The 129,006-nt window shown below is 32.8% G+C and overlaps 3 protein-coding genes and 1 long non-coding RNA gene across 24 annotated transcripts in view; 2 read left to right on the top strand and 2 right to left on the bottom strand.

The window, feature by feature from the left end:
• Nucleotides 1-2,186, top strand: part of LOC134283824 (eyes absent homolog 1-like) — a 60,401-nt gene extending 58,215 nt beyond the window's left edge. For all 7 annotated transcript variants that reach the window (XM_062766318.1, XM_062766319.1, XM_062766313.1 and 4 more), the window contains one exon: nt 45-2,186. In XM_062766318.1, coding sequence (XP_062622302.1) covers nt 45-125 — 81 coding nt within the window. In that variant the 3' untranslated portion in view covers nt 126-2,186. The remainder of the gene's footprint in view (nt 1-44) is intronic.
• A 5,571-nt stretch (nt 2,187-7,757) lies between these two features.
• LOC134283821 (otoferlin-like) lies at nt 7,758-104,131 on the bottom strand. 9 transcript variants are annotated; one of them, XM_062766305.1, is made up of 47 exons: nt 103,985-104,131; nt 95,372-95,430; nt 93,710-93,798; nt 92,173-92,272; nt 80,879-81,132; nt 76,474-76,589; nt 76,103-76,229; nt 73,442-73,499; nt 72,689-72,820; nt 72,321-72,383; nt 71,471-71,555; nt 67,308-67,423; nt 67,153-67,193; nt 66,458-66,644; nt 66,076-66,262; nt 65,639-65,856; nt 65,227-65,335; nt 64,786-65,090; nt 64,226-64,414; nt 63,963-64,079; nt 63,691-63,843; nt 61,926-62,118; nt 61,373-61,632; nt 61,042-61,203; nt 60,169-60,237; nt 58,352-58,480; nt 57,904-58,065; nt 57,615-57,786; nt 57,247-57,258; nt 55,708-55,838; nt 52,903-53,040; nt 52,407-52,430; nt 37,251-37,401; nt 36,827-36,999; nt 36,245-36,370; nt 31,032-31,166; nt 30,705-30,848; nt 29,871-29,998; nt 25,201-25,371; nt 23,441-23,598; nt 20,296-20,438; nt 18,382-18,470; nt 17,783-17,929; nt 13,905-14,095; nt 12,185-12,363; nt 10,836-10,936; nt 7,758-10,644 (listed from the first exon to the last, which is right to left on the bottom strand). In XM_062766305.1, exons 1-47 carry the CDS (start codon nt 104,061-104,063, stop codon nt 10,464-10,466), a joined length of 6,453 nt encoding a protein of 2,150 aa, XP_062622289.1. In that variant the 5' UTR covers nt 104,064-104,131; the 3' UTR covers nt 7,758-10,463. The 9 variants fall into 9 exon arrangements, with proteins under 9 accessions (XP_062622289.1, XP_062622288.1, XP_062622292.1 ...); XM_062766304.1 differs by lacking the exon at nt 71,471-71,555 and adding an exon at nt 69,976-70,060; XM_062766308.1 differs by lacking the exon at nt 71,471-71,555 and adding an exon at nt 69,976-70,060 and having other exon boundaries at nt 55,774-55,838.
• LOC134283823 (uncharacterized) lies at nt 43,484-48,164 on the bottom strand. Its single transcript, XR_009995567.1, has 5 exons — nt 48,068-48,164; nt 47,525-47,644; nt 46,930-47,188; nt 45,522-45,827; nt 43,484-45,241 (listed from the first exon to the last, which is right to left on the bottom strand). It is a non-coding gene; the product is annotated as an uncharacterized LOC134283823 (long non-coding RNA).
• Nucleotides 104,132-114,926: 10,795 nt separating the features above from the next.
• On the top strand, nt 114,927-128,021 carry LOC134283819 (protein EFR3 homolog B-like). Of its 7 annotated transcripts, XM_062766296.1 has the most exons (26): nt 114,927-115,048; nt 115,376-115,455; nt 116,207-116,334; nt 116,504-116,654; nt 116,893-117,014; nt 117,318-117,455; nt 117,709-117,840; nt 117,992-118,070; nt 118,284-118,295; nt 120,167-120,302; nt 120,566-120,694; nt 120,800-120,896; nt 120,990-121,041; nt 121,167-121,339; nt 121,454-121,532; nt 121,754-121,915; nt 122,230-122,355; nt 122,598-122,674; nt 123,182-123,196; nt 125,125-125,258; nt 125,352-125,366; nt 125,978-125,992; nt 126,612-126,697; nt 126,792-126,837; nt 127,148-127,257; nt 127,493-128,021. In XM_062766296.1, exons 1-26 carry the CDS (start codon nt 115,042-115,044, stop codon nt 127,622-127,624), a joined length of 2,433 nt encoding a protein of 810 aa, XP_062622280.1. In that variant the 5' UTR covers nt 114,927-115,041; the 3' UTR covers nt 127,625-128,021. The 7 variants fall into 7 exon arrangements, with proteins under 7 accessions (XP_062622280.1, XP_062622281.1, XP_062622284.1 ...); XM_062766297.1 differs by lacking the exon at nt 118,284-118,295; XM_062766300.1 differs by lacking the exon at nt 123,182-123,196.
• Nucleotides 128,022-129,006: the final 985 nt, after the last annotated feature.

The following is a 129,006-nucleotide window of genomic DNA, read 5'->3' as shown; positions in this document are numbered from 1 at the left end:
GTAAACATAGATTTTTAATTTACTTTAATCTTCTTCTTTTACAGTTAAACTGGCCATTTTGGAGAGTTTGTAACCATTCCGATTTAGTTGCCTTACATCATGCATTGGATTTAAACTACCTCTAGTGACGGTTTTCCACTCCTCTGAACTCACAGTGTAATGGCTGGAAGTGAAGGATGGAGAACTAAATCCAGAAGAGCTTGCTGTTCCTGAGAGTGAATGGATGACAGTGTTGACAAAATATTACGAGGAAGGTGTTTGCATTGAAAGTCCTCCATCAGGAAAAAATAAACTTTTAGTGGTGCAATATTTAGGTGGGGGACACTTGAGAGAGAAGTGCCATGAACTGCTTTACGCTGCCATATGCATAATACCTTTATTAACTTCAATATTGTGTTTTTTTATCAGACATTCAGAGGACAGTCATATCCTTGATGGGGTCTAAGTTTATCATATTAGATGTTGTGATAGTACAAAATCTTGTTGACAATAATGATGAACATTCACTATTGAATGACAGAATGTTGTCATATTACTGCTATGGTTATTTTACATCCTGTGGATGACCTTTGACCCCAAGTTGTGACCCTGAATGTTGAGATCATGTGACTGTGAGAATCTGTCCAAGCAGAATTTGTTAACCATTTTATTTCATTGTATTGTTTTATTGAACCCATTTGTATATAGCTGCATATAAGAACTATAAAAAAACCTGTGTATATTGAAAGATACAGTCACTTAATATTATCTATATCTATAATATATATAACATTGCTGCACATCGCTCTCAGCTCCTGATGCTGAACTGAATGTCAGCAGACAATTTTTATTTGTGTTAGTTTCACACTTCTTCAGACGATCAGATTAATTTTGTCCTCTTCCATTTTTGAAGGACATTTTTACTGTTGCTATAACTGTGTAGTGCAAAAGTGTTGCTGCTAACTCCATAAAAACACCTGTATTGATTTAATTGTGAAGAAAAAAAAGCAGCTACTTTTCATAATGCCCATTAAACCAGATTTGTATGTGCCAAGTATTATTTATGAGAATTGGTAGAAAGCTGTAGCACTTAGTGTTATACATGTAAGTTGGGGTGGTGCTAATGCCCAGAATGACCACCAGAAAACAGGATATCTAGTGGTGCTAGTTTTTCATCCGAAATAATCAAGTTTTAAACCAAAGAAAAAGCACCAAATCAAAAGGAAGATCAGGCCACTATATGATTTAAATGATTTACAAGTATTAACATATCATATTAATGGTTTGTGTATTCATTGCGAGAGACAATCCTTCATTCTCAAGCGTACATTCTGTAGCTCATGCACTGTATTTTGTTATTTCAGGTTATATCTCAAAAACTTTCAAAGATACTGTGAAGACCAGAAAAATTCCTTTTCTAAGCCTGTTCAATTTTTTTTTTATTTTTGATGTCCATAGTAAATATTAGTTGATGGCTGGTTGTGATGTGAGAATACAATCAAAACATTTTGTTGTTGTTCAAAGTTTATACCCTTTTCTTGGCAGTATTTCATTAGCCAATCAAAGTATTTCATTTTAAAGTAGACCATTTATTTATAGTTCTTTTTTGATTCCCCTTTTTATCTCAAGATTTTTATAATTTTTGTGTTGTTTTTCTTTTTGGGTTATTTAGAGAGTAAATTTTAAAATATTTGAATTAAATTGGTGTACAGAATTAAAAGTTTTAAATTTTTTGCTATTATTTCACCATTTTTAAATTTGTAGAATCCAAAAAGTCTTTCTCTTTCCTATTAAGGTTAATAATATTTGTTATGCACAGTTCAGATGATGTTTATCCCAAAAATTTTCAATGTTTAACAATTTGTCTTTTTAATTTTAAAATATTATAAATCTTGTCTTAAAATCACTAAAAAGGTTGTACATTTGTCGTTTCTTCATTCATCGGTTATCTATGTACAAATAAATCCATTTTGTGTGTCACGTGATTTGTCATATTTCTTTGTACGGTTCAGCTTAACCAAAGATTTTGTACTTTGCTGTAAATCTGGTATGTCCACTGGCAGCTGTATGCTCCAGTGATTTTTCCCCTCATATCTTGAATCTTCATTATTATATATTACGATTCAGTCCAGTTTGGTGAGACAGGTTGTATGTTATGTGAAACAAATGCATGAGGAGAATAAGCAATAAAAATGTATGAAAACTAAGTCTGTATTTTGTTTGATGTGTTTTCTGTCGGTATATTGCAGAATGCTGTCCAATAAACTTGAATGAATGAAGGCAAACTAACAGGAGTTATACATGTACTGTAACGATCTGTGAAATTGTTAAATTTTCACTTAATTTTTTCCTTGTTTTCATTATATAATACAAAAGTAATGATTTTACCATGTTTGGTGGCTGATTCTTCAGTTCCAATTTTGTTTTAATTCAAAATTTCATATGATACAATTTTTTCATTGGAATATTTGAAGATTTACTACTGGTAGAATCTTAATAAAAGGGAATACAATGTATGATCTCGGGTAATTTTAACAGATATTCAGAGAGGAGAAATATCTCCGATTTACTTTTAGTAACACTAAAGGTTCCCACAGATTTCTACATGGAAAAGAACAGATTCCATCAATTTGTATTTCTAATGCAAAATACGGATATAGAACAAATGGAAACTAATTGTTAACCTTGCAATACACCTGGTATCAAAGCATTCTTTTTTCTTGGCGCAAGATTAATTAGTATCATTATTTCTTCCCGGGTTCTGGGAGAAAATGGTCTTTGCTCTTCAAAAAACACATTGAGAAACAAGGTTGCATTTTATTTGGATTCTAGTTTTGGTCCAATTTTGTTGTCTCCGTTTAATGACAAATATCTTTTTAAAGAATTGTATCTCCACTGATGATCTTTCCTTTAAAAATTGGCTGTGAACAAAACCAGTGGGGAAGAATGTAGAAATGTCACGTACAGAGTGCTTCTGTAGGTACAGTCAGATTAAGCTGCCATTGGTTGTTTTACAATTCAATGTCAAATATTCATTGAAAGTCAGACTTAAAATTCAGCATCACAGGTTAGAAACATGTAGGATAGATTTAGTGGCATATTTCTTTTGTAATTTTTAGCTCACCTGAGCAAAAGGCTAAAGTAGGTACAATTATTCTCATTGTGGCTCCTTGGGGAATTATTGGTTTACAAAATCAGGGCTGAAATAAGTCATACAGCTGAGCATCCCTATGTAGTATAAATGCCTATTTGTTCAAATTGTGACCCCAGAACCTTAGCTGTGGCCACAAGAGAGGTCAAAATTTTCACTGGAAATTTTCACTCCAATTTTCATTGGAAAATACCAAAAAAGAAAAAGAAAAAAAATTACTGGTAAATAAAGGGGGCCAAAATCCAAGCATCTATAATGTAATACAGTTTCATATTGGCAGCAAAGACTATAGGTTTGGACTCCTGTTTTGTATGAATGTGTTTTATAGAAATGTGTGTTGACATTCATAAGGGCCCCAGTTTGTGAAGTTACCGTAACTTTAAACTTTTGCATACTGTAAATATATTTTGGAAATCATGGACTTATCTTGCTGACAACATAATGGGTATTATTTATCATCGATGATTGTAACTCAGGTGAGCACAGTAGCCCATGAACCTCATCTTTTAATTGTAACTGAAAGAAATTTTTGCGTAGTTTATTTTAGGTAATGAATTCTCATGGGTTAATTTACATAATGCATGTAAAGGTGCATTAAGTACTGTGAACTAATGCAGACTGTCCAAGTTTCATCATATTTCAAGCCAAAGGTTTATGCAAGTAAGCTGTTCCCAGACAAAGAACGTGGTTATTCATGTTGTACATGTATTTGCAACAGAAGTATAGGTGGTAAGGAGAACAATATTTATTGATGGCCATTTAATATATTTTGTATTGTCGATACATATGACTGATGGTTAAAAATTAGAAAGAATTAAGAATTCAAATTTGATATATAGCAATTCCATATTGTAAGTTGACTAACTAATTGTTTCTTCTCAGAGTGCAATTATGCACATTTAGAAGAGTATTTGATCAGATTTACCTTTTTTCAAATAAGCAAAATTCATTGGTTTCATTGCAAAATTAAATGACCAATAATGTAAACCAACTTTTGATTGTATGTGAGAAACTTTTTCACATTTTAAACAACAATAAAATTATTTGAATCTGTAAGCAGTCATTCTCTATACATTGGTTAAAAATTGAGTTTGATATACTAGAGTTCAGACTATATCTACATTTAACAGTTCTAGCAATTTTGATATCACTGCAAATACAGTAGAGCCTTGTTAATCTAGGTCCTAATAAGCCAGATGTTTCACCTTTCCAACTAATTTGTGGGAAAAAAAATTCACATTTAGACCTATCAGTTAGCTCCAGTAATTCGGAAACTTTAATGTAGATGCTTTACTGAGAACACAAGTATTTGGATTAATGAGGTTTGACTGTATATCATAAAACCTGGACACCTGCAGAATATACTTATTACCCAGTATCTAGTATTTAATGTGGTGTTAGGGGCATTGCCTGTTTATTTTATTTTTCCAAATCAACAACTTTCAAAAGCAATTAATATTAGTAAATTCAGCCATTTTATAGAAATCATCAGTGCATTGGTCATTTGTCCAAAGTACAGATAAGACACAACCTTTGAATGCTTGAAAGGAATGATATTGTATAAATACATTATGATAACTTTCAGCATGCCTCCAGTGCAAGTGCTGATTCTGCCAACATTTAATATTAAAACAGAGAGATAATATAATGGGCAATTAATTTTGCACACAATTTATGATATTTCAAAATCTATTTTCAAGTTTAGTGCATTAGCTAATCTCAGGCAGATCAAGATAAAGCCCTAGAACACACATGTTTTGAAGTAGTCATTCCTTCATGCACCTCTCAGACTTAAGGTTACATTTCAGACCCCTTTGATGCTAAAACATAAACAAAATTTGTAGCACTCCATGATAAGAAATGAGTCTATAAACTAGATAAAGTCAGCTTTCCTGAACTCTTTTGACAAGTATGATAAAGAAACACATCATTGTGGCTTTGAAGCTGCTTTCTAACAGTGGTTTTTGTCATGGGGTCAATGCGTTTCTATAGAGATGTCCTCTAAGGTGAAAGGTCACACCTGTCCCATGAAATGATAAACCCCCACAATGCTTCCTGCATTTGAGCACTATGAAAACAGTGCAGATCCATGTCTGTATACCAATTTATGGGTACAATCTTACATTTATTGTTCTGTAGAGATTGTTAATCTGTTGATCTCATTTCTCAAGTTTTTATAAACCTGTATGTACAAAAAAAAACCTCCCTGTTATCTTACAAGAGCTCACTCAAGTAACTTCTTGCATTCTTGGTTCACTTCTTTGTAAGATTTTTCCCCATTTGAATGTTAATTGTTTCCATAAACTGGAATATTTTTGTTTCAAGCAGGGTCCACTGCAGTAACCCCTTTATATTTCATTTTTGCCTAAACAATAAAATATCACAAATTACTAGAAATTCTAACCATCACTTACTTTGGGCACCATTATGAATATTGTTAGTTGAGGCACATTTCATACCCCACATATATATAACTAGAATTGTGTCCTTAGGACAAGTGTATATTAGTAAATGCAACATGAAAGTTTATATTTGTGTTTGAAGTTTAATGAGAATATCCTAAATAGTTTCTTTAAAATTGAAATACAATGTATATCAAATACATGTTTTAATACATAAGCTTACTTTAAATATATCTTACATGTAATTGGTTTTTTTAAAACTCAACAAAATGTAAATTAAAGACAAGCAAGGCCAAGGTCACAGGAAAGTGCAAGGTAAAAGGATTTTGATACAGTTGAAATGCTCTCACTAATATGCATCAGCATACTAAAGTTTGATAAAAATATCTTGAATGGTTTCTTTAAAACTGATCAAAACACTAAGAAAAGTGAGGTCAAGGTCAAAGGAAAGGTAAAATGTTGATGCTGTTTGAAAGTTTAGTCTGTATTAGCATATGAAGTTTGATACAAGTATCATGAATGATTTCTTTAAAACTGAGGTAAACATAAATTTAAGGAAAGTGAGGTCAAGGTCAAAAAATGTTGAAGCAATCAATACCTAACATCAGCATGTATCAGCATATGAAGCTGGAATACACTGTCTTGAATGGTTTCCTTAAAACTGAGGTAAACAGTAATTTAAGAAAAGTAAGATTGAGGTCAAAGGAAACATCAAGGTCAAAATTTGTTACGGCAACTATAAATAGCTTACATCAGCATATAGAAGCATATGAAGTTTCAAAAAATATCTTGAATGGTTTCTTTATACTGAGTTAAATACTATTTGAAGAAAAATGAGGTAAAGGTAAAAAAAAAAAGGTCAAGATAAAAAAAAATGCTGAAGCATTTGATAGATCTCATCAGTGTGTATCAGCATATGAAGTTGTATGAAAATATGAATGCTTTCTTTAAAACTGATAGACAATAATTAAGGAAAAGTGAGGTCAAGGTCAAAGGAAAGGTCAAGGTTAAAAAATGTTGATGCAGTGACATAGCTAACATCAGTATGTATCAGCATATGAAGGTTGATTATATTATTTTGAATGGTATCCAAGTTTAATCGTAAAAACTTAGAAAGAACTTATCATCTGGAAACCAATTTTTGTATTATATGAATACATGTATATGACTATATGACAATGGTCTCTGATGTTTTACTTCAACTTCTTTGATATGTAATAAAATTTTATTTCAAATGCTTCAAGACTTTCAAACATATTGAAAAACTAGCACACCATTTAATACCCTATGTGCATTTGTGACCTCAACTTTTCCCTTTATCTCAAATTCAACATCTTAATTTTTTAAGATATAGAGGGTCTTCACCTACATTTTCACCATAACAGCTCAAAGACCATTGTTTGCAATGTATGAATTTGTAACCTCAACCTTTAACCTTTTGACCTTGAAATTCATTTGGTCTACACATAATGGGAGTTTTTACTCATAGAAGGTTATATAAATTTCATTGGGAAAGCTAAAGTATTTTTATCAAAATCATTTGGAAACTAAAGTGTTAAAAAGACTCAAATTACCAAAATATTCTGATTTTAGCAAAACAGGAGACCAAAAGTGCTTCTCTTTCTTTGATTTGGGTAACTTAAAGCTGAACACGATTCGTAAAAGGAATGTGTCCGCCATTTTTGTTCCCGAGTCTCGCTGCTCTGTAGACCCCTATAAATAGGGCAGAACTTAGTCACTGTTGAGTGTAATCAGTCGACACCAGTGTAAATGGATGTATGCTGTTCAGGACTCGGTAGCGAGAATAATAACGTAATACTTCGTCTAATTCAGGAAAGTAAGATACAATATAAATTTACAATTAAAGTTGTATAAGTCAGTGCAGTATACAAACAACACAGATAAACTGCAATAAAATATAAACAAAGGCAATGCAAGATAACCAGCACGAACACGGGTCGCCATTCCATGCCGATACCCGTGACAATAAAGCAGTCAGGTGTAACGAATGCGACGAGTATACCCTAGTATTGATGTATCGTAGATAATGCTATCGAAAATGGCGTATGCCTATTTACGAGTCGTGTTCAGCTTTAAAAAGCTCCACAAATTCTCCAGTAATTCTTGTTTTTCATCATTTAATACATGTCAAGGTACCTTTAAGTTTTCTTCGCAACCTGAATTATTACATTTCGTAATCCAAAGCAAAAAATGAAAATGCAAGCTGCAATGACCTGTTTATTGACAACAAATTTTGTGCATCACAGTACAAAATTTTTCGTTCGAACACCATGTACCAAATGAGACAAATATTTCAAATGAATTCTCTAAAACAATCTACAGTTAAAAAAAAAACCATACTGTGAGTCTGCCTCTTTGGTATCAAATAACAAATAATCAGAAAAACAAGACAAATTTGATTGCTTTTGTCAGAGATCAAACAAAGGAGGGAGTAAGCATAATGAAAACAGATTTTTTTTTAATTTTCACCATATTGGAACACGCCTGTTCTAGTACTTTAACAAATGAATTAGACTTCAGTGAATTAAAAGCAATCTTAGTCGAAGCATTAGATTAAGACAATTTTGAGAATTATAGTTCTAACTGCAAATTTTTATGTCTTTAAACAAATAAAATTATCACAGAATTGCTAGTAATGTCAATCAAACAATATCACTGACATGACATGAGACATTTTATTTCGCGATTTATCAGGATTTTTCAATTAATTCAGAGTACTTAACAATTGTTTTTTAATTCATTAATGTTAGTAGAATGATTAAAACTATTTACATTTTCCTATCATATTACATATTTTTTAGTAATTTTTGCCGAGAAGAAAATTTAAAAAACATTTATATAAATCTTGTACCTACAAAATTAATTTTGATAATTTTATCAAGGGGAAAAAAATCCTCTAAGATTTCGGTGTGAAAACTGTCTAACATCTAGACATAACAATCTATGCATATTATTTTTACATTTGAGTCACATTCCATAATTATAAGTGCTCACAAAATTATAAGTATATGAGACTGTATACATGTACAAGTAACAGAACATTTTTTTTTCAGGTCAATTTACAACAAAATGATAGACCTTAAATTACACTACTCAATAGTGATATAAAAAATTCAACAAATATTGCACAAAATAATATATCATATATACAATAACATTTTAAATATATTTTTTGGTATTTTCAAGGTCATTTGATAAGTAGATGTCATGTTCACAAATTGATAGAAATAGGTGGGTTCCTATATACCTGATATAGTTTAAATTAACTGTACAAAGAGAAAACATATCATTAATCTTTTCAAGGAATTTCAAATACTGTATCCACTAATACATGTACAAAGGTTAAACATCAAGCTCCAGATATAAATGATTCTAAATTATGATTTAAAAAAAAAAGTTGGTTCATCATAATGAAACTTTAAAATACTCCCCGACAGGAACTGTAGATTCCATAAAAAAGGTGAGGATTTTAATATCGTGAGGACAAATCATGAAATAACATTAACATTTTTATTCTTAAATCTTATATTGCTAAAATACATGAAAGTCCTCCCACAAATTCATGTTTTCACGATTTGATGTCTGCGAGTTATTTTTCCAAATGTAAGCACTCAACTAAAATACCTTATAAGTAATGATCTAAACTAATTGTCTGCAAAAAAACTTTCAAAAAGAGGTAAAAATAACATGAAAACAAATCATAATTCATGATTCATAACAAGACGATAGTTGAGAACTTTAGAGTGATTAGAACCTACAAGGTATGCGAACTTGATGTAAAACCAAATCTTAATATGCAGAAGACTGTAAATTATTTCAATAATAATAAGATTAATTTAAATTCCTAAGTACCAACAAACTTTCTGACACCTGAACCCTACTTCAACGAAGAATGAAATCGTAGCTTATAAATGCATATAAATGAATGAATATCAGTATATGTAATATTTATTATATGTATAATATACATGTTTGCATCAAGACATTATTGACATTACCTCTAACAGACTAGACTAAGTAGTTCTATTTTTAATATTCATAATATATACACCTTTATTTACAAGAAAGGTAGACACACACAGGTGAGATTCACATCAGATGAGATACAATAATTGACATGAGTAACAAGAGATTCGGGTACATAGTTTTACTCTGTATATTCCATTACGTAAATTCACTAACCTTGCCATTAATAAAATATCATATTCTTATTCTGTTCATCAATATTCAATAACATTTACATTCCCTGCATGTAAAATTTCCAATCATGCTTTAAATTAAAACTGGTTTATCAATAATGATTTAGCAATAAAATTTGATCAAATTTCAGAGAAAAAAAAATGATTTTCTTCCTTGCTATCCTGAAAGGAATGTACATTGTACATGATTGAAGTGTAATAATAACCACTATCCACGGATAAAAAATATCTATAATAATACCTTCTGCATTTTATAATATTACACAATCTAAGAGGCCGGGCCTAGATGTGACCTACTGTGAATTACACCTGAATGTGTCACAGGTAGGTACCAGGTGTAGAGGTTGCCAGTGCCCCTCCAGGTGGTAAAAGGCCCTTGTAAGAACCTGGTGTGACAATCCCCCGATTTGAACGCCTAATACTGCAAAATCATATTGTCCACACATTTTGACTACAGAGTATTATCACCAATGCTTTCAACACCAATATCTTGTGAATGAAACTATTATTGAACACATATTTTGTTAAATGATGCCTGACACAGTAATTAATGGTTCTAACATTGTGTTGACGATTCTTCCGATGAGCGATGATAATGACACGGATGACGGGCAATGATTGGTCAGGGTCTAGGTGCACCTACTGGCCGACTGACCAAAACTTGGTCGGCAGCGGAAATTGAAGCAGCTTCCTGTGGGTAATGAGAACGTGTCAAGCGCCCATCATCTTTTTGACAGTGTATCCCGGCATGGAGTAGAAGAACAGGACCAATAGGGCAGCCAGTAGCAAGACCACAAGGACCTTTATAATCACCCACTTGTAGTTATGCCAGAGAATGTAACGGATTGACTTGAGGGGATTCAAAAACCATATAAATGAGGAGTCCGGTCGGCTGCAAAGACAAGGAAATTCATCAGTACAAGTCTGACGACAGAATTTCTACAAATAACATTCAGATGAAAAGAAAACAATGTAAAAATTTCTGGCAAACAAATTCGACTAAAATCAATTATTTCTTGGAAACCTTGTTGAGTTTTAATTAGCATAAGCCAGTATATTAATGGAATTGTATGAGAGACGTACTTGGGTTTTTCTAAGGGGTCAGGTTCATTCCTTCCTAACCCTGCTGGGTGTTTTTCTGCTTCATCTGATGTCATCAAATGGAGCTCAGCTTCAACTTTGCCCTAAAATAAGGTCGTAAAAAGGTTTCTTTATTTCTTCCTTTTGATACTTTATTAAATATACTTCACTTATGCTCTCAGAAAATTTTCTGTTTTATTCTTCTTGCAGAAAACACATCAATTTTTATTGGGATATGATATGCCATAAAAATATACTCATAAAAGAAACAATTTTTTTTTGTAAATTAAAAAATTGTGAAAAAGAAAAACATTCATATATAGGCCTCGTGTTATATTATTTCATTGAAATTTTCCCTTAAATCAGCACAAGAAATAATATATGAGTATGGGTATATATTTCTCATAAATTCAGGATTTTAATTGGTGTAATTATCATCTTTTTTGTTTTAAACATGTACATGTATCATACTGGTATTCTCTCACAAAACACTAAGATTCATATCCACTTATCAAGAATCAAAAATACTATCACACAAGTATTGTAATTTTTGTATGATTTACATTTCTTCCAAATTACTCATTTTTGTCTCCCGATTTAATTGTGCACAGATGAGATACTCCGCTGCAGTGGATCATCTTGCAACTTCCCTCAACGAAGAGAAAATTACCTATAAAGGCCAACATTTCACCTCTAATGATCAGCTACAAAATATGACAGCGTTTACTGACCCCCATTTCCTTTTCAACAAAAAATACCTGGAGGAAATTAAGTCTGATTAGGGCAATTTGAAACCTCTTCAATTTTCCTTTAATAAGTATTTTTGCCCAAAATGAAATTGCTCAAAGATTATCAGGAAAAATCAAAAGCTAGAAAAAGTAATTTTGAACATTGACTTAAAGCCCTAATGATGAGTGAGGACTGTATAAAATGGGTGTCTGTGTGATACATAATTTTTCAAAGAACATTCCAGTGTATCTAGGGTCTAGGAAAATATTCGCCCTAGGATAATGACTTCATTTAAAATTTTACTTCCACCAATTAACAAGTTATTTTGGCTTTCCAATTGCCTCAAATATAGCCAAAGAATATCTGCCATGTCCATTCCGTAAACTCATTACTCATGCTTTGGGATTTGTTAAATCCCTTTCCTGCGGAGCCCTATTGAAATCACTATGATAGATTTCTTGGATCCTCTCTCTGGCTTTGATTTTTCAGAAATTGCCTTCAATCGATTGAGTAATCCTTTTAAATGAATGCATTGTGCAATTGCAAAAAAAAAGACTGCAGGCCATTTGCTAATCTAAAATAATTAATGCACCCAATTACGACGACCATTGGTTGGTTCTTACCGTGAGTTCGTACTCGTCCCCAGATTCGCTTTTGACTGCGAATGGCCACCAGCCCTTGACCCTTTTCTGTTTGAACAAGGACATATGAGGGATATTAGGATCCTCCAACATGTTGAGGGTGCATAGCTTAGAAGACTTGGCACCACGCGGAAATCGATTCAGGTCCATGGTGAAAGCCCCTGAATAATAAATATCACTATTATCACCACTTTAAAAGGATTATTTTTGTCTTTTGATTTGTTCAATTTTTTTTTCATTTTATTAGGACAGATCCTGAGAATCATTTTCACAATTGTTCACAAAAATTAGATTAGAAAAAAAGGAGGGGGGTTGTGTTTTTGTTATGCAACTAAAAAAAATCACCCTTGAGGAAAAAAAGTTATTATCACCAATAATTCATTTCATCCCAAGCTAACATTTTAAATTGATGACCAAAATTTATTTTCTGCATTTACTTTGATAACCCAGTAAAGTGTTTGGTAACTGAAGCTTCCTCTATCTCTCTTGCTGCTGTATCTATAAACAATAAGCCTCCTCTATTGGGGCTCCAGGATTGACATAGAATCAGCTGTGCTAATTGAGTTAATTCTAGCACATTATTTAGGCTACCAGCAGATTGCTTCTGTCAGCAAGAGGGGTTACTTCTGATAAGAATGAATACTTTTGAATTTCTTGCTTAAAATAATAATAATAGTAGATATGCAGAAATTATGAATGTGTCCCTGAACTTAATTTTAAGATGTAAGGCCCATGGGCCACAATGCTCACCCGAAGCAACTATTGCTCATCTGTTCTTCATCAGCAGAATTTTTTTTTTTTTTTTTTTTTTTTACATATTCTTATGTAAAACTTTGTTCACATATTATGACTCCAACCTACTCCTAGGGGTCATATATTCAAACAAAATGTGAATCTACACTACCTGACAATGATTCCTTATAAACATGTCTGACCATGTCTCTGCTGTTCTAGAGATAAAGAATTTTAATGATATTTCCTATATGTTCCTACATGTATAACTTCAATCCATTGTTGTGGCCCCAAACACAACCCCCTCCCAATGAACATGAAATGAAAAAAAACTTGAATTTACAGTATTTCATGAAACTTCCACACAAGTTTCATCTTTTCTGGCCCAGTAAATCTTGAGAAGAAAATTTCTAAAAGATCCTATCAAAGTTCATTGTTGCCTGAATTCTTTATTATCTCCCCTTACCAAAGGAGGCAAGTTTGGTTGAAATTGGCCTACTGGTTCTAAAGAATTGAAAATGTGAAAACTTTTACAGCAATACATGACACCAATATAGATCACAGAAAGACAGGCGAAAGCCAGACACTTTTTGACCAGAAAAGCTCTGGGTAAGGTGAGCTAGAAACAGTTTTGGTTATAAGAAATCTTCAGTAACTCTTATGTGGGGGCAAGACTTCTCATTAAATGGATTATGTTAATGACTCTATTGTTTTGTTTTGAAAATTATATACCTTGGTGTCTAATTTATTTACAGTGGTGTATTTTTTTCACCAAAACAGCCATTATTAATACAAAGTCAACATTAATACAATACCGGGGTATCATACATTATTCATAACCTCATGTCAAAAAAATTCAGATCAGCTTGAACATATATTCAAAGATGGAAAATAGTAAAACTTTGAACTATTACTTCTTAAATTAGTATAAATGTATGTTATTACTTATTGAAATACTTCTACCACTCACCCAGAAAATCATCTGCAGAGAAGTGGTCAGCATCCCAGACTTGCAGATTGAGTCGGGCTGGAATTTTTGTTTCAGACTCATCCCATGAAAAGAGGGATTCTTTCCTAGAGATCACAATCTTTTCCTCTGCCACCAGGTAGTCAAATGGAAAGACAAACCTCCAGTTAAAATTGCCCTCCCCTGTAAGTGACCTACAAATGGAAAGATAAACCTGCAGTTGAAATTGCCCTCCCCTGTAAGGGACCTACAAATGGAAAGACAAAATTCCGGTTAAAATTGCCCTCCCCTGTAAGGGACCTACAGTTGGAAAGATAAACCTCCACTTAAAATTGGGCTCCCCTGTAAGGTACCTACAAATGGAAAGACAAACCTCCAGTTAAAATTGCCCTCCTCTACAAGTGACTTACAAATGGAAAAAATAAACATCCACTTAAAATTGCCCTCCTCTGTAAAGGACCTACAAATGGAAAGACAAACCTCCAGTTAAAATTGCCCTCTCCTGTAACGGACTGACAAATGGAAAGATAAAATCCACTTAAAATTGCCCTCTCCTGTAAGTGACCTACAAGTTTATGAATGATTGTAGACTTTACTTCTGTCTGGATTTTCTAACATTTTCTTACTATGTGTATTTTTGAGTTGGTTTGGTGGGAAAGGGGTCTGGAGGGGAGATAAAATTTTTTTAGACATTAAACCATTTGTATAAAAGAAGCTTAATCCCTATGCATTTTATGTCATCCTCATTCTTTATGAATGTAATAGAATTATTAAAAAGCCATTTTCGACTATAATAAGAAAATTCAGTTTAATTTTTATATCCAAAAACACTGATATGGATATGTGTGGGTTGGACGTCTCAAAAAGTTGTTTGTTTTTTTTTAAAGCTGATTTGCATTCTCAGAAAATAAAGAGTTTGGTATAATAAGGTTTGACTAGATTCCTTTCATTTTCATTCAAATGGCAAAAAGGGCAACTTTTGAGGCAATTTGTTTTTTTAATTTTATTCCCTGTTAAAAAAAATACTACAGTAAAACTCGGTTATAGCGAAGTCCTCGGGACCTGTGAATTTAATTCGCTATATCTGTAATTCGTTATATCCGTATAACGAATTCGTATAACCATTATAGCGATTTTGCAATATGCATGTTTTCCTTCAGGTATTACTACTAAACATGTTAGAGAAGCAAATATTACAAAACCTAGTCCTTTGATACCTAAGATTTTAATTACTATGAATTGAATTTTATATACAAATGCTAAAAGGAAATAAAGTCAGTTCAATTTATCAAATCTTTTATAATCTTGGAAAGTTCGTTATAAAAGATGTAAATTTCATTATATTTAACCTCAACGGGACTCAAAATCAGTTCGCTATATCTGTTAATTTGTTGTATCAGAGTTCATTATAACCGTAAATTTTTACAAAGTTTTGTTAACAATTTTGCCGGGGACCCAGGAAAACTTCGCTATATCCGTGAATTCGCTATATCTGTGTTCGTACTAAACGAGTTTTACTGTACAAGAGCCCTAACTATAGCTAATGCCCACATACCTGGCCAATATAAAAAGGCAACAGTGACAGCAAGACAATTGTTACAAAACTTTTGTTACCCCCTAATATCTCGAGATGACTTAACTACAATTTTGTAACCTAACCATTTGGAAAACAAATCATAAATATTTTACATCTTTTTCCATCACATTATTTACTTACTCTCTTTGAAGTTTGCTTATTCTAACATCATATAACAGAATTATTAATGTTCACGTATATTGTACCGAATCTTCTTATGAATTATAGAATTTTTTTAAAAAGCCACAATAATTCTCACTATTTACATTGTACAAAATACTTCTGAATTGAAAATATGCTTTAGGATAGGGACCCTAGTGTTCTTTTTTATTCATGAATTCATAATGATTTCTTGGTATTTTTACCTCTGAAGACAATATCATTTGCACAGGAGGAAACGCTCTCTTAAATCGGACTTTAAAATGATAATTTATTACTTTATTGTGTTGCGACAGGAATGGCATCCATTGTTGTTATGATCAGGCATCTAATATGCTCTTTGTTACATTATACCTTATATGTCTTTAATACATCAAATTTTCATTAAACACTGACTTGCAGCATTTATCAAGTGAAATACGATTACACGCTCAGACACACAATGAATATTAAAAAAAATTACGCAATAAGATACTGCTTTCCTGTGGCCGAAAAAAAAGTGACCTAGTGGTTACGCAGCATTTTAAAATTTATTGTAGGATTCTAAATGATTCTCAACAATACATGTATATAAATCTGTAATCTAATATACCAATTCCTTATTACGATTTTTTTTAATTTGTGAAGAAATTAAACAAGTGAGTAATCACATTGTCAACTAGTGAATTAGAACTTCACAAGCGTATTGATTTTAGCCTCAGAGCGAGATGTGCTGCAGGATCTATAATATTGACGGCCAATTCTCTGAATTTCCCTAACCGAGACTAAATCCTGTTCTACCACCTCAAGAAAACATCTGTTAAACAAGGTACAACATATGCTTTACCGTGCAGAAGTTGTGTTTTTTTTATCACCATGAATAAAATACTAGGTTTCTGAATGAATAAGTTTCCTTATAAAACTGATCCTTAATTTGACTTTATCAAGCTTGAAGTTAGCATGTAAAAGCTGTGTTGCTACCGAAATGTGGGGTATCGGTATCGTGACCTCACTGGAACAATTTGTATGGATGGGGGATCAATTTTAGCGGGGACTGATACAGTTACCAGTCGAGTTTAACCTTCGACCTTCATCTTATTAAAGATTCATTCATTTGAATTAGATTTAAATTGTAATTTGAGTGTACAGGAGATGAACATTTTTGTTTCATATTCACAAGCAGGGCATGAAAATTACCATTTTACCTGTAAATCAAAATTTGATCAAATATAGCTTGAAAGGCTTTGGTTCCCCTCCCGGAAAACGGGATCACGCAAGACGAAACAAGATCTCACGTATATCAAGCATAAAGATCTATACTTTATTATGCTATCTCTTAACATCATTAACTGCTCATAAATGGTTCCTTCTTTTACCATTCAAGTAAATATGACTTCTGCATCTCTGTTTTGTTTAATATTTTATATCCAGATAATCATCAGCCTACAACAGGAGAAAGAATACAACAAAGAAAAATCGCAAAAGAAAATCTCCACCTTGTTCCTTTCATAAAAAAAGAAAAATTTGATGTCCTCCTTGGAACAGAAACATGACTTGCAGCTAAAATACAAAGTGAACCCAGAAGTCTATTTTTCTCACATTTAATGAATGCTTTTTATTAGGATTTAGTAATAAAGAGAGAATCGCGAAAGTACAATGCCCATCCATTCCTTTCTTGTTGTCTGAAAGCTCACGGTTTCTTGATGGGCATCATAAATGACTTCAACAAAAAACTGCATGGCCAATGATTAAATGGTGGTCATTTTTATTCTTATTTGGATTATAGTTTTTCTAATCATAAACTACAAATTTCTGCTGGAGACTTGCAGGTGATAAGGTCACTGTAGGGTTCACTTCATGAAACATTTATGTGACTTAAATTCCTTTTTCATTAAAAAAAAAAATTCGTTGTAAAATAAAAAAACTTACAAAAAAGGCAAGTGGAGGACTGTGGAGGTGGAATGAAACTACTATAACATGATATACAACACACTTTCTAAGCACAATTCAAATGCAAAGATGAACATTTCTGACTATAGTCTCATAAAAAAATTATTTGAAAAAAGGGCAACCTTAAAGTTTCTATCAGAACTTTATTTTGGGGATATTATATTCAGGAATGGTAACAAAATGATCTATCCCACTACGTAGTTGTATCTTGTATTACCTGTAGTGTATATCTGTGGCCTGCATATCATCCTGGCCCTTTATCCAGCCCTTGACATAGATATCACTCATCTTCTCTCCCGTAAAGAAGGCATCGTCCTCCAACACCACATCATCTGTGTTCCAAATAATACACCGTAGTTCATAACTGTAACATAAAATTATAACTGTCAGTTAACTGCTACTACTATCATTACATTTAAATCTTTTGAAATGATTTTATTTATTGATCCCTGATTTGGAAGTCCTTCAAATTACATTTCATTTGCAAAATCATATTTGATTCATAGTTCTATAGTAAGAATACTACTACTTAGACTTTAAGAAATAATATACTGGCTACTGTTTACAGAGCTATTCTTTTTGCCCAAAGTAATTTTCACCCATCCTAAATAGTCCCTAACATATATGATTTTAAAGATAAACATCATCTTTGTGTTAAATTAGCCCACCACCTTCAAGGCCAAAAGGGCCAAAAGTAAAATAGGAGGGGGCAAAATTTCCCTGTACACAGTATACCTAGCTTTATTATCTGGACTTGTGTCCTCCCCTTAAATTAAAACACAGACTCTGAAACAATTATTTGTTCTCAATACAAACCTTTTTGGCCTCCTGGGACTAATATCCACTGGTGCTGGGGGAGCAGGCATGTCCATAGGGAACATATCCACCCACATTTCTAATTTACCCTACAAATAAGAGAAAAAAATACATTACTGCTGAGTGAACAAGTAGATCTCATTTTCTCATAGAGACACTTTGATGGAAATGTGAAGGCAAGATGTTTAGGCCAATCAACAAGCATCATCACTATAAGAGTGAAGTGGTACAGTGAAAACTGTCTATTCCAACACCTGTGTAATTTGTTTCCCTGTGAATTTCAAACCTTGATTTTAATTCTGAATAACTATTTTCTTTGTTCTTTTTACTGTGTAATCTGACACCCTGTACACTCTGACATAAAATGTCTCAGATTAGATAGGTTTCAAAGAACAGTAAAACTTGTTTAGTACGAACACAGTTATTGCGAATTCACGGATATAGCGAAGTTATCTTGGATCCCGGGTCATATAAATTTAACAATTTCCTTGTACAGATATAATAAATTATGGATATAGCGAAGTAATTTCATAGGTCCCAGTGGCTTCGTTATAACCAAGTTTTACTGTATATGGCAATGCCGCTTAACCATCACTTGAATCATATATTCAAAACAAATGATATATTAAGCAGAATTGAAAGAATGAAATGTATTTTTTTTTAATAACCACTACAGTTGACTTATGATTCAGTACTATCCTCTGTGCCCATATAAAGATAATAAATGTATAAAGTTGCCTGGTGTTGGAGTTGGACCATTCAAGAATGCGTCACTTGTTTTTGCTCTCTTTTGCAAATTTTAAGAATGACTTATCTAAATGAATATTTTAAGTTCTGAACAAAATAGCAAGTGCACTTTTCTGATAATAGCTTTGACACTTCAAAAGTCAAGTTCTGACTTCAGGAAACTTGTAAAAAATGTTAGATATCCCATCTTAGGCCAATCCAAGTTTTTTCTTTGTTTTATCCATGGCCAGATTGGTTTTGAGGTAATGAATTTAAAAACAAACACAAATTAAAATCGACAAATGCAGATATTTACAATTCAATTCAATCATTTGGGATTTGTATCTCTTTTTCTTTTAAGTACTGTACCAATTTTTTTTTTGTTTCAATAAACTATAGTAGATTAACTCAGTTACAATGCGAGGGGAATTCTCAAATAATGATGAGAAATTCTAGAATTGTGCTTAAAATGTTCAGTTTTGTTTTGTGCATTTTTTCAAGATAGAGAGGTTTTTTGGAATTAAGGATGAATGCTAAACAAAGAAAAAACTTAAAATGGCTTTATCATCTTCATCTCTATTTATTTCGACATATTCATGGTATTCTCAAAATTAATGTTCGAGATACTGAAGTTCAAATGTATACCTGTAAGTACAAAGAGTAATATACAGAGAAAGGACAGGAAAACTATTACCTAACAAATCCAGGGAGTGTTAAATCAATTATCAGCCTCTCAACAGTCAGCCCTGTTCACACCTAAACACACAGGAGGCTGTGTCCTATCTAACCGTAATTCCACACAGTCACCGATGAACAGTTATGTAATCATTGTAATAACACTATACCTAGGTATCATTTCCATATATCAACAAAACTGTTTTTAGAACAGTTCATATCAAGACAAGTAATGCTTTCTAAAATGTTGCTGCAACTTAACAATGCTTACAATTCTGGAATTTCTGAATTACTTGTCCAAGGGAAAACAAAAAGCTTTATTGACAACACATTGGTGTTCAGAAATGTCAACTATCCTAACTTGATTTCTGTAAGTAGTAAATGGTCTAAGTAGTTAAAGAAATTACTTTGCATTACTTTGAGTGGAGACACTTTTACTTCTATCTCTAGTTTTTCTGGGTTAAAGAAGCACCACCTCCTCCAAAGAGAGACCATGTATTAGAGAGAAATTACCTGTTCTATGCCTGGTTTTTCTGGGTTGAAGAGTGGTCTGGTCTCCACGTGCTCTGGTACCAGTTTACAGCCAACTTTTGGTATTTCTTCCCATTGTCTAAGAACTGACAAAGCCAATTGTTCCTCATGGTTTTTTCGACTCTCTGTAACATAAAACTCAAAAAAATCAGAAAATAACATTTTCATACCAAAAAAGGGAAGTAATGATCAAATTTGGAGGGATTATGGCTTTTTAAAGCATAACATTTCTAAGACAAATAATTTAGACAGGATTTCTGTCCTTAAGGAGAAAGGCAATGTAAGACAGACAATTGATGTCAGTATCGGCCAAGTTATTGTCCTTCCCAGCCTAGTCATGTGGGTTACTCTCTGTCCTGACTGGACAAAGGATCACTTCATCATAAATAGGGATCTGACCTATAGGACTGGGCTTGGTTTTATTCTCTACAAAAGCTTGTCATTTTCCGTTTTGAATGATGACATTAGGCTGAATACATATAACAATTCGTTTTTCCTAAATCTTTATTTCAGTGAGTAGAAGTAGGAGGAACCCTTTCATTGATTTTCTCCAAATGTAATAATTGATATTTTTCTTTACCTTTCATTGTGCATAAAGGCAATGTCTACTCTCTCTGAAATTCTATTCCTTATATCTAGGCTATTTATCCCTGGATATAATAAAACATGCCATTAATGTGTGCAAATTATATAGGCTTAAATGAAATCCAAGGAAAACAGTTACACAAAATGGTGTTTCGGCCAACTTTGGAGGTTTATTGTAAATTAAGTTATAAATTATAAATATTAGATATAAAATACAAATTTGAAAAATATAGACATATACACGGTAGAAAACAACAACATTAACGTTAAGATTAATTTTTAAATGTCACTTTTTCCAGGAAATTGTTCTCTCCTATAGGTCAATTCTTTTGTCATAGTGAATACATCCTTGTTCAACAAATTAAGTCATCAATGTTTCTCTCTCTTTCTATCTATAAAAAGAAGTACACTTGTTTCTTGTTTACCTAAGTAACACACATACTTAATTGGCTTTCACTGCCTGGAAAATTCTACAGGGAGATCACTCTCAAATATATTACCAGGAGGAGATTACTCTAACTGATCAATTTGCAAGTGAAAGGACCATATAAATTAAACTTTTTTGGGGGGTAACCATGCCTTGCCAATGTCCTAAATCAACACCAGTCATGTAATTTAAAAAAAAAAAACATCACTTCTGGTAAAAAGATTTTTTGAAGTCCTACTCTTCTCCTGAATTTTCTAGTGTCTCTCCATTGCCTTGTTAAACTTGGACAGCTCAATTTTAAAAATAATTTTTGTGTATCATTTCCTCAAGGTTGCTTTGCGTTAATTATTATCAGGTAATAGAAAATGTGCAGTTGTTCTATTGAAGTTATAATAATCAAGAGATTAACAGATATGCAGTGAAAAAGAGACAAAAGACAAACAGGGATCAAAAAGGCTCTCCCTTTATAACGGCAGTATGTTGCTGGTAAGGTTGCCTGATTATTGTGCAACAGATGTAGGAGTATAACTATACCACCGTCAATATAAACCAGCAGTGGAAGGTACCCATTGTTACTGATTTAGTGGAATAAAGGTAAATGTTGCAGGGACATCAGCTGATTCAGGGCCAAAGTGGCAGGAACATTTCAAAAGATAAAACAAATTTACAAGGTCAACAATTTGTCAACTTGGGAAAAAATTCATTATCTTATTTTGCTAGTGATGGCTCTGATAATTTTTTTAAAAACTGTTATTATTTTTTTTTTCAATCTTCAATGATAGCTTTATTCTGAAGATTTGAGACCATCTGTGAAGCGCACATGGATGCAATTGAGTTCATCCATGTAACTCATTTGACAAGAATATGTGCTTAAAATTCATTGTCAAAGCATTTTTAATCTTTAAAGGTGATTTTTAAATAATATATAAATGTAAAGAAATAAGACACATTATGTAACTGTTCAAACAACGTCCTGCAATGTGATATAACAAAGAAAATTCATACAATTGAGAAACACATTTGATTAAAATCTTTCAAATTTCATCTCCGGGTGACAATATTTTTGGTGACTTTACAGTGATCTTTGAAGGGTATTCTCCGACATCTGTAATTATCTGGACTTCCTTGTCAATTTCCCTCCTTTCATTTTCTTGTCAAGTATTCAGAACGGATGGTTGAGCACCTACCCAACCCTGTTACAATGAATTACGTACATCAGTGTCAAAATAAGGAACATATGGTTCCTGTATTACCTGAAATATCTATACCCTCATTGTAATTAACCAAACCATAGGGGGGCTACCAACATCCTCAAAGTATGCTAATCTTATGTAAATATTTCCAATATCCAAATGCTTGATAATACATAAAGATCCAATATGTCACATGTATAATTGATTTAAAGGGGGTTGAAAGGTAGGGTTGGGGGGTAAATATAATATTTTCTAAAATAATTTTTTTTTCTTCTTTTCCTTTAATCTGTATACATTTTTTGTGCTATTTCACAGAAGTCATGCTATTTTTCTTTTTTCTGTTTTAATTTTTCTTTTTAACTGTAAATAGTTGAAGACCTGGGATACCACACAATGAAATATCATACTTAATGTACATGATTTTTATCACTTTGTGGTTTACCACTACACCTTGTCTCACTAAATTATGAGGTCTGGAGAATTCCTCTTCATAATAAAATATTTAGATTAGAAAGCTATAATTATTGTCTTTAAAAGTACACTTCCCCTTCAATATACTGTAAATGTTATTGACTCAGACCTTCCCCCTTACCATGGTTACCTGTATGGTATATGGTACATGTAAATATCTCTTTACCAATTAGGACATTCCCCTTACCATCATTATCTGTATGGTCTATGGTTCTGACAAATATCCCGTTACCGACTTGGACTTTCCCTTTACCTAGGTCATCTGTATGGTCTATGGTGCCGGTAAATATTCGGTTCCCCACTTGGACCTTCCCCTTACCTTGGTCATCTGTATGGTCTAAGGTGCCGGTAAATATCCGGTTCCCAACTCGGACCTTCCCTTTACCTAGGTCATCTGTATGGTCTATGGTGCCGGTAAATATCCGGTTCCCCACTCGGACCTTCCCCTTACCTTGGTCATCTGTATGGTCTATGGTTCCGGTAAATATCCGGTTCCCCACTCGGACCTTCCCTGGCTGGTAATGTGGTCCATCCACTTTACCATCCTTGCATAGTTTGGCCAGTATCTGTGTAGGTTTCATAGGGTCCCTCCAGGCATTGTATCCAACACTAAATGTAAACAAGTATTTTCCTGTATTTGATACAAAAATACATTGAAGAAATGGCACAAAACATGTATTTTAAGGAAAAAGAACATGTTGAGTGAAAATAGAGGTTATACATTTACTAACCCCCCTCCCCTCCCCCCCCCCCCAAAAAAAAAAATCGGCAATAGAATACATAAATCATATCAATTAATTTTAATTCCTAATTAGTTTTATTTTAATTTGATTAATTTCAGATAAATTCATGCTAGACACCAAATTGGGTCTTGAATTGATCCCTTTTTTCAAGTTCATTTTTCAAACACGAGCTAATCCAATTTTTGTTGTGGTAGCAGCCAATATTAATTGGATAAAATTATGCCAATCGTTGACAATGACATCATAAATCTATGGAGATGAGGAGAGGCGAATGGGTACACTATGGAGACAGATTACACAACAACTCGTTATCATGAAGAGAAAAAGGATGCCTCCAATATGTCAGAAGAGATGAATATCTGTCATTTGGTGTAATTTCTATGATAATACCAGTGTTCAATCATTCAATTACCTCACAGTTTAAAAAAGACTAAAGAAAGCTACGTGATTCCGTAACTGTGTATCTGACGAGCCTCTTTCCTGCTTAAGCTTGTGCTTGCCTTTGATAAATGAAGCCTTCAGCTGATGTTAAGAAATAGCTTACTCATAATGTCATAGAACCAGCCAAGTCCAAATGACTTGTCGACTTAGCATGCAAGGAACCATATTTCCATTCCGCAAAAATACATTAAGGCAACAAAGACTCGATTTCTTTTTACTCAAATAACAAATTGTAATAAATTTAATCTTGTCAAATTGAACCCCAGTGAATTAGATAACAATGATTCTTGCAAATGCACTGTTCTAAATAATTTCATCATCAACCTCCAGATCTTGTCTAAACATAATGCCAGTGTCCTATGAATCACATAATGTGCTACAAATGCTTCATCTTTCCAGTTAAACCTGTTCTTATTTGAAAAACCACACATGTCATGAATTTTTATTAATAATTTTTTTGGAATTTAAATGAAGGCAATTCTAAAATACCACTATCACATATCAAATTGGTGTCTTTTTATGCATCTGTAAATAAACTTCTTTTTAGGGAAACAAAATGGCCTTTTAATCCCATCTGAAATTTTAATTCCAAGAGAAAGTTACTTGTCCATCTTTGAAAACAAAAAAATAGAGAAATAAATCTCAGATATTTTTCTCCACTTTGGATTCTGCCTACTCCAATGATTTTTCAGGGAACCAGTAATATATAGTTTGGAAAAAATTTATCGCATCATGCTAAATGTTTGCCACAAGTTTACAGAGAGTACCAAAGTAGATATACATGAAATATACTGTAGAAGTACTTTTTTCTGCGTGGTATTAATTTACGCTATGTACGCAGTTACAAATTTTCCGCGTAAATTTGTCCAAGCATACTTAATATAAATGTAGGGCAATTAGTGACAGGCTTGGAAATCCGCATAAATTTCTACATGCGGATTAAACAGAAATTGAGATTCCGCGGAATTATGACCCTGTGGAAAAAAGTATGTCTACAGTACAAGACCTATAATAGCAACAGACTTACTGGTCATATTTAGCGGAGATGCCACATATCGCCCTGTGTCGGCTGTAGTAGCGATTCTCCAGGTCAATCTTGGTCTCTCCGATGAGGTCATCCATTCCCACCAAGTCCCAGTCGTAGATCTGCACAGTAAGGAACGACTCCATCGGAAAGGTACTCTCAATTTCAAAGCATCTGCAATAAAAATTGTATTTTGTTCTGAAAAATTTGTTAGATGTTGATTGCTGTAAACACAGAATTTTGTTTTTTTAAGTTCAACTTTTGTCCTTCTTCGAAGTTTCATCCAAATACAAAAACAGGCCTCACCATGTCTCATTTGATTGGTGATTGATTTCGCATTTATTTGTTCTCAATTTTTGACCATAAATCTTATGAATATTAGAGAGGAAATAAATGAACATACAGTAAAACTTGTCTAAGCTGGACATCCAGGAGAAATTCCTGAATTAGATGATACAATACTGCTGATTAGACAATATTTCAAATAATTAAATTCATTGAAAGGAACTTACAGGTATTCATAGTAGGCAAGATATCAGAATATGCAACGTTGGGATTAATAAAGTTTTACTGTAGATGCGCTTTTACGGTTCATATGCAAACTTCATTATAATCAAACTCTGTGGGAGAGGAGAAACTTAGAGATATCCGAGGTGTTGATGAAACTATAATAAAATATTTGAAATCTAAATAGGAACAATAGCTGTAAGCACAATTTTTATTATTTTCATTGAAATTGTTAAAAACTGATGTATTTTAATTATTACACAGTACCATTATAATTAAACAATGGTGCAGCTGCTATGCTGATTATAAGTGGCATTGTAAAAAGGAGACAAGACAATTCTGAGAAAAACTTTTGAATAAAGTAATTTTTTTTGTTAATTAAATCAAGGATTAAAAATTTATCCAAAATGACACTTGAAAAAAAAAATTACATCCTTGATATCAAATTTATATATAAACATGAGAATTCAGCCTCAGATAATCAATATCATGAGTATCAATTACATTAAATTATCATTAAAAAGAAATAAAAGTATATTGAAATTTATTGAGACATTAAAAAAAATAGATTTCCATAGATCACCACAGGGGGCTTAATTGTTGGATCCGTAAATGGATATTTTGATCGTTTGAATCCATTTTTTTCACTGCTTAATAACTGCCAAGTTGAACCTATAGGCAATCAAATGGGTTTGAAGTTTGTGGGTATTGTTAACCTATTTTCCTCCCCCTAAATCTGAATGTTTTGAAAATGCAGACAAATGGGGTAGAAAAAGATTGTCTCTGATATTTCGACACTGTTCAGTCTTATTTTTAAAAGAAAAATAAATCTGTATAGATGCAGATTTGCAGAGCCTTTACCACAAAATCTTCCAAAACAATGAACGCTCATCTGCCCGTTAATGAAGTGAAGACACTGGGATATACAAACACAATGAAATCTGATCGGAAGACTCTTTGACGCAATTTTCCATTAAATTAGAAAAATGTAGGGGTCACCCCTGCCCATTCAGGAGAAATACAAAAAGAAAGAAAAGGTTAACATTGCAGCAAAGGAATATGTCTTCCGTACTTTTAATCTATTCAAGATACGAAATTCTAGACAGAAACTTGATATAGCAATTTCGGTAGCGTCTTCAAAAAATTGGGTAAAAATGAATGATGTTTTTTTACTGAAGGAGAAAGAAATGCAAAATATTGGTCATGTAAGAATCTAAGGTCAGGAAAGTGGTCACATATAAATGATTGGACGGCTATAAAATGATCGTACACCTGTTGTACAACACGCAATATACACATCATATGATACACGAAACTGAAACAACCTTTGGTAAACGTACATATAAATTTCAGCGAGAACATTACAAATGAAATTGTCATCTAGAATTGGACCACAGATACAAGATGGCTGAAGAATATCAAGTTGTTAAAACTTTCCACAATCCTCCTGCAGTGGAAACCTTTGTTAAATATCCCAAGTGTTTATGGACTAACAATTTTACACTCTTCGACTATATAAAAAGCATTAAGCCTTTTTAAACTTTATCAGATTAGGTTCATTATTTCAAAGAAATCATATTTTTACAGGAAAATAAGCACATGTATAACCTTAGTTAATCTAGTTTCTCAAATCCTTTTTTTAAAACAAAATAACAGGAATTATTTTACCTTTTTAATTAAGAGGAGATAAAATTTAAGCAAATTTATTACATATTCTTTCTTTACAAATTATTAAATAAATTTCAAATGTATAATTCTTTTTAGAAATTTTAATTCAATATATATCAAAAAGATTTCCAAACAAATTTGTCATATTACTGGTAATTTAAAAGATAATAAAACACAGTAAATAAATTTTTTTTTCATCCACCATGAACTCATAAAAAATCTTTTAAAATAACTACTAAGTTCTTTTTCATCATAATTTAATTGACAGTAAAACTCAAGGAAGTGTATATAAAAACCCCATTAAAAAAAGAAATCAATAAAGCAATGCTATAATTTTTTTATTATGGCAATGAATTTTCAGGTTTATTTTTGCATCTATTAATTTTGTTTGTTTGTTTTAAGTAAATTTTAGGAAAAAATATAGTAATCTTAATTTTTTAAAAAATTACTATAATAGCAAATAAATGTGGGGGGAAAAAAAAGCCATTTCATTTTGTAATAATTCCTCCTTGTGTCTGGAAGAAATTCTGGAATGTTGAGGTTAAAATAATTACTGGTATAGCATTGACGCTGCTAGTACTGTAGGTCCCCCACTGATAAGAACACATCAAGTGCCTGTTCTCCGCTAAATAATTGGACCAAGATCCTTAAATATTCCCTGGTTTTCATGTTCATTTCAATTCTGCAAGTCAATCACATTTGTCAGATCTGTTTTTATAAACAACGCTGTTTTCTCCTTCCAGTAAAAAAAAAAAAGATAAATCTAGAGCAATAAATATTTTTGAGCAGATTTTTTTCACTTTCTTTTTCTTCTTATTTTTCAAAATAATGCAAAGTTTTTGATTAATCAATGAAATTGACAAATGAGCATCAGTATAAAATTATCATAATTCTCTTGCTTTTAAAATTTATAATTGATTACGATTCCTGAAATTTCATCCTGTTTTGAATTATCTATGACAAAGATCAGAGATGTTACTGCATCAACCCCGATATCTATTGTGTTGTCAATATCTAGAAAAATATACGAGGGGCACGTGTAAATAATGTCACTGAAGTAACCGAATCAAGCGGAAAGATGGAGCGCGATATACCACTCTTAAACCATGACATAGTGTTTTCAAATTGTAGCCTATTTTCTGAAGGAGTGAATCTTCCCATTCAACAATTAAATTATTATCTTCTTTGAAGTAGATATATAAATCTTAGCTGAACTCTTGCTTTTATCTACTAGACAAGAGGAATTCTACCGAAAGCTTCCATGCATAGTTCGACAAGGCATATTGCTGCAATTTTGTGTATGAAGAGGCTTAATCAGGCTTAACTTGGCTATTAAAATCCAATTTCCAAACTTGATTTACCAAGAGTGGACACTCATTAATTGCAGATGTGTCCCAACCTTCCCACTACATTTTCCTGAGAACCAAAGTTAATCTGATATGACAGCTAACTTTTGGTCTATTATACATCCATAAACTTCACTTGTTCATATAATCATGCAGAGAGAGAGGGAGAGAGAGAGAGAGAGAGAGAGAAGGTGGATAGATTAAAAAATTGATGAATCAAAAAATTTGGGCTCCTATGTGTGAACTCCTATGGTCTCGGTGAATGTTGTTCTTCTTAGGTGACTTAAGCATTTTACAGATTTCATATTTCATGCATTTTTTAAAATTTAAAGAGAGAGAATCTGTCTATGCCAAATATTTTTATACTGCAATTAAAATCTATTTAACTATTTATAAAAGGCTTACAATCCTAATATACATGTTTTCAAATTTCGTGTCTTGGGTATCTCATACATAAATAACCAAAATCATCTTAATTGCAAATTAAGAGTCAAATCAAGGAAAAAATATGAATGTTCTGTAGTTCAGAATTCTCGAAAAGCTTTACTTGAATACTTCTTCGAAATTACCTCAATTAGGTAGATGCATGGATATGAGCCAATAAATTTAATAAAGAAACCTTTAGGCAATTTACTATTTTCAAAAATATAAGATAAATTAAAATTTTGAAAAATGAACATAAAAATATGCATTATAATTTGATGTATTAAAATTCACAAATTGGATGAATTAAAATGTAGGGATCACATGCAAATTTAAGAGATTAATCTTTTTTCTAGAGATTTTTTCAAGGGAAAATATCTTTTATAATTAACACCAAATGTTAATTAAAGGATTTAATATTCTATCCATATAATTCATTTATTTCAAGTTAATTGACCTCATTAATTGTCTTTTAAACTCATTTTATAAGCATTATTTAGTTGAATATATATACATGTATTAAAAACAGTAAATGTCCTTCCATTATAAATCAAAAAAACATAAATACTTTAAAAAAAAACCCGTAAAAAATGACAAAATGATCACAAAAATGTCTTCATCCCAAAGAAAAAAAAGTCTCATCATAATGACTATCTTCTGGAAAAAGAAAAAAAAAACAAAACACCAATATGCATTAAAACACACTCTTGGTAATTTTAAACAACTTACTTCCCAAACACGGGGTTGAGTTGTTTAGAGACATAGTTCTCTTTGTCGTTGATGGTCGTACTTCCCAGTCGTATCACCATGTAGGGGTCAGCCTTCCCATTCAGATCTGCTGGATGCAAATCGTTGGCCTACAACCAGAATATATAATGCCAGTTTGATACTGTGTAAATCCATGAAACTCTAACACTTGATAATCTGAACGGATAATTTGAAGATCAAATTTTAACTCCTTATTCTCAAGTTGCGGCAGATGTACAAAACTTTAGCAACCGAAAACTGCTAATTATCACACTACTATGAAATTATGGCTAGAAAAAGAAGGAGGCTATCATACTTGATAGATAATAAAAAATATGCACTATAACACTCAAATTCCATTTGTTCACATAAAATAAATTATTCTGTGCAAGAAAAAGAGCAATGGGTTTTCTATTCAAAGAAAGACAACTCTTGCTAAAATACTGCATTGAACAGAAGCTAAAATACTCAATGAACAAAAAATAACGACTCAAAAATCTAAGTTGTGGTCGATGATAAAATTTCTGAAATTTGATTTTTTTTTTCAGATTATATAGGTCAACAATAAAAAACACCGAGATTTATTGAATATTAATTTTAGAATACAGTACAACTCAGTTATGTGGGACTCCGATATAAGGAAAATCTGAAATAGGGACATTTACTTCTTTCCCTCACATCATAACTCTTACACAAAATTAATATAAAGCTAAAGTTATAATGAGGATTTGTAAATTCATGTCCAAAAGGATTTCTCAAAAGTAAGTTGCGTATTTTCAGAGTATACTCCTGGCCTTGTAGTTCTCAAAAGCTTACCTTAACAATGTAGATTCTGACCAGGACTTTGATTGGATCATTGCTGGGGAGTCCCTGAAAGAGGCCACAGGTGGGGTCTCCTCCAGTTATCGTGGTGTCCTCAATATCGTCAGGTAGGGGTATCTTGTAGATTTTCAAGGATCCCTAAGATACCAACAAATGTTCTTGTTACTGGTATATTTTCTGTTCTAAACATATATAATTTAAGCCTATGATGCAAAATAGAAAATGTGTTCATATACATATATTAAAAAATATTCATAATTTCTCCTCTATTCATTCTTGATTATAGGTTTCACACAATTACAATGGTTCTAGTCTGCTGACCTTGAACTTTCCCACAATACGACTTTCATCTGTGTCCTCTGTGGCCGACTTTTTCCCTCTGTATAATTCAAAAGTGTGGAGCCAGTCCTTAAATCCATCAAACTCAGCCTGCCCCTCCAGTTCATTAGGGTACACCTAAAATGACAAGACAGTATAATATCAACTGTAAGTACCCCATACAAATTATAACACATGGCCTAAAAAGAAAACAGTTTACTTAAATTTTTTAACAAGAAACTTTGGACTGATTCAAAGAATATTGTTCTATGACTAATTTGTATAAAGACAACCAGAAGTACTGATTAATAAAATTTAGGTAATGACTTAGTGAATTGTGGTATGACTGAGAACCCATTATATACTTTTGTTTTCATGTGTTCACAGTAATGGTGAAGCACCAATAGCTCCGAAAAAGAATCATACAGTAAAGTCATTAAACATACTTAAAAACACACAGATACGGACGATTTAATTTAAGTAATTGTAAATCTTGTAATTTAAAAATATATTATATGAGATTATTTGAAAGGATCAGCCCCTCTTTGGGACTTATCACGATTTTGAGTTTTAAGACTTGGATTTTTTCCTTGTATGCACATATATGTATGCTCCGCAGGACAGAACTTACATTATAGTACAGACAAATAAGTGTGTGCAGTAGAGCAAGTGTTAAAAGTCTTCTATAATGTGTCCACTCAGCAAAAATTTAAAACTTCAATTCCTGATTATTTGTGAGAAATGCCTTATATCTCAGGTTCCATTCTTAACATAATTATGTGTTTTAAAAGAATTTGCGTTCGTTTTGTTTCAAATCCCCTGTAAAAAGTTCTTTTCAATGCATTGCCAGCTCTACTGGCATTAACCCTTTGTGTGCGGGAACCCAGTATATTGGGTCTGACGTCACAAACGCTTGCGTGCGGGAACCCAATATGTTGGGTCTGAGTCTGGAATTAGCGCTTCGTCACATAAAACGTCGTATAAAACGTATAAATGAGTTGTGAATTATTCAGAATCTATCAATATGTATTATAAAACTACAAAACATTGTAAAATAGGTAATTAAAATGTGAAAATATGCGAATTATTTGTGAAATGATGATTTAAAGTGAAGGTGTTTGGCGTTTGTTACGATGAAAGTCAGTCCGCTATTTTTGGAAACAGGGAAAAAACGCGCATGTTATAAATATCTTCTAACTTGCTCTAATATAAAGGAAAATAAAGAAATAAATCCAAAAAAATAGTTAAATATCAATAATTCTAATAAATTTGTGTTGTAGACATAAAGTTAATAAGAAATTGACGATATTTTGGGAGAAAAACTCTGGTTAACTTGACTTGACCTTAACCTTGCGAAGTTTTTCCTGTTAAAACGAAAGTAGAATGCACATGCTACTGAACTTCAGTCTGAAGCATATCGAGAGCTTATATGGTTGGCAAAGTTTTATATTTTAGACATACGGTGGTTATTATTTGTTTATTTGGTGTTTTGTAAGTAGACATATATTACATCGTCTAAATGAAAACAATAATGCGCGAGATTGAACCTGGCAAGTCACAGACGTTTTTCTTTTCCTCAGTGGCTGTGCACGTTGTTTACATACGTAAATCAAGCTTTGCTTTGATATAAACGTTTGCAATAAATAATTTGAAGCATCTTGTTAATTAAAAGTATCTGTTTTTTTAACAATAAATAAAGAAATAAATAAGTAAACAATTTTTTTTAATCTAAAGACCCATTTCAAAAATGTTGAAAGATAACAAAGGTTCCACCTAATAAAAGTAATAAATGTGGAGGGCCTTGAACACTATAGAAAATTTTCCAATGAGTAATTGCATTGATAGGTAAGTGCAAAAGAGATATATAGAGAATATATATCCATCAACATATTTTTGTGATCAAGCAAAATTAATTCATGATGCATGCAGGTATTCGAAATATACACAATACTAGTTTTATAACTGACAATCATGGAGTCAATTAAGTGGCCATAATTACACCTAAAATTTCTGGTTTAAAGCTGCTTGATGTTTCATCTATTTGGGAAAATTTTCAAATATTTTTTATAACAGTATATGATATATTGTAAAAATTTTAGCACAATTAAAATTTAAAAATAAACTTGATATTTTCTATATAGTGTCTTCAAATGTAAGCTAGTAATCAGAAAGATACATTGATACATTTGATCATGTGCATATATATGAAAATGGTAAAAAGTGATGAAAAAATTTTGAAGTGCTAATTTCCCCTGAAATGACTGTCATTTGTGTAAACTGTGGTATTTGTTTTATTTCAGTAAGTAATAAAATACCATTTTTATTTCCTTGATGAGGATTTTATAGACTCTCGATAATTTCAAAACCAATATATGTTCCTGGATCTTTGGTATCTTGGCGTTTAAGATTTCTTCAAGGCATTTACATACTCTAGTTTGCATGGGACCTAATTAGTAAGTGAAAATAATTGGTACTACATGTATCAGAATTCTTTTCTAAACCAAGTTTAAGAACATCAGGGAGACATTTTCTTTTTCTTTAAAATAGACTCTTGCCAGAATAAAGCACGTGGATTAAATTGCACGTTTTCTCCACTTTTTATCTCTATTTTATTTAAAACCAAAAACAGTGAGACTGCCCCAACCTATACATGCACACACAAAATTTTAAAATTCACTGGTTAAATAAATGGTAAGTCTACAGTTTAAAATCAAGATGAATTGTCATTTTTGTAGGCATAAGAAGGAGATCAGAGTCTTTTGAATTTGTAAATTGTATGGACTTGCATGTAAATCTGTTCGATAAATTACAATAAAGACTGGGTAATACAGCAAAACTCGTTTAGTATGAACACAAATATTGCGAATTTACAGATATAGCGAAGTCAATTTGGATACCCAGCAAAATAAATTTAATTGATTTTTTATACAGTTATAACGAATTACAGATATTGTGAAGTAATTTCATAGGTCCCAGTGACCTCGTTATAACCAAGTTTTACTGTAGGAATTGTACTTTTCAAACTCAAAAGTACACACTGTACATGTTTTTACCTATTAATATGTAATATGTCCTCTAGTTTACAAATTTATAAGGCCCAAGAAGCTTCTACATTCCATCCCTTCTAGATATGTAATAGTAAGATAGATACATTTGATATAAAAGATAATTGTATATGCCTGAATGAATACAGTAAAAAAGCTAAGATTTACTGTGAGAATTTTTTTTAATGTTGGTCAAGAAAATTTTTCAAAAATGCAAATTCCTATATACAATTACTTACCAACAAAGATTACATTTTGGTCTCCAAAGATATGTTTATTTTTAAATATGAAAATGTGAATAGTTGCTTAGAATACAAGGAAATCCCATAGTGGAAATAAAATATATATATTATTATTAGGAATAATATTTTATGTTGAAGTAAAAATTCAGGCACATTCAAAACTTGTGTAACAGAAAAGGAGAAGATGTATGGTAACTATGGTTGGACCAAGAATTGAACTCAGGAACCCTGCTTCACTAGTCAGATGCTCTACCGAATGAGCTACCGAGGGTGATACCCATAGCACAAACATTACATATCCCTCCTTAAAGTTATCTTTATCCTTGCAGACACAACCCAAATTCTTATCAGCCCCTGACAGGACTTTCACTTGCAAAGCCAGAGGGGTCAATAGCATCAAATCTGTAACAAGGAAGGAGAAAATGCATGGCTGGACCGTGAATCTAAGAAGGGGCCCCTGCATCACTGGTCAGATGCTCTACTGACTGAGCTTGCTTGGCCTATATCCATGACCCATACCATTACACTTGCATAAACTTAAAAGTATTTCATAATATATTGATTGATATTACGGTACATATCTGTCAAACATCATTAACTAAAATCAATTGAAAAATATCAAAACTGTTATTCACCAGTGACCACATTGAACAAAGTAATTTTTGAAAACATTATAAATGACTGTTAAAGGTGCTTAAATTTCTAAAATTTAAAATACTAGTTTTCCTGCTGGCAATTATTGTTGCCAGCTAGGAATAAAACTTCTAATATAAATGCCACATTTCTTACAGAGTCAGAAGTACTGTGGAAGGAAAGTTGATGAATATATTAACTTTACAAAAAATACGGAGAAATGCATTTTCTTCAATAAAAGCAAAATAAAAAAAAAAAGAAATTGAGAATTACTAGAGTATATTTAGGGCTGTTAGATACCAGTCATTAGAAAATAAGACCTCTATAACTTAGTGTAAATGTTTTTTTTTTTTTGTTTTTTTTTTTAATTTATTTAACATATTGACTGCTTTAATTTGAAAATGATACTACTAACTAGCAATTAGTTCATTGTTGTGCCAATTTGCTCCAAGATTTCCCAACCTCGAAAACTGCATATTCTTTGAGGATCACACTTTCTTATATGATGCTATTATGCCAATATTTCTTAAAATAATCACTGGTTTTATAATTACAGGCTAATTGAATCTTCAATTTATACTCTTTTTAGTTAAAATCTGAAAAAAATCCATTAACTTAAATCAGAATTCACTTAAACCTACATGAATATATCCCTTACTCAGATAAGTATACAATGACTTTTCACAACATAATGGTATACCGGTATATAACATTGACTTTATCATTGAGTTATTGTTTAAATAATTTTTTTTTTTACATAATATTAAACTAAAATTGAATTTTTAAAGCAATTAATTTATTTCTTTTCATCAAAGTGCAATATTTTCTCTGAAAAATATAGTTTTAAATGCTAAAAAGTCATTTTAAAATATATTTTTTGAAAATTTGGTTTCCATGGCAACAGAAAATATTAGATTTCTAAAAAAAATATTATAGATTAAGAAACACAACATTTGCTATATATTTGCCTAATTTCAAGCAAATTGGTTGTCAACAATTTTAGATATTTGCATTTTAGTACACCATTGTGATAATTTTGTTGATATTACAAAACAACTCAGTCCTGAGGTTACAGCGCGCGTAAAACAAGTCAGCACACAAAGGGTTAAATTCAACATGTAAGGAGAAAAATGCTTTATCCTCAGAATACATTCCTTAAGTATATATATATATCTCATGCACACAAAATCTTCATTCTATGTAAAATTTTGGAAATCATTCACTCAAATTCTGCTATACAATATGGAACATAAAACATGCCATTAACAACAGCAAGCAAACATGGCCATGCTCCTACCTTGAGCTCAGACTCGAGCTTTCTGAACTTCCTGGCGATTTGCTTCTTTTTCTTTTTGTCTGAATCAGCTTCCTCCTCCGACATATCGAAAGCCGAGTTTAACAGACCCAGTCCAGATTTGATGTTCTGTCACACAAATAAGGCACACAAACAACAGTTATCTAAGCATGCAACAACACCCACTACCAACAACAGCAATACACAGATCTGTTATACTCGAATATGAACTATTTCAATAAGCTTCATATAGCTCTTTGGTCATAAAAGTTCCAAAATGTGGAATACAGTAGGATCTTATTAATCCAAATATGTTTAAAACAGACTAATTGGTTGTAAAAACCTATTTATTTACAAATGAAGGGAAAATCAGGAATACAATAAAAACACATCAAGACGAAAGAACTTTAGTAGATGCATCCACCGATTTTCTTTTCTAATCATCATAGTAAATTTTCTTGCATATAAAAATAAGCAGAACAGTATTGAAGAATCAGAAAACCAAAATGGAGCTGACCAAAGAGCCATCCAATCTTATATTTCATGCATTAGCTAAAGCATAACAGCTAATTTCTCCCCAAGTACCTTTAGCTGTGCCACCGCTGGTGTGTTAGCCTTCTTCCTTTGAGCCTTTGGGGATAACCTGTTGGCCAGACTGACGGCTTTTGCCGCCCCTTTGAACGTCTTTTTCTGCTCGTCCTGTTTCTCCATTTGTTTCTCAAGTTTCTTGGCTTCTTTGGGGTTGTAATCTGGATCATCTGTAAAATTTGAAATTATAGTACTAGCTACATGCATACATCTTACTTTGTTTAAATATAACTGAACATTTTTCAAATCAGTGCAAAGAAAAAGATGACATTATATCCTTTTTATCTATAAGAGAAAGTGTGATTCAGGTGACTGCTTGAATTATCAATGTATATCTTAAAATAGGAATCCTTACTTAATCTATTTTATACAATGTTTTGTACTTGATTATTCATTCAATTCATCCTCTATGCCCTCTTACCGTCAGTTTGATTTTGCGCCATGTTACCCCCGACATTCCCCCCACTGATTGCTCCATACGGAGTAACAGATCGCGGCTCTGAGGTGTGATTGTCCATCCTGTTGTAAATGTCCAGGCTGTCATACTTATCCTCCCTGTTTCTCTCATGTTCCTTCAGAATAAAACATGTTGTTGATCAGAGTTACAGAACATAAAGAAATGTCCTGATAAATACTAAGATTAATGACTTAAAAACTCCTGCATGTCCAAAAAAAAAAATCTAAACAATTTATGACTTTCTGATATGACGTGATGTTCAGAACACCATATAAATGCATGTGTCTGAAATTCAAATAAAAGCACACTGCACTCATTGTCATTTTTCGTCTACTATGAAGATATAATGTAAAAAAAGATATATATCTTGTGAAATATTGAAATTAACAAGAGGTCCACGGGCCTTATAGGTCACCTGAGTATCATGTAACAACTTTCCAGCGATTGTATTTGGTTCATGTTTTAATCCAAAAGCCATGAAATTCACAAATTTTGAAAGAGGCACCATTGCTTATCAAAGGGCAGATTTCAAAGCATTAATTTATTTTTAGTCAAAGTACCCCCCTGGTACCACTGACCCAGCGGCCCTGAAATTATCTATTTTGAAAGAGGCCCCTTTCTTCATTATAAGGCCAGCATTTTTTTTTATGTTTAGGTTTAGTTATGAACATGAGAATAAGGAACTAAAAAAAATTTTGATAAATCAATTATTAACATTTGCACATTCTTTTTTTATGCTATTCTAATAGGTTCCTTACCACTGGACACATAATGCTTACAAATAGGAAAGTACAACATCTAATTGCTTATTTCATCATTTGCCAGTTTAGGCCAGTTATATTAATTTTGTGATGTTGGTCAAAATATATTTTAAAAAATCAGTTCTTTAAAAGTCTTTCAATATATCTTCATTTTTTTAATATGTGTTAGGTGAATGTGTAGACATTGTTCTAAAATTTACTTGATGCCTAAAATTATAATTCCTATCATAAAACAGACAGGGAGTATTGGGGATTAGGGTGAACATTTTTTCAATTAAGTGTAAAATAATTTTTCTGGCTGATACAAATGATACTACATGCCTGTATATATATTTGTATATTCTTGCCTTTTAATAGTTGAATTTTTTTTTTATTTCTTCAGGTTATTGTTTATTTCTTCCTCAAATGGACTTAACTTCTCCCATAGTTTTATTCATTATATCTGATGCATAAGCAACCCTTTTCTGAAGAATGATGCTTAGACTGTAAGCTATAACAGAGACCTAAACAATGTCGCTGGCAATATGCAATAGCTACCACCGGCAGTTTAAAACCTGGGGGAGGAAAATAATTTACAGACAAATACTTTTGAAACGAATACATAATTATCTCACCAGCATGTCATTGTGCAACAAAGTCGTCAGCATTTTATTTGTCCTTTGAACGGGTGAAACGTTTTAAATGGCACTCGTATCGATGAATTTTACACTAAACCAAGCTATCTTCTCAGCTTTATTTACCCGCCGTTTCATCTTACAACCGGAAGTGCGAGTTCGTAAATTTGAAATCTCGATCCCGACTCAAATTTGACATCGGAAAGAAAAAAATTTAATTTTTTTCTGAAAATTCAAAACCTTGAGCGGAGGGTTTGTAAAACTGAAAATAAAATAAATCCTGGCCTTAAATATGTACATGTAATTAGATCATTAGCATATTAGCCAGGAGCAAAGGATAAGATGTTCAAAGAATTCATGCATTTCACTATATAATAATTAGAGCCCCACCCTAAAACAAGAACCCCTGACCCTGGGGCCATAAAATTCAAAATTTTGGTAGAGGCACTCTTGCTCATCATAACTATGTACTTAGTTTATTTAATACACAGGAGCAGAGAAGAAGATTTTCAAATAATTCATGTTTTTTCACTATATAACCAATAGAGCCCCGCCCTAACACCAGAACCCCTGACCCTGGGGCCATAAAATTCACAATTTTGGTAGAGGCACTCTTGCTCATCATAACTATGTACTTAGTTGGTTTATTTAATACCCAGGAGCAGAGAAGAAGATTTTCAAAGAAATAATGCATTTTCACTACCTACTTATTTAGCCCCGCCCTAGCACTAGAACCCCTGACCCCAGGGTCGTGAATTTCACAATTTTGGTAGAAGACTCATTGCTGATTACAATGATGCAAACAGTTTGACTGCTTGATGTCCAGGAGTAAAGAAGAAGATTTTTAAAGATTTCATTACTTTTAGTGGTTTTGGCCCCACCCCTCAGGCCCCAGGGGGGCAGGGATCATGAAATTCACAATTTTTGTTCCCCTTCACCCATAGATGCTTTGTGCCAAATTTGGTTGAAATTGGTTCAGTGGTTGCAAAGAAGAAGCTGAAAATGTTCAAATGTTAACACACGATGGACGACGGACGACGCACGACGACGGACGAAAACAGATAGCAATAGGTCACCTGAGTTTACTCAGGTGACCTAAAAATAAAACATTTGTAATTCTAATGAATGTGAGCAGCTTTATGAAAAGATGAAAGCTTACAACAGATAAAGATCATAGAGAGAAATAAAAATAAGACACACAAGTAGCTCAAAGATAAAAGAAAACATGAAAATACAGCAGAAAAAAGTCAGGAAATTTGTATAGATGTTGGAAGTTTTTATTGGTAGACAGCTTCATTCTGATTCCCACCTTATAAACTGAGAAGAGTTACAACTGCAAGTCTCTGATGAGAATGTAACTCTACTGGGTTTCACTTTAAATTGTAGCATTAATCTTTTTATGCCGTACCGGTAATTGAAGATTTGGGCAGTATAAAGTGTTTACACTGTTCATCTATCTTTCTGTTTGTCTGCAAAACTTTAATCTTACCAATAACTTTTGAAAGGCCTGGGCTATGTCTTTCATATCTCACAGGTGTATTCCTTGTTAGAATACCTTTTAGGGGAACCATTGACTTTGACCTTTAGACCTTGAAGTTTGACCCACTTTTGCAAACAAGAGGCCCATGGGCCACATTGCTCACCCAAGTAAATTGATTTCCCCTCTTGTAATGCCTATTGTGACCCCCCCAGGGGTCATGATTTGGACAATTTAGAATCTGCACTTCCCCAGGATGCTTGCACATAAGTTCAGCTTTTCTGGCTTAGTGCTTCTTGAATCTTGAGAAGAAGAATTTAAAAGATTTTTCCTATATATTTTAATGTACACCTTGGATTCCCTATTGCAACCCTGCCCTACTCTCTGGGGTCATGATTTAAACAATTTAAAATCTACACTACCCCAGGATGCTTCCATATAAGTTTCAACTTTTCTGGACCAGTGCTTCTTAAGAGAAGATTTTTTAACGATCCCATCCTATTTTTGTCTTTACTTGATTATCTCACCTTGTGAAGGGACTTGACCCTTCATTTTAACAATTTAAACTCCCCTTCACCTAGGAATGGTTTGTACCAACTTTTGTTAATATTAGCCCAGTGTTTCTTGAGAAGAAGTTGAAAATGTCAAAAGTTTACAAACAAACAGAAGGATGGACAGACGATGGACATCAGAAAAGCTCACTTGAGCTTTAAGCTCAGGTAAGCTAAAAATGACCAAACTTAAACCTTGGCCATATCTTTTGAACAGTTAATGCTAAAGCTTTCATACTTCACATGTATTCCTTGTGACAAGACCTTTCAAGGGGTATAAATGTTTTGGACTTTTTGACTTTGACCTTACAGTTTGAACCTCTTTTAAAAAAACTTTGGAACATTCTACAAAAGTACAGGTACACACTCAGTATAAAACTATATTATTTGTTAGATGAGAGAAAAATTTGTGAGAAGATCGAAGACTTTTGGATATTTCCTGCACAAAAACATGATTAAATTTATGCATCTCAAAGAAGTTTTTTTTTTGTACCAAAATATAGTGAGATTAGTTATTAAAACTGCAGGAAAAATAGCAATTTATTTCATTTTCAGTATCCATTCAAACTTTCTTTACTATAGTTAAAAAATCAATTTTTTGGTCACAGAAAGTTTGCTTCATCATGTTAATTTTTGTTACCACAAGCTCATGCTTCAAACTGACCAAAAATAGTTTCTATGCTCTTAATTTTAGTTAATTTTGAAAAAAAATGCCAAATTAGTGATCAATACTCTAAACAAGTGGCATCTGGTTATACATAAAAATACATGATATTTTGGGAAGTTCATTAAGTTTCCCTTTCCCCTAAAAAAAACTCTTGTCCTTGCAAAGTAGTATCATGGCCTGCATTTATTCGAAATATCAAACAATGAGTTTACTACCATATTATTTAAAAGAATTTTTTTTCAAATAAACTGTTATAATGTCAGAAATTTGTTTATATTAAAATAACAATTAAAATTACTTCACACAGAAAGGTTAGTTTAGTTCTAAATGTATCAGCTAGAGTTTGTATGGAGATCCAAGAGTCTAAATGTTAGCATTAGTCATTACCCACCATTTGATTTGCAGGTTTTTTCTTCTGCAATGTAATGATAACAATGGCAAAGTAAATACCATATAAAATACACCAAAGCAACATAAATCAGCATGGATGTGGTTACCATAAAAGTGCATAAACGTAAAAGCAAAGTCTTGACAGCCATTTTTGAAATCATCATTAGAGGTATGTTTTACCATATTCTGGGTATACATGGAGCTTTGACCTTTATCATTTTATTCATTCATTAAACTAAATATTCAAAACAAAGTGGATAATAAATGTCAAAAAATAATGAACGATAAAAAAATCAAAAATTTCAAAAAAAGCTTCCTCCTCCAACTCGCAGCTATTGCAAGCATGTTATGATTTAAGTCTTAAAGCTGAACACGATTCGTAAAAGGAGTGTGTCCGCCATTTTTGTTCCCGATTCTCGCTACTCTGCAAACCCGTATATAAAGGGCAAAAATTGGTCACTGTTCAGTGTAATGAGTAGACACCGGTGTAGACGGACGTATGCTATACAGGACTCGGTAGCGAGAAGAATAACGTATTATTTCGTCTAATGCAGGAAAGTAAGATACCAAATAAATTTACAATTATAGTTGTACAGGTCAGTGCAGTATACAAACAACACAGATACACATAACTCCTATAAAATGTAAATACAGGTAATGCAAGATAACCAGCACGAACACGGGTCGCCATTCCACGCCGATACCCGTGACAATAAAGCAGTCAGGTATGACTAATGCGACGAGTATACCTAGTGTTCATGTATCGTAGATAATGATATCGAATAAAAGGACTCTGTCCAAGTTATGACAAAATAAGAGGACTCTGTCCAAGTTATGACAAAATAAAAGTATTCTGTTCAAGTTATGACAAAATAAGAGTACTCTGTCCAAGTTATGACAAAATAAGAGAACTCTGTCCAAGTTATGACAAAATAAGAGAACTCATCAAAGTTGTGACAAAATAAGAGTATTCTATCCAAGTTGTGACAAAAGAGTTCTCTGTTCAAATTGTGACTAAATAAAAGTATTCTGGACAAGTTATGACAAAAGAACAGTATTCTGTCCAATTTGTGACCAAATTAGAGACTCCGTCCAAACTGTGACAAAATAAGAGTACTCTGTCCAAGTTATAACAAATTAAGAGTATTCTGTCCAAGTTGTGACAAGAGTTCTCTGTTCAAATTCTGACTAAATGAAATTACCCTGGACAAGTAATGACAAAACAAGAGTGTGAAATATTTGTGTTTTGAGACCCCCCCCCCCCTTATATGTCACATGTGTATAATTATTTGTAAACATTATTTGTACATGATTTCTCTTATAGCAATTATAAATGAACTGTAAACATTACCAAGTGTACTATAAAACGATGTTTGGTACTTCCTATTATTTCATGTTTGGTAAATCCTACACTTTCATGTTTGGTAAATGACCAAGTTTACCACGGAGGAAATATGGACTGATACGTAAAATTATAGACTCTTATGATTGAAACAGTATTTATTATGAATGTTTATTTCATTTAACTTACAGTTCAGGTTGTAAAATGATCGTAAATACCGTTTTTCATGTGTCTGTCGATCGGGTTGTTTTCCTTTTTGGTCATGGCGATTCGGAAGATTCTAATTTACACGGGGGGGTTAGGTTATTGTACTTCGTCCTCGAACGTCATTATTTTATAATTGTTAACTTATACGCAACTTGTATTGTACATTTTTATGCAACTTACCTTCATTGTTTATTACTATGTATTTGTTTTACGATTCGGCGTCACATTGTTCGTATTTTTCATGGTTTGTCCCACTTCGGCGATGTTGTTAGTATCGTCTGCCATTTTGGTCTACACTTTCATTTTGGTTAGGTAAAGCGCACTGCGCATGTCCGGTAGTTTACCCTATATAAGCGTCGCCACGGATGCTGAGGTTTCAGTTTGACTCTGCAGAGCGTCTGCGCAACAACTTTCATAGAAATTGTACGTAAATACTGATATAACTAACGAATGGGGAGTTTTTACTATAGATTATATTGACCAAATAGGTTTATTAAGGAATTCAACAGTCTCTACGAAGATTTACCATTGTTTACATTTGACCAAATTGAATTATTAAGGAAAATCAACAGTCATCATTTTACCAAATCATAATAACGTTACCAAATCATAATAGCATGACCAAATCATAATATGTGACGTCCAATCTGACCAAATGTATTACATCACCATTGTTTATTTGGTTATCCAGTCATCTGTATTACAGTTATTCCTTCATTAAATTATTGCTGAAACTTTAATTATCTTATGTTGTGCTCTTGTTTGCCTCTGCAATGCAATATTTTACTGACCAACACAGGGATTTATCTTACCAAATCAACCAGGATTACTAATTAACAAATTACCAGGAAATACCATATATATTGGTTACAATGAAATATATCTCCTTAATTGGAGGTTTGATCAATTATAAAAAGCCTCATACCTCGGGCACGTTACAGAAATTTGGTGGCAGCGGTGGGATGAAAATCCTTGATCATTTCATTACCAGAGAATTCCTTGATCATCTCAATTTCATACACTATTTTGATGTTGTCATAATTTTATGACATGGAAACAACAGAAGAAAATGACCAAATGATGTTACTTAATAAATTCTGTGTTGGTTAGTCAGGGGCAGGTGAGGGCACAGCAGTATTAGCGGACGTTCTGCAGACTCAACTCCCAGATGGCCAAAGTAATGAATCAAGTCTGGTTAAAAAAAAAATTTGATGCCACTCCTAATGGAGAAGTACCATTTATTGATTTAATGTAAAATATAACACATTTGAGAGAAATGAGCAATCTGAATCTACACAGTGTTCCAGAACATTGATGTCTGGAGTCAGTACAAATTATAGTAATTCTTTGTAGGAATGCCTGAAGAGCATTCATTTTGAGGTCAGATCAGCGAGATGAGTACTACGTGGTGGAAAGGGTGAACATTTTGGAAACCATAATTGGTACTAAAGGGCCACGGAGATGCGATTCCGGACGGAATTCACTTGTATCGTTTTCTGACGACCAGGGCCCACCGTCAGTTAACAATAGGATACTCTCGGGTGGTCTGGGTACTACTAATAGACGTGCCCGTTCATACGAACTTGGGACTACTGATAATTTAGTTGAGGCTGCTTCCGTTGATCCTGACATTTCATTATGTCAGATGAAATCATGTTTTTCTCATAGGCCTAAGTTCAATACTGTCATAAATGGTCAGGTATGTTCGGAGAAGAATAATTATTCTAGGATCCCATCAGGTGAGACGGCAGGTAAGTCCGCTCAACAGTCCTGCATGGATAAGCCGCCTATGGAAGGCGTATGTTCACATTCGGCCATGGACGCATGGTCATGGTCCACCCAACCTGCAGCCCAGGGAATGGCTCAGTCTCCATCTCACAGCCCTCAGGGTCGAGCGCGTACTGCTGAGTGTGTTGGTGAGATGATTGCTAAGGATCTGAAGAAATCTGCAACATATGATGGAAAGAGCAGTTGGCAAGATTATTATATTCAATTTGAAATGGTATCAGAACTTAACGATTGGAACGACTCAAAGCTATTCAGCTTGCAACAAGTTTACGGGGGGTGGCACAACAAGTGCTCAGTGACATTGCTCCTGACCACAGAAAAGATTATGACTATCTTGTTCAAACTCTATCTCAGAGATTCGAACCCAAAAACCAGTCTGAGTTATACAGAGCTCAAATAAAGAATAGATTAAGAAAAAGAGATGAATCTCTCACTGACCTTTCTCATGAAATTAAAAAGTTAGTTAGATATGCATATCAAGATGCATCATCTGAAGTCCGAGAACAGTTGGCTCGTGACTGTTTTATAGATTCACTGAATAAATATGAAATTGAATGGACTGTCCACCAAGGTAAATCAAAATTTGTTGAAGATGCTGTCCAACTCGCTCTTGAATTTGAAGCCTTCCAAAATAGTAGGAAGCACACAATATTTCAGAAACATGGAAGGGTAGGAATGCAGGTGGCGCATGATGCTACCCCATTCTCAAGGGATGACGAGCTGCGTCATTTTTCTCTCAAGAAGCTGAAAATATACAAAATGACAAATAAAAAAAATCAAGTTCAATATCAAATTTGAGACAATGGTGAAAAAAACTGATGTGGCATCAAATATCATTTTATCAACGATTGAAGAAAAGAACAAAGTTGGATAGGAAGACTTGTTTAAAAAAAATCATTACAGAGGTCATCTGGTATTTAAAAAAAAAAAATAAGAAAAGAAAACAAAAATGGAAAAAGGGAAAAATTAAAAAAAAAAAAAGTTATTTGGTCATCTTGACTGCAGATATGCGATTTCAGTATAAAAATTGCCTTGTTACTTTCCTTATTTAAGGATACCCATCTCTGGATGAGAATTTCAGTTTAAATATACATGTAGATGCCAGTGCATTTGACATATTGAAGAATTCATGTTACAAATGTGTGTCAACTTAGAGATAAAGTTGTTGCTTACTTAAGCAAGTCACTATATGTAGTGAAATAAACTACATGTACTGTGTTATCAAAAGAGAATTACTTGGAATAAATGAGTCAGTCAAAAATTTTGACCATTTACCTACATGGCAAAAAGTTTCTCATTCGCACTGACTGGTGCACTGAGATTGGTCCTTAAATACAAAAACCTAGATTGGGAAGGTCAAGAGGCTACAAATTTTATCAACACATGATTTCTATATTCATCATAGAGTAGATTCCCAGCATGGAAATGCTGATGGGTTGTAAAGTCATGCATATGCTGAGTGCACACATTGTGTTAAAAAGAAAATAAACTTATGATGGTCATGAAGAAAAACTTCAAAGCATCGCAGTCAGGATGATCAGATTTACACCTACAACTGGTCAGAATTTTCAAGAATCTGACATTTTTGTTTTGTAGATAATCAAGATTTACTTTGTTTTAATATTTGATTTGGAAGTTCAGCAAAAGAAGTACAGATTGAGTATAAGAATTATATACTTGGAAGAGGAATAATATTCCAAGACCAGGGTGGGAGGATATTTCTCAAGAAAGTTTACAAATCAAGTCTTACTGGTCCCAGTGGGACATACTTGTTATTTAAGACAATATTTTGTACAGAAAATGGTTTAATGCTAAAACCAATATGTCACATAACAATTGATTTTACCTGAAAAATATATACCTCAGGTCCTAACGATGTTGCATAGTGACCCTACAGATGGACACTTAGGAGTGAACAGAACTTTAGCCTAAGTCAGACAGAGGTTTTACTGGGTTGGAAATAAAACAGTTTTGTCTGGAATGTCAACGATGTCAATCAAGCAATCCACCAACCTGCACTCCTAAGGCTCCATTGAACCAATATATTGTTGGTGCTCCACTGGAAAGGGTTGCTCTGGATATTGTAGGTCCCTTGAACAGAACTCCTAAAGGAAAGTCAGATATATCAGTCATTGTCAACTATTTTACTAGATGGACTGAGGCTTTTGTACTTCCAAATATTAAAGCAAAAACAATTGCAAGAGTATTTCTCAATGAGTTTGTTTGTAAATTTGGTATTCATCGTCAAGTACATACTGACCAAGGCACACAATTTTAACTAATGTTTCAAGAGAAGTATGAAATTCTCAGAATAGATAAAACAAATTAGCAGCATCCATTCACCTCAGAGTGACGGATTTGAACATTTCAACAGGACTCTCACAGCTATACTTACAATATATATGTCAATTTCTTGGAAAGACTAGGATATAAATACTTACCTTTTGTATAACTACTGGCATACAGATCTTCAGTTTGTGAGAGCATAAAGTTACCAGTGCAGTTTGTTGATTTGGGCAGGGAACCAGCACTGCCTGTGGATCTTTTATTTGGTTGACCGCCTACAATAGATTTAAAATTTCATTATTCAACATTTACAATATTAATTGAAAATGCTTAATTGAAGCTTAAGTCACAGACAGAAATGTCATTATGATCATAATGCAAAACAAGTTTCCTTCAAGACAGAGCCATTGGCTTAATTTGTAATAAAAAGCAAAAGATTGGCATCTATCTAAAATTTACTAAAACATTGGAGTGACATTATACCATCAGTTTAATAAATAAAATAAATTTAGTGACCTAGAGTACAGGATACAGTGCAACATGACAGTGGCAATTAAGCAGTACACCTTTATCTTCTCAAAGAGTTTTATGGAAAACTGTAACATTTTCTACAAACCTTCAGAATTATGAATTAACAATAGTCAACTGACTGATTGGACATCACATATGATTGTATTACTTTTACCAGACCTGTTTACCTTTTTATGAGTGCCTTTAAGAATAAACAGCACTGGTCTATGGTTGTTTGAAAAAGTTTGATACAAGTCCACATGCAGTTTGATCAGCACAGGAAGGACAAATGCAAACCAAAACTCCTGCCTGCATGCCACAATGTTCTAGCTGTCAAGTGACACTCTACCCTACATCTTGGGTAACCACCTACAATCAGAGATCTTATAATTATGAACAGTATTAAAACAGATCATATCAACTCCTTGTTACAGGCATTCCAGATATATTAGCCTGATTAATAGACTAATTTGATGTGATCGCCAGAGATGTCAATCAGATGTGGTAACCGCCAATTTATACTCTAACTTGTGGAAGTTAAGGGAAACAGAAATTCTGTGTGATGCGAAACAAACTTTCTTCCTTCACGATGATGATGCTGACTTATGGACTGTGAGACTATATGGTATAGGTATAAAAACTTTTATATTATTAAGGGTATCTGTTAGAATTATAAGCAACTTTGAGTTGCTTTGGGAGGGGGATGGATTTTTGAAAATATTTATTTTATTGAAAGGAATGATGACCATTTTTGTAATGGATCATGTTTTACTTTTGATATTTTATGATATGTGTAAATATAACTGTGTGATAATTCATACAATATTACCATTGATTGAATCTTCATCTGAGTGGGCCATTACTGCAAACATTACTGGATTCTGTGTCTTCTGAGTACTAAAAAGAAAAATTGTTTTATTTCATGTTATAAATCTATATGTCGATAATTGATATTTCGTTATAATTATTTATTACTAAATTGTCTACAATCATTACTTGTTTTCACATATTTTTTTTTGTTCGAGGACGAACAATTTTTCAAAGGAGGGGATAATGTGAAATATTTGTGTTTTGAGACCCCCCCCCCCTTATATGTCACATGTGTATAATTATTTGTAAACATTATTTGTACATGATTTCTCTTATAGCAATTATAAATGAACTGTAAACATTACCAAGTGTACTATAAAACGATGTTTGGTACTTCCTATTATTTCATGTTTGGTAAATCCTACACTTTCATGTTTGGTAAATGACCAAGTTTACCACGGAGGAAATATGGACTGATACGTAAAATTATAGACTCTTATGATTGAAACAGTATTTATTATGAATGTTTATTTCATTTAACTTACAGTTCAGGTTGTAAAATGATCGTAAATACCGTTTTTCATGTGTCTGTCGATCGGGTTGTTTTCCTTTTTGGTCATGGCGATTCGGAAGATTCTAATTTACACGGGGGGGTTAGGTTATTGTACTTCGTCCTCGAACGTCATTATTTTATAATTGTTAACTTATACGCAACTTGTATTGTACATTTTTATGCAACTTACCTTCATTGTTTATTACTATGTATTTGTTTTACGATTCGGCGTCACATTGTTCGTATTTTTCATGGTTTGTCCCACTTCGGCGATGTTGTTAGTATCGTCTGCCATTTTGGTCTACACTTTCATTTTGGTTAGGTAAAGCGCACTGCGCATGTCCGGTAGTTTACCCTATATAAGCGTCGCCACGGATGCTGAGGTTTCAGTTTGACTCTGCAGAGCGTCTGCGCAACAACTTTCATAGAAATTGTACGTAAATACTGATATAACTAACGAATGGGGAGTTTTTACTATAGATTATATTGACCAAATAGGTTTATTAAGGAATTCAACAGTCTCTACGAAGTTTTACCATTGTTTACATTTGACCAAATTGAATTATTAAGGAAAATCGATAGTCATCATTTTACCAAATCATAATAACGTTACCAAATCATAATAGCATGACCAAATCATAATATGTGACGTCCAATCTGACCAAATGTATTACATCACCATTGTTTATTTGGTTATCCAGTCATCTGTATTACAGTTATTCCTTCATTAAATTATTGCTGAAACTTTAATTATCTTATGTTGTGCTCTTGTTTGCCTCTGCAATGCAATATTTTACTGACCAACACAGGGATTTATCTTACCAAATCAACCAGGATTACTAATTAACAAATTACCAGGAAATACCATATATATTGGTTACAATGAAATATATCTCCTTAATTGGAGGTTTGATCAATTATAAAAAGCCTCATACCTCGGGCACGTTACAAAGAGCATGGCCAATTTGTGACCAAATTAGAGACTCTGTTCAAGTTGTGACTAAATTTGAGTATTCTTTCCAGTTGTGGCAATATAAGAGTACTTTGTTCAAGTTGTGACAATATAAGAGTACTCTTTTGATGTAATGACAAAATAAAAGATTTCTGTTCATAATGAGACAAAATAAGAATACTCTGTTCAAGTTATAACAAAATAAGAAAACTTTGTCCAAGCAGTACCTGAATAAGAGTACTCTGTCCAAAATGTGACAAAATATGAGTACTCTGTCCAAGTTGTGACTAAATAAGAGTACTCTGTCAAAGTTGTGACTAAATTAGAGTACTTTTCCAAGTTGTGACAAAATAGGAGTACTCTGTCCACGTTTTGACAAAATATTAGTATTCTGTCCAAGTTGTGACTAAATAAAAGTTTTTTTGTCCAAGAGTACTCTGTCCAAGTTGTGATTAAATAAGAGTATTCGGTCCAAGTTAAGAGTAAGTAAGAGTACTCTGTCCAATTCATGACAAAATAGAGTAGTTTGTCCAAGAAGTGACTAAATAAGAGTACTTTGTTCAAGTTGTGACAATATAAGAGTACTCTTTTCAAGTAATGACAAAATAAAAGATTTCTGTCCACAATGTGACAAAATAAGAATACTCTGTTCAAGTTGTGACTAAATAAGAGTACTCTATCAAAGTTGTGACTAAATTAGAGTACTTTTCCAAGTCATGACAAAATAAGAGTACTCTGTCCAAGTTTTGACAAATTAAGAGTATTCTGTCCAAGTTGTGACTAAATAAAAGTTTTATGTCTAAGAAATGACAAAATAAGAATACTCTGTCCAAGTTGTAATTAAGTAAGAGTATTCTGTCCAATTCATGACAAAATAAGAGTAGTTTGTCCAAGTAGTGACTAAATAAGAGTATCCTGTCTATGTTATGACAAAAAAAGAGTTCTCTGTCCAAGTTGTGACTAAGTAAAAGTACTCTGTCCAATTCAAGAGAAAATAAGAGTACTCTGTCCAAGTAGTGAATATATAAGAGTGCCCTGTCTATGTTACGACAAAAAAGAGTTCTCTTTTTAAATTGTGACTGTATAAAAGTACCTTGTCCAGGTTGTGACTAATTATGAATACTCTGTCTAAGAAGTGACTAAATAAAGATAAGTATGTGACAAAATAAGGGTCCAAATCGTCACACATAAAAACGCTATGTCCAAGTTACAGTTATTAGAGCTCTCTACTTAAATTGCAGCAATTACAGTAAAACTTGTCTAATTTAGACACTAGCTGTTCTAAGGAAATTGGACAAATTTGATATCATTCTGGATTAAACAACATGTAAAACAACTGAATTAACTGAAAGGGCCTTCAAGTTTTTATTTTAAGATGCAATATTTTGGAATGTACAACACCTAGAATACACAAGTTTTACTGTATAATACAGTGTACAAATTGCAAAATGAAGTAATTCTCCCTAAATGTAAGTACTGTAGATCACTATATTTTCACGACACCTTATTTTCGCGAGATAGTCATTGACTCTTGATTAGCGAGACATAATTTTCATGAATTGTGCTTATTGCTCTACATAATCTTAAAGGAATACTATCATACGCGAGAATCATATTTTCGCGAGCACACTATCTCGCGTAATTATGCGAAAATAAAGTTCTCGCGAATAAAAAGTGATTTACAGTATTATTAATTCTGACAACTTTGGCCAAAAGAAGCTTCAAAATTCTCTGGTAAAGTTGATAGCAAATCTGAATTCAATTTACCTGAAAAAATGAATATGCAGAACTTACACATATTACAAAGAATAAACAAACCTTTCATAACCTGAATTGTAGGTGATATAGTGATCATAACATATCATGCATTTAATACAATTATATATGGCCCATAAAAATAAATCAAAATATATTGCCAAAAAAAGTGAATGTTTTACATGAAGCAAAGCTATCCATATAAGATAAATATGAACAATAAATACAAAACTGACACCAAGGTATCCATGACAATGGAGGGAATGTATTTTCTGGTGATAAAACATTGCACCAAGGACAACATGGCAGAAATGACATGATACAAAGGCACACGATGCTTGGCTCAGCCAATCACAGAATGAGTGTGTGTCGCAGATAGTGCAATTGAACCAGAAACATCAAGAAAAAGAGAAAAATCGGAATAAAACCATCACCGTGGTAAGGTGGACTTGATTACCTGATTGGATGAAGGGTCTGGTTCCTGTGGTTATAATTAGCAGATAAACAAAATTACACAAAAATTACATTGGAAATCCCAAAGCTATATTTGATGAAAAATGGTTCAAATAACTTTTCGGTACATTTTTCTTTCAAAGGGTTGTTTAAGGAGAGAGTTTAATTTTTTTTTTCTCTCAGAACAACATAAGCTGAAGCTTGACATGCATATGGTCCATTTACCACTATCATCTACTAGGTGTGCTAGTTAGGGAGGGGCATGCAGTGACTGATAACAAGCAGCACACAGTTTTGGAAGACATCACATGGCACCTGCTCACACCTCTGGATTTAGAAACCCCCCTTCCCTTCCTCTTATATTTTTATGAAAATGTTTTTACATGGGGGTGAAATACTACGAGAAATTAATTTACTTAACAATGGACCCAACATTTTACGTGAAGTTCTAAGATCACTGGTAAGAATGTTTACTGTATTGTCATGGTAACCAAACCTACCCTGATAAGTGTTTCCACGGAGGCGAAGTACTTGCTCCACCAATCCATGCTCTCCAAATCCATATCCTCCTCCTCATCCACAGAGTGTTTCTTCTTCCGTCGAGCATTCTCTTCTGTCTTCTTCTCCTTGACACTTATCTAAAAAACAATGGAGTTTTTTTACGTCAATTTTTTCCTCTTAATATGCTGTTCAATAAAATTCAGAATAGGCAAATCAGGACACAAAGTTGACAACTTTATCTTTTTTTCAAAATTTCAATGAAAAAAGTAATATCCTGGGTTTTACGAGAGATTTTAGTCAAGCTAAGCAGAAAAACCACACAAGGCTTTCAAAGAGCTACTGATCAGAAGGTAAAACAACTAAAAAACTAAGGAAGGCATGAGTCACAACTGGAAATGTTTGGGAAGAGAGAGTCCAAAATCTTGATTTCTATACAAAGAAAATTTATGGTTCTTAAATAAAAGTGCATCAAGATTTGAAAAATAACTATCTTATTATATAATATTCTCAAACTTTAACACAATTTCTCTCATTTCAAATTTATATCTGACCTATAAAAAACTTATTTCATACGTTTTCATTTGATTAATTAAAAATTTCCTTATAACTGAGATTTCCTTATAACCAAGTTCTTAATCAAGTTTTACTGTACACATATTTATCAAATAATGCATAATTCAGAATCTGTGTAATTAACAATGGTGTATACAGCATCTATGCTGTCTAACATGACTGACATCAAGCATAGGTAGCAGACAAGAGATTATAAGCATCTAAGCCCTTTCAAAAGAAGACAACAGTGTCCCAAAGAGATGTAAACTGAAAAAAGGTCGTTCAGTGTAACAGTGGCCTTTCAGGTGATGTGTTTGTGTTAAAATTACAGAATGCAGTAGACTGATTAGTGAAACCTTTAGGTGACTGTTACCATGTTGGTACTGTTATGAAAACCTGAAACTCATTGAAGGGTACACTATGAATAAGGGATTAAAATGCCAGCAGCCATGATGAGGGTAGGTGAGATGAGCTAAAATGTAATGGTAAATCTTTGTCTCTATTTGAATGTATCTAATATTAAAATTGTATTTACTTTTTTAAAAAGTAAAGCTTCCAATGTACTTAACAAATGATATTCTGCTTTCTTCTGAAGTCCCTTTTGATACAGGAAAAAATCAGGGCCTTTACCAAGTTTCTGGAAGAGATTTAAGGGGGAGGGTCTGGGAGAGAAGATAATTACTCCCTTGATCTCCTAAGCCAGAATTTCTCTTTTATAAATTGGTATCATTTTGATGGCTTTTGATATTCTGAAAGTTTTTTTTTTTGAAAAATATAAGTAAATGAAGCAAGTACATTGTACCATGACTTTAAAAAGATTAAATATTTTTTTTGCTTCAAAAATAATCTTTTTCTTGAGAATTTTTTTAAAGGGGAGGGAGGTGATAGATAGCTGAGACTTTGTTGTAGGGGTAGAGGCTCCAGTTGAAGTGGAATAGAGTCGAGGAAGGTTGTGATGTAAGAAATATTGCAGTGAACAACATGTACCACTAGTTTTTGCACAACTACCAACACTACTACAACAGGTCTGGACGATTTCTAAATAAGGAAGTAAAGAACGATAACCGTGAATTGCTATTAATACACAGAATAAACAAGGCACTAATCCTTCTGACCAATCAGATAACAGCATTACGACAAACCCATGAGAGAATAAATAAAACACGTGGTTTTTAAGTTTTTTGCTCAAAAGATTTTTTTAAAACAAATTTTTTGTAAACTTTATGCGAATTTGGGAATAATATGATATTTATGACAATTCTACCGTGAACAAACACGAGTTGAGAGCTTGGAATACGTTTTAAGTGGGATTAAAAAATCTGTATCTAGGAGTTAACAATCTCAAAAGTTTACCTACGTTAAAAAAATGATATAAATACGGTAAATTTTCAGTTTTTAGAGCCTGACATAAAAATCTTATCGAAAAGATAACAGTCTTTATTATTTTTGAGTGTTTATTACACAATTCTAGTAGTCCATGCAGTTTCTGATATGCGAGGTAAGATATTGGGATAAAACGCATTCGTGTATAATTACAGGATTTCTTTTCTCCACGTTAAACGCCTTTCCTTATGCCCATTTAAAGTCTGCATAGCTATATATTCAGCGCTCAAGAAACCCGTGATAATGCAAAACTATATGTGTATACTCCACACGATAAACACTTACAAGTGTGAGTTGATCTATACACATGGAATTTAAGCATTATCGATGAAAATCGGACGGCTAAACAAAATTATATTTACCGTCATATAATATATTCTGGCAAATGTTATAATTGAACTTGATAAAAACTTGCTGGTGTGATCTATACCTCTGTAAACGATTACATTCTATTGTGCAATATTTTTTTTTCTTTACCTAGATAAAAATGTCAAGGTTGTTCACGGTAAAAATGTGGGGAATACCTTATTCTTCAAAAGTTTTCATCTTACTTCTACAGATTTTTTGTTAAAAAAATCTTTTTGAGGAAAAAAACAAAAGCACGTGTTATCTTTTTGTTCTTTTAAGATATGTTTTGGGGTGTGTAAAAATGCTGTTGTCTGATTGGACAGAAAAATAATTACGTGTACTTGATGTACATTTATAGCGACTTTCGGTTATCGTTCTTGACTTCCATATTTAGAAATCGTCCAGACCTGTACAAATGCTACGATTACTACTACTACTCCCAGTATTACTTTGCCTACAGGTGACTACAATACAATGCCCACATGACAACACCTCTGACCTCGATTAACACCACTAGTTACCATGTTAATTGTTACAGGAGATTCTTTTTTAATTAGAGGCATGTTTTCATCAAGTTTGATACCCACATCTTCAATTTTCACTCCTCCATCTGGACTGGTCGCTATTATCTTTGGAGCATCTGGATCCTTCCCTGAAAAAGTGATAGAGCTTTTTAACGACTTTTGTACTTTATGCATTGCTTAAAATTTTATAGAAATACATTAATTCTGTTCTTTGCATAAAATCAGTGATGCAATCTTGTTAGTTTGTGAAAGTGTATAACAAGTATGAGCATGACAATGAACCAAAGATTATAGTACTCTTCTCTGGCAAAATTTCCAATAATTGTAACATACAAAAAATTAACACAGTTGAGGAACAAAGTGTTTCGAAGAAATGTTATAAAGGCAATTCTAATAACCATAAATATACTTTGATTAATACATGCATTCTAATCCAGCCCCAAGTGCAGCATTATTTGAATTTTATTTGATTCTTAAAACATAAATTTGAATATATGTTTTTATACTGCTATACAAGCATGTGAACCGATTCATAAAGTTATAAAAATATCAGCAATATGATTATATCATAATATACATATATAATCAAATTTACACTGTTAATAAAAACAAAACATATTCCTCCAAAGAAAGCAGCCTACTGAATAATGTACCTACATATACTGTATGCTGAAAAATTACCAGTAGCTAAATTGACCAATTTACAGAAGGGATCAGTAATTTCAAAAATGATTAAACTAAGGATAATTTAACAAATGACACATAATTTTAATTCATACCGTAAATCTGGAAATTTTTGCTGTAGATAAATTTTTAGCAAATTTGCGAGTTCATTGTATTCGCAAAAATATTTTTCTTAAAAATAAATTACCAATAAGAAAACGTAAACAAAGCTGTGGTAATTGGCAAAATTTTGAAACGTAAAAATTAATCAACACCATTTTGACCCGAATTTGCAAAATAAAGTCGACGTAAAAATTTCCAGATTTATGGTATAAATAATCTTTGACCAAAATCACAAATTATTTGAATCCCAGGCGCATCTAGAGCTTAACCTAATTTGACTGATACCCCCCCCCCCCACCCTCTTCGCAGATCAGGGGTTCTGAGTCCACTTGTAACTGTTAGCTCCCCTGACAAATATTTAAAGCATGCATTACACTAGATTTCCCATAATGCACCATTACTTGCATTGCTAAGTCTCAGCACTGAGATAAGTGGAAAGCGACATAAATTAAGCTGAGGCTTAATTGTATGAACTGGAGTCGTCATGAAGCAAAAAATTGGGTCAGATGCAGCTTTAAAAGCATCCAACACACTAAGTATACATATATGTACTAAACAGGTTTAATTTCAACATCCCTTGAGCCCTCGAGATTATCTTTATCTTGCATACATGAACAAACAGAGAGATGGACATACAGATTTTTGAGTACCCTCCCCCTGCATTGTTCTGAGATATTTTTGGTTTTTCAACGTACAGTATATAATCATGTTCTCAATTATTTCATGCATAATGATTTTCAATGTCCTTACCAGTTTCTTCCTCTAAAAATCATAGACAGTAATTCACTCAATGTTAATTACTTCTCTAACACTCCTCTTTGGTAAGATTTATCACAAACATTTAAGTTACCAGTATTCTTGTGTTTTTTTTTTTAAATTATTGAAACAAAGAATATGTATCAATCATTTAATCAATGCCAAAAATAAGAAATCAATCATCAACCAGATCAGTATACTAGAATTAAGTAAATGTACACTGACAAATATTAGCATTGATTAACCAATTCAACAATTCAAAATGCAAAAACAACTTACAACTGATAATGTTCCTAAAACAAATGACAACACATTAACATTACTTTGTGCACATAAAATCTGTGATCATTAAACCAGGTTACCTGGGAAGAGTTTTTGCAGTGCGGCTTTGGCTTTCTTTGTCGTAGGTACATACATAAACTTGTGGATGGAGTTGATGACGTGGGTTCCTACCAAGACATAGCGACCAAAATTTCGACAATCCACGCATCGAATTGTTATTGGTGGACAGTAAAGCTCATTTTCTGGCAATTCCTAAATGAAAGTAATTTTTTTGAAGTTATTTACCAATACAAAAAGTCTGAACAGTAAGTAACAGTATTGTTGTTTATTATGGACAGAAATTTTAAATAAGAAAATCAGACTACCTACCACATCAAAATACTTGACAGTAGTTCCAAAGTTTGGATTTTTCTTGTAGTTTTGGATTACGGATGAGGCCAGAACATGTCCAGCACATTCTACGTCAATCCGTGGCTTATCCACTGAGGTTAGCTGTACTCGCTTCAAGTCTCTCACCCCCCAAAACAGAACCTGTAGACCAATCATTTAATGTCAGAAAAATAAACTGTTAAAAGACATTCATGATATTTTTTCTTACAAATTTCTTTCTGTGAAAGACTAAATTTTACTCAGTGGTAAAGAACTACAGATATGGGATAACTACTCTTAAGCATAATAGGCATACAGATATACTAACATATACCCAATTATTACATATCCCCCTTTTCATGCATGGGGATACAAAAAGAGATACATATTCAATTAAGATTTAACTTAAGAAATACATTAAATGATCTAGAGATAAGTAAGGTCCTACCTCTATTCTGTGTTTACTGAGAATGGGCCGGATTCCTTTAGGGACAGGCATTACTGGGCCTCTGTCTTTCTCTGCTGGGAGTTCTAAGGGAGGCAAATCCTGTCCTGTCATCTCTCCAAAGGGAGCTAACTGTAAAAATATACAAAAAAATCATCTGAAAATTCTGGGTAGCAATAGAGTAAAAAAATCAAGGGTACCTACATGTATTTTATATCAATGTCATTTTATTTAACATCATGAGCACACACACAATGCATGCAGGATATCTCTCACATCCATGCACAATTCCTCACATAAAATCACAGTACTAATTTAAAAGTTTAATTGTAGTGAAATAAATAAAAAAGACTATTCATTTTACATTATAAAACACAATAAGCTTTTCTACTTGAATAAAATATTTTCAAAAATTTTAATACATTACACATCTCTATTAAAAAATAATTCTAAGTAGCAGATGCATTTTCCTGAGTATAAACAAGATAAAAAATACATAGTGGAATAAGAAAATGTGCCTCAAATTCTTAAAAAAAATTTTTTTTTAAATATGGCAATTAATATTGATATCTTTGGCAAAGTTATAGGAATTAGTTTCTATTTGAAGCTTTCAGTTTAAGATTTTTAAATTGTATGGATTCTTCTTTTAATCAGGTGCAACCTTATCTAAATGTTACCAGTTACGGATTCTTCTCATGCATGGTAGGGAGTTGTGCAGGTATCTTATCAATCTTTTAAGTGGTCCATAAATAACAGTGAAAGAATTTTCCTAATCTGGTGCTAGTTTTAATATGGGATTACAATGAGTAGAAGGTGAAGGGAAAAAAGGACAAAATATTTCAAAAATTATTATAAAAAGTCTGGAATGCCCTAGAAACATACATATCACTGTTACATAAATCTTATGTCAATTCTTTGTAAGAGTAAAACCCATCACCCAGATTGAAATATAGTAACTTTGCACACTGCACATATACCGTGTGTTCCTCAATGTGGGGAACAATATTCATAGATTTCATTGGTTACATCTTGTCCATGAATTTGCATCCCAACCAACAATTATTTTGTCAACATTTATTCATTGAACCTTCTATATGAAAGTAATGTCCAATTACAAAATTTTGCTTGCCAAAGAGGATTCCTATGAATTTAAGTATATTCCTAAACTCTGTAGATATTCCTGGGTAGGATCTCTGGGTTGTCCTTCTTTTGCTTCTAATATCAGTATAATCTACATCACATTTAATGTTGTATATGCAATCTAAGAGCATATTTCAATATATACTATTGTTACACAAAATTACTCTATATTCATATATTTATACAAAATTCTTTAATATCCATACTTTAATTCATATGTTTTAACTACTATGTATAACTTACATGTCAAAAGTGAAACACAGCTCAGATGTATACCTATAAGCCTATTCTGCAGCATGCATTTCACAGATCATTTTCAGATGCATCATGTACAAAGTTTGGTTTATTCATTCACTGTGTTTTTCAAGGAATATCTAAAGTCTGTCATCAACCTTGAATCAACAAACAGACAGACAGACAGACACTTACCAGTAATTCCTCTGAAAACTTTGTTGCCATCAAGGTAGAAAATGTTTTTAAAACTTTAATACAGTGCAAAAATTAGTGTGTGAAATATTATTTTTCTAGAATATTAGATTATACTTCCCCTGAAATACAAATAATCATCTACCTAACTACAGAAAAATAAAGCTAGAACAATTAAAGCTGAGGATCTACAAGCAAAGTGCAAGCAGCAGCTGAGGTCACATGACCTGCCAGCAACCAGAGTGAGGCTATACCAGATTGGTTTTCCTGGCGTATGGTGGCGTAAGATGAGCACTGCGTAGGTCCTTCTCCTCAAAAGGATGCTACAATGGGTCATTACAATGTGTAAAGAGGGATATGCTAGGCTTCTAACAATGTTTGCTTAATTATATATAGAGCTAAAATGGTGGTATATAACCAAGCCAATAACAGCTACAGGTCTGAGCACAACAGCTTTACAAAATATAACTTAATATTATTATTTTGTCATGAAGTCTTATATGGTATGCATTTTGAAGGAAAAATGCATACTGATTTATGATATACATAAAAACTTCTTATCCAAATTTTGAATTTACCAGGGCACTTTAAAAAGGATAAGGTGAAGTAAGAGCCAAAATCAGCCTTATTTTTATATTGTAACTATCTAAATAGATTTTGTCTCAAAACTCATGATTTTTCTTTTCATATTTCACAATTCCAATAACTAGATTGCATTTCTCATAGATGTAAAATAAACTGTAAAGCAACAATTGCATCCATGTGCTTCATTTAATGTTAATGGTCAAGGAGGACAAAAATGTGCACAGAATGCAAAACAATTCAGCATTAGTTGTCCAAGAAAAGGGTCAGTAATGTGTAATTAAAATTAAGCTTTCCATAACAATTAAATATACATGCTGACTCTAGACGATGCGTTTTTTGGAAGCAAAAATGACAAATACATAGAGCTGCTTGTTCTTACCAAACCTTACCCTTAATTATTCTTAAATAATCAAATTATCTACGTTATAATGTAACTCAACAAAAAAAAATTCATGGAGGTACCTCGGTACCAAATGATAATAACTCTACATAAACATATGACATGGGAAAAGCACAAACAAAACAAACAAAAACAAACATACCTGCAGCAATTCAAAACAGGCAAGAAGCTGTCCTGCCTTGTCTGGTCCCCGATAAATATCCCACCATTCCAGTTTGGGAGGAAATTTAGGCATGTCGTATTTCTCATTCTTCATCTTCACAACTGGTTTGGCCATTGCTCTTCCTATGAATTCTGACTTCCCCTGAGATGAGAAAGCAAGAACTGTGGATTATTTCCCTTCGTTGAGATTTTCAATTAACTGATTAAAGCTATTGCTTTGAAACCTAACAGTGGATATCAGAGTCTTTAAAGAAAAGATTTTTTAAACTTATAGTCTTTGACCAAACTTCTGATTCTACAAGAATCCATACCACTTTGTCCTGATCGAAGATCTCAATGATGATAAGAGGTGGGTTGTCCACGATCTCGTCCACCTGCCCGTAAACCGTGACCTCGTTTATGATCAGCATCTCATCCCACGTAGGACTGAGGGTCTCCTCGATGACCTGGGTACATACACTCTGATCTCCAAACGCTACCCTGGCGAAGGGATCTGACAACCCTGAGGCATCAGAACCAATCAGACTGCGGGCCTGGTACATGTGACATCTCACTTGGAATGACTCACAGGCTGATGAAAAAGATCAAATAGGTTGATTGACATTCAATATGATAACTCAAAGTGAATTTAACTAAAATGATGTAAATGCATTTCCAGAAGGGAACAGCTGTGAAATTTTATTGGGGACATTTTGTTTATACAGAGTTTTGAAAGTTATTACAGTAAAACCAGATTATCCTGAATTCCTTGGCAAAAAAACTCTCGATAATTATTCACTTTTTCAAAATTTAACAAAGAATTTTACTACTTCCATTCAACCAGAAATCATCACATCTCTTTGTTTACTACAGAAAGTTCCTTACCACTGTAGTGTATGAACTCTGGGGGCACAGCATGGGGCTTGTTGGCTATCTGCAGCAGCCTACTCTCTTCATATCCTTTAGGCAGTCCACTGAGGAAGTCCTTCTTATGTTTACTGAGTCCCAGCCATAGGTAAACCTGTAGTTTGGCCTGAATCCCCCACCCAGACTGACCAGTGGCCTTCTTTCCTGGCAGCTAAATTTAAAATTTGTCATATTTCTCTGCATTTAGATCAACCAATTAGACTCATGTTCATTTAAGCAATTAGCTGCAGATCTGTAGTTTTATGGTTTTATACAGTGTCTTTGACCATAACGCTACAGATCCCATAATGTAAACCAGAAGTCTCTGTCGAAACTGAAGCTCTACTGGTTTGTACTTATAACAAAGGAAGAGAAAAGTAGCATTTGGGACTTAAAACTTTACAACAGCAATAAATAGAATAATGATGCTTGATTGAGCTCTTTTTGTGGCAAGATACTGCAATAAGACAACAGCAGTAGGAGTAGCTATTAATAAACTTTTAGAGTATTTTCAATTTTAGTAACCATGGCAACATCCTTCCTCGATATCAAAAATCGATACACAGAATTGTGTATCTTAGTGTAGTCTACTCGTGTGCCATGTTGTATTGAAATCAGACCAAAACTGTAGGAGGAGTAGCATTTTGAAAGTATTTCACAGAAATTTCTATTTTTAGTAACCACGGCAACAACGTTCATCGAAATCAAAAATCAATAAACAGAATAATGTATCTTAGTGTAGTCTACTTGTGTGCTAAGTTATATTAAAATCAGACCAAAACTGTAGGAGGAGTAGCATTTTGAAAGTATTTCACAGAAATTTCTATTTTTAGTAACCATGGCAACACTGTTCATCGAAATCAAAAATCGATACACAGAATTATGTATCTTAATGTAGTCTACTTGTGTGCTCAGTTATATTAAAATCGGACCAAAACTGTAGGAGGAGTAGCATTTTGAAAGTATTTCACAGAAATTTCTATTTTTAGTAACAAAGGCAACAATGTTCATCGATCAAAAATCGATACACAGAATTATGTATCTTAGTGTAGTCTACTTGTGTGCCAAGTTATATTGAAATCGGACCAAAACCGTAGGAGGAGTAGCATTTTGAAAAATTGTTTACAGACAGACAGACGGACGGACGGACGGACGCCGGACGCATTACTATCGCATAAGCTCTTCTGGTCTCTGACCAGTAGAGCTAAAAAGGTGCAATTTACGGCGCAATATTTTTGCGCAATTTTGGGGTGAATTTCTCCACTTTCCAGCATTGGTCAATTAACTTCTTTTCACTCCCTAATTTTAGGCACATTATTTAACTAATCTGTATATTTTATCCATCTCCCAACCCGTTATAGTCCTCTCTACAAGAGATAAACTCGCTTGATTAAAATTATTTGTTAGATTGCTGAAAATTCACTTCAAGCCAGTTTATTGCCTGTAGAGACAACTATAAAGTTGGGAGTTAATAAAATATACATATTGGCTACGGAATGTTCCTAGAATTAGGGAGTGAGAGGTAGTTGATTGAATGCTAGAAAGTGGAGAAATTCTCCCTAAAAGTGCGGAAGAAATATTGCGCTGTAAATTGCACCTTTTTCGCATTACTGGATCTATAGCGTTATGGTCAAAGACACAAATATGTCTAAAACCTTAACCCTACAGATCTGCAGCTATAAAGCAATGAAATGGTCTCAAAACAATATTTCACATCCTTTGATGGTTGTGAAGAAATACTTACCCTTAGAAGCAGAAGTTGCTGTTTGCCACAAAATTTGCCTCGTTCCTCCTCTACAATGGAGTAGATGATGTCACGAGCAGGAACCCGCTGGTAAGCAATCCTTTTGTTGACACTGATCATCCACAGGAACACATCCGGTAGGGCATGTTGTGGCTACAATGGCAAAATAGAAATATATCAATCTTATTTTATCATATCCTAAAATTGTTACCAAATTTAGATTGATACAAATTATAAATTAAAAACTACAGTACAACAATTTTGTTACTCACCTCGTGAGATAATGACTTAAGTTTCTGAAGATAATGCCCGGCTACTTTCAGTTTCTCCTTCAGATTGTGTTTTGATGTGGTGGTTTTCATTGTTCTGGCAGAAGTGGATAAATGGTCCTGCAAAATATTTACATCAACTTAATTTCTAATCCATTCATTTTTTGCATTACGCATAAACGATGGCAATTAATGGAGACACTTTTGAAACAGACTTCTCTTGACATTTTTAAAAATCTACACAATTTTCCCCACTATAGACTGACCATCTCCCTGATGAGTAACTTCTGTCGCTCTTTGTCCAACTTTGTTTTTCCAGAGGCCTGGGTTCCCTTGACGATGCTGACAAATTTAGAACAAGAGGAACCCAGTTCCTCAAACACGCCTCTCATTCTCTTCTCTGGGAATGGCTGCTCCTGGATGATCATTTCATGGACCTCAGATATCCCATCATCCTGGAAAAGAACAAAATCTCATTAAAGTTTTCATTTAAATTCTAACAAAAATTCTGATATCAATGACAAAGTTTTACAGTCAAACCTTGATATCCTGAATTCAATGGGACAGAGAAAATATACTTTGAGATTTCCTAAGAGTTCACTTATCACAGGTAAAATACTTGAAGAATAAGTAGATAGGACTTTCAAATCACTTAGACATATCCAGGGTAATGGAGATTTCAGTAGTTCAACTGTATTAAAATTAACCTGTTTTTAAACTGGCCATCAAAACATTTTCTAATCATAAACTGTTCTCAACAAAATGTTGAAAATGCGAAGAAAAGTTTTATTCATTTAATCAAAGATTTTTGGGGTAAGAAACTGACCAGTTTTTCTATGATTCTGTCCACTATATTAGAGTTGTACATTCTCCTTCTGTGGTCCTCTGTCACATGCTTGATGTACACGCACGGTTTATCCTCATAGTACGGCAGGTTGTAGTATACCCTGTCCTTTGTGGAGGGTCGCTGTGTCTGGGTGGTGCTCTTCCATTTTGGAGTATCCACGGCGACTTCACTCAGGAGGGGGGCATCATCAGCCGTCTCCTCCTCCGATTCTTCCTCACTAGAACTACTGCTGCTGCTTCTCTTAGTCGGGGGGTTATACCCGTCCAACACATTGCCTGCATTTCCTACAAAGGATATTAGGAAATATGTTCCATAAGGTTGTACCATTTAGGTTACAGTGAAAATGAAATAAGATGCATAAATATTGAATAAGATAAAAAATATTGATATTTTGGAAAAGCTTTGAAATTTCACACTTACCCATGCTCATTTCAAAATGAACAGGTTTTTCTCCCAGTCTTCTATCAATCATAGAGGCTTCCATAAAACAACCAAACAGAAAGAACTCATCAAGTTTTCCAGCTGCATTCTGAAATGAATAAACATTTTAAAGTTTAAGATACAAAACGAAAGTCAACCTCACTCACAGATTCTCTGGATAGATCATGTAGCTTATTTGTGCATGTTACTGATTCATACTGAATCTTACTGAATAAACAAAAACTTTTTTGTATTCGGTTAGAGGAAAAACTCATCATTTTCAGTGAGATTAAAAAACTATGATACAAACATCACTAGCTTCTGAAATGAGCAAAGCAGATTATTAAAAAAATTAACTGTCAAGGATTTCCATTATTATATCCAGCGAAGAGGGCATTAAGACAGAACTGACCTCTGGAATGGGCAGTGCAGTACAGACTTCTACTGTGGCTGGTCCTCCAAGGTCAGCACTCTCCATGACCTCTGTCCTGAGAGAAATCAACATGCGCCCTCTATAGGACACCCCCTCACCCAATCCATCATTCAGGTGCTGGTTCTCATTCAGCAGACTGTATTGTCTTGTGGATCCATACAGATTCACCCAACAGGGACCATAGGTTGGGAGGAAACCTAAAGAACAGAAGAGAGGTCATTTCCAGAAGTGTTCCAAAGCATTACAAGCTTGAATTATTTACTTTTGAAATGATAGCCATTAAAAATTCATTTTTTTTTATATTTATAATATCCACAAAAAAGAGAAATTAAACTGTTTCTTTAAAAAATAGTGCTCCTGATACTTTTTCAGAGAAGAAAAATAATATTGTCTGTGTCCATCTTTCAGATTTTTACCCTTTTCTCCTTCATTTGAGATTTTGGCAATATCAATGTAGTGTGTTCCTATCACATCGTCATTCACTTTGTCCTTGTCTCTGAGTTGTATCTGGATCCTCCTACACAGGGGAGGAAACATCTCAGTGAAGATAATCTGTTCATTCCACTCCGGCTCATAACAACCCTTCTTTACCGAGGTTCTTCCCTGCAATACATCAAATACAACTCAAAAGGCTTTTCAAAGAACATGCCTTGGAAAATGTTTTAAGCTTCAAGTTTCTAGGGCAGCAGAACACATCACAGTAAATTTTAAGAGAGAATTTTAACATCTTTAGATTTTGAACATTCTCACAACTCTCTAGAATATGTTTTACAACTTAAAAGCAAAGTAATAGCATACCTGATGCCCAGCAAAGGAAACATTAACATAAGGATCCACTAGATCCTTGCTTTCTCCTGTGAAGGCTTTTTTGACATTGGCCATTATACCAGTGTTCATCTTGGGCAGACCCTCTGCTTTATATACATTGATACAGAACTTGGCTCTCTGTCTGTCTGCTGGTACACCCTCAGGTAAAAGTAAGTTCCTGTAACACACAACTCAATACATAATTATATTAAGTTTCAAATGCAATTTTATGGAACCAGTTGCCCGACTCTGTTAGAAACTGTAATTCTTTGCCTTCTTTTAAATCAGCATTTTTGCAAAAATATAATTCAAACAGGTGAAGAAATTGTTCTTAAATGAGTTTATGTTTTATACAGGTCCACAATGTAAACTAGTAATATGTACTAATTGTGCTATCCTGTCTAAATAAAAGAATTTATTATTATTCGCTCTCAAACCTTGGTATAATATAAACAGTGTGCAACTAGTAATATGTACTAATTGTGCTATCCTGTCTAAATAAAAGAATTTATTATTATTCGCTCTCAAACCTTGGTATAATATAAACAGTGTGCACCTTGGTATAATATAAACAGTGTGCAATAATTCCCAAGGAATACAGCAAGGGTGCTTACTAACAGAACTTTACTTCATGTATTACAGGTTACATTTTACATTTGTTACATTTTATTTAAATAAATCATTACCCTTCTATATCATCATCATCTTGCTCCATTTTTGGTGGAACCTTCAAAAGAAAACAATCATTTATTTTAAGACATTCAACCAATCTCTCTGTAGGTGTTTTATAATTTCACATTCTTTCAAACCTATCAACTACTTTTGTTTCATTGGTTGTTACCTTCACAGAATCCCCTTTGCCCACCACAGCAATGTCACATTTCAGGTAACCTTTGACCCCTCCATTGATGTCGTCTGGGTCAGTTAGCATTGCCCATTTGTGATAAAATTGGTGATCTATTAAAAGTTTTGATGTTTGATCAATCAAGTTCTTAGCTTTTCAAATTCAAGAAAAAAAACATTATATTTGTTATATTTTTTTTTAACTTTCAATTAAAGAAAATGTATTTTTCTCCATCTTTTTTTTCATTATATGTAATGATTATATAACAAGAAGAAAAAATATCCAGACATTCAATTTGCTGCTTTATGAATATTTCACAGAAACATCTTTTTCCTTATTGCAATGCTCTTTGAAACATTGATTATCAAAGAATTTTTCTTATCTTTTATTGCTAAGTTGTCAAATCTGTGACAATTAACATTGATTTTGTAAGGGAATTGTAGCTACTGATGAATATAATCATGAAATATTTAAGACAGGAAATATTTAAGTGATAAGCTGATCAATATGATAATATGGTGCTCAATTTAGAAGGAAAGTTCTACAATCAATATATAAATATTCGTTTAGATATACATGGATACTGTGTCAGGAATATTTTTAAAAAATCTAAAGTGATGAAGATAGAAAATTCAAATGACCCAAAAGCCAAAATATGAAATAAGTGAAAAATTTTAAAAACCTACAGATACATGTATAAGCCATAGCTAAGACTGCAAGATTTAATTGATTACAATAATAATGCAAGAAAAAGTATAAGTATGTCCAATAGCCAACACTTGCATATAAAGGAATATTTAAAATATACAATTGAAAAAAAAAATCATATTTCAACATTGACCTTAGGGGTAGGTTCTCAAATTAAGCTTATGATATAGTTTCATTACATCATCAAATCACACCAGGGCTTCAACATCAATGTGATATCCTGAAGTTAAACTCACACAGTCCTTATTTTAATATGAACCTAGTTCATTCACAAAACCAATTACCGAAGTTACAAAAATGAACTGGAAATGAAATCAGAGTATTTATTGTCAAGTGGAATCAACTTCAAAACCCCTAGACAATAGACAAAAATGAATGTACGTTCCCTGTACCAAGGAAAGACTATATGGATTGATCACAATGAACGCTGGGTGTCTGACAATGGATACAAGTTATGTGTCCCAAGACAAATTACCTACAAGAAAATAATTCAATTGCTCTGGGTGATAACTTACTTTACTTAACTTCTGTTTTTTTGTGATACACTACTTAGCACTTTGACCAACTGTGGCTAATATTTTTCATCCTTGTAGTGTTTTTGAGGACATTTGCACCATCCTGTACAAGACATGCATTTACAGTTACAGTACAACTTTGATACCTCAAACAGTGATATTACAAAAAACCTGAATATGTTGAAATCTTAGTTATTTGGAATTTCTAACTCATTCATATGAGTATTTTATAACTTAAATATCTTAAAACCTTCGATATCTCAAAGTTTTTTTGCAGTTCTTTTGAGCTCAAGAAAGAGAGGTTTGACTGTTTAACAGAGAGAAAATAAGCATAGATAACAATAAGGAAACTCCTCATTTTTGGGGTCCTAAACCTTATACAAAAGTGGAATAGAAAAGAATTGTTTCTCTGAAAAAATTATTTTCTAATAACTGAGTTTACATGAAGAAATGACATTTATCTAAAATAAATATACACCACAAAATTGAAATATCTCTAGTAATCTAACCATTTTTACGTGCACATAAGAACTACAATTTCAATCGCTAAGCCACTGTAGTTATAACATGTTTTTCTTTTTTATCAATAACTCTAAATCAATCTTACAGTAAAAATATATTATTACATTGAAAGTAACTAGGATAATATTGCAAGGATTCTGTCAGGTGCCATTTTTTTTTAAAGAAATTAATTTTTTTCAAAGCTATTTGTCAGGTTTAAAGATGGAGTTTAGTTATTAAAGAACACCAATTGACAATCCCATTCTGAAATCTTCTGAGAATGAATGACATGGAAGAACTGTCTCCAGAAGTCTATAGATCACTTTGATGCCACGATTGTCTTGTATCTTTAATTGACAAGTCTCATTAGTCTACCCAAATACAGGGAGTCACTGTCATTTATTTAACCACAAAAAAAGATTATTTAAATGTCAAGATGATTATCTTTGGCTTAATCAAGACCTAAGGACAATTCGATGTTTGAAAAAAATTGAAATTAGTAATATGGGGATGAAAGATCAAACTGAAGACTGCATCATTCTCATTTCTAGTACTTATCAAGAGGAAAATGTAATTAGATAACACAGTAAACATTATATACATGTATACTCATGAAATATCCTAGTTCATACACTTTGACATTTCAAATGCACTTATAATGGTAATCTGTACTATATGCTAGACTATTAGCTATGGGTGAAATGGTCTCTACTATTTAAAATTAATCTGACTGTAAAAAAAATAAATATGCATAAGCAAGAAGTCTAAAAGATTATCAAAAACATTTCTGTTACTTTTATGTATATTTTTCAATTATTTTCTTTTTACCTAACATATAAAAATTAAACATTGTTTTTGCTGGCTATATACAACATGGAGGAGGGGGCATTTATGTTTCTATAACAACCATGCTTGACAACAATGTGGATTAGATGTGGTACCTGTTGCAGCATACACAGTGCCTACATCCAGTTTGTAGTTTCCGAGAGGCTTGTTGGATCGGAGGAGACGCCCAGACTGACAAACCTACAGACAGCATGGACACATAAGTAAGACAAAAAGCGGTCACCATACATACAAAATGGTACAGTGGTGCCACCACATGGTTAAAGCTGTTCATGCATAAAGGGTCCACTAAATCTGGAATCATCGGGCGTGTAGGTTAAATCTGGGTTCATATCATATGGAAGGATGTTCTTTGTTGGAATAGTTTAAACAAACAGAGCAACACTGACAAATATGAAAACAGCTGGCAAAAAGGATCATAAGAATATTGTAATTTTACACTACAAACAATTTGTAAAAAAAAAAAAAAAAAATTGAAAAGTGCATTTAAATCAATTCAAAAAGAAAAGTAAAGATTCTGAATGCTTGTTCTCTTTTAATTCACAAAATGCATGTACATTATGCTCACTTTGAAATTAAATTTATCAATTGCTATTATTTATACAAGTATTGCAATTTATACAAGTATTTTGCAATAAATCAAACCAGCTGCCTAATATGTAAAAATGATTTTCTTCTTTTGCAGAGGGAGGTGTTTTTTTTCAAGCATGCATATTTCATTATTTGGGAATGGTCGATTAAATTCTTCCTAACAGTGAAGCTTTACTGGAAATTTCCTAGTTACTGGTACTGAAAGAGCCTGTTAATTAGTAAATTAATTTGGGTTTGTGACAGGTTACGTAAATATATGGAGAGAATGTCAAATGTTACATAATTAACTAATTATTTTACATCGATCAGTAGAAGAGGACTATGCTAGCTATTAAAATCTAAGAAACCCATATCAGAATAATACATCAAGTTGTGTAGTAATGTTTGAATTTTCTTTCTCATTTTCTGTTTGTTTTTTTATTCTTTTCTCTTTGAAAATGATGTATTTATCCTAGTATACATCTATGTCATTTGAATGACCAATTATCCATATGACATCAACAGTAGATTTTTAACAAATATGGCTAAAATGGAAATGAACAGCTTTCTACATTTTTTTCAATTTAGCTTAGAATTTCTGGTTCAACTAATTTTTGTGAAATTCATTTATCCATAGTGGAAAGTTAATTCCAATAAAAAAGAAGTAGCATGATTATTTACACTGGCAATTTCATAAAACCATGCTTTTTGTTCCCAAAATGCATGATATACTGGTATAAAAAGAAGATGAATTGGCAAATCAATATGGGATTACACATAACATACACAACATGTGCAAAACTAAAAAAAATCCTCACATTTTCCATCTTCTAAATCTCCAGGAATTTCTCATTAATTTCAACAAAATATCGATCTTGCTCATGCACTTTCAAATAATAAACAAAAAAGAATCTTCCTTAATCTTTTAAGACTTTAAAACATGAGGATTTTTACCCACAAAGAGCGACCATGCTCCCAAAGAAACATGCTAATGGGAAACCGAAAAAAATAACGCTCTACCATTCTGTAGATAAACAGTTGCAACATCTATCTTGAAAAATCCAACAATTGTGCCGGCACGCAAGAAGTTACGTGAATGTAGGACCTAGTGTACAAATAACATTTACATCAAATAAATTTCTACATTATATGATTCAATTATAAAATTGTATGATTGCCCTCAAAAAATTGAAAAGTTAGCCTAAAGATTTGGCCCCAGGATCATAAAACAGTCTTAGACCTAAGTTAGATTTTCAATTGCCTTTAAAATGATCATTAATTAATAAGTGAATTAATTTCTAAATTTGCAGATACATATTTTGCGAAAAATGATTGAGAAAAGTTACATTTCATTTTAGTACATTGTATAATAGAAAAATTTTGACTTAAGATGTTTCATGATCCCAGGGCCTTATATCTTATAATTGGACCTTAAATGTTGACTTTTTATTTTAATAAACTATGCTGACAAGATTTACTGTTACTTTTTTTCATTTTAAGAAATGTTTAACCATTGAAAATCTCATTCTGATAATTTTTAAAAGAAGACTGTCTCCTTTGATATTATTAACTTAATTTAATTACTGGAAAGTTTCACGATTATGTCTGCAATTAATGTCATGAAATAAATGTTAGACACTTTAAAAATACTTACACTTATTAATTTCAACCATATAGAACTTATTTCAATAAAACAACATTGTTAATGTAGATTCACTTATCTTAATTATTATCAATTCCAGAACAAGAAAACAAATTTCATTATACTACAAAAATAACGTGCTCATTTGGAATCTAAATGGGTTTGTCTCCATTAACTCAAAAACAACCTGCATTTATTTTAAGATGTGTATCCAGGGTAATGACTTACAGTTAAGGTGACAATCTTGTCAAACAGCATTGCCGGAGCCATGTGGAAATCAAACACAAAGTACTGGAAAAAACAGCAGAAAATTGGAATAATTATTGCTAAAACTTGAACTTATAGCAAACAAATTGTACCATAATTATTAGACAATGACAACATAAATGTAATTTTATAAGCATCAAAGAATGTTTTACCAATACAGAATTGCATAAATTTGATCGAAAATGTCCTACATATGAAAGCCAGAACATTTCGGAGAGTTCATAAAAAATGATCAAATCTAATGATAAGAATTTGTGATTCCTGAGCCTTGATCAAATATGGAAATTTGATTTAATTTATTAATTTAATTGACCATTCCATTAGCATACCTCGTTGTAGTAAGGGCAGTTGGTGGATTCCTTGACGCTGGTGTATTTTTTCTGGTCCCCGACCTGAACACAGACTACTGGGTCCATGTTTAACCCCGCCAACTGTCTGGCCTCTATCACCGTTATACAGACCTTCAATATGCAGGGGGAATATTAGTGACCTTCATTACTAATGCTTTACTTGGGTTTTTTTTGCAATATGTTGGTCAGATAATAATCTTTCTTCTACACACTTGCTTAATATTTTACATCACTGTAAACCAAATATTTTTCACATCATCTTTTTTTTTTTTTTTTTCATGAATGAGGAAATATTCTCTACAAATACAAAGCAAAATAAATGGTTCGCAACGATTAATATTCCCGATTTAAAGTAGATCACGAAACTCCTGAATATTTCTTGCACACAAATAAAAGTTGGTTTACAGTATTTATATCACTTGACTGATAGAAACTTTAGATATCAACCATAATAATTACCAGGTTGAAAAAAAATTCAAAGTGCCATAAAATTCAAATGATAGTTTCATTACATTAACCATTATCAGATTGATAGATATCTAAATGTGTCACTATTGAATCAATTAATTCTACAATGGCCCATTTTCTTGGTTTGCAGAAATTTTGCAATTTTATTGGGAGAAAACGTCTATAGGTAAATATGTATTCTGATTAAGTGCCATTAAATATTTACATATTGAAATACACTGATTCTGAAGAGTTATTCTGTGACTTTTGTTTTTGCCCACAAACCTGAAAATCCTGAGCTTTCATAGAAGCCTGTTCTACTCTTGGAACTTTGTCTTTAGACCTAAAATTACAAAACTACTGCAAAAGCACTCATACTTAAACACACATAACAGAGGCCTAAAGGCTCCATAACTCACCTGAGCACTTTGGCTAGGAAAATCACACTATTGAAAGGTTTAAAGCTTAATTTAAAATATCATACCAATCATTGCTTTGCTTTTTCAGGGATAAAGAGTTTTAAAACCAGAAATATGTCCATAAGACACGAATGCCCTGCCGAGGGTATATTAGTAAAGCAACATGAAAATTTGTATTTGTGTATGATATTTGATCAAAATATCTTTAAAGTGATGCAGTTGAATTGCTTACATTAGTATGTATCAACATATGAGGTTTGACACTAGTTTAAAGTGAGGTCAAGGTCAAAGGAAATACCAAGGTCAAAAACTATTGATTCAGTTGAAAAGCTCTCATCAGTAAGTATCAGCATATGAAGTTCAAAAAAATATTATAAATGGTTTCTTTAAAACTGACTTAAACACAAATGGATAAAAATGAGGTCAAGGTCAAATGAAAGGTCAACGTAAAAAATGATGATACACTTAAAATACTTACCTCAATATCTAGCAGCTTATGAAGTTTGACACTGATTTGGAGATGTGAGGTCAATGTCAAAGGAAAGGTCAAGGTCAAAAATGTTGATGCAGTTGCATATCTCTCATCAATATGTATCAACATATGAAGTTTGATAAAAATATCTAGAATGATGTCTTTAATTTAAACTGACTTAAACACAATATGTTAAAAGTGAGGTCGAGGTCTAATAAAAGGTCAAAGCCAAAATTGTTGATGCAGTTGAATTCCTTACATCAGTATGTATCAGCATATGAAGTTTGACACTAGAAATTGAGGTCAAGGTCAAATGAGAGGTCAAGGTCAAAAATGTTGATGCAGTTGCATATCTCTCATCAATATGTATCAACATATAAAGTTTAATAAAAATATCTAGAATGATGTGTTTAATTAAAACTGACTTAAACACAGTATGATAAAAGTGAGGTCAAGGTCAAATAAAAGGTCAAGGTCAAAATTGTTGATGCAGTTGAATTGCTGTCATCAATATGTAACAGCATATGAAGTTTGATAAAAAGATCTTGAATGGTATCTTCAAAACTGAGTGAAACACTTATTAGAGATAAGTGAGGTCAAGGTCAAAGGAAAGGTCAAGGACAAAAATGTTGATGCAGTTGAATAGCTCTCATTAGTATGTATCAACATGTGAAGTTTGATAACACCATCTTGAATGGTATGTTTAAAACTGCGCTAAACACTAATTTAAGAAAAGTAAGGTCAAGGTCAAAGAAAAGGTCAAGGTCAAAAAAGGTTGCTGCAGTTGCATAACTCTCATCAATATCTATCATCATATGAAGTTTGATGAAAATATCTTGGATAGTTTCTTTAAAACTTAGCTTTGAACAGAGCTAAACGCAAAGTGTGACGGAAGGACAGACGGAAGGACGGAAGACGGACATGACAAACACTATATGCCCCAGTCATATTCATGGCGGGGCATAAAAATCCCATGTATTCCTAGTCATAAAACTTTGATCCCCCATCATGTCCCACTTTATCCCCAGAGGATGTTTCAACACAAATTGTTTCAGCTTTTCTAGTCCACAGGTTCTTTGAAAAGAAGATTCTTTTAAAAATGCCATTAATTTTTCAATCATACTTGATTTTCAGTAAGTTGAACACTGCTATCTCAAATACCACAAATATTTCAAAGTCCTTTGGATGTCCCATTAATTTTTCTTAAATTATGCACTTTTCTCCTAGTATTTCAAACCCTTCGATATTTCAAAGTATTTCCTTCTTCCAATCAAGTTTGAGATAAGGAGGTTTGACTGTATCTTAAAAAAATATAACAGTGTAGACAGAAAAGGTTGCAGACAGGACAATATTATTGACTTATGGGAAGATTTGTGGTAATATTAAGGGGTATGGGTAATGGGGGGTATTTAATAAGCAGAAGAGAATCATTTTTTTTTATTGATAAATGTTTTTTACTGTTTGTGAAGATTCATCATTGGACATCATTTGAGTGGGCTGTATAGATTTTTATAATTCTCTTCAAATTATGGTTATTATTTTGACATCCATGCTCATTGTTCTTCTTCCATTACCATTCATTGCATTTCTTCTGATGAATGCCACCAAAAAAAAATCAAGGTAAGGGAACATGGGACATTTAAGGCTCATTAAATTTAATGTGCAGAAAATTGAGTTTGTTTCACATAAATATTTCTTTGTTGCATCCGAGATACACATCGTCGAAGCGATAACAATCTGTAATTATACAGCTTAAATTTTAATCATGGTTGTTTCTGGATTTTCAAAACAAATAATATCCAACACAAATTTTGTATTGAAAGTTTTCAAAAGACATCCTATATTCATTAAAATAGAGTTCAATTTTCAATAATTGGTGTTTATTTGAATCAGTCCTGAAAGTTAAAGACTAGCATATAGTAAATAATCTTCATCAGGCTTCACTTCTCCGATCATTTGCATGCTAGCAGCCCATGATTTGTCATGATTTCAACCTTTAGTGCTTTTGATGCAATAACCTTAATTCATTTGAAAACTGTCACTTTTGATACTGACCTTTTGAAGCTGATTGGTCCAGCTGATAATGACCCCTGACCTTCACTCTGCTGATCATCGTCAAGGTTAGTATCCTTGCCTCCCACCATTGAAGCAATTTCTGCTGCTTTGGCATCTAAACTTGGATCTAGAAAAAGATATAGTGATTTTAGAAGTAAATGAATATAATAATCACTAAATCATATACCTTTGGTAGTTTTTGCACACTTTGCTTATTTTTCTTTGACAAGACATGGTTTATTATTATGAATTTTCTTTACCGGTAATTTTACTGAATTACAAATACAAATACATGTACACAAATACATTTAGTAACAATTATTTTCATCTATAAATGTAAGACAAGGTTTTTTATATTCTAGATAGCAAACCTGTCTCTATGTCGTCTATGAGTGATTGTTTGTCATCCCCATCTGGAAGCCCTCCACCTGCTCGTTGCTTGGACACATTCATCATTAATTTGACCACAGAGGATAAATTTTTGGTTCTGAAAAATTAAAACCGAGCCCCCATACAACATATTTAGGAAGGAATCTATGTTTCAAGAAAAAATATGAAGAGTTTGAAGCATTACATTCATTTGGGAATGACATTCAAAAAGTGTTCAATTTAGGAATTGGTGCAGGAGTATAAAGAAAAATGTTAAAGATTATGTCATAAATAATGTTAAAAAGCCTAATATATACCGGTATGCCTAATATGGATGAGCCAGCTGAAAGCATTTGCAAGTTTTAAATTAATTACTTGTAACTTTGAGCAACAGATTGACTTTATTATTCCGTATTTTGCATCTATCTAGCTTAGATTTAAAGAAACCATTCAAGATATTTTCATCAAAACTTTCTTTCCTAAAGCTGATACAAGCTGGAGACAATAATTCAGCTATTTTAAATTTCTTAACCTTGACCTTCCATATGACCTTGAACCATATATTCCTCTATCTATGTTGGGGTTGGGTGAGGAGGTGAGTTGGTTATGTTTGGTTAATTGAATTTTATTTACACAGAGATAAACGCTTGTAGGAATATTGTATTACCATACAAAATATCATACATGTATTGTATGTTTGTTCCACATTGAGACATTTTTAATGAAAATTGAAATTGAAACAATTATTTTCCTTTTATTACTTAAAAGGTATCAATTCTGTATGTATAGTTCTGTATATATAAGAAATAATTCAATCTTCCACCATATTATACCATAAGCTGAAACAAATGAAATAAACTATATAGATACAGTTCTTTTCATGTTGCAATATAGATGTACACTGTAATATTTCCATTTCTAATTTCTTTCTCTGTGATAACTCTTTGAAAATTAGTGGAGTTGATTTCTTGATAATTCTACCAGAATGTAAATTAGGTACGCCGATAGGTCAGGAGCCAAGGAGGCCTAATATGCATGCAAATCTTGTGCGTATCTGTCTCTTGTCTGACACTAAAGAGGCCAAATATGCATGTAAATCTCATGCGGCTGCCTTTGTGTTTGACGTCAGTGGGTGAGGACTATTGAAATTGGCATGGGAGTCCTCATGTAATTTAAATCTAAGATGTCTACATTTTTAAAGTCTAAATCTACAATTTTATTTCACAATGAAATGGAAATATAAGGAATCACTGTCTAGTTAGTATAGTATGCCAGGGACATCAACGATAGTGGGAAACATGGGATAATTTATGCATAAAGGGGTTGCCCGTTATGCAAATTATCGAATTATCCCATGTTACCCACTATTGTTGATGCCCTGGCATACTATACTAACTACACAGTGATTCCTTAATTATAACTGTTGGACATTCATATCCCCTGTACATTACATCTAGAATCGGTAAATTCTAACAAGGAAACAAAATCAACATTGTAGTAATCTCAATACTGCACAATAAATGTACAATAAAATCCTAATAAACAGATTAGATTGCTTTTATTACTTCACAAGGGAGTTATGAACATTTGGAAATTGGAAAGATGTTACACTGTTTCCTTACCCCACCCCCCTCCCGATTAATAAAAACAGCATCAAAATAATTGATCAAAGAACTCCTCATACATATAAACTCTGGTCAACATTATTCAAACCTCCAATTCTACTGATCTGATGTGATTAGTAGAAATAATGATCAGGGAGGCAATTTGATTTTGAGATTTCTTGTTGTGATAGAAATCTGGATCCCAATCTGCTTTCAAATTCATGAAATAAAAGTTTACGGCACAAAGATTTGGCTTTGTGATATTTATTTTCTTCAATTTTTCATGATGCAGGTAATCATATGTCAATAGTTTCCCTGGAATCTTTATTAAAGCTAAAAGTGTAAAATTGCATCACAATTGATATAATGCCTCTCAACAATTTATTTTTCTCACCATGAAATTGATATGCTGAAAAGAAAAACAAACATGATATTTTTCCCTTATTTGGTTTCCGCATGCAATATATATCCATTATGAAAGTTTGCCATTGAAAGACAATCTATCGAAATATTTCAATGAACTGAAAATTTTCTGAATGCAGAACTGTGGTCCAGGACAGGTCTATCAATCAGCGTATTGTTTCTGTATTGATGAGGAAGATACCTGACGCAACCTGTGCTCATATCATACAATAGAAAAACATATGCATGATCGAACCCTTCAATTCTCTACCGTTCAAGAGATAGCATTATAGCCAAGTGAATTTTACAGTGAATTATTTCATTTCAAATGGAAGAGAAGAGCATCAAAGATCTCAAAATTGAAGGGTTTTTTGGGTAATTTTTCTGACACCAAATTAATTAAATGTCAGAGCTCTGTGAATTTCTTCAAGCCACTGGTAAACCCAATAGACTATAACATTAAATTTACAATAAATATTTTATATATGCACATTGAATCTTCTCAAAGTAAGAAACACTAACCCATCATTTCTAAATGCATTGATGTATTTTTGCATGTCGCTGCAAAAAAATTTTACAATATGAGTTGGCAAAAAGGGATGAATAGACAATTTCTATGTGGGACCCAATTAAGATACACCTACAAGAACAAGCATCACTCAGTATAGAGCTATATCAGATATATATATATAGTTCCCCTGATGATGTAAGGCATATGTGAATCATCTGATGTTATAACAAATAAGATATGACAAGAGGAAAAAGTAACTTGCTTTGGTCTTAAAAATGTGTTAAATTTCCATTTGCAAGGATCAATTGAACAGGTCTTAACTCCAAATCATGTCAATAACCTTGTGAAATTGCTGTCTGAAAAGAATATTTCATTACCAGTCATATCCAATATACTGATTATCAAGTTATACTTCTTGACCACTGAAAAAAGCACATCACAGTTATTATAAGGTTTCAATGTTTTCTTTTTCATAGCATTAAGTGACTGCTACATTCTAAAGTCTTTTAATGCTCTACAGTTCTGAATTGATTTTTAAAATGAATGTATAATTTTGATTAACTTCACAAGTTACTCTATAGAGACCCACTATAAATTCAAGATAAATTTTTGAAGACATACTTAACAGAACCATTCTTTAATACATATTTTGGAAAATTACACATGTAATACTTCCTATATTCTAGTCATTGAACAAATATTGTTATCTGGCAAGGAATGCAAAGTTGTTCTTGTAAAAAATGAAAATGGTGCTTGGAAATCAGACACTACTTCTTCCTTAGATTAAAAGTTCAACGTGGTTTTCTTTTTTTTTTTTTAAATCTGTCTACAGAGGCAAAAATACTCAGGTCTGGATATAGAATTTAAATTATCATACTTCTGCCTCTTGAACCATTTAAAGGAGATATTGTTCCAGTAATATATTGTAAACACTGCACAAGAGTAATTTGAATGTACATGTATATCATCCACACTCTAAAAAGACTGAATATCCAGGTCTTCTCGTAACATATATTGTAAAGAACATGAAAGTCTCTCCGTAAAAATAATTTTCTAGTTATATAAATAGAAAATAATGCAAGTTACTGTTATCAGATGACTGGCACTGATGCAAAGCGTGGTGTTTTAAGACTTTAAGCCATTCACATGTATTACAAGACCAGCATGTTGAATTAAGGGAGAGAATATTGCTAGCCAATGGGTATAAAACTCTATTTGCATGTCTTGATTATGAACTTGGTTCTCATTCAGCCTATATACAAAGCATCTGCCCTGCAGGATCCTGTCCATTTGGACGCCTCGGAAGCAGCTCTGTGACAATCGCAATTGTTGACTTATTGGCGCCTCTCATGCATTGTCTGTAATTTCTATTGAGAGTTTGCCTAACTAATTGAAGACCACTTTGCTGTGCATTTCAGTGTTTCCAGCTTAGTTTATGTTAGTTTGATTTTTCCCCCTCAATTTTATGCAGATTTTTGCACACAAACATCAAACCTGTGTATTACAGGAAGATGAAAGAAGATTTAAAAGTCTACACTGTTTAGCCTGCAATGTTCTTATTTTCCTTCATTTTGAAAGCAATTGTGAAAATCAAATAATTCAAAACTGAAGAAATTATAACAAAACAATTGAATTAAAATTGTACAAGCCTTCTGAATAAGTGAACTCTTCAAAAAAAAAAATTGAAAATCCACAAAGTGCTTTCACAAACTTAATTTAATTCTGCACAATTTGCACTTTGTGAATGAAAAAAATACTTTGATGCTAAAGCATGGTCATAGACCTATGAAGTGAAAGAGGGTTTCACTTCTCATTTAAGAATGGATTCATATGGAGAAATAAGAAAAAAGACCCAAATTTTTGATTTTTTTCTTTAATCTGTAAACTTACTGTCTTGGTGACCTTCCCCCGGACCTCTTGGACTCCAGACTGAGTTTTGATCCATGAATTGATTTGGAGGGACTGCCAGTGGAGATGATGGACTGGGAATCCAGACTGCTCTGTTCCAGGTTTCTGAGGTTCTGGTCTTCCTCTGTCAAGGGGGATCTAAGTTCTTCCGAGGTGAGTTTGTCGAAGCCTCCTTTCTGCCACATACCCACAGATCCATCAGGGGCATTGTATACCAGTTCAAAGGTCACAGTTGTCTGAAAAATGTGTGAAATGTTGTGAAGAGTTTTATATATAAGAAAAAGGGAAAAGCAATTTTGTCCATTTCCTCTATATTTTGTATCTAGACATCTTTTGCAATAATAAACAGTCATAACCAACTTTTATCCCTTAAGAAATATCCTTGAGTTTTGTTACCTCTTTTACTCACCAATATTTATTTTCATCTTCAAACTATTTCATTGTGTATTTATGTAGAATAATTCTTCACCTCCCCCCCCCCCCCCCCCCCCAAAAAAAATTGCTCATATGTGCTGCCTCGTTGGAAAATAATTCCAATCGCAATGAAATTTACACACTTTTCAGTCTACTTGGTACAATTATTCCAGCCGTAGACCTAACAGAGTTGTGGTTTTAGTGAAAGAAAACTTCCTCTTACTGAAGATTTCCACACAGGGGAATTAACTGTCAAATAAGCCTCTTACTATAATGACAGTCTCTACAATCATGTTACAAACTAGCTGCAGATCTGTAGTGTTATGGTTTTATATATTAGTCTTTGACAATAACGCTACAGATCCTGTGATGCAAAAAATGTGCAATTTATGGTGCAAATATTTTTTGCGCACTTTTGGGGAGAATTTCACCACTTTCTAGCATTGGTCAGTCAACTACCTTTTACTCCCTAATTCTAGACACATTCTGTAGCCAATATGTATATTTTATCCACCTCCCAACCATTTATAGTTGTCTCTACAGGCAATAAACTCGCTTGAAGTGAATTTTCAGCAATCTAACAAATAATTTTAATCAAGTGAGTTTACCACTTGTAGAGACGACTATAAAGGGTTGGGAGAAAGATAAAATATACAGATTAGTCAAATAATGTGCCTAGAATTAGGGAGTGAAAGGTAGTTAATTGACCGATGCTGGAAAGTGGAGAAATTCTCCCAAAAAGTGCGCAAAAAATATTGCGCCGTAAATTACACCTTTTTTGAATTATAGGATCTGTAGCATTATGGTCAAAGAGTTGAAACACAAATATATAAAACCATAACGCTACAGATCTGGGGCCCGGTTTACAAAAGGACTTACAACTTAAGACCAAGTTTAATTTTTATATAACTTTTTATTTAACATTATATCGAAAATTATTTTAAACTCTTTGAAAAGAATGTGGTAAGATATTTTTACACTGACAATTTCAAAGATAATTATTAATTTTGCAAAATTTTACAATAATCTGAAGTTTTTGGTCTTAGTCAGAAGTTCTTTTGTAAAACGGGCCCCTGCAGCTAGTTACAAACAGATTACCAGTATATTTAAGGACATATGCAACATTTATGTACACAAACTCCACAATGTACCTTTCAAACTGAAATTAACCAAAAATTATTCTTAATTTAAAAGCAAAGTACCATAAGTTGTTCTTGCCAATGGGTTAAACAGAATACATCGATTTTCAAGAGTTTTGAACCTGTATCAAATGATGAAAATCTTTGTATATTTTTTAAGAAAAATTAACAAAAATATGTGTTTAGATGGAATTCTCTTTAAATTTGATTCAGAGGAGCTGTACAGCATATCCAGGCATAACAAAATCTCAGAAAGATCCTTATATAACTGGAACTCTTAAATTATACAAGGAATAAGAAATTAAAGTTCAAATTATGTTGCTTACATCCTAATAGACAACATTGCATGTTTAAGGTTCTTGGTAACTTAGCAACTCGGAATAGTTGGTATAAATTAAGTTACAAACGTTTATCTTTGAAACAAAGAGTAATGGCTTATAATATCATCTGGGGAAAAATTATAGCCATTATTTTCTCCATCAGAAGACTGAGCTCATATAGATGAAGCAATGCGGAAGACCATCAACCTTTGTTGTAGACATAATTTATAAAAGTCTAAATGGTTAAACCTATCATCATTAGGAACTATGGTACTAAATCTTTAAGCTTTCAAGCTGTGTAAGCTGTGTACTACTGCCTGTTATGACTGACTAATCAATTCTTAGGACTTGATCTTGAGTGTTTACATACATTTAGTAGGATTAGCAAATGATGCCAAAGATTGAGAAAATTCATGTCAAACAACCTTAAAAACACAGAGGTACAACATTAAACAATACTTTGTTGAGAGAGAGAGAGAGAGTTCAACAGTTTTAAAATATATGGTTCAAGTTGCAAAACATGATAGCAATGAGATTTGTGGTCTACTAAATGAAATTTCCCTTTTAAAATGTGTGAATATTTTGATATCTTTCATTTTAATTAGCCAAAAGTGATTTAAAAATGCATCTCACTCTCAGTTTATAAACTCTGGGTCAACATGAGAATCACATATTCAAATAGCAAAATATAATTACAGTAAAACTCAATTATAACGAAGTCACTGGGACCTATGAAATTACTTTGCTATATCCATAATTTGTTATATCCAAATAAGGAATTCACTATATTGCTTGAGATCCAGGATAACTTTGCTATATTAGTGAATTTGCAATATCCGTGTTCATTCGAAACGAGTATTACTGTCTTAATACATGCATTGCGACATGTTCTGTCCAGTAAATAATTATTAAATAATTATCAAAAATAAGTTATTCATGTAGTATGTCATTATGGAATCGAAAATGCAGATGACAAAATTCTCCAGGAGCAAGATGCTGCCAATTTAAGAGCTCTCCTATGAATCAATAATAGAATTTCTACATTGGCAAGTCAGCATCTTATATCTGTAAAGGGCATTGACGTAAATGTTACAAAGTCCCATCTGGAAGTGAGGACTTTCTCATAACAGTACTTAAGCTAATGAAATTAATTGCTAATTATAACGCAAATAGAGTAGCTGGCAATCATTCAGTTCAAAGGATGGAGGCAATTCACAACAATGATGATAAAGGAAGAAAATTCTGCGCATTTATATCTTTATGGCAAACACAGTAATATTGAAACACCCAAACAAAAGTTTAATGACAGAAAATTAATTATCTTAGTTAATATGAAGTATATCAAAATCTATATATTTAGGCCATAATAAATAAATTCCTCTTTTATTTTATATTTTTTATTTTTTCAATTTTGCAGATTTTTTATTGACTTGCTCAATCGGTGTAATTTTATCTACAATGCCCGAATAAAAGTCATAGTAAAGGTTCAATTATCTCTTACTTCACATCATCACCAATCTTTTTCAACCAATGACCCTTGTTTAAAATCTATACGCATGTATTACACCAATTACCATCTTTTCAGCTGTCAAAATCGTGTCGACTTTCGCGGGATTTAAAACGAAAGTAGAATGTTAGATGAATACATCATCAAAAAGTTTAAAAAAATCGATATAAAATAATTAATATTTTTATTATGGCCTTATCTTTTTATTGATTTTATGTAGAAATGACGTATTTTCTCTCTCTTTAACTTCACAAAAAGTTTGATATAATAATATAGCAAAAACATGCTTAAAATGAAATGCCAGCAACAATTGATTTTCCTTCATTTTAGGTCTAATTCATTTATATAATAATTATGTTTACAATATTATTTTAAAGTCATGGGACATAAAAATCACTTTGCTGTAAACATTAATTCATTATAAGTATATTCTCTATAAGCATGTTTTACTGTAGATGGCAATTATCAGCACATCAAATATTTAGATTTATGCACGTAGTTTCAAGAATAAATTATGCTGCATATAGTCTGCAACAAGTTAAAACTAATATTTGTAATGAATATAATAGCACCAATGGAGGAAAAATGTTTTTGGGTTACCGGTAACTGCATGGTCTTAAGAATTCTTCTTGTATATTTTTTTTTGTACAGAGAAACATTTTCAAACACTTCCTTTTCTTTTGATCAAAGGAACACCACCTACACTGTATGACTAATGTTTTTTTTCCTGATCTTTGTCCTAAAGTAAATTTTCTTGTAGCTCTGAGAACTAAATCTGTCTGAATAAGATTAACTGCTCCACAACTTAAAACAATATCAATAATATGCATAAACTTGAAAGACTTCATCAATTCAATTGTCTCAATAAAAAGAAAAACACCAGACAACTAAAGAATGTAAATATGATGTGCAATCAAGTACACTTCTCAGGACCATATTCAGACTAACACAAGAAAAAAAAAACATTGTGAAAATACATTTGCTTCAGAATCTCCAGAACTAAGCTTGGTTTCATAAAATGTTCATTATTGTCAGTATGAATTAGTCATTAACCAAAAACTGTACAAGAACTAATATAAGACAAATTAGAAGCACTCCCAGAAAACTATATCCTTGAGATTTTAAATCAATTATCTCCAGTAGTCAATGGAGGAAAAGAGAAACAGAATGATTACATACAAAAAAAGTTATAAAATATTTATCAAGGTTTTTTAATAATTTCTCACATAGGAGTTGACAGATATGCAATAGTAGGGTCAATACCAATTCATAATTCTTGGCTATTTGATCTTAACAAGATAACTTTTTCTATTAATTCTGCAATATCTATGATTTTATAATATGGGATTGGCACATTTTTCAATAACCTTCTTGCAATTTTGACTGAACAAAATTCATCAAAAAAGTAAACAGCCATAAAAAAATTAGGGATATCAATTAAAGGCTAAAGGGGTCTGGGGGCCGCCTTGAATTATTTGAGAGATTTTGTAGGGTAAAAATTAGATTTACCAATCATTTTCTAGACGAAACTGTGATTTACAACTTTGACAATTTTAGGACCAACGATATCAATGACTAATCAATTATTTGACAATCAGTCAAATGGACCAACGATTGAATCGCGAAACGACATTCCAATAAGATTATAAATAAATCCACCAAAAGAGTGATAATGATATGGAATTCTCATTATGAAATTGAGAAACCATCTTTCCTCAAAGACAGTAAAAAATTTCTAAAAATGGTCATGTCCATCCACCCCGCTTTATATATATAATGCTTAAGAATCATTGATGCAAATTGCTGTGTTCTGGAGCTTATCCTATATTAACAATGTCATATATACAACATTTACAATTTACACTACATTTTCTTCTGTGCATCTTAACTTTTCAAAATTTTTCTGAATGGGAAAGAAGCATAATACATGTATATCCACCCACATTCTTTGAAATTAATTATTCACATCAGAAAAATGCTGTGCAAACTATGATGAAATGGCAGAGGTTTTATTGTTACAAATTGCAGTTCATCAAATCAGTTGAGTCAAGGAAAATGATCCAGCTTCACTGATTATCCAAACAAAAACTTCAGAACACTCAGTCATCAGTATTTGTTTTTTTCCCTCATGATAAATTCATCAACCCATGGTCATCTTATCTGATGCATTACTATTTATCCAAACAGCAAAACTATTGCTCCACAATTAGTGAATTTTAAGGAAAAAACTACCACAAATGGTTCTAATAAGGTTTCCACAAAATAAATGCATATCAAAAGTCTAACATCAGTCTTGTATAATAATATTACAGAAGGACTTTGACTTTCTATGTAAGTTAATTTTTTTATGTCTAAGAGCTGAGAAGCACATTTTTCAGGGTTTTTTAATTTTTTTTTTTTTTTTTTTTGCTCAACCTAAGCTGAATTGATTCAAATAATGTTCTCTCATAATCATAAAATGTCTTCAGTTAAGGCTTTTGTTTTTTATATGCCATAATTTGAACTAATGGAGTTAAACATGCATGAAATTAAAACAATGGCATCCTTTGATGATCTCTAAGAGGACTGAGAGGTCAACAATGATTGTGCAAAGAAGTCAACAATAAGTGGGCAAAAGGTCAACAATAAGTGGGAGTCAACAATGAGTGGGCAGAGAAGTCAAAGAGATTAACAATGGGTGGGCAAAGAGGTCTTCAGTGAGTAGGCAAAAAGGGCAATAATGAGTGGGAAAAGAGGTCTACAGTAATTGGGCAGAGAGGGCAACAGTGAGTTTGCAAAGATGTATTCAATAAGTGGGCAGAAGTCTACAATGAGTGGGAAACAGGTCAACAAACAGTGGGAAAGAGGCCAAAAATGCATGGACAAAGAGGTCTACAATGATGGGCAAAGATGTCAACAATGAGTGGGCAGAGAAGTCTACAATGAGTGTTCAGAGACAAAGAGGTTAACAATGAGTGGGCAGAGGTCTATAATGAGTGGGAAAAGAGGGCAATAATGAGTGGGCAAAGAGGTCTACAGTGACTGGGAAGACAGGGAAACAATGAGTGGCCAACGATGTCTGTAATAAGTGGACAGAGGTCTAGAATTAGTGGGAAAGAGTCCAAAAGTACATGGACAAAGAGGTCTACAATGAGTGGGCAGAGTCAAAGAGGTCAATAATAACTGGGCAAAGATGTGAGCAGAGAAGTCTACAATGAGTAGGCAGGGAGTCAAAGCGGTTCACAATGAGTGGGCAGAGAGTCAAAGAGGTCTGCAATTAATGGGCAAAGAGGTGACAACAATCAGTGGGAAAAGAGGTATACAATAACTGGGCAAAAAGGTCAACAATAAGTGGGCAAAGAGGTCTACAATAAATGGGCAAAGAGGTTTACAATAAATGGGCAAAGAGGTCCACAATGAGTGGGCAGATGTCAATAATGAGTGGGCAAAGAGGTCTACAATAAGTGGGCATAGGTTACAATGAGGAGGAAGAGGTCAACAGAGTTGGAAAGAGGCCAACAATACATGGGAAAAGAGGTCTACACTGAGTGAGCAAAGAGGTCAACAATGAGTGGGCAGAGTGAAAGAGGTCAAAAAGTGGGCAAAGATGTCAACAATGAGTGAGCAGAGAAGTCTTCAATGAGTGGGCAGAGAGTCAAAGAGGTTTAAAATGAGTGGGCAGTGTCAAAGAGGTTAACAATGAGTGGACAGAGAGTCAAAGAGGCCAACAATGAGTGGGCATAGAGGTCAACAATGAGTTCTTAAAGAGGTCTACAATTTGTGGGCAGAGGTCAACAATAAGTGAGCAAAAAGGTTAACAATAAGTGAGCAAAGAGGTCTACATGAGTGGGCAAAGAGGTCAACATTTTGGGCACAGGTCATAATTAGTATTCAAAATTGAAAAGAAATTCAAATTCATGATATTCTATTTTTCCAATGTAGCAAATTTATATTTTAATCTAAAAAAAATACTAAAAACAATGAAGAAAACTATTTTTTCCAGAGTTTCAGTATAGTTTCATGATCTCTTAACAATGTAACAGTGTAATATGTAAAAGTTACTTAGAAAGTAGCCTGTTCAATAATGGATTTAATTACTAGTAGATGTTGAGGCAAAATGGTAATGAAAAAATATATATTATTTAGGGATGTCAACGAGTACCCGGTTAACCGGGTACTCATTCAAATCCAAACAGTCCGAGTATCGAATACTAAAATCGGTACTCGGTTACTCGGATGTATATTTTTAAATATTTCTAAGCTTATTTATTAATGCATTAAAACATCGGTTTTAAAACGTAAAATGTTCATTGCACTTGTACATACAGTAATTAGGGTTTCCTATGCCTCTAAATGACCGTTATCGCCTGTGGCAGTGTTTATACAGTAATTATCGTGACCAAACACCTGATGTACCTACCCGGGCTTTTCTCACCTTCGACTGTCGTCTTCCCTTATATTTAGTTTGCTTTAATTATTTGTTTTCATTGAACATCGTTTAAGGTCCATTATATTTAAACAAATTTAATAATTTTGTCAATTCTCCAAGAAGCCGTAAATTCTCGGGAAAGAGACAGACGATATTGCACGTGCGATTGTTGATTTGGATGCATTTGATTACATGCCAATTAATGCAAATGCTTTAAAAATCTTATGTCCATCGTTGCTCTAAACTACAACATACCGTATCGTAATTCTATGAAATCTAGGATCAAAAAGTGTACGAAGATCGTATAAATCCGCTCTGTTATAGGATAACTTGATCAAGTTTGTACCGTACATATAGCTCAGACAACTTATCACTTGGACATCAAACGCACCAAAGAGTTACATTACAATTACGGAACAGATTATTTTTTAAACAAAAACACTGTGAACCATTTCTGATTTTATTTCTCGTATTTGTCTGATAAATAAATTGAACTTAAAAAAATGTTAGATTAAATTTCGTCGGTTACAAAGTGGTCATAATTGTTACAACGCATTTGCAGGTAACCTCCCATCGGTTTTATTTCTACAAGAGTTTACAATGTTTTACAGTTATCAATTAACTTGTTCATATTTATTTACACTTTTACCGAGTACCCGGGTACTCGATCGGAAAAACGTCCGAGTAACCGAGTATCAAAAATTGACCGATTTGACATCCCTAATATTATTATTATTTTATTTATTTATTATTTCTGTTGAAGGAAACTGTGATTCAATACTGAAGAACAAGGACTTGACATTTAAATCAACATGATAGAGCATTTTAATTGTCAATAAAATGAAGTCAAAATAAAGAATAACAGCAGAAAAAGGGATATTCATTATTATTATCGTGTGACAAGAATTATTGTGGGATGAAGAAATAAAAGGCAAACATTTGAAAAGGACATTTAAAATTGAATTATACTTAAGTGATAGAGTTTAAGTTTGCTGACAGATACATGTATTGATGCCATTTGGAAAACATTAAAGATTTTTTTATGAGAGACGTGGGCGATAAATCCTTAGTCCATTTTATCTACTTGGAAAGACAATTCTAGGAGACTCTGATTAAGGTGTGTGGAGGAAAAACAGAATATGCTTGAGAATCCTTATTATCTGTAGGGATTTTAGCTAATTGTTTTCCGTTTCGGTAGCAATTATAATCTACAGTGTCTGGATGGGACCTGCCAAATTAATATTGATCAGACCAGAAAGGATTACCCGTATCAGTCAAACAGTATTCATGTGTGAACTTAATGATATCACCGTAAGAATGGGTGACATCCACAAATTGTCCTCATCAGGTGACAATTACGATTTTTTCTGGTCATCATGTCAATTAATCGCTCCCGACTCTGAGTCGATATAACACCCTCTCTCTCTTCATTCACTGAACAAGATGTGTGCATCAAGTCATCAAAAACTTCCAGCATGTCAACTCCAATCAACAATTCCGCACTCCTATAAATCATTCAGTATTTTCTCATCCTTTATTTCATCTTTTTTCTAATTCACGTGGGTCCATCTCCAATATATTCAGAAGTTTCTCTGATGCTGAGAGAAAGCAAATGTGTTTTTTTTTCTACATATGAGTGTTTCCCATTTTACAGTAATAATCTGCTTGATTGGCTTCACAAATATACCGGTACACAGTAGTGACATAACTGAATGGACTGTCACGACACATTCCATCTTTATATTGGCAAAATTACCCACGTCATCCATAAGGGTGCTCACTATGTGAATCTGTTTGAAATTTAGAACTACAGTTAATTCTGGAAATGAATCCCAATAGATGCTTTTCATCATTAAAGGACTATCACTATACAGAGGCTGGAAATGAATCCCAATAGATGCTTTTCATCATTAAAGGACTATCACTATACAGAGGCTAAGTGCTAAGAACACCCATAAATACATGTATGTCATTGTATGATAGCGTCTAATGTCCTGTGGTGCATAAGGCATCTGTGTATTTGCTCATCCTAAGCTCTGTTTAACTGTAGCCTGCACTGTACACAATATTCATTAACTGAATCATGCATTGAGGCGAATAGAATAGATATAGTTTTCATATGACATAACTTATTCAACTGACAAAATATTGTATAAAATTGACAAAACTCAAAATATTCAAGGAAATGTACTGGATATAATAACCAGAAGTCTCTGTCGAGACTGAAGCTCTACTGGTTTGTACTTATAACAAAGGATGAGTAAAAAGGAGCCATTGCCATCAGACCAAAACTTTAGAAGGAGTAGCATTTTAAAGGAATTTCACAGACATTTCTATTTTTAGTAACAATGGCAACACCATTCATCGAAATCAAAAAACTGATGCACTAATTTATGTATCTTTGTGTAGTCTACTTGCGTGCCAAGGTATATTGAAATCAGACCAAAAATGAAGAAGGAGTAGTGTTTTAAAGGAATTTCACAGAAAATTCTATTTTTAGTAACCACGGCAACATCGTTCATCAAAATCAAAAACCGATGCACTATTTCATGTATCTCAGTGTAGTCTACTTGAGTGCCAAGTAATATAGAAATCAGACCAAAAATGAAGAAGGAGTAGCGTTTTAAAGGAATTTCACAGAAAATTCTATTTTTAGTAACCATGGTAACACCGTTCATCAAAATCAAAAACTGATGCACTATCCTATGTATCTTAGTGTAGTCTATTTGTGTGCCAAGTTATATTGAAATCAGACCAAAACTGTAGAAAGAGTAGCGTTTTTAAGAAATTTCACAGAAAATTCTATTTTTAGTAACCATGGCAACACCGTTCAACGAAATCAAAAACCGATGCACTATTCTATGTATCTTAGTGTAGTCTACTTGTGTGCCAAGTTATATTGAAATCAGACCAAAACTGTAGAAGGAGTAGCGTTTTTAAGGAATTTCACAGAAAATTCTATTTTTAGTAACCATGGCAACAAAGTTCATCGAAATCAAAAACCGATGCACTATTCTATGTATCTTAGTGTAGTCTACTTGTGTGCTAAGTTATATTGAAATCAGACCAAAACTGTAGGAGGAGTAGCGTTTTGAAAAATTGTTTACAGACAGACGGACAGACAGACAGACATTGCAGACAGACAGACAGACGGACGGTCAGTAGACTATCGCATAAGCTCTTCTGGTCTCTGACCAGTAGAGCTAAAAATGCATTGTTATTGTGTCAGGATAAATTCTGACACATCTGACAGAACATTTTTTTTTTAGCAAACATTTTTAGGATAAAAAATGCTGTCATCATTAGCTGGTAATTAGAGTCCAGAGAACGTACCACTTAAGATTTAATTCAACGAGCTTCCAACACTTCTATCTAATTAGCAGATTCCCCCTCAAGAGTGTCATAGACTCTGGCCAAACAAAATTAGAAATTATCCATCTACACACTTCTGAGAAGGCTTCGGTGCTCTGATACTATTCATAACTCACCTTCATGACCACATTATGGCTGTCCAACAAAGAGTCACAGATTTTGACATTTCCCACCTCCACCAGTTCCTGTAGGAACATCCGGAACATTCCAACCAACCTAGAATCAAACAGAGGCAGGGTTGATAAACAAGGAAATCCTTCTAAAAGTAATAGAGACAATTTTGTGCCTCACTGGGGATTGAACCCCAGGCGGCTCTGACTTGCCAGTCCAGTGCTCTACCAATTGAGCTAAAGGGTTAACCCACTAGCCCAAGCAAGTAGGATGCCTTATATCTTACACTACTACATAAATATTCCTCTTTAGATGGCAATATAACACCAACTCTAGATTTTGATTAATCACAGTACAAGTTAATTTCATATTCAAAACAAATTCAAAGAAAAACAAATTGCTAACGAAAGAATGGTCAGTAGACCTTTCAAAGCCATTGATGAAAAAAATTGAACAACAAATTCCATCTCTAAGTTTCGCTGAAAACTTGGAAACTGAAAAAAAGTAATACAGTTAAACCTCTTTATCTGGGCCTCCCTGTGCATATACCCATCGACCTTAAAGCAAATGCCTCAAAATTTATATTATCTTTAAATCGTACAAAACCTACATGAAAATTGGTCTACAAGCTTTCTCTTCCTCTAACCATTTTTTTTCCAAATAATGAAATCTGTTTTACTTTGGACCAAAAAAATCTGTCTTTTTGGTTTACTGGAATCTAAATATGTACGAGATTAGCTATATCAATACTCTGAATTACTAGACTTTACTTTTAAGTTAGAGAAACAACCAAAATAAAAGATATGTCTTCATTCCTTTTTTTTTTTTCTTTGTTAAAAAAAATGGATTTGCTAAACAAACATCATATCCATTGCATAACAGTGGTCATGTAAAATAACCTTGGCCTTCATAAAATGATTCCAAAATAAATAGGCATCTTTTACAAGACACTCTCCACCTAAGTATATAAAAAATATCTGTAGGTTGAAAAATTAACAATGATTTTGACCTTTCACCAAATAACTCCAAAAAATGTATAGGTGTATTTTTAGCTATTTTACCATCCTAATCAACTAATGTAGTAGAATTCAAGTTGACCTATATGTTGTAAAGTACTAAAATTGTTAAGTTACGAAAGTGTTAATTACTATATGGTCAGATGGACACAGTGATAACTGTATTCATCCACATTCTTGATCAATAATGAAACTATTGCTTTCTATTATCAAAGGCAATGATTATCAATTCACATGTTTACATAAATGTAACATTTTTTCAGATTTTTGCCAAACATCAGACACACCTACAAATTTATTCAGATGCTGATAAAATGTGTATCAATTCAGCAACATGAAATAAACACATCAAGACCTCAATGGGAAGCAATCAATCTACATAAATAAAACCTCTGGAGACCCCTCACATATAGATCCAACTTCTAAACATAGACTGCAGTTTATCATGCTGGGAGGCATATAAAAAAGGTTGTCCATTGATTCAGTCAATGGATTTAGTATCATCTTTAATTGAATTTATACCTACCTGTTGGACAGGTATCTGTTGTAGTTGAAAAGCTGGATTTCAATGACCTCATCTTTTTCAATGGGCCTAGCCACAGGCCACTGGAAAGTCTGCATAAAAAATAAACAATCAGCAGTGAACTTTACCTGTTTCAAAGCAAGTCCTAGAGTGCAATGGAGGGCAGTATGTACTCAGGTCTCCAGTGTACTCTAGAACTTGTTAAGAAAGTAACAAAAACTGTATACTAAATCAACTGACCAATATGCTTGTATTAAAACTGGAATAACTTCCATGTAGTGTGCTTATATAGAATAGATGTTTTTGCCTTGAATGAAAAAGAAGATAACAAACACTGGTCAATCTCATAAAAGCTACAAACAATACAATTCTGTGTATAGGACATGATCATTGATCCCCTGAAATTCTAGAGATGGGATCAGGTGCCTAGAAGGAGTAAGCAACCTCTGTTGACCAGTCACACCTGTGAGCCCTATGTATTGATGTAGACAGAACATTCAATAATCAAGTACAAAAGCCAAGCAATCAATTGTTATGAAACAAAATATGATATGAGTCAGTGATATTCACTTATGTGTCAGTAGCCTGCCTTAGTTCAAAAATTGATCATACTCAGAGAATGCTTTAGAGTAGCCTAGTGAATAAGTTGGGAGACATAAACATCATATCACCAACAAGCGATAGACATTACTACATAAATAAGGGAAGCTGATGATTGAAAAGCTGGAGTTATCTTGTTTGTCATACAGCTTAACTGTTAATTGGCCTTTTTCATCTATAGTCAGTAAAACATCCAAATATGTAACAGTTGTGGCAGACTCTATGGTATCTTTTATTCCACAATTTCCTTAATAACACTATCTTCAGCAGCACTCTCCTTTCCCAATTGCATTTCCAATCTTCCAATAGTAATCTCCTCCTCCCAATAGCACTCTTCTTCTTTAAGTAGAATTCTCCTCCTCCAGCTCTGACAGTGCTCTATGCCCCTCCCCATCACTCTGACACAAGGAAGCATTCTAACTGCCCCCTAAAGCACTGTCTATCTCCCAATAACACCCCCTCTTGCAATGGCATCTTTTATTCATTGAGGTTTCTCTGTTTGCTTTTTTTGGAATATGAGCATAATCAAATCTCTAGACTTTAACACTTTTAGCATTACAGTGAAACCTGCACATCGTGTTTAGGGCATACTAATGTTATGCCCATTTGCTATAAAATTTGTCACCCAGAATAGTGCCCATTTTTTCAAGGTGATTTTTACCTTGTACAAATAAAAGAAAATCAGCCTCAGCTAGTCCATCAGTTTATTTAAATTCCAATCAGAACCAAGACTGGATGAGAACAATTCCAATTTGATAAAGGCTCTATAATTGTGCAGAGCTTGCAGATACTATCCATAAAATTTTCTAGTGAATGCAATCTTAAGCCTTAATTTGATTGAAAGGAAAAGTACAGAAACTGACATACAATCAACCTAATTCTCATTATTTTGAACTTGATAGACCAAGGAAAAACTTCAATATATCTGAAGATTCTAGATTCCAAGATGAAATTACCTAAACAGAAAGTGATTGGGACTTGTAACTTTCTTTGACATAAATCCATGATTCAGATATAGATATGTCAAAATATTCAGATTCAACTGTACTTTGAATGGTGGCTTACCTGATCAAAGAAAGCACTTCCTTCTGCATCCTCTACAACTTCTGTGTAATGAAAGACACCTGAAATTTTAAAATAAAGATAGATAAACAGATGTGATAGATAAAAATAATTGTGGAAAAAAGCCCCAAATTTTATGGTCTTCCAGAATTTATACATTATTTTCACAACTGCCAGTTAACTCAGGTTTTACTGTAGGAGCCTAGATTAATTTCAAACTTTTATTGAATGAAATTTCAAAATTAACTTACTTAAGTACTGTATAAGCAAAGCTGAAATTGTGATTATTAGATTTTTTTAGTTTTGCTTCAAGGAAAATGATGCGTCGAGTTTACTGTTTTTGCATGGTGTTCATGCACTGGGCAAATATTTTCTTTTCCCTTAGGGTACAACTCCATAGCAAGACTTGCAATAGGAAAATTGTAGCCAGTCTAACTAATTTATCAAATTAATTGCAAATAAATTTTTTCTCTTTCTCACTGACAGTGAATATACATGAATTGCAATGGCATGAAATACATTTTATAGCATTCCTCAGCTCAGAATATGTTAAAATATTCATTAAGATATTTGATTTTATGCAACTGTATGTCTGAAGTATACTTCAAGACTGTATAAAATATTGATACATTGAAAGCTTCCATTCTCACTTTCTGAATAATTAAAGGGTAAAGGTACTATAAATTAAGACCTAAATGCTCTTACACAATCATTGAAGGTATGATTTGGAATTAGACATTGCCATGTTACATCAGACCAGTAATTAAGTGGTACACAGGCTATATGAAGGCATATCAAACCAGTCTGAAGTGTATAATCGCTACATCTAATAGCTGGCAATGTAGATCAATTTCTTGTGAAACTCCTTCCATTATTCTCTCAGTAGGTGTGGGCATTACATCTTGATGGCCCACTGGAATTGCAAAATGTGGCAATTGCACTGTTTGTCTGTTGTCCCCACTGGGACTGGGCACTATATAGCTTGCAAAGTGGGGATACACACGGAAATGGTTCTTGATCCCATTGATTTCTTCTGTAATCCACCCTCAATACCAACCAAATTTTGATGCAATTTAGAGTTGGAATAATCCCAAATTTCTGCATAAGACTTATGCTTCTACAAACAAGGATCAATAGTTCACTCCATTAAGTGGAATTTATCTGAGATGTTGGATATGCTGCTCTATTTGTCCCTGAAGTATATGTATACAGTATAAAATGACATACACTCTCTAATGTATCAAATTCACATTCAGTTGTTTGTTTAGTACTCAAGTTCAATGGATACATTTCCATATTTGTGTTAGAAGAATTTGCTATATTAATTCATATCGGGAAATGGTGAAAATTCACTTTCTCAAAAATATGAGCACATCAACTAAACTTTGTAAACAAAAGTTGTCATGTGGGCCGGGGGACAATAGGGCAAATTTAAGAGAGATGTAGGGAACGCAAGTTGCATCAAAATAGCCTTCTGCCAAACGATCTCGATTTTATACACAAACTTGATTAAAATACTTGTGAATAAATAAAATTGTATTTATCAGTAAAAATTCCATCATTTCCCAGTCACCAAGTTTCTTATAATAACCCCCCCCCCTCCAAAATAAAGTTCATTCTATGGCCATTATATGATGAAAGAAAAAGTGAGCAAGCTCACATACCACACACTCCCCCAAAAGTTGAAGTGCTGAGATTCCCAGAAAAAAATAAAGAAATCGGAATTTCCTGGTAAGTGCACATCTACACAATGTGTCCTTAATATCTGCTAAGTTTGACAAAATTGTGTGCAGCGGTTTATGAGGAGTTGTGCTGACAAACAGTTCATCTCTATATTCAAGATGAAGCTAAAAATCTAAGTTGAAAAGTGTGGAAATTCCAGAAAATATGAAGGAATCGGAATTTCCTGGTAATATGCACATTTACACAATGTGTCGTAAATGTCTGCAAAGTTTGACAAAATTCTGTGCAGCAGTTTATGAGGAGTTGCACTGACAAACTATTCATCTCTATATTCAAGATATGACCAAAAATCTAAGTGTAAAAGTGTGGAAATTCCTGGAAAAAATAAAGGAATCGGAATTTCCTGGTAATATGCACATCTACACATTCTGTCCTAAATATCTGCAAAGTTTGACAAAGTTGTGTGCAGCGGTTTATGAGGAGTTGCGCTGACAAACTGTTCATCTCTATATTCAAGATATAGCCAAAAATCTAAGTGTTAAAGTGTGGAAATTCCCGAAAATATGAAGGAATCGGAATTTCCTAGTAATATCCACATATACACATTGTATCCTAAATGTTTGCAAAATTTGACCAAATTCTGTGCAGTGGTTTATGAGGAGTTGCGCTGACGAACTGTTCATCTCTATATTCAGGATATGGCCAAAAATCTAAGTTGGAAAGTGCAGAAATTCCTGGAAAAAAGTAAAGGAATCAGAATTTTCTGGTAATATGCACATCTACACTTTGTGTCCTAATTATCTGCAAAATTTGACCAAATTCCGTGCAGGGTTTATGAGGAGTTGCGCTGACAAAAAAAACAGGACTGACGGACTGAATGACTGACTGACGGATGGGTAAAAAATATTATACCTCATGCAACTTGTTGTGTAGGGTATAATCACGCAACTTGTTGCATAGGGTATAATAAAAAGAATATGACTGTATAATACACAGTCAAACTTTTCATAGCGGTCACCTCTATCCAGCGGTCACTTGTCCTATTTGGTCATTTTATTTCCTCCCAATGAAATTTTCTATATAAGTAACTCTATTAAGTGGTAACAATACATGTAATAATCAAAGTGTAGAGGAAGTTAAAAACTTTTTATTTAATTAACATGTTTTATTTATTCAAATTTTAATTTGTTTACAATGGGATCCTAACATCAAAACAAATCCAAAAACCTTCTCTTAACCTTAACCTCTTCATGAAGTAATCTGTTGCTTGCCATTATCACAACTAACAGAGTCATAACACTCATTTAATACTTAATACCAGGTAGTCTTTTTCATCTTCTCTTTGACATATCATGCATATAGTAGCCACCAGAATCGCTCAAATTACCGGGTAAATGCTGCAATGTAGTTAACTTGTATAACAGGAATACATTAAAATTGCATGTACTCAACAAAAATAATGCAACTTTCTAGGCATAAAAACAACTTGACAAGCATAAAATATAATACATTTATGGTGAATTAAACAGAGTATTTTGTTTGTTTAATGTACGGGAAGAATTACGCCAAAAGGGGAAGGGTGAACAGGCATGGTATTGCTATATGAAATTAAGGATTGTATGTTGCTTCTTTGATATGTGATAATAGTTTTTCTTTAGGTACTGAGTAAGAAGTTTGTCCTTCCAAGAAAAGTTTGTAGCCATTCTTTCCAGACAGTATAAATCATTTGGTCCAGTGTTGTTGCAAATATACTGCCCATAAAAAAGATCCCTCACTGCTCATCAGCAATTATTGGTCTAAATCTGCAGCCTTATATTACAGGATCATTTTATACAAAAATGGCACTCGGATATTAATAGTTCATCTTAAGGTATTGTGTGTAAACTTCTAAAAAAAATTTTGTATGTGAAAATTATTTACGGTAAGTATTTTGCCATTAAAATTTAGAATAATATTTGTCAAATTCTGTACTACAAATCAACCTTCTACCATCTGAGATGGGAAGATAGGCATTTATACCATTAAATAAAAGATTATGTACATTATAATTGTAATGCTAAACATGTTGCCAACGAATTCCATTTTATACTTGAATGTACAGTATAGTCAAACATTAGGAAAAAGTATATTAATGAATACTTCTTAACTAGACCAAATATTTTCTTATATTTTTTCACCTGATGACAAAACAAGATCCTAAGACGTTAAAGAACACTGTATGTCTATATTGAAAATATAATATGATTTAATCTGTCCTCCATGATTTTCCCCCCTCATTTATTTCATTATTACAAGTATTATATGTATTTTTCTTCCTCTCCCATTTCATTTTCTGATTATGTATATCATATACTTATACCTCTGACCTGAATTTATATGCTGTATAAACATTTTTCATTGTCCTCATGTACCATATATTTAAAATGGTTTTGAGAGAATAAATGAACTTGAACTTGAATTGACGATGGGTGCATGGAGTTCCATGTACCATGTCATGTTCCACATGAAATACTCTCAAAAAAAAGAATAAGCAATTAAAGAGAACAAGTTTAACCAACCTCTTCTAATAAAAAAAAAAAAAGAAATTATTTTAATTGGAAAAAAGCTTTTATCCTCAAGTCCACATATACCCTTGACAACACAGACCTTCCAGACAAATATCCCGATGAGCAAGAAGCTTATACGACTTAAATCTTGTAAAAACTACTTATCTTTTATTGATTAATCTATAAATTACTTCAATAAATAATTATATAATTTCACTAATTAATTCTTTTGAAAATTTGATTTTGAATAAATACTTCCCCTGTAATCAATATTTTCTGGTAATTAGCTATAAAATACATACAAGGACAAAGCTTGCAGCTTTGTAATTACAAAAAAAACTCATAAATTTTAGGGAATTAACAAATGAGTTTTCTGTCAGAGAGTTCTTCCTCATTATTTTTCGAAAACTAGAATCAATAAACGTAATCATAACCTGGATCAATGATAAACATATTGCAATTTTCAATAAATATGAAGCGGCATATGACAATGGCCTAGATTGATTTTCCTCTGGTTTTGTGATGCTTCCAAATACAAATACACTAGCCTTGTTTCAATAACCAGGAATATTTGTCACCTTCTTCCTCCATTAGCGTATTATTAAACATTTTTTTTATATCATTGTAAACCCTGGATGAATGAAACCTGTGTTCTGTGTTTCTAGGATCTGAAGCAAACCGTGTTTATGGCCACTCATGGCTTATAACACAAACAATGATCAACAATTTAGCTGTTATACAGATTTTACAGGCTCTCAGTGTTATCAAAAATGGGCATGATTATACTTTGATCTGACAATCAACAGCATTAATATGTTTAATTTTTATGAGATTCATGTTACATTTAGAGGAAGCTTGTAAATTCATTATTCCTTATTTCCTAATAATTTTTTAGCAATTAAATTGATGAACATGATGAAAGAACAGAATTATTTTTAATTTCAAAATAAACTAAAAGTATAGTAATTAAAATTAGACCGTTTGAAACTGCTTGCAACTGAGACATGAAAACCAGTGTATTAATTCGAAAGTTTGAATTCCTCATCAGTTGTTCTAAATCTCTTTCTTGTTTTAAGGAATCTTTTCAATTTGATTGGGTTTTTTTTCCTATTTACTTTTAAAATTAAAAATATACGAAGAGACTTGATCTTATAAACACTAAATTTGCTACTGCAGAGTCAGACTTAATGCAGATATCGATATCAGCATAACGAAGGGATAGGTCTTTGGAAATGGATGTAGGTGAGACAAAAAATGAGTCAAATCAATTGAACTTCAGTATCTCTGATGTTATAATCTTGAATATCTTTGATATGTTGAAGTGAGTTGGAAGTCCCAAACTATATTTTTTATTTATTTTAACCCCAATATCTCAGTCCTCTCAAGTTTGAGATAGCAAATAATTTTAACTGTATATCACTCAACATTTTATTGAAATCACTTCATTTTCATACAAAAAATAAAAATCTAAAGCACATCATTCATTACAAAAACTTTCTCAACTTTTTTTCCTCCTAAAAAAGTCAAACAAGTCAACATGGATTGCTAGTAATAAATGTGAACTTTCAGAATGGGAAACAAATGTTAGAAAATTCTTAATGGAATTTCATACAGTATTCCATAATCCATATAGCTGTCAGTTCATTGAAACCCAAGTGTCAAGACACTCCAAATTTCATGTAGCATTTGAGACAATTAATACAAATAGAATCAATTTGTAAACTTAAACTTGACCGAGTCTAAATATACTCCAGAGAACTGACAAGTCCAAATAAAGAAAATTAAGCAAGAAATAAAAGGTTTTCACAATACATGGCTCCAATTGCCACTCCAGTCAAATTCGGGATTGACATTTACATGTAGAAATGCTATTTAGATCGATTCAACTAATATTCTATAAATATGGAGAGATCAAAATATGCTGAATATGAAGTATCAACCCCTGGTTGCTCGTTAGCCATATTTCTGCCAATTTGAGGGTACAATGTCCTTTGAATGCTCAGCACTTAATATTCTTAACCAATACAAATAAGTTCTACCAACTGGCATCTTCCAGTGACATTTTTGAAGACATTCATCTGCTCTCCTCAAGAAGAGAAGACAGTGATAGCTGTCTCAATAGATTGAAACCTGAATTGCATGCATGACAAAGATAATGGTCAACAGAGTCAGAATTGATCACAGATCCAATAAAACAATGGTATACAGTGAAAAATATCCATAACAAAAAAGGACCAAGTCAATCTGCAGTGTAAGATTATGACAACTATACATATGCATGCAGATCATTTTCTTGCATCCCCTTCCATTTCTTTCCATTTTTTGGAAGGGGAGGGGGGTATATTTGAAATTATTCACAATATTCAACTTTTTGTGAAAAATTACCTGAACTTTGCAAGTTTTTAAATTCTATAAACCTTGAAAGCTAGAATAGAAGAATTGTCATTTTAACTTCCAATTTTTAAAGAATTTGACTTTTAATCTAAATTCTTTCCATTTTGCTTGCAAGATGATTAATATTTAATGATCCAATTGAAAATACTGTCAATAATCCACAACACTTTTTGTACCTTGGAGTATCTTTCAATGAACGAAAAAAGCTTTGAGAGAAAAATATTTCACTCAGCTAGAATAGAACAAGAAAAAAAAAATGTAAATTAAAATCAAAAACTGATCAATATCTGTAAAATGTTGAGAATGCATCATATTAATCTGAGGTAAAAATTCTAAATCTGCTATCTGTTTCTGACTTTATATAAAAAAAATTCCTGATCTTGGTATTCCACATTTAGATCAATATTTAGTAAGATGCATCATTTCAATCTGAGTTTAAACATTCTGGATTCACTTAATTTTCTATCTTTCTCTTTCTTGGAAGGAAATTTCTCATTTTTGGTGTTTCATATTTTGTAAATCTATTTTCAGGTTAATCTGTACATCCAATAACTGCTATTTTACTCTCTTCCTTTAAAGTAAGGATATTATGAAACCTTTCTGGGTCTCAAAAGCTCTCCTTTGATTTGTAAGGACTCAATATCTTTGAGGACATTAAAAAATGGGTTTGGAAATACTTGACTTAAAATTATTATGCTGCTGCAAGCCTGCAATGAATACTGGTAATTATGTAACCTGAACAATTTACACATTATTTTTCTACATATTTCAAGGGTTACTGGGTATATGTTAATAATTCTGTATGTCATAAATATTCCAGCTTTTCTTCATCCAATGATGGTATGATATTAAAGTATAAATATTAAAAATGCCCCCCTTCCCTCACTGCATTTTTTTTTTTACAAAAGTGAATAAGTAAACCATTATTGACAAATGCAAACTTTCTCCTTCCTCAATGATGCCGATGTTCTGCTGTCACAAGATGTCTCCAGGGTAACCCTTGCTTACTATTTATCAGGAAAGATTCTCATTTCTAGCTCTAAAACCATCCACACAGAACATAAAACAATTCCATCACACAGTAAGAAATTCACCAAGGGAAGTATAAAAACAGAATTTGACTTAATAGTACAAGGACCAAATACTGAATATTACAAAACTGTGTCAGAATTACTAATAAGGATAACTCTGAGCAGAGATGAGCAAAGTACCTTGAAAATCATATTTTTATTTCAAAAAATGAAGGGCTGTTTGTTTGGTTTTTTTCATAGAGGAAGATTAATATCTAAAAGAAAAAAAAATTGTGGGAGCAAGAATTTGAAACTTTGAAGATGAGCAAAAAAAAACCTGTGATGCCAAACAATTCAAGCTGAAAAATATATGTTTCTGGCCTTTCACAACAAATTGAAAAAAATCTCTTCACAGTTCAATACAATTATGAAATTTTCCATGGCACTTCAAAATAAAGCTGACCATTGACAGAATGAGGCAATGCATTATGTCAAAATAAGGTTACAAAAAATGCCATTCATTAAAGTTTTATATCACTAATTACAAATATTGGTTTTGAAGGCTCCTTTAACACATTGGTAACTTTTCTAGACAATTAAAGGTACATGGTAACTCAATTACCAAACTATTTCCTGCAACTCAATGGGCCACCATTTTCTAGAGTAAATGAATTAGGAACACAATCTAATATGGACAATTTTCACTTTGCAAATGTTACACAAAAAATGTATACACTTAATTTTAAAAAAAAAAACTCTGTAGAGTACATTTTATTTCTTAAAATTTATAAATTTTTATTTTTGCTGACCTTAAAATTGGGTTTTAATATGCCCCCTAAGGTAAAGACATTGTACAATAACATTATCAAAATAGGGTGTTTGGGGTAGTGTTCTCTCAGCCATGAATTATTCTCAAATTATGAAAGGGACAGGTATTATCCTATTTAAAACCTTCTACATGGTCGATCAGGGTAAATACTTACCTCTAAAAGACACCTTGGCCAATCGGTCAGACTTTCCCTTTAAGTTCTCAGCATATTTCAGATGCAGAATTAATGCCATGATCCAAAGGAAACACTGACAATTAAAACGAGGATTAATTATTACAAAGGTCAAACTTCACTAAACATCAGAATAAGTATCAACTGTCCCGATTCCTCCAAAATTCCTCTCTAATGCTACGACCGATTTTGCAATTCACAAAAAAACAGATATATGGTAAAGGCTCGAAAGTCCAATGCGAATCTTCATGCAATACTTACATGGGTACTATTAATAAAACAAACACTGGGTATTAAGAAAGACCCCAAAATAATGTTCTGTTCACAGATGAAGGAACCTTTGACAGTAAACTGGATTCAGAATCACACTTATACATATTTTTCCGATCATTTTTTCCATGAACCCCAAGTCACATACCGAGTTCATTTTTTACCTCTACATTTACATGATTGTATTTACAAATCTTTGTAGAGTCCACAATGGATGACAACTTGCTCAGAAGGGTATTTAAATAGTATCTATTCACCGTTTCACTGTGACGATACCGTGTAGCTTCTGCATTGCTACTGTTAAATATTTAAACACTCTATACCGATAGCGAGCTTGACTATTGGTTTTAACTATATACAGTCGGCATCCACACTGATCACATTTCATATAGACTCAGTCTCTCTTATAATCTATGAGCTATACTTACATATGAAGACCATAGCCAGAGGGGTGTTCTTATGGACTCTCACCTAATTAACAAAATCTCAAGAGAATAAAACTTGTTTAGTTTGTATAAAAAGAGCATTTAAAAAAAACAAAACAAAATTCAATTGGAATATATTGCTTAAGAAAAGAGTGTTCTACTATGATAGTAATAAGATTTTTTAGATATGTCAATTTAAAAAGATCCAATGCCTATTCAAATACGATCTTATTCAATCCGTTACAAATACCAAATTCAATATGAAAGATGAGTTTATTTTGATGGTTTGATGCTCCGTTAATCACTAATAGAAAAAAAAACAAATACTGAGAAAAAGCTTATTAACTATTGAGAGCAATGCTAGAAGCATGTTTCATGACAGAATATGGTATTGATCAGAAAAAAACGGCAACCTTCGGTAAAAGAATCTATGTCCTTGATCTCATCTTAAATTATTTTTCCACAACTTTTGATGACTGGCAGATACAGTTTATCTCAGTACAGGGTGTCTTTCACCTGTAATTATCTCCGTAGTTACAACCAATTCGAGAAAACCGATTCTGATCTATTCATTTGTCGCAATTGGATTATCCTACTTATCAATTCTGTAGCTGATCAATACTTAAAACAGAGTGAAATGACGATACGTACAGGAACATTAAACAGACGTCTTGTCCTGCGACTGGAAAAAAAAAACGTCCAGGAATTTATCACTTCTCTGGGGATTCCATCAAGTCCTGGGACAACTCATCTCGTGGCATTTCCTTACACGGTTCAAAATATCCAATAAGGATTTAGACAAGGAAATTTCTCCCTCCTGGAATTCAACAACAATAATTATTTCTTGAATTCAACTTTTATATCTGCACTAGACGAGGCCAAGTATTAAAAGAAATTTCTTGTAATAATCATTATTAATCATGCCTGGCTTTGATTAAAATGTTTTATTGATATTTTTTTCTGTCAGTTTTTTATTTCATTGCTATCACATATGAATCAAAACAATCTATAACATTTACTAAATGAATCTCACAAAGGTCTTATTGGGAGAGGTATAGAACATAATCTCAAAATGTAAAAATTAATTTTTTGAAAGCAAATTGAGCTCTATGATAGTTCTGGGGCTTTTTCCTCACATATACACGTAGATATGACTCAATCATTAAAATTAAGCTAAATATCATTTCCTCTAAGTATCTTTAAATTGAATTGAATCAAAAATGTCTGTCATCACAATAATCAAGAAACGGAATTGGCAGCAACTGCACCTTAGACTGAATGGTGAGACTTTATTACATGTACTCCTGTCCTCTTTGCCACTCTACTCCCACGGTCCTCCTACAGATTATTTTTCCCATGATCCTCCTCTCCTTCCTGTGTTCATCTCCCTCTCATCGTGATGTCCCAAGACCTTCATTATGTAAATCAAAAGATAAAAAAAATGAAGAGATGAATGGTTTTAACAAAGCGCTTACTTGTACCATAAATGTTTCCACTGGTAAACATAAAAGTTTAAAAAGTGTTGGAAGTGTGGGAGTTTTGCATCCTAGCTGTTTTAATTCCTCATCATTCTTCATTGATCATCTTTTAACACTTTGAAAATGCTTTAAACTGGAAATAACTTTTTAAACATTAATTTTAATACCGGTATTCAGAAAGTTCTGCCCATTAATTATCAACACAGCTGAATGTTTAATTAAAATGTGGAAGATGAAGTAAAATTTAGTCTATAACACTGATGGTTCTACATTGCCTTTCTCATGACTTTTCTTCGAAGGCTTAATATATCAAATCATTATTTCAAATTACTTGCTGGAGAAATGTCCTATCATGTTCTAACAATGTAATTTTCCCACCCATGCTTGTGTTCATGTGTGTTTTGGGGGAATTCAGATGGCACAATTAACTTTTGAAAAAAAAAATGGTGCATTGTACAATTATTCTTTTACCATTAAAAAGGACTTATTAATATTAAATACCAATCTGATAAAAATATTGGAGGATAGATTCATTTGCTCTCCTCCATGATATAAAATTGATGAAAGCAATAATAAAATTAATGATGTATTAAATTACTCATAATTAATGCTCTTGATATTTCATTTGTATCAATTCATGCCCGTCTTTTATTGAGCTCAGAAATATGCTCGAATCCCACCTTGCTTGCAAAAATTGATGTAGAGTTTGCTATATAAATGACTAATTGATCTTTATAAATTAGTTAAAGTTATATTACAAGTTTGACAGAAGAATAAAGAAATAATTTTTTTTAAATCAAGAACAATTAACCATTCTAATAAAATGGAACATCATTTTGTGGATATTTGGAATTTGAAAATATCACCACTTTTAATATAGTTGCACTCTAAAATAATAATTATTTTAAAAATGTATTACTGTAAAATCACATATTTTTGTGGGGTCAAATTTTTGTGATTTGAGGAAAATCTCATGGTCCGTGGGGATTTGACTTCATGGATCAAGGATTAATGAGTACTTATGTATGTATAACAATTTACATTTCGTGGTGGACATGAATTCATGGCTCTTGTCATTCCTCAAAAAAGAACGAAAATTAACCCCCCACGAAAATTTGTGATTTCACACTTCACAGTATCTAAATGAAAACATAATTAAATTTGTTGAAAAGTGCAACATGTCATTGATGTGCACAGTATTCTAATTGATTGATCGATTGATTGATTGATTGATTGTATGTTGTTTAACGTCCCTCTCGAGAATTTTTCACACATATTCATAATAGAGCAGCAATATTCGGTTATGAACATCAATCAAATAAGCAAACCATCTAATTGAGAAATTCTATCAACAAAAATCAGAATATTATCAATCATTTGAAGATTTATTTAATCTGTTCACTGAATTCATTGTTATAAAAATTAAATATTGCAGTTAGTGACTTTATAATCATGACAGGGAGTAATTTCGGAAGTTTCCGAACACCTCCATTCGTTTAACTTGTTATAGCTGTTTCACTCTTCTTTATTACATAATTTCACCTACATGGGTCAAGTTATACAGTTCAATGATAAGTAACTATCAAATATATGTTGTTTTTTTAATTATAGAATGTACCTGTCGTCTGTAGTCATGGGTAAAAATGCTTGGGAAGTTTTCATGATTGGAGAGGACCGCGCATGCGCAGTAAACGGGGAGGTTGACAAAACACGGATAAGTCACGGAATACGGATGCACGGAATACGGAAATAAGTTTACAAAATACAGAAAAATCACGGATAAAGTTTTATATACGGAATACGGAAAATTTATATTACGGATAATATTTTTTTTAACTATTCCGTAGTAATTATTATCATTTAACTTTTATAGTTTACGGAAATCCGTATAGCTTTACTGTATACGTAACAATGGTATCCACGGTGACGTCACAAATAAGAACTAGGATTTGGCGCGAGATGGATGACGATAAAGCTATAGAAGTTCAACCTATTATTTCGAATAGGCACTCTAGCCTTAGTGTTAGAGATGTTGAACATTTGATATTATATAAAGAACATAATTCACAAATGCCGTTTCGCCCAAAAGGTGGCGAAGTTTATGTTTTTCATCCTACAAATGAAATGGAGAATAGAGATTGGGTTGCAGACGGACATAGGTATATTTCAAAGATTTATAATTGATAAATATATAGCTGTAAAAAACGGTTCTTATATTTTTTAATCTATCGATTTTCTCTTCTTTCTATCTCTTATCTTTCTTTCCTTTCTTATGCGTAGCTTTTCATGTGAAGGAACCCGGAAAGTGAAAGGGAACTCTGGAGAATTAAAAAAGTATTATTACTATTTGCATATTGGTACGGAGGGGAGAAAAAGAATTACAGACAAAAGGTTTAGGAAAGAAGTGTATGTTCCTTTATCATCGAACTTTAAAAATATTGCCGTGATTCACTATCTTGGAGATGCATCTTTCTCAAAACCAAAGGCGCACGGAAATAGCACAAAACAAACAAAAATTTCCGTGAGAATTAAACCCTCCGTGATCAAAAAAATTCAAGAAAATGTAAAGTCCAGTGACAAAAGCGCTCACAAAATTTATAAAGAATCAGTTGTCACGGATGAGAAAGCGGAAATCACGGACATGCCAAGAAATGTTCGGCAAATTCACTACCTAAAAGAAAAAGTTAAATCGGATGAAAGACCAACAAAAGATGCCTTAATAAACTTACAAGCTATTGCGTATGAAGATAAGGGGTTTGTTCATTTCATTGCCACATTTCCAGATTTAATTGCTATTATTGGAATGGAGGAAATGCTACAAGAACTGAATGACAGTCTCCAAATGAACAGTAAAAATGAGCAACTCCTGAGCTATGACACTACCTTCTCTATGGGCGATTTTTATGTTTCAGCTGTTTTGTTTAAACACCAAGCTTTTGAAGAGAAACCCGTTTTGCCTGCCCTCTTCATGGTTCACGAACGTAAATTTCAGTCTCACCATGAGCTTGTCTTCGACACCCTGAGAAAATATTGCAAGACTAACCTGGCTAATATCCCGATAGCAATTGATATGGAACGGGGTATACTGAATGCACTGAATGCAATTGAGGCAGAGACAAACCTGAAAATTGTTGGATGTTGGCGTCATCTAAGGAAAGATATAGAAAGGTACACTTTCTCATCTGGTGGAAATAAATCAGATGCAAGTTTTTATGTGGAAGAAATATATAAAATTCTTAGAATGCCCAACAAAAAAGCTATTGACCACGAGATTGAATCAAGAAAAGGTAACTGGAGTCAAAGATTTGTTGAATACTTCCAGTCTCATGTTCACTCAAAAATACAGCATTTTGCACGGGCCTATGTAGATAAATTTGTTAAAATGCATCCCGAAAATGGTGTAACATCTAACCAAAGTGAGGGTTTTAACTGGTTAATGAAAGACAAGTCTATTGTAGAATCAATTAAAAACTCAGAGTTCTGCTTCACGGATGACCGAGAGGAATCTACGGAATCCTCAAACCTGACAAAAATTGCAAAGTCAAAAGAAATTATATCAGGTGACAGGATTTCGTTTGTTCCTAAAATGGGATGTTTTGTTGTAATGGGGTCTACGGGACAATTATATACGGTTCAGGTCTTTCCCAAAGAAAAATGTTCCTGCCTTATTCCCAACAACTGCTGTCATATTATGTCGGTAAAATTATCACTAAGAATGGATGTTGACACGTCAGTGTCTACAAAATCCGTAAACCTGACAGTATTACGGAAAAATGCCCGTGGTAAAAAGAAGCCAGGTAGGAAGCAGCCAAGGCCTGGGGATGTTGAATATGAATATCCTGAAGATAGTGCTGGCAAAAAAGCAAAATTGGAAGCAGACGACCATTCCGTGACAGAGGAAACAGATGATGCCCGTAATGTCCGTGCAGAGGAAACAGCTGATGTCCGTGATGTCCGTGCAAGTGTTGAATCCGTGGGTGTAACAATCACGGATGAATCACTTGGGCGGATTAATGGTACCGTAGATAACGGATGGCTCGACGATACCGTGATCGATGCTGCTCAAACCATTCTAAAAAAACAATTCCCCTTCATTGCCGGCTTTCAGCCTTGTGTCTATGCTGAAAAGCCGTGCTTTCGCCCAGTTGTTGACAATTTTATTCAAATTGTTAATACACACCCTAAATCTGGTGGTCAACATTGGATTATGTTTACAACTATGAATGTAAAATTTGCATCCTCGTCCGTTAAACTTTATGATAGCGCAATGTCAAACTCAATTTCGTCAGCCGTTCAAATGAGCATTGCTAATATAATGCATTCTCCAGAGGAAAACATAACAGTTCACTTTATGAATTCTGATGTCCAGAAAAATGGCAACGACTGTGGTCTCTATGCCATTGCAAACGCAGTAGAGATATGTTTCGGTGGACTTCCGGAAAATACTCATTTCCACACTGAAGCAATGAGGCCCCATTTGATGAAATGTATCACTGACGGAATTTTCCGTAAATTTCCGTCATCTCCGTGTAAACGCCAGCAGTCAATAGAGTTTACATTTGAGATGAAGTTGTTTTGCACGTGCAGAATGCCTGAACATGGATTCATGTTTAATTGCACTAAGTGCCGCCAGTGGTTTCATCCACGATGTCAAAATACAACGCTTAGTGAAAAACAAATTAGAAAGTCTAAAACCATCAAATGTATGGATTGTAAGAGTTCATAAATTTATTATACAAATCTTCGTTTTTAAATATTGTAACATTTTCTCCCGATAAATAAATTCCGTGAATATTACTTCACATGTTTTATTTTTATTTAGAGATCTCACGGATTATTCATGTTGATTTTTTAATGTACGGAGATGCACGGACGAATTTATCATCCGTGCAAAAAACAATCCGTGATTTGTACTATTTTCTATATTTCCGTGCAATCCGTGATTCCGTGACCTGTCCGTGTTTTGTAAACGGCGAGTAAACGGCAGTGACCATTTGGAAGTTTCCGGCGAAGTTTCAATCAAATATTTAACTGAAGTTAACTTTGAACATAAATAGACTCGTATTATCTGTTTTCAAACGATTTTCTTGAAAAGAATTACACATGAATATCAATATATTTTGCAACCATCAATTTCAATTAGAAACGGTATCACAAAACCTATTTCTCAATGCTTACTTTAGCAGTACATACAGGTGCTTGGGGACGGGACCCCCTCCCCGTGTTCCGTACCAAAAGGGTTCTTTTACTTTTTTAAAATACGGAACACGGGGGGGTGGGGGGGGGGTGTCCCGTCCCCAAGCACCAGTCCTGTGGTTTTACTGACTTCATAGTTGCAGACTTTGCAAACGTGTTCGATTAAGTAGATAAGGAGACTCGAACTTGTCTACTTTAATTGCAAAATATTTTTATGACAAAATCGTTCATTATCAATTACTTTAACAGGTTGCGCAAAATCCATCCCAATCAAGCCCGTATAGCAACGATTCTCAAAATGGGGGAATCAGTAAAAAAAAAAAAAAAAAAAGACGAGCGAAAAAAAATTTAGGCCTAGCTGTCCAAACTCTAAAATCTTACTTCGTGAGAGAATGTTATTGGACTTTTTTAATCCTCAATAATTCATATGAACAAAAAGTGTGTGGACTCGCAGGAACTCGGTGTATAAACTGAAATCTTGGAAATCATGCATTTTAGACGACATCCAAATTCATCCACCTGACCGATCAAACGGTTAACTCTGCTCCGTGTTTACAATGGTGTTTTAGAGAGAGATAGTCAATATAAAATTCATCAGTTTACTGATGATGATTTAATTAACATAAAAATTTAGATTTACCCCCTCAAACAGTCAAAGGGGCAGGTTTAATGTTTCATGATTGTCCATACCAGGGCTGAGGCAATCATCCTTTTTAAAAAGATTGTGTTTGTGAAACACTAATGCCCCCGTATGGCAGCATAGCGAAGTTTGAACTTTTCTTAAATCAAATTAATATGTTGGTACCCCAGGTAGGGTCTTCTCACAAGAAATATAATTGTGAGATATGAGAGCCTTTGCACCACCTGTTCAAAAGTTATGGCCAAGAATAAGTTATTGAAGGTCAAACTCCAGTGTCAAGGTGAAAAAGTCAAAGTTGTTGGTTCAAACTCCAAAGAAAGGCCTTGTCTGAAGGAATCATATGTGAAGTATGAAAGTCCTAGCCCTATCCGTTCAAAGGTTAGGGCCAAGGTTAAAGTGTTTAAAAAGTAGGTCAAACTCCAATGTCAAAGGGTCAAAGTTGTTGGTATCCAGTGAAAGGTCTTATGACAGGATAAAAGATGTCGTGTGTGGAAGCACTAGCCTTAATCCTTCAAAAGTTATCGTCAAGATTTGTTTTAAAAAAGTAAGTAAAACTCCGAGGTCAAGGTTAGGTCAAAAGGTCAAAGTTGTTGGTATGCAAAGGTCTTCTCAGAAGGGTTACATGTGAAGTAAGAAAGCCCTAGTCCTATCCGTTCAAAGGTTATAATCGAGGTTCAAGTTTTTTATAAGAGTGTAAATATCCAAGGTAAAGGTCAAAAGGTCTGTTTTGGGTATCCAGTGGAAAGTCTTGTCACAAAAATACCTATATGAAGTATGTAAGTCCTAGTATCTACCGTTCAAAAGTCATGACCAAAGTAAAAGTTTGGAATTTTTGTGTAAAAGTGTGTCAAACAAAGATCAAGATCAAAAGGTCAATTTTGGTGGTACCCAAAGAAAGGTCTTGTCTCAAGGAATACACATGTAAAATTTGAAAGTCATAAAATTGCTCCACTAAATCAAAAGTTATGGGCAAGGTTAAAGTTTTTGCGGACAAATAGACAAGACAGACGGAAGGACACGACAAAAACTATATAACCCCGAATCTTCGATTATGGGGGCATAAAAAAAGCAAGTTATAAGCAGCGGTTTGAATGAAGGGGGTGAAAAACTTTCGCGTTTCGCAATTAATAATGTCTCTTTGGATTTAAGGCGTTAAATGTTTTAAAGCGTCCTTTTAAAAAGCTTACTATACCCATTGCTTTCCCGAAAGCGAGGGGATATTAAATCTCATTCGACTGTCAGTCTGTATTCCTGTCTGTCCGTCACAAAAACTTCAACCTTTGTCCTATCTTTTGAATGAGAAGAGGTAGGGATTTCATATTATACATGTGTATTACCTGCGACAAGATCTTTCTAATTACACTATGATTTTTTTACCTCGTGACCTTGACCTTGAAGTTTGATCTACTTTTCAAATACTGTAACCTTTGGTCATGACTTTTGAGTGAGAAAAAATAGGGCTTTCATATCAGACCTGTGTTTTGCCTGTGGCAAGACCTTTCTAAATACACAATGATTTTTGACCCCGTGATCTTGGCCTTGAAGTTTGACCTACTAAAAAAAATCAAACATTGCTTTAAATTGGTCACAACTATTGAATGAGAAGAGATAGGGCTTTCATTAATGATGTCTTTTATCTGTGACAAGACCTTTCTAAATACACTATGATATTTGACCTCGTGACCGTGAAGTTTGACCTACTTTTTTAAAAACTTTAACCTTGGTCATGACTTTTGAATGAGAAGACATAGTGCTTTCATATTAAACCTGTATATTGCTTGTGACAAGACCTTTCTAAATACACCATGATTTTTGATCTTGTGACCTTGGCCTTGAAGTTTGACCTACTTTTCAAAAGTGGTATTTGACATGTGCATTTCCTGTGGTAAGATATTTACGAGCATGTCATGATTTCTGACCCCTTGACCTTGACGATTGACCTAATTTTCCAACAAAATCAACTTCGGTGATAATTTCTGAATGACATATGATAGGGCGTTCATATTTGACACAAAATGTCATAAAAAATGACATCCCACGCACAACGACGCCGAAAGCGGGGGGTCATAATTCTTTGAATTTGCTTGTTTGCATTGTTACACCTTTATTACGGAAGAGTTTATGTTAAGTTCTGGGAGGCCCAAAATAAGTGTCAGATCAAAAAGTAAAATAGGAGGTGCATAAAGGCATTATGTAATAAAGAATCTTTGAAAGTATCGTTAAATTTCACCCAGTGGTATAAAAGGAGTTGGGATATAAAGAGAGATGTGTATCCCAAAGCGAAACAGACGGACATACGGACGTACAGACGGACGGACATACAGACGGACGGACATCCCAATCACTATAAATTACACCCTCTCACTTTTCAAGCGGGGTATAATAATGTTATGATTGACGGTCTAATATGAAAAATTCGTTAAACATGTAAATAAATTGTACAAATTGTTTAACAATTGTCAATAATTTTTTTGTGTCTTTTTAGACTTCAGCTAATATTGTGTAACTGGGACAAGAAAATCCTTTCAATTAAAATTCACTATAGCTTGTATATACAGACTTGGAGAGGGGAGGGGGCGCAACTCTTCTTGTTCTAAAAAGATTCTTTTTCAAGAATTGTGTATGATTTCGTTAAAAATTGTCTGTCATTCGTTTCCTCACATTTGGCGTTTTATCGTGGTTGAGCTCTATAACCTTCTGTCAAATTTAAACAGAGGAGCACCCCACCCCTTGTAAGTGCAAGATCATCGCCCAGCTTAGAGAAACGAGTCGATGTAAGTGCTCCAATATTTTTTTTTCAGGAAGTATTTTAAAGAATTTTCAAGAAAAAGATATACATTATTTCCTTATTTAAAAAAATGAATACATATTACGAAACAGAAAGGAACGACTTATTTTAAAGTCGATAGGTGGCGCTCTGTTTCAAGATGGAGGATATTCGGATATTCCACTTTCTGAGACCGTAAAAAATGTTAATTTTTGCAAAAAATTAAAGTAACATTTTACAAAAATCTCCAAAAACAATAAACAATGCCAGGTAAGCGTTTCCCTTTTCAAGATTACGATGTACTTTGTAGAAGATATGACATGGAAAAGGGGCATCGGGATAATCTTTTGCACAAATTTTATGAATAAAAGGTAGAATTCGTTTATCTAAAGCATGGAATTCTGTTTATCGTTACTCTGATGTTAGGATTTTATCTTTTTAGTTCATAGGCCAATTAAGTTTAGGGCCATCTGTTGTAGTATATCCTAATAACATTCCAAGGAACAAATGAAACTGATGTCTGTTTTAAGAGTTTGGTGTTATTGGAAAATATTTGTATATATATTTCAATTTATTGAATACAAGGATAATTTTTAGGTTGCTGTGGATGTTGGGAGGTCCTTAGACCACCAAGGTACAAGCGATTGGTTGACAGCATCTTTCCTGCTAACCCACAGGTATGATAAACAAAAAACCTATTAATTTAGGTCAATAGATGGCAATCTTCTAATTTTTTAAGTCATGACATACTGGATACTAGAAAATTTTGCCATGTGTTACTTTTCCAAAAATTGTTTTAGATTTGCAAAGCCAGTCACATATCCGTGAAACTATTACTATAAAACATCTATTTTCTAAAATAATTAAGCTTCGCCAATGTCAAGAAAACAAAGTGTAGCTGTTTGTTAGGCCATAATTAAAAAAAAAATCATAGATTCTCATCCTAACCTGCTCTAATTCTTTAGATTGTCTCATTAAAAAAAAAAATGTTTTCTTCGACTGAATTCTAAATTTGGTATTGAATTTATCATTCAACTTTTGTATCATATCCTGTGAAAGACACCCTTATTTTGACAGCTGAGAAGATGGTTATTCATATTTCTGTAATATGTATTATTAGTGATGATGTGTCGTAAGAGATATACATACTGGGGTATTTTGATTGACCTCTAATTTGACTTTTATTAGGGCATAATAGATAAATATGCACTGATTAATCAGGTTAACAAAATATTCTGTACAATGAAAGAAATAAACAATGTATAATTCAATCTGCCCACCTGCCTCAATTTTTTGAAAAAAAAATTAGAAGATTAGAATTGGTAATTTGTTTATAAGTCCCTTTAAATAAATTTTGATATAAAAAGGTGTGCAGAATAAAATTCCAGTTTAATTCATTGTTTTGTTATTTTAAAAAAATGTTCTTAGGATGGTTTGGTGAAGAACAATATGGACAAATTAATATTCTATGCCATGACTACATCTGAAAAGTTGGACAGGATTGGAATGTATCTGGAACAGAAACTTAGTAGAAGCATCAGCAGGCATAGGATTGGGTATGATATGCTGCTAAATTGTGTTGTAACTTCATCAAGTTCTTTTAGAACTTTAAGTGCACAATTATTATCAGTTTGACATATAAGTGAGAAATTTTCCATGTATTTCAGAAGTAAATAGAAATTTACTGTAAAAAAAATCTAAGAATGTTGACATTTTTTACTTCAGGTTTGTTTTTGTGGCCATGGATGCCCTGGACCAGCTGCTGGTGGCTTGTCATGCCCACTCCCTGAATCTGTTTGTGGAGAGTTTTCTGAAGATGGTACAGAAATTGTTAGAATGTGAGGAGCCTGAGCTTCAAATCCTAGCCACCCAATCAGTAAGCAACTACAATATTATCAAAATGGATTTTACTCATTTATTTGAATAAATTTTGTTAACAACAATAGTGTACAAAATTTGTGGGAGCCTGCTCACTTGAGTAACTTTGCTACAGGTTTTCAATTTTATATTAAAATGAGGAATTCAGGCTGTTTAGAATTTTGGGAATTTTTTTAAGGCCGAAGAAGTCCCTATGGTATACTATGAAGTGTATGCAAAGTCTTATTTTTTTTCAGTTTATAAAGTTTGCTAACATTGAAGAAGATACTCCATCTTATCACAGAAGATATGACTTCTTTGTGTCCAAGTTCAGTGCCATGAGCCACAATAATAACCGAGATGAAACCATCAGGGCAAAGTAAGTATGAACAGTATTGTTGCTTTGAAATTATAAAAATCTGTCAAAACTTTCTTTAGCCTGAAGTTTAAGCATTTGCAGCATTTAAAACGGATATAACTACTAGATATAAATTTATTAATTTTCATTACATTAGACAACATTTAAACTAAAATTCTTTTAATTTAGGTTATATGTTACAATAACAAGTGTACTTTATTATGGAAATTGTAATTTTCCTCAATGTATAGACAACTGAGACAAAAAGAAATAGAGGCATGAGTTTTTATGATAGATCAGTAATACCAGTTGTGTTTATTACAGGTTCAGAGGTGCTGGACTTCTGGGTTTACAGGGAGTGGTCAGAAAGACGGTCAGTGATGACCTACAGGTCAATATCTGGGACCCTGTACACATGGACAAAATTGTTCCCTCTCTCCTGTACAACATGCATACACCTGAGTGAGTTCTATATTATGGAGGACCATTTTAAATTCACATTTCTGTATGAATTTTAAAGATCAGTAATCAACAATTGTTTTATTGAACTTGTGGAATTTACAGGATATTATACATTTAATGTGAATTTTCAGTATCACATATTAGCATTTGTTTCATTGAAGATATAATTTAAAGATATTTGCATGATAATTCTTAGGAATAAAAACCAGTGAAAATTGTGCTGGTTATAAAACTTTCTGTGGACTATCTGTAGGTTTATGTCGGTAAACTTGGAAAGCCCAAGAGATGAAGAACATCCAACTTACATTGCTGAAATGGTGTTCAGAGATCTGGTATGCAGGGCTTCCTATGGAAATGTCAAATCTGTCCTCCAGCCTGTACTACGGTGAGCAATGTTATTATTTAGGAAATGAATTATACATTGTGCTGTTAATAATAAGCATTAAGTTGAAAATCAAAACTGAAAAATTCATCTGCTTTTTAGTTAAGTCCATTTTTGGACTCTATTCAAATTTATGTTTATTTCTTTTTCACAGACATATCGACAATCATGGACTCTGGGTGCCAAACGATTTTGCTGTGAAGTGTTTCAAGATAATAATGTACTCTGTACAGGTAAATATTACATAATTATGTTTTTACTCCAGGTACGTGTCAGAGAATTTTGAAAACCTGATTTTAATTTCCCACTTAATTTCTTCAAGCATCGTGTCATTTTTCCCCCGAACTATTTTTTAATGGTGTAGAACATTTGAACTAACATAAAAGAAAGTACAATGTAGATGATGATTGTATGTGGTGTACTTCTTTTAATTCCACCCTCAACAGATACAGCGTGAAGTAAGTTTTCTGAACCTTTTCATGTCGTGAGTGAGTTGGCATGTCAAATTAACTATTTCCTGCAAACCTTCAATAGCTGCCTGTGATAGGCGAAATTTATGCTTTTTATTCAGGAAAATATCTTTTTCTAGGAAACAATTTTTTTTTTTTAAAACATGGTAAAACATACCATTGTCTGTTGGCTCTTTGTTCAGAAATAATGAATATTCTAACAACTGAAACACACAAAGTTAGACATTGCTTTTAAAAGCTACATCCTTCAAGATTTGAACCCGTTTTTAATGCAGCAAATTCTAAGGGAACAAAGATTCCTGGATGGGCTGTATTCAGGGATATTTTTGCCCCATTTTATTTTCATCCTTGCACACCTGTTAACAATTTTGCTCAGTCTAAAATTCACCTCAACACTATTATTATGGAAATTGGGGTTGGATGGTGTGGTGATGTACTGGTATCTGTCTCAAATGGATAATTTCAATGATGAAACACTTAAGAATTCAGATTTTACTAATTATAGCACATGAAGGTATTCTTGTTTTGCTTTGTACTTTTGATGAAAAGTGAAGTATTCATCCTGATTGGGTTTTATTACATTAATTTTTTTGTTGTTGAGTTATTTGATGACCAGTTTGTTTACTTGTATTAAAAAAACATAATATTTTTCTTGCATGTGCAGTAAAAAAAAGGTTTCACATTATTCTTATGACCTAATTTTGGTAATTTACTAAGCAAAAAAAGCTAATGTTTTTAAAATATGTGTTAGATTATTCCTAGTGGATAAATTTTGTTTGTTTGTGAAGTGTGTAGAATAGCTATTGATACAAATTGAGAATAAATTCTGACATACATGTACAAACAAACATACTGACATTCTGTTAAATATTTTCTAAAACCCCAGTTGTTTGATATGCTGGAATCACCATGCTAGTCTGTCTGTACATTCCTCTTTGTTTCTGGATTATAAATTGTTCTCATTACAAACATAAAAAGCCCATACTTGGAGCCAAGTGTACTGGGATTTTGTCTTTGCCTTCATCAAAGTGATTTGGAGAAGCTTGTCACAGGATTGAGATTACAGTGTTATTTTTTTTTAACTTTATCACATTGAGATTATTGCTGCCACAGTTTTTTTTTTTTCATGGTGTGAAATTGTGTTGCAACTTTGAGCCTAGGTCACAAAGACAAGGGCACTGAGAATGAAGAAAATAAATAACTAAGAATTTAGAGATTTGTGGAAGCTCATGTTTGATTAGAGAGTGTGGCAATATACTGAGTATTTCTTCTGAATAATTATGAATCAGTATGGTACTGGTACTTGAAGACACTGAATTTGATTTTTTTGTTGCATGCAAAAACTTTGAAAAATAATATGCATCTAACTTTATCAATACATCTGATTTATATGAATTTTCTTGAATTCTGTTATGAAATATTAATCTTATAATGGGTACTTAATTTTCCTATGTTCATATCAGTATATTTTTGTTTCTTGTATCAAGTAATCTTTTTCCTTTGTACATGCAAAACATGTAACTATATTGTTTCCCTTATTCCAAATCACTCTAAACAATGCACATCTTAAGCTTAAAAAAAAATTATACAATGTAAATTGTTTATTCTGTTTGTCTATCAAATTCCAGGCTATAAGAAGGGCATTGCTTTTATTTAAAAGAAATGTGACCAAATTAAATTTTTCAGCAGCTTTTTATTCAACAGCTTTATTTTCATATGCACTTTAGAAATTCAACAAAATTTGAAGTAATTTTTTTTTATTGTATCATGTGCTGAGCTGATAAGTGATTTGAATAATTTTCTGTACAGTCAAATTTGAGCATCGTCTGCAAATGTTTACATTTCTTTTTAAATTTCAGCAACAGTATGGTTACCTAGTTATCCAGATGTTGATGTCACACCTTGACACACATACCAATAGTGACCCCGGCATCAAGGCCAGCATTATAGAGGTTCTGTATGAATCTGTTCTCATCTCTGCTGGAGGATCTATAGGTCAGTATATTACCTCTTGGTCTTACTAATACCAGTACATCATCAAACACTGTGGGTTTTAATCTGACACTACTCTTACAAGCCATTGGCTGCATTGGTCTGAAGTTGCTCATTGTTTTGTGTATTTTAATGCATTTTGAGATACACATATGATGCATTTTTGAAGATAAAGTCAGTTGGAGTGGGTCATTGAACATTTATTATTGGTTGTATTACATTGTTGTATTGCTTTTAATTACGATATCCTTTCAACTTAACAACAGGGCCTTCTGTGTTAGATGTATTTAATACTCTTCTGAGACATCTGAAGACATCTGTGGACAATAAAAGTTCTGACAGCAAGAAAAGGGCAATGGAGGAAAAGTTTGAAGAGGCCATCATTAGTACCATAGGTATATTATCAGAAAATGCATGTTATTTTCCTCTAGTATTCAATTTTAGGTCATAGTTGTGTGATGCCATTGAGTTTTACATACAATTATATGTTCTCTTAACAGGTGAATTTGCCAACAATTTGCCAGATTACCAGAAAATAGAAATAATGATGTTTATTATGGGGAAATTTCCACAGTTTGGTCAAAATGATGAGATGGGGTAAGGAAATTCATATAAACTAAAAAATAAATGATTCTTGCATCAAAACAATTTTTTATGAAGATAGCTTATTTGAGTTTACTCCCTTTACAGATCTTCTGTGGACAACTACCTACAAACCATGCTCCTTAAAACTTTACTTAAGGTTTGTAAAATAGACATGCTTTTGAAATTTTTAGTTTATTTTTATTTATTCAACAATCATTTTGTTGATTTTTATTGTACAAATGAAAGCAAATAGACTCCACATTTTCTTTTTCCTCCTGAAAGGTTGCCACTAAATACAAGACTGTGATAATGAACAATGCATTTCCTCCCGAGTTTCTTCAGCCATTACTTAGAATCTCACTGTTAGAGGAGCCAGGATTACGCGTTGTAGTGCAGGAGATATTACACACACTGTTAGACAGACACGATAACGCCAAGAAACTTAGAAATGTGTGGTAGGCCTCTGTATTTTTAGTCAAAATAAGTTAAAGTAGAGAATAAATCATTTTAAGATAGATAATCCTGGGTTATGGCATATTGAAAATTTATTTTATTGTTTCCTCTTATAGTATTCCTAAAGATGTTGTCGCAGAGCTGGACTTGACTGTGGAAAAAGTTCCAAGGCAAGACAGTCTATTCATGAAGAAGGTACATAAAATATTAAAATTGTCAAATATTTTGAATTGAATTCTTGATTGTGTGTTTATACAAAGTAGATGCAACATATACATGTACTTTAAGTAAACTGAATATTTTCTTTAGTAAATAGTACATGTGGTACTAAAAAACATTTGATCTTTTTTAAATTTTGAAGTGGATTCTTTTCTGATTATTTTATTAAATTTTAATGTATATTTATTTCTTTGCAGAATGGAATACAGTTTTATTGGCATATCTTAGAGAATTTACAGATGGAATCCAACAGAGTGGCTAACTTTGAAGCCATTTACTGCACAATGTGCCTCATATCTATTGAGATGGGTGGAGATGACATTCTAGTAGAGCTTATAAGATTAGCTCTTGATATCCAGGTCAGTCAGAAAGCATTTTCTTTCATCATAAATGCTTTGATTGTATAATTTCATTCAGGTTTTGTGGTCATTAATTAAACTTAGATGCAGAGCTCACTTTTGATCTCAGTCTCACTTCACTGTATATTCCTTTTCATAAAATTGAGGTTAAGATCAAAAGTGATTTTGGCATAGTTTATGGCCCCAGAGCCAGTTTTAGTACTAAAGGTCTCTGTTAGAAGTGTTTTAGAAAATAATATATAAATGAATTTTCCACACATAAATGCAGTATTACTGTTGATTCACCCTCTTATTGTCCTGATCTTGTACTGTAGCAAACGACCCTGGAATCCAGTCTGCCCAGTACTCACAAATGTTGTAACCATGCTATCGTGGCTGCCTACCTCAACCTGGTGGCACACATCACCAACATGTCACCACTGGTACAGTACCTGTCTGATGTGAGTATTGCCGTCTATTTGTTTCTCTTTGCTATTTCTTTTATTTAATGTGAAATACAATCCATTTAAATTCATTATAATTCATAACCATCTACTTTAAATGGTAACCTGCTTTGATTTTTTAAAGCTTTATAATTTTTACTTCATATCCATTATCATTGTTGTTTATTAAGATCTTGCACTTCATTCTATGAAATGTTTTGTATTAAGTTTTCATCAGACTTTTATTTTGTATTATATAGCTGGTAGAGGTGAGAAAGAAGGAGGCCAGCCACCTACTCCCAGAGTTTGCTTTCAACAGAGCAAACAGACCCACAAGGTAACCTAGTTAATCAGCTGTTTGATATCATAATGGGAATTTTGATGTGTTTCACTTTCATTTGTGTTAAACTTTGTTGAGTTACAAACCTTTTAATTGTTACTACATTGTATTGATTTTTCATTCATTTTCATTGCTGGAAATGTAAAAATATATAGATAGTTTATCAAAATTTCTCAACAAACTATTTTGGGTGGTTTTTAAAGAAAATTTATTTTAAACATAGTATATATGTTTTATTTTTATCCATTTTTATTCCTAATGCTTATATTAATTTATAAAGACAATTTTTTTCAACTGAGTATTTTCATCATTTATTTCATGTTTGTCATTTCTGAACACCATGCCTTCCAAGTTTCATTTTTTAATGCTAAAAATGGTTTCAAGTGTGTATATAACTTGAACCCTCCTGAAATATTAATAACACTTCATTATTTGGCATGTGTCATTCATTTGTTTGCTGTGAATTTCCTTAATAAGCATTAATTCACTTCCGCAATTTAACAGAGATGAAGAAGCTGAGTAAGTAACTTTGATTCCCATTACTAACCCTGCATCGTTAGATATCAAACTGGAATGCCATATTGTAACATTATACATAGCTTTTAACAATCTACACTTAAAGCATTAATTCAAGGAACCAGTATCCCAAGTTGTAAATTACGATAGATATGTGTGTTCTGTATCATAAACATTTAATACCAAGAAAGGAAACATTAACAAATATGTATCTTTACTGGGTATTTATGTTCTTTATGATAGCCCCAATAATTTTAAAAACATTAAAATGACCAATTTCAATGCAAATTTTGTTACCCCTATTTTTGAGGTAATACCCAGTAAGTTGGTAAGTTTTAGGCCAATGCAATGGCTTCATGTAATCCTTTTGTAGACCAGAAGTTTTAGCTTTAAAATGTACCAATATATTCAGTGTGGAATTTATGAATGATTGCTATTGGCCAATCTAATTAAAATCGTTTTATTTATTCGAAGTACGACACTTTTGTTATACTAACATCTAAAACCCAATAAGGGTCACGATTGGTCAAATTGCAACAACTCTAGACTTATTCGCTTCGATATATCAACAAATATCCGATGATTTTGCCAGCGAAAATTTGATTGGTTGATAGATTATTTGGCATGTGTCTTCTTTGTTTGCTGTGACCCTCTATAAGATGTTGTTAGATGTTGGTGTAGAAGCTGAGTATGCGAACTGGATTCCCATTACTAACATCTAATTTTAATTAGATTGGCTGTTGGCCATTTTACATGTACTTAACACAATTGGACTTGATTGCTATTGGCCAATCTAATTTTAAATTATGTTAGATATGTGTGTTCACACTCGTACACTAAACATTTAATAACATCAATAAAGGTCACATTTTATGTTTATCTTTATGAACAACTCTAGACTTATTCGCTTAAATAACGTTAACAAATATCCGATGATTTTGCAATGCGAAAATTTGATTGGTTGATATTTTTGACCTAATACCCAGTAACCCTTCTTTGGTAAGTTATGGGATGTTGTTAGATGTTGGTGTAGCGAGTATGCGAGTGGATCTAACATCTAATTTTAATTAGATTGGCTGTTGGCCATTTTACATGTACTTAACACAATTGGACTCAGTCATCAAACTGACCACAACTGAAAACAAAATGTTTGACTTTATTTCTTTGTTGGTCTTCTTGCCTCTATGGATAAGATTTGTTTTAGAATTGAGGAGGAAATGATTCCATATCTGCTGAACATTGTTAAACACAACTATATACTGATAGAGTTGTTTATGTTCTAAAAGCATGATTGTCCTTTTTTTCCACCAAAAATTTTGTGCATTGTCAAACAGTATTCAAAAGTTTGTATTAAGGTTTTTGTTTTTTGTTTTGCTACTTGTTGAAAGAGTTTACAAAATGCCAGTTTTAGGTGGAATTGCGTACATGTACGTATTTCAGTATCAGGTATACAATTTATTACCTGATGTTTACAAAGGTTGAAGTGTATGCTTTAGAAAAATTTTATCCTCAAACAGAGCATGTTTTTTTTATTTCCTTCTCTTTTATTTTCAAATGAAATTTTGTCATTGATATAACATTAAACAAACCAATAAATTACAAACGTAAAACATGCATGTTTGAATGGGCCATTACAATCGTATACAGAAGAAATAACAAGAGTCTTTTTCATGCAATATTTTAGATCTTTTGTAATTTCATATACATGTATCAAAAAACATTTTGTTTCATAGATACTCTTATTGATTAACTCAGATGGAGCTTTCATATGATTTTAGTAAAATATCACTATTCACCTCAGTGCAATCCCTGTATTCTGGATAATGCTATTCAGTCACTAGAAAGAAAAAAAATCCTTTATTGTCTTGAAAAAAAACACATAATAGCTATGATGTGAAGAAGGAAAGAATAAATGTTTTTATTTTTCGCAGCTATCCACAGAATGATAAGGTAGAAGACAGATGGTTGTTGGATCAGACAACATTACAGGAAATCCTGACGGATTGCGGTCATGACGCCTCCCGTCTTAGTTCCCCCCTCGCTCTCAGACCACACAGCTCCATGGGTAATGTCAGAAATTAATTTTTAGTATCTCAAAATAATTCAAAGAAACACAGTTGAGTTTCATATGAACACTTTTTCTTATATTTATTCACAGGTGCCGTGATTCATGGTAAAAAAAATGCACCTTGTTTACACATTAACTTAAGCCAAGTAACACAGTTCATGTATTTAATTTTAACAGTAATTTTTAAGTGCATCCTGCTATACCCCCTCCCCCAAAGTTTGCTTTGACACCCCAAAATAAAGAAGTAGGTATGAGCCCTACCTGAAGCAAACTTGCATTGAAGAGGCATTTGAAGTGTTTACTACCAAGCGTGCTCTGCATCTGACCTATATTTTCTGGATGAGTGACCCAGATTTAAGTTTTTATGAGCAAGGTTAGTTCTAGTTAGCTAAAACCCCTATTTTTACCAACATTCTGGTTGATAATACATCTAGGGATGGGATGTACACTACCAGACTAACTTTGGATGTTGCATCTGACATATTTTTTGGATTAGTAGCTACTAGCTAGTTATTAAAGATTTGGTCAAGATTCTTTCCAAATAACTACAGAGACTATACATGTATGCATGATGATTACTCTAGATACATGCATTGATCTTCTAGTGATGTGCATTTTTTTGTTGTTTTAAAATTAACATAGAGTGATGAAATTGCATCTAACTAATGGGACATGCTGAATTATCATTTAATGCGAGACTTTTGTCTTACTTATAGATACCGTTCGTCGAGGTGAGCTTTGGAATTTTCGATAACTTATATTTGTTATTTAGATTTATTTTCAGTTTTCTCTCAGGAAGAAAGAACTATGCTCTGTTCTTGCGTTGAATTTTTTTTAGCATTTGATCGATTTGTTCTAGCATTCCTGACTAGCATTTCTGCATTTAAAAAAAAAATTAAGAAAATTAAAGATGATTTAATAATTATGATTTCTTATGTATAACCTTAAAGCTACACAATCTTTTCCCTTCTAAGCCTATAAATGTGGAGATTTTTATGTGTTCTAGAATATGATAATTTTTGGGATTGACAATTGATGTTATTTACATAAATCCTACATATATTTCCAAAAGGTATACAGTCTAATAAAGTTGAGGAAATATTCTTGCAAAAAAATTACTTTTCACTTAACCACTTCAACGTAAAAATTTCCACATCTATCGAGTCACCACACTGCTTTTTGCTGCAGTACATGGAATAAGAAATGCATTTTCTTCATTCAGTGTGAAATAGAGAACTTTTTTTGAAATATATTTTGTTGATTATTGAATATTGAGGATTAGAATTTATTTGATTTTATATCAAGATAGGCTTGATAATAATTTGGATATACATGTATCTTGTTTTATAGACTCAGCTATGGCCAGCAGTATAAGTGACCTAGGTTCCATTAACATAGAACTCGATAGCCTTGAGAACTCACCATTGTTAGCTCGAGTGAGTACCAAGTGAGACTGGAATCTCATTTACAACCAAGTTCTGATTTATCAGACCTCATTTAAATGTAATCTAATCTTCTTTTGTTTTTCAGAAAAAGGTTGAAGAGATAACAGTAGAATCATTAAAGAAGATGTTAGGTATGGAGGTTCAGGGTCAATTTCTGACCAAGTTCTTGTGGTCTACCTCAAAATATTAAATTGTACCATAATGTACATCTGTATTTATATAGCTGTTTCCAGTTCTGAAATCACTCATCCAGTAAAATGCCAGTAAATGCAATAAAAATGCCATTAAAACTAGATATGAGGACCTTTGATATTAAAAATATCTCCATGCTCAACCAAAATAGATGTACAAACATTGAAAAAAACTTTTGTTTTAATATCAATATATGCATCTTTGTGAAACTTTTTACAAAATATCATTCTTGACAATACTGTATTACAGCTGAAGACCCATCTCAGAAGCGGGAAGAAGAAGCCAAGAAAAGACAGGAAATATTTGAAACATTCCAGAACGCACCTTTTGAGGAAATTATAGCCAGAGCTGAAGCTAAGGTAGAAATCATGTAATAGCCCTTATTTTTAAGAGGACAGTTGATGATAAAGATTTAAAGTAGCAATACAATGATCAGCTCTACTGATCTTAGACCAGAAAAAATTGGCATAAATAAAATGTCTATTGTCTCTTCATCTTAAAATGCTACCTTCTCCTGCATACATGATTCTCTCTGTCATATTTTATATACATGTAATTATATCAAAAAATTGCAATAAATCTTTTTTGTTTCAGTCAAATCACTTCCATGAAAAGCTGTACGAGATTTTAGAGATGACTCCACCAGAAAGTCCAGACCACGCGAAGGGAAACCAGAATGCTGTGCCTGTGTTTGAAATGCAGTTCCCTAGTCTCTACGTTTACTAATTCACTTCTTTCAAAAATGTCTTTTTTATATAAATGAACTTACACAGCATTATTTATTTAATTTATTGTCAAAGACTTTATCTATCATAAGCAAGCAAACACTGGTCTACTGATGGAAGCTGATGAAGTAAATTTGTAATTTGTGGTATTTGTTTGGAGATGAAGTAAATTTGTATCCATTTCAGTATTCCTCACACATAATGTTTTAAATTTTTTACCTAGGATTTGTTCGAATTATTTAAATGTATAATTTAAATTTATGTTCTGTGCAATAATAGTAGCCATCTACTTCTTAGGGTATTATTATAATATTCTAGTGTTTTATTTATTGAATTATCAATGGAAAATGTCATTTTAATTAATAATAGGGAAAAAAATAAATACTGTAATAATAAAATGAATTTGTTTGCTCCTCCTTGTGCCGAAAATAACATGAATTTATATATACTTACATATTTCTTGTAAGGATATGAATAAGGGTTTAAAGCAACATTCACAAGAGGACTTTATCAATTTTATCAAGTTAATTCTTAGCAAATTAGTATTACGAGTATTTACCTTTTGTAATTTATTTCATCTTGATGTCAATGAACATTATTCATTATATTTGGAAATACAAACATTTTTAAGGACAAAAAGTTATATGATGCTTCCTTTTGTTCTTCTTTCAACATTGATCAATGTGATGAACAAATCGGAGAGAAAGACAACTGGTTTCGCAAGTTGCACTTTATCCATACACTGGACTCATTTTCCCTTCCTTCATATATTTGTTTCCTCAAGTTACTTTTGATAAGTTAGACAATGGGTTGGGAGGATAAGTTTTCATGTTGTATGATCATTTTAATATTAATTTAAATATTTTAAAGGTTTGATTTAATGTAGAGGTCTTATTCAGACAGATATATAATATTAAAACAAAAGCTAAACACAATGCAGCAAAATACAGGCGTTATAAACAATAGACATGCAAGATCTTCAGAGCTTGAGAAAAAGTGTGACAAGGGAGACAAATCTGATTAATTTATTAGGTGAAGAACCTTTTACAAATTTTTAATCATGTAGGAGAGTGAGTTTTTCTTTTGTGCTTTGGTTTAAATTAAGTTTTCAAATTTTACATGTACTATAGTTTTTATAATGAATTTAATCATGTTTTTAAGTCATTAAAACATTTAATTTTTTCAATGTCAAGTTTACTTGCATGTAATAATTAAAAGTACAAATATTCATTTTTTTCACTAAAAAGTTGATGCTGACAACAGAACACTAATATTGTTGGGAATGGAATGACACCTTCCTTCTGTGGTGACAATTTGTTTCATTTGTTTTGTCAGTAACAAATTAATATTACACACTTTCTATTGAAATTTCATTTATTGATA

This window comes from Saccostrea cucullata, unplaced genomic scaffold (genome assembly GCF_032062105.1).
Source record: "Saccostrea cucullata isolate Sc308-1 unplaced genomic scaffold, CSIRO_AGI_Scuc_v1 ctg86, whole genome shotgun sequence".
Lineage (NCBI taxonomy): Eukaryota > Metazoa > Mollusca > Bivalvia > Ostreida > Ostreidae > Saccostrea > Saccostrea cuccullata.
Note: the sequence above shows the minus strand (reverse complement) of the source record. Positions and strands in the feature narration are given on the sequence as shown.

Bases quoted from the DNA above. Each gene is read 5' to 3' on its own strand.
- LOC134283821 (XM_062766305.1), bottom strand. From the start codon at position 104,063: ATGGCATTAATTCTGCATCTGAAATATGCTGAGAACTTAAAGGGAAAG. The intron at 36,371-36,826 runs GTACTTGGGGAG...TTTGTGTGACAG, and splicing joins CAGCGGTGGCACAGCTAAAG to AACATCAAATCTGGACTGGG. The intron at 23,599-25,200 runs GTAAGTCTGTTG...GTTTACATTTAG, and splicing joins ATCTCCGCTAAATATGACCA to TGTTGGATACAATGCCTGGA.
- LOC134283819 (XM_062766296.1), top strand. The intron at 122,356-122,597 runs GTGAGTATTGCC...TGTATTATATAG, and splicing joins TGGTACAGTACCTGTCTGAT to CTGGTAGAGGTGAGAAAGAA. The intron at 126,838-127,147 runs GTATGGAGGTTC...ACTGTATTACAG, and splicing joins ATCATTAAAGAAGATGTTAG to CTGAAGACCCATCTCAGAAG.